General features: G+C 45.4%; 5 protein-coding genes and 1 pseudogene across 14 annotated transcripts in view; 2 read left to right on the forward strand and 4 right to left on the reverse strand.

The window, feature by feature from the left end:
- Positions 1-6669: 6669 nt before the first annotated feature.
- LOC116884387 lies at positions 6670-8131 on the reverse strand. Its single transcript, XM_032885499.1, has 2 exons — positions 8084-8131; positions 6670-7548 (listed from the first exon to the last, which is right to left on the reverse strand). Exons 1-2 carry the CDS (start codon positions 8129-8131, stop codon positions 6670-6672), a joined length of 927 nt encoding a protein of 308 aa, XP_032741390.1.
- A 5268-nt stretch (positions 8132-13399) lies between these two features.
- Positions 13400-78817, reverse strand: Cfap53 (cilia and flagella associated protein 53). The gene is made up of 8 exons (XM_032885413.1): positions 78427-78817; positions 68966-69195; positions 68211-68384; positions 64345-64648; positions 63634-63852; positions 62441-62657; positions 31958-32060; positions 13400-13806 (listed from the first exon to the last, which is right to left on the reverse strand). Exons 1-8 carry the CDS (start codon positions 78577-78579, stop codon positions 13578-13580), a joined length of 1629 nt encoding a protein of 542 aa, XP_032741304.1. The 5' UTR covers positions 78580-78817; the 3' UTR covers positions 13400-13577.
- Positions 24328-25554, forward strand: LOC116884886 (60S ribosomal protein L37a-like). The gene is made up of 2 exons (XM_032886123.1): positions 24328-24333; positions 25294-25554. Exons 1-2 carry the CDS (start codon positions 24328-24330, stop codon positions 25552-25554), a joined length of 267 nt encoding a protein of 88 aa, XP_032742014.1.
- A 129-nt stretch (positions 78818-78946) lies between the features above and the next one.
- Positions 78947-93428, reverse strand: Mbd1 (methyl-CpG binding domain protein 1). 10 transcript variants are annotated; one of them, XR_004385864.1, is made up of 17 exons: positions 93180-93427; positions 91982-92106; positions 88319-88433; positions 88003-88229; positions 87842-87924; positions 87619-87659; positions 87139-87285; positions 86916-87044; positions 86434-86544; positions 86284-86352; positions 85617-85784; positions 84986-85285; positions 84762-84899; positions 84302-84430; positions 84153-84214; positions 81098-82921; positions 78947-79753 (listed from the first exon to the last, which is right to left on the reverse strand). XR_004385864.1 is itself a non-coding variant. In XM_032885410.1 (17 exons), exons 2-17 carry the CDS (start codon positions 92089-92091, stop codon positions 82882-82884), a joined length of 1944 nt encoding a protein of 647 aa, XP_032741301.1. In that variant the 5' UTR covers positions 92092-92106; positions 93180-93428; the 3' UTR covers positions 78947-82881. The 10 variants fall into 10 exon arrangements, 9 of the variants coding, with proteins under 9 accessions (XP_032741301.1, XP_032741302.1, XP_032741297.1 ...); XM_032885410.1 differs by adding an exon at positions 86655-86729 and having other exon boundaries at positions 78947-82921; positions 93180-93428; XM_032885411.1 differs by having other exon boundaries at positions 78947-82921; positions 85617-85781.
- Positions 93429-105815: 12387 nt separating this feature from the next.
- On the forward strand, positions 105816-106236 carry LOC116884388 (annotated as a pseudogene).
- Positions 106237-128187: 21951 nt separating this feature from the next.
- Positions 128188-142581, reverse strand: part of Cxxc1 (CXXC finger protein 1) — a 17504-nt gene continuing 3110 nt past the window's right edge. The window contains exons 6-16 of the mRNA XM_032885809.1: positions 131400-131576; positions 131015-131041; positions 130693-130938; positions 130420-130539; positions 130099-130283; positions 129630-129837; positions 129444-129554; positions 129274-129323; positions 129045-129141; positions 128693-128845; positions 128188-128615 (exon numbers count right to left, since the gene is read on the reverse strand). Coding sequence (XP_032741700.1) covers positions 128469-128615; positions 128693-128845; positions 129045-129141; positions 129274-129323; positions 129444-129554; positions 129630-129837; positions 130099-130283; positions 130420-130539; positions 130693-130938; positions 131015-131041; positions 131400-131576 — 1521 coding nt within the window. The 3' untranslated portion in view covers positions 128188-128468. The remainder of the gene's footprint in view (positions 128616-128692; positions 128846-129044; positions 129142-129273; positions 129324-129443; positions 129555-129629; positions 129838-130098; positions 130284-130419; positions 130540-130692; positions 130939-131014; positions 131042-131399; positions 131577-142581) is intronic.

Consider the following 142581-nt stretch of genomic DNA (forward strand, 5'->3'; position numbering starts at 1 on the left):
CTTATCTCCTAGAGCCATAAAACAATCCTATAACTTGGGGTGCATTCCCCTTTGACATCCCCCCATCCCCTGGGGCTCACAGCCTCTCCCTTTAAATACTCTTTCTCCCAGCCTCTGGGGTCAAACTCCACTGCCTCTTCGTGGGATATGAGTGTCGACCCCAGTGCACTGGTTCCTATCAATAAACCTCATGTGATTACAGCAAGGATGGTCTTGTGTGAGTTCTTGGGGGGGGGGTCGCGTCATCCCGAGACTTGAGTGAGGGTCTCCCCGCTCGGGGGATCTTTCAGTATAAAACTGTACTTGTAAGACTCTCAGAGAGAATCTTCCCTCAGGAGGGAGATCCTCAAGCCCAATGACCAGTCCGAGTCCACAGGCTGCAATCTGCAAGAGGATTTTTATTGATCAGGAAGCACAGGTATCTGTGGGCATCCCAGTCAATTCGGAAGACCGGCGCGCCTAGCAGAACCAGGGACGGGTTTTTATAGGGTATTGGGGAGCAGAAGCAGGCTTACAGAAGCAGATGCATGGTTACAGGGATGTGATTGGTGGGGTAAATGAGGCATACGTGTATGTTACCTATTTTGGCTATAATCATAACAGTGAGTTAGCAAAAAGTACATGGTGGTCAGGGCTTCCGGGGGGTCAGGGACTTTTTCTTTTTCCTGCCAGGTGGCCCATGGAGCAATGCCCATAATTTAGTCTGGTTTCTGCATTTTGTTTTCTTTTCTGGGTTATTTTGTCTAAATGTTCGGTCAGCTTGTCCCACAAGTCTTGGGACACATTTGAACTTCTTGAACTTTCCCACAAGACTTATTTTCGTTCTAAGCCTGTGTATTTAAAACTTATTTTTCATTTTTATGTTTGAGGGCCTGGGGCTTGTACAATTCCCTTTCTGGGAGGGGGTCTTTCATTCCCCCACTTTCTTTTTTTTGTCCTTGAGTGGAATCTTTCACTCATTTATTTCTCTACTTGGTTAAAGTACCTCAGTCAGTTGTTGTTCTACTAGTTGATACTGCTGTCTTAGCACGAAAGTTTGAGTGACTGAAAGCCTATCTTTTATGAATTGTACTAATCTATTTAGGATGCAGGGTCCAAATAGGAGAATCAGGAGAAGGATTATTAAGGGTCCCATCAAAGTTGATAACAGAGTAGCAAACCATGGGGATCGATTAAACCACCCTTCAAACAATCCCTGTTGGGACTCAAACAGCTTTTGTCTATGGGCCAAGCGCTCACGGAGTTTGGCCATGTTGTCTTTTACTATTCCAGTATGGTCTGCATAAAAGCAACATTCTTCTTTTAGAGCAGCGCATAGCCCCCCCTCTCGGAGAAACATCATATCAAGCCCCCTTCTGTTTTGGAGGACCACCTCTGATAGAGATGTCAAAGACTTTTCTAAAGCACTTATAGATGCTTCGATTGCTTTCAAATCTGCATTCATAGCTGCTTGTAATTGACAGAAGTGGCCTGTTTCTATGAGGGCGGTAGTTCCTGTCCCTATACCTGCAGCTACTCCTCCAAAAGTAATTCCCCCTATTAACAAAGCTAGAGTCACAGTGAGGGGCTCTCTCTTGATCCGTGGTTGTCCCTCAAAATAGGAATACACATACTCAGGCTCATGATAGATTACTTTGGGCCAAATCTCTGTCAATACACAGTAATCAGATGTTTGGTTTAAGATAATGGCCGAAATGCACGAGGTTAGACCAGTATTGCAGGCCCAATAAGTGCCTGGTGGGGCAGCTAAATAATATTTTCCAGTGGGAGCTTTTCTTGTGACATTGCAGAGTGCCTGATGAGTGGGTGGCACAGTTCCTATACAGAGCCCCTGTCCTGTGACCTCGGGAAGTGTCAATCTATGGTTAAGACTAGCAGAACAGCTCTCCGGGGCTGTAGTCTGGTTGGTATAATTTCCTAAAACCTCTACTCCTTCATAATAAGGCGGGCTGGAGACTAGACATAGCCAGCATTCTTGAGTTCTAAATGGGTCTGAATAATTGAGAGTTAGATATGCACCCTTCACTAGATTGAGTAGCCGATCTCCTATGCCTGGTGTGTGAGTGGTCGGAGCGGCGGAATCCCTACTTGTGAAGGAATGGGTCACTAGAGAGGTTTGAGTGAATCTAGGCAAATGGGCTGGAGCAGGGAACAAGGGGGGTCTTTGATCCTTTAGGACTAGGTTAGGTCCTACTGCCCGGGCAACCCGCTCTCGAACCAATTGGAGAGAAAACAACAGGCCCGGATGGGTCTGCCCAGGGGTATTGAGGTGGAGACCCCACCGTACCCCAGATTTCCAATCATGTTTCTTTCCTGCCTCAGTAAACCTCATTTGGATGTTAGATTCCCCAGCTGAGCCAGTTAAAGTCATGAGATCTCCCCCCTTGGCTTTCCAGGGCCCATTAGTATGAGTCTCGCATCCCCATTTAGCACAGTAAAAGGTTTCTGGCCCCCCACATTGGGTGGTTCTCTTTCCTCCCGGACAGACATACCAGCCAGAATGGGGAGATTTCTCGGTACGCCCCCATGAATCTTTAGCCAGCTGACATAAATCAAAGGTTAGAGTAGGCCACCAGGTGCCTGGGGAGTGAGCACCGTTGGCTAACACCTGTGTCCACCCTGTCTCCAAGTTGCCTATAACCCAGGAGAGGTTGACAACTTGGTGAGGGCTTGGTTGTCCACCAACCCCCTCCTCCCAGCACATACTCAGAGTGATTAGTGTCAGGAGTGTAAGCATGTGAATCGCAGCTTTAGGGGGTTCTGGGTGCGTTGGGCCCTCCATGTCTGCGGTGTGGTGGCTTCCTCCGGTTGGGCTGCCTTGACGTGGGAAGAGTGGATCCACGCAGCGATTCCGTCCACCTTCAGGGCGGTTGGTGTCGTCAGGAGGACAGTGTAGGGTCCTTTCCACCGGGGCTCAAGATTCTTAGTCTGGTGTCTGCGTACCCATACGAGGTCCCCCACCTGGAACGGGTGTGGCACAGTCGGCTGGTCTAGCCTGTCCCGGTAGGCAGCAGCCAGGGGTCTCCAGATGTCTCTCTGCACAAGTTGCAAAGCTTGTAGATGGGTTTCTAGGGAAGGGCTATTAGCAAAATTAGCAATATTGGAATTAAAGAAATCAATAAATGGGGGTGGTGCCCCATATACTATCTCAAAGGGAGTCAACCCATGAGGGCCCGGCGTGTTCCGGGCCCTGTAAAGAACCAAGGGGAGGAGGTAAACCCAATCCTTTGAGCCAGTTGCAAGCGTAAGTTTGGATAAAGCCTCCTTAATTGTTCTATTCATACGCTCTACCTGTCCTGAGCTCTGGGGTCTGTATGCACAATGTAGTTTCCAATCAATCCCCAGTAATTTGGCCACCAACTGACTTACCCGGGAAACAAAAGCGGGCCCGTTGTCCGACCCCAGCACTTGAGGCATACCATACCTGGGAAAATTTCTTCAAGGAGTTTCTTGGTGACTATCTTTGCAGTCTCATGTTTGGTGGGAAAGGCCTCGACCCATCCTGAAAATGTATCCACAAACACCAGCAGATACCTGTATCCGTACATACCTGGTCTGATTTCAGTAAAATCAATCTCCCAGTGGATGCCAGGACGATGTCCCCTGGGATGAGTCCCGATACCATTTTTCACTTTTCCTGGGTTAACTTGGGCACAAGCTTTACAGTTTTCAGTCACTTCTCGTAGGGCCTGACCCTGTCCCAGAAGGTGGAGACCTATTTCTTCTCGTTCCAGGAGAGTTCTCATCTTTTTGATTCCCAGGTGGGTTAACTTATGTAAGTGAGATATTAATTCAAAAATCATTTTTGCAGGCATGACAATCTTTTCATTATAGACCCATCGTTTCAGTTGAGGAGAGTATACGGCCCCCATTTTCTTTAGGAGGTCTATGTCCTCTAAATCATACGGCCATGGGGAGACTTGCTCATGGTTATCTGCGCTGACCAAAGTCAGGATCTGTCCTTTCTCTGCGGCCTTTCAAGCCGAGATATCTGCCAACCGGTTTCCCCGAGCTTCTGGGCTCTGTCCCTTCTGGTGTCCTGGACAATGTATGATACTCAGTCCTTTTGGTAGAAATAGTGCCCTTAAGAGAGCTAAGATCTCAGCCTTATTTTTGATTTCTTTTCCTTCTGATGTAAGTAATCCCCGTCTTCGATAGATTTCACCATGAATGTGTGCAGTAGCAAATGCATAACGGCTGTCAGTATATACATTTAGTCTCTTACCTTCTGCCATCTTGAGAGCCTGTGTCAGGGCGATGAGCTCGGCTCGTTGAGCGGAGGTGCCTGCAGGTAAGGCACTCGCCCAGATTACCTCATCTTCGGTGGTGATTGTAGCTCCGGCCCTCCGCTCCCCGTCTGCCACATAACTGCAGCCATATGTATACCAAGTGTGGTCAGCATTCGGGAGAGGCTGATCCATTAGGTCTGGTCTGGTTCCATGTGTTTCTGCTAAAATCTGGAGGCAGTCATGTGGTTCGGCTTCTTCTGGTAAGGGGAGTAGGGTGGCCGGATTCAGAGCCACCACCGGGCCAAACTGGACCTTCTCCGTGTTTAGCAACAAGGCTTGGTAATGAGTCATTCGAGAATTAGAGAGCCAGCGGTCAGGAGGTTGTTTTATCAGGGCCTCTACCGCATGAGGCGCCAAGATAGTCAGAGGCTGTCCTAGGGTCAGCTTATTAGCATCCCTAGTCAGGAGAGCAATTGCTGCTACCATTCTCAGGCAAGGTGGCCATCCTGAGGCAACGGGGTCTAACTTCTTTGATAAATAGGCCACTGGTCGTTTCCAGGGCCCCAGTTTTTGTGTAAGAACCCCCTTTGCGTAACCTTGCTTTTCATCTACAAATAGCTCAAAGGGCTTGGTAACATCTGGGAGGCCAAGGGCAGGGGAGGACAACAAGGCACGCTTGATGTTGTCAAAGGCCTCTTGTTGTTGCGATCCCCACTGAAAAAGCATCCCTTGTTTAGTGAGTGGGTATAGGGGAGCAGCCATTTTGGCGTAACCCGGGATCCAGAGGCGACAAAATCCTGCCGTGCCTAAAAACTCTCTCAACTGACGGGGGCTCTTTGGAACCGGAATGCCAGCCACAGTCTGTTTTCGAGCTGAGGTCAACCACCTTTGCCCATCTTTCAGCTGATACCCCAAATAAGTGACTTGAGTTTGACATATTTGGGCCTTTTTCGCCGAGGCCCGATAGCCCAGGCGCCCCAGAGTCTGTAGGAGGGATTCTGTCCCCAAACGGCAGGCCCTTTCAGTGGCACCTGCCGAAAGCAGGTCATCAACGTATTGCAGGAGTATGAGAGAGGGGTACTGGACTCTAAAATCAGCCAAATCCCGATGTAAAGCTTCATCAAACAGAGTGGGACTATTCTTAAATCCCTGTGGCAATCTAGTCCAGGTTAATTGACCCGAAAGTCCCAAGTCCGGATCTTTCCATTCAAAGGCGAATAAAGGTTGACTTTCCGGGCTGAGCCGGAGACAGAAGAAAGCATCTTTCAGGTCCAAAACCATGTACCAAGTATGTGTGGGGGGCAGAGTACTGAGTAAGTTGTAAGGGTTTGGGACAGTCGGATGGATGTCTTCTACCCTTTTATTGACCTCTCTTAAATCTTGTACTGGCCTGTAATCTCCAGTTCCTGGCTTTTTAACAGGTAGCAGGGGCGTATTCCATGGCGACCGGCAAGGGACTAGAATGCCCTGGTCCAGAAGCCTCCTGATATGTGGTCTTATGCCCTGGTAGGCTTCCTATGACATGGGGATACTGCTTTATAGAAACTGGAACTGCAGTGGCCTTTAGTTGAATAATTAGAGGGGGCTGCTGAAGCGCTAGTCCCATTCCACCAGTCTCTGCCCAGGCTAGTGGGAACTTCGTGACCCAAGAGTCTATTTCTGTAGTTTGTGGTTTGTCGTGCCCCGGTTCATATGTCTATATTCGTCCTCTAAAAGAGTCTATTTCTGTAGTTTGTGGTTTGTCGTGCCCCTGTTCATATAGTCTATATTCGTCCTCTAATTGAAGGGTCAGAATTTGGAGAGGGGTCCCATGAGGGCCAGTTATCCGGGCCCCTCCTTCTTCAAAATGAATCTGTGCTTTTAGTTTGGTAAGCAAGTCACGGCCCAGCAGAGGGTATGGACAATCCGGAACATGTAGGAAAGAATGAGTCACCTTACCAGTAGCCAACTGAACCTGGCAATCTGTAGTCCATCGGTATGTCTTGCCACCAGTAGCTCCTTGCACCCAGGCCATCCAGTCACTGAGCTGTCCATGAGCCCGGTGAGGACTGAATGTTGAGCTCCAGTGTCTACCAGAAAGGTAATGGGCTGCCCCCAACTTCAAGAGTTATCCTGGGCTCGGGGGGGGGGGGGCTCCTGGCCCTGACCTCCCTAGTCTTCATCTAGGGTCAAAAGGGAGGTCTCTAACTTCTTCCGGGGTTCACGGGAGTTCTTAGGGTTCTTAGGGCAATCCCTGGCCCAATGTCCTTTTTCCTTGCAGTAGGCGCACTGATCCTTGTCCAGCTTCAGCCCCTTTCGAATTCCCTTCCTGTCTCCCTTCCTTCCCTGACTCTGAACTACGGCGGCCAAAATCCGATTCAGCTCCTTGCTCCTCTTCCTCTCCCTCTCATCTTTCTCCCTACGTACTCTTTCCTCCTTCTCTTCCTGTGTCTCTCTCTTATTAAAAATCCTTTTTAAGCAAGTCCTGCAGCGTGTAACCCTGTAGGTTCTCCAATCTCTGTAACTTAGCCCTAATATCTGGCGCAGCCTGCCAGATGAAGGACATAGAGACACTCGTCATCTGCCCTGGGTCATCTGGATCATAGGGTGTATACATGCGATAGGCCTCTTTTAGTCTTTCTAAAAAAGCTGAGGGGGTCTCATCGGCCCCCTCTAATACCTGATTCACCTGAGCCAAATTGGTAGGGCGCCGGGCAGCCCCTCGGAGACCCGCTAAGAGCAACTGGCGGTAAAGGCGTAGGTGTCCCCTACCGTCAACCGTATTGAAGTCCCAGTTCGGCCTTGTAAGTGGGAACGCATCATCAATTGCATCAGGCAGCTGAGTAGGACGCCCATCATCCCCCAGGACGTGCTTCCTGGCTTCCAGAAACACCCTTTGTTTTTCTTCCGAAGTCAAGAGAGCCTGTAAGAGCTGCTGACAATCATCCCAAGTGGGCTGAAGTGTGAGTAAAACAGATTCTATTAGTTCAGTAAAGGCCACTGCGTCCTTGGAAAAAGGGGGGTTGTGCTGCTTCCAGTTATAGATGTCGGCCGCGGAGAAGGGCCAATACTGGGTCTGCCCTCCCACTCCCTGTCTAAGGGGAAAGGCCTGAGAGGTTGAATCCGGTGCTGCTTCCCACTTATGGCGCAGTCTCCCTGCTATTGGGGAAAATGCTGCCTCAGCCTCTGGGGGGGCAGGCGGTCTTGCTGCTGCCTCCTGAGCCAAACTTGTAGAAACAGGATATGGAGGAGGTTCCTCAGATAGGAGATCTATAAGGGGAGAGTTAGAATCTTCCGGAAGCACCAGCTTGGGTTTGGATGTAGTTTTGGGAGATTCCTTCTTGGTAAGGACAGGATAGAGAGAGGAAGGGGTTGAAAGAGGAACAAGTGGGGTCTTTCATATTAACGAATTGTTCGGGGTCTCCTCTCCTTGAGAAGTAGGCAGACTCCAGCTTGCTGGAATAATAATAATCCTCTTGCTATTGCATCGATCTCAGGTCTCACGTCTCATTTTTGAGATTGTCCTGGTAATTTCAGGTCAACTGTTACTCTGACACCTGGCCTGAGGCAAGGACAATGAGTCAGCAGCAATTTCCAGACATCCTCAGTAACAGTCTCCAGACCTCCCAAGGAAGTTTCCAGCCCCTACCCCGGTATTGGAATGTCTGTAGAGATGGATCCAACAGATTAACATAGAGTTCACCTACCCGGGAATTCCCTAATGGGCTTTAAATCAGGCCTGCAAGCTCACTTGGTTGTCTATCTTGGTAATGGGAGACCCCAGCATGCAGGACTTCTGCAGAATAAAACACCCTTTATGTTTAGATACTATTTGAGTCTGAGGTATCATTCTTTGGTGAACCATGGACTCTTACATTCCCTTTGTACATTGCTTGAATAGCTTCCTGCGAATTTTGCCCCATTGTATGATAGCTGTCTACAATCCTTACCCGTTCACTTCCACCTGAAAACAGTATGTAAGATGCTGTGTTGCTTAACAAACTTGTGTAATCCATCAGCTCATGCAGACTTCTTGATCCCAACTTCCAGTCTTCTTTTTTTCAGCCTTCCTAGTCTCCAACCTCTGACAGCTTACTGTTTCCCGATCCCTTTTCCTGTGGGTTTTAAGGGTCAAAAGAAGTAGATACAGTGGGCGAGTCAGAAAAACTGGGTACGCCACCAACTGAATCAGTGGTTTTGAAAGGTAGAAGTTTTAAGGTTGCCTCCCTCCCCTAGACAAAGGTTCAGAGTAGAAGAAAAAAACGGTTAGGCCCTGGGATTGTATGTTCCAGGAAGCTTCTCCTAGGACCGTAGAATGGGTAATTACATCGGCTGGTTCGACAACTCCTGGAACTAGCGGACCATAAAGTTAGATTAAAATCTTAGAGAACAATCTTGAGAAGCATGAAGCTTCTCACAGGAACTAGCGGACCATGAAGTTAAACAATCTTGAGAAACAGGAAGCTCCTCCTTGTGATTTTTCACTGGTATTCTCGACATTTTCCAATGACGCCCTCCCTACCCCCTTGGGTTGTGGTTTCTTCCTTTAAATTCCCCTTCTCTTAGCTACTGGTCGTTGAACTCCACTGCCCCTGCGTGGGATACGAATCTCAACCCCAGTGCACTGGTTCCTATGGATAAACCTCATGTGATTATAGCAAGGACTGTCTTGTGTGAATTCTTGGGGGGGTCGCGTCATCCCAAGACTTGAGTGAGGGTCTCCCCACACCGGGGGTCTTTCGGTTTAACCTGTTGATCTGTTGTGCTGGAAAAAAGGAGACTAAGAACACAGAAAAAGTATTTAGGTGAATCTAGGCAGATCTTTGTCAAGCCTAGTCTACAAAGCTAGTTCCAGACACCCAGAGAGAGAGAGAGAGAAAAAAAAAACCTGCCTCAAAACAAAAAACAAAGTATCAGACAAAAATTGTTACAAACCCCTTTTATTTTTTTACTTTGGTTTTATTTTGAGACAAGGTCTCATTATGTAGCCCTGGCTGGCCCTAAACTCTCAATGTAGACCAGGCTGTCCTAGAACTCACAGAAATCTACTTTCTTTTTCCTTCTGAGTGCTGGGATTGCTCATGAAGCATACCGAAAGGGTTTTTCTGGCTGAAGGGCATCTTGGAGGTTGGGAGGCAAGGAATAGCACGAAGTCATAACATGCAACAAATCTCACCTCACGCAAAAGATTTTTTGGGAGAAAAACAGAATGGTATCTGCCTCTGACTGGAGACAGCAGAGAGCTAGGTGAAGGGGAAGCCTTTTTATAGGGTTTTTTAGAGCATGTACAGAGAGCTAGTGGAAAAGTACAGAAAAGCCTGAGTATTGCTGGCCACGAACTATCTTTGGTCATGAATCCTGAGTCATAGGGGTGGCGATTTCCAAGTCTAGAAGATCAAAGTCAGGCCAGGAGCAGGGTATTCTTGGCCTTTTTGCCTACATACACCCTGCCTGCTTTACTTATTACTAGTGTATGTGGAATTGAAATAAACCAACAAAGAACGGTGCAGACAACCATATCGATTAAGCCAATTGAAAGCATGTGAGTCCTTCATTAGCTGGTGACGATGCCTCCATGTCTCTTGGTGCCAAAACTCAGGGGTTCAACCTACAAGGCAAAAATTACAAAGGTCATATGGTAAGGCCCAGACCCCCTTGATCAGTGGTATTTATTTTGAGACACCCCCGAGTGAGACACCAAGACTCAGACTGATGCAAAATTTTCCATCACGACAAGATCCACCCTCAAGTAGTCCTTCAAGGTGAGTGACTAGAAGGAGATCCCAAATGACTATAACAAGCAGTTTTTATACTTTTTAGGGGTATAGGTTACATCAGCTGGGTTACAGTTTAAACTTATTGGCTAAGCATATTGATCTTTAAATCTATTGGCTAGCAAGCATGTGTAGATTATGACATGCATTGGAACTCTACCTGGGACCAGAGGGTCAGGCAACTATCAGTCAGTACATTCTGTGTTTTTTTTTTTTAAAGAATGTTCTTGCTCCTCTGGAGAACTGTGGGTGGAGAACGGAACTTGGCCTAGCCTTGACCAGAGGCAGGTGGGTGTAAGGCTGGCGAAAACCTCTAGGGTCCTTCAATACCTCACAGCAAAGTTAGATGAGAGTCAGAATAGCCTTGAAATGTTTGTTTCTGGAAGAACAAAGTAATTGTTTCAGAGATAACGTGACAGTTACCTTTGACTTATACATTTTCCAGTTATCTTCATTTATGTTAAGTTTGTGGAAACATTGATTATTCTGATTAGCACATCTGGACCATGGTCAAGGTCAGGAAAACCTCAAGTGTGTTGCAGCACATGTGACTGTTTGGGGAGAGGGTTGATTCTAGAGCACGGAGGCGTCAATGTAAACAAATGGACTCAGGAAATGATGGCATTCCTCAGTCACACCAGCCAGTGCTGGAGTGTATTTGGATACATGAAGGCTTTTAAGTATCTGTAACCTCCTTCCATCTTGAACTACAGGGGTCAAACAGGTCAGCAGGCTTTCAAAACCATCTTTCTTGATCCTTTAAATCTTTTTTCCAAATAAGCATTCTAACAAATGATAATCATTATAGGCAAATGTAGAACCATAGTGGCTGACAGCTATAAGTCATTACTCCTCATTTGATGTTATAAGCCCAACTCCTGGCCCTCAGGATCCTACAGCCACTGAGTATATAGATGAAGTGTCTTCCAACACCCCCGCCCTGGCCAATTGTACACAACCACAAGAACCTTTTCCCAGAGACCCTGGCCACCTTCCTATCTAATAAACAAGCCAGTTCTCCATAGCTGCTCCTGGGTGTTTATTTTTTGTTTACTGCCCATGAACTCATTGCCAACTGAGATCCTACTGTGCACCCTGCCTGTACCTGGCTTCCACAGACAGAAATACAGTTGTCATATTCTGAGAGAGAGGGATCGAGGGAAAGTTGAACCCCTGATGGAGAGTGGAATCTTTTTATAGTGAAGATAGATTACTTTAACTTTTTATTTTGAGACTATGTAACCCTGGCTAGCCAGGAACTCCCCATATAGGGTAGGCTAGACTTGTGTCCAAGGCCATTTGGAGTTGTTTGAATAGAAAATAGGTGTGAAGCTCCCTACTTTGTTATGCAGTAAATTTTATAACCCCATTTGCCCTTCCTCAGACTGGGAAATGAGGTGAGGGGCCGGAAGTCATCAAAGAGTTGGCTTTATTTTATCATGAGCCACTGGGTCAGGCTCCAAAAAGTTAGGAGTGTGATTGTTTAAAAGATTGGGGGGCAGAGTTGGAGAGATGGCTCAGTGGTTAAGAGCATTGACTGTTCTTCGAGAGGTCCTGAGTTCAAATCCCAGCAACCACCTTCTGTAATGAGATCTGATGCTCTTGTCTGCTGTGTATGAAGATAACTACAGTGTACTTATATATAATAAGCCAAAAAAAAAAAAAATTGGGGGAATTTGCTCTTATTTTTAGGACATTTGCTTTGAGACTTCATCTCTCTAAATTATGTGTTTAATATTTGTATCCACTATTGGGAGGTGGTACAACCACGGAAGGGAACATCTTGTCAGAGGAAGTGACTCATGGTGTTGGGGCAGCATTCCTTTAAAGTGCATGCCTTGTTCCTGGTCCCTTCCTATTACTTGTTTTCTGTTCCATTCACATAACTGTCTTGTCATAGACACAGGGACAGTGCTGGAGACAGTACAACAGAGACCTTAAAGAATCAAGTTGTGATCTAGCCTGGTGGCCAGGCCTTTAATTTTGTCTACTCTGGAGGCTGAGGTAAGATCACATGTTCATGGTCAGCCTGGATAACTAAGACCACAGCTCAATATTTATATTTATTTATTTATTTATTTATTTATTTATTTATTCATTCATTCATTTATTTATTTCTATATTTATGTATTTATTTATAAGAGGACTGGGGACCTGGCCAAGTGGCAGAGCCTTTGCCCAGCATTTTCAAGGTCTTTAGGGGTCAAACAACAAGAAATTAAATTTTCCAAGGAAATTTCATCTGTGGGTAAGAGAATCCTGAAGCAAACTGCCAGAGAAGGGCAGAAAAGGATTCTGATAACTTATTTCAAAGCTAAGGCTACATACCTGTCTTTTTTGCTTTGTCTTGTCAATCTACTGTAATAATGACATAGGAGAATGAAAGATCTCAGGTGTGGGTTCAAGAAGGACACTGAGATGGACTGTTCACCATAAGATTATTAGAAAAATTATTAATGCTATGGACAAATAGACAACAGCATGGCAGGGGCTCTAAAGAGAGGACTTAGGCATACATGGTAGATTTCTGATATGCGAGTGGTGTTAGCCTGAACTTATAGCTAGGCTCTCACAGTCTCAGGTAGGAAGACAGGGAAGAAGTGCGGAACAGAACTGTGCTCCACTCCCACCCAACGTTTCCTTTACTGTAAATACACTTTCCAAGATAAGAAATTTGGGCACCTGGTAGTCTGTTAGCTGAAGAGTCACAGACTCCTTCAGAGCTACTACCAGGGCTCTGGCTGGAATAGAAATCTGGTCTGGATTGTAGCCTTTCATTCCTAAAGATAGAAACTGACAAAAACAAAACAGAAACAACAGCAGCAGCAACAGCAGCAGCAGCAGCAGCAGCAGCAGCAACAGCAGCAGCATCCAATTCTGGTCTGTCCTGGTTGGCCTCGTTACCTAGAAACAGCTTAGAGAAGAAACCTCTACCCAGGGATTGCCTAGATCAGATTGATCTGTGGCCATGTCTGTGGGGGATTGTCTGGATAACAAGTTGATGCAGGAGTGCCCACCGTGGGCAGCACTTTCCTAGGCTGTATGAGAAGCTAAGGCTAATCATAAGCTTGTGATTGAGCAAGAAAGTGCTCCAGCAAAGTGTTCCTCGAAGGTTTCTTCTTCAAGTTCCTGCTTGTCTTGAGCCTGATTTCCCACAGTGATGGATGTGGTTTGAAAATGTAAGAAAAACACATTCTTCCCCTGGTTACGTTTAGTCAGTGGTTTATCACAGCAGGGGAACCAGAACATGGCCCAAATTATAGACAACCCCCTTTTTCTTTACTAATTCCTGTCTCCAGGGTTTTGGTAAAGCACCAGACAAGTTTCGCAGCCTGTAAAACCACACAAACTGCGCAGCAACCCCTCTGTTACCAGAAGCTAAAATAAATCTTTATTCTTTTTAAGCTGACAATGTTGGGTAGTTTGCTATAGCAATATAGAGTTAACTAGTATCCAAAGAACAAATTTATCTGAAGAAAGAAAATTATGTCTAATAAAGTATACAACCTCAGAGAATACGAGTTTATCCATTAGTTAAAAGGTGTAGTTAAAAATAGTGAAAGACCCAGAAAAACACGCACTGATCTGTATAAAACTATAGAGGAGACTTGTCACAGTAAGCCCTGCGCATGGGATGAACATTCTGGGACAGAACTTGATGCTCAGCGAGGATCTTCTGTATTTTGTCCACGTAGACTTGGTTTGCGGCCAGCCCTGCTTCAAATTCTTGGCGTTCCTCTTCCTTTTCTGCTTCTCGGGCCTGCTGCTGGTAGGCAATTTGCATCCGAAGTTGATTCCTATACTCCTCAGCCAAAGCGCAGCGCCTAATGTTTCAAAGATAACAAAGTATAACATTAAAGGTTAACATTTGGTTTTATTTATACCATTAGCATTAAGTGTACTGTGTCTACTTAGCGTTTCCATTAATATGGGCATGTAACTATCGCTTTGAGACCGAGAACTGGGATTGTTAGGGCCTGTGACAGTTCTGTCTTTTAATATTTTAAGGAACTTCGGTGCTGGAGAGGTGGCTCAGAGGTCAAGAGCACTGACTGCTCTTTCGGAGTCTCCAAGTTCAGTCCCCAGCACCCAAGTTATAGGTTACAGCCATCTGTAGCTCCAGTTCCAAGGGTTCCAATAGCCTCTTCTGGCTTGAGGTCACCAGGTGCATGTGTGGTACTGGCAAAAAAAAAAAAAAAATATGCATATAGAATAAAGATAAATACTTTTTATAATAAATAAAAAAGGCAACTCCAGTTAGTTGTTCCATACTGGTACTGATGGAATGACTATGGCACTATCTTAAACCAAAACCCTGATCTGAAGAGCATGCACAGACAACTCTTTAAGACACTCTTAATGGTCTCATTCACAGCTCTGTAGCAGAACGCCTGCTGTGCTCTCCCCTTGTTCTCTGACCCCCATCTCTAATGGATCAAGTAGACTTTCTCCTCCAGTCTCCCTTCCTCCCATTCATCCCATAATCCCAGCCCCACCCACAAGCAGCCACTCCCTAGGAACATGCTGTCAGACCAGCCAGGGAAGCAGGTAGGCTAACCGCAGACTTCTACATCCCCCTCCGCTCCTTCAAATCCAAGCCCCTGGTCTCATCACCAGCTATGTCGCAGAACACCTGCTGCAACCCTACTCCTCAGCCCCCATCTCCATTGGCCCACACAGATCTCAAATTATAATCTTCCCAAACCCAGATGCATAAACACACAAGAGCCAAGAAAATATGTCCCCGCCAGAACTCAAGAGCTACTACAGTCGGCCTGGAGAAATGCAGCATGGCTGCAAACCCAAGACAAGGGCCTTAACATCACCCTTTTGAATAAGATAGAGCTCCTTAAAGAAGAAATGAATAAATCCTTTCAAGAAATCCAGGAAAACACAGACAAACAACAAAAGAAAACAAACAAACCAGGTCAAGACCTCAAAGTGGAAGTAGTATTAATAAAGAAATCCAAACTGAAGGAAGTCTGGAAATGAAAACCATAGGAACTTGAATGGGATGAGGAGGCAAGCCTCATTAAAAGAATATGTGGAAGAACAAAAACCCTCAGGTATTGAAGACATGATAGGGGACATGGATACTTCAGTCAAAGAAATATTATATCTATAAAACTCTCTCCTGGCACAAAACACCCAGGAAATCTGGGACCAAATGTAAGAATAATAGAAATAGAGAAAGGAGGAGAAACTCAGGTCAAAGGCATAAAAAATATTTTCAACAAAATCATAGAAGAATTTTCCTAATCTAAAGAAAGAGCTGCCTATCAAGGTAAAAGAAGCATACAGGGGGTTGGGGATTTAGCTCAGTGGTAGAGCGCTTGCCTAGCAAGCGCAAGGCCCTGGGTTTGGTCCCCAGCTCCAGGGGGGGAAAAAAGAGAAGCATACAGAACACCAACTAGGCTGGACCAGAAAAGAAATTCTTGTGGTGCATAATAAACAAAACTGTAAATACACAGAATATAGAAAGAACATTAAAAGCTGCAACAGAAAAAGACCTAAAAGCAGACCTATTAGAAAAATCCCTGACTTATGAACAGAGTCTCTAGAAACAAGAAGGACCTGGAAAAATTTCCTACAGACTCTAGGAAACCACAGATGACAGTCCAGGTTATTATACCCCAAAAATCAATCATAATAGATGGGGCAAAAAACATTCCATGACAAAATAAAATCTAAGCAATATATGCTTTCAAATCCAGCACTACAGAAGGCATTAAAAGGAAAATTCCAACCTAAGAGGTTTACCATACCCAAGAAAACACAGATAGTAAATAATCCCAGACCAGCAAATCAAAACAGTGGAAACATACATACACGACAACAACAACAACAACAACAACAAAATAATGGGAACCAACAAACACTGTTAGTTGATCACTATCAATACCTGTGGTCATGATTCCTCAATAAAAAGACACAGACTAACAGAATAGATGTGAAAACAGGTTCCATTCTACTTCTGTATGCAAGAAACACACTTTAACATCGAAGATATTACTTTAGGGTAAAAAGATAGAAAAAGATATCCAAAGCAAATGGACCTAAGAAACAAGTTGGTGTAACCACTTTAATATCTAACAAAATACTCATTAAATTAAAACTAATCATAAGAGAAAGAGAAGGACAATATGTACTCCCAAAGGAAAATTCCACCAAGAGGACATTGCAATTCTTAATGTATATGTACCAAACACAAGGCCACCAAAGTTCATTAACAACAAAACAAAACAAAACAAAAAAACAAAAAAACCCACTACCTATAGCTTGAATCACATATTGACCCTCACCCATTGATAGAGACTTTCATACCCCACTCTTGACAATATATAGGCTACCCAGACAAAAATGAGGCAGAAATGCTGGAGCTAACTGACATTATAAACCAAATGTACCTAAAAGATATTTACAGAACATTTCTCCCAATCACAAAGAAACATACATTCTTCTCAGCTCTTCATGGCACTTTTCCCAAAACTGGCCACATATTCAGTCACAAAGCAAGTCTTGAAAACAAAAACAAAAATCAAACCATTGAAGTAATGCCCTGCATCCTTGTCTGACCATCATGGATTAAAAAGACATGAACAACAGAAATACCCACTTACAAACTCATGGAAACTGAACAGGTCTCTACTGACTGATAAACACTTTCAGCAAAATATCTTGATACACAATTAACTCACAAAATTAAGTTCCTTTCCTATATACGAATGGCAAATTGAGAAAGAAATCAGGGAAATATCACCTTTTATAATAGCCTTAAAAATATAAACTATCTTGTGGTAACACTAAACAAGCAAAAGATTTGTATGATCAAACTTTAAGACTTTAAAGAAAGAAGTTGAAGATATCACAGAAGATGAAAAAATGCTTATGGATCTGTAGGTTTGGTATAGTAAAAATGATCATGCTATCAAAATCCATCTATAGATTCAATGCAATTCCCATCAAAATTCTACCGCAACCCTTCATAGACCTTAAAAGGACAATTTCCCCTTCATCTGGAAGACAAAGCAAAACTGTATAATAAAAAAGCTCCTGGAGGTATACTATCCGTAGTCTCAAATTGTACCACAGAGCTATAGTACTAACACAAAAACAAATATGGTATTTGCATAGATTAATGGAAATGCCTACACAACCTATGAACACTTGATTTTTTTAATTAAACAAACCAGAAATACACATTGGAATGACGGCCAGTGTAAGTGTGTTGGAGGCCAGCTGTGGTTTCCCATCCTCTGGAACAGGCGAGGTCTGCAGGATCCTAGTCCTGCCATAAGTGAGTATGGATGGAGGGCTGGGTTGGCAAAGGCCTTCCACGAGGATTTTAGTGTTATAGCTCTTTTAGACAATATCCAATGAAACAGCTCTCTTAGATAATTTTCAATGAAACAGCGTGTGTGCATATACTTCATTCACGGAGAACAAGGCTATATATGAACCTTGGAGAGTAGGAGCGGTTCTTCTTAGGGTGAAGTTTCATTGGTTGGAGTTTACAGTTCTGTGGATGCCTCATTCATATGGAGAGGCATTCTAGGAATCCCAGGCACCTGCTGGGCAGATTCTTATGTGAAAAGAGGAAGTTGAACTTGTAGGTTTGCCACAGAGTATGTGATATTCCTCAGGTAGAAGATTTGGGGTTGGGCTCCCCAGATCAGGCAGAAAAAAGGAAGCCCTACTAAGAAAAGGGAGTCCCCCATTTCGTGTTGGGCTCAGAGCAGCTATCTGGGCATGGTAAGCTACAACCTTAGGAGTGAGGTAAAACAGGCCAGCATCTTCAACAAATGGTACTGGTCAAACTGGGTGTCTGTATGTAGAATCCAAATAGATCCATACTTACAACTCTGCATAAAACTCAACTCTAAATGGATCAAAGACCTCAATGTAGGGAGTGGTTCTGAGGCTAAAGTCTGATCCAATTGATCCGAGGACAGAGTTCACCATGTGTTGGAGAGATGAGAACCTGACAACCATGTGAGATCTCAAAATGGAGCGGCCACACAGGCTGCTTCTACAGGTAGGTGGTCAGAGGGGTTTAGCGACTGAGGTTTAGGGCAGGTGGAGAAATTGGCAAGGGCAAGCTTTTCTAGGCTGAAGACAGTAGTACCCAGCAATTGTGCCAGAAGGCAAATTGAAATTGAAAAACTGTGTGTGTGTGTGTGTGTGTGTGTGTGTGTGTGTGTGTGTCTTTTATCCGAGGACTTAAGGGAAGCTGGGAGGGGGCTGGTAGCTCAGTCACTTCCCAGAGCAAAGGCAAGCAGGTAGAGCATAAAACTACACACAACACCTCAACATAAAACCAGACACACTGAACCAGATATAAGAGAACATGAAGATTAGCTTTCAACTCATCGGCACAGGAAAAGACTTTCTGAACAGAACACTGTTAGCGCAAGCACCAAGATCAACAATTAATAAATAGTGCCAAGTTCTGCATGGCTGTGGAGGGGATGGTGTGACACAGTTCCCACCCCTGGAGTACAGACAGCAGGGTGTGGGCCTCCGAGAGTGTTCAGGGTTGCTGGGCATAAGGCTTGTTTGTATAATGATGTATATAATTTCATGTTCTTCCTTTAGGAAGGCCCTCCCTGTTAAGGTTAATGATAATTAGAAATAGCATGAGACTGGGAGGGGAAAATGAGTTCCTCAGGAAAATGGTAAATTCTTTGATCTTCATAACAGTTCTTAAGGCTGTGGGAAAGAACTCTGAAAATATGAGTACAAGAGTATATAATTTCTCAACTATGTAAAATATAAAAATGCAATATAAATTGTATGAGGGACTTCATTGACTTAAAAGCACAGAGACATCTATACTAATGAGCCAGATTGTCAGAAAGATATTAAGGAAGGAGATGAAGAGATTTGGGGAGTAGTGGTTGTAGGGCAAGGTCCCACCTAGCAAAATTTATTGTTTATACTTACATAAGCATGCTGATTTCTGAGTTCAAGATCAGCCTGGGACAGAGCAAGTTCAGGCTCAGGCATGGTAAGAGTGATCTCAGAGCCGGACCCCATCCAGCTAGCTTATTGTCTGTGCTTACAAAGGCAGGCAGATCTCATTTTCTATGTTTTTGGTTTTTGGTGTTTTTTTTGGGGGGGGGGGCTGGAGGTTTTGTTTGTTTGTTTTTTTAAATGTACTTGCTGTCTTTTCAGGGAATAAGGACACACAATGTTGATTCATGGGATAATCAAAAAGGAACCTGGGGTAATGACTGAATTAGTATGCAAATAAAAGATTAGCTTTTGGTGTACAAGAGCTGACCTATCCAGATGCCTGTTGGGTGAGCCATCTGGAACAGAAGATATAGCTGTCCACTTGTACCCATAATTGATTTTTAGTTGTTCTTTTCACTGATACAAAACACCCCTTCCTCAGGAAAATATTAACCAAAACTGTTGGGGCAGCATTTCATGACAGGGACTGCCTGCAGCAGGCTGGAATAGAAACATCCCAAAAGGCTGCAGCAGCTCCTTATTTAAAAAAAAAAAAAAAAAAAAAAAAAAGGATGGTGTCTGGGACCCTGAGAAGCAGGAGACATATCCCTTCCAGGGGACCTGTCATCAGAAATAAGGGACTTTCTGCAGTAGGCTGGAATGGAGACATTTCATTAGCCCTCAGCAGCTCTTTGTAAAAAAAAAAAAAGGTTGTTCCCATTTCTCCTAATCTTACCCCTGGACAATGGTACATAAGACTTCATTTTGGCTTTGGTGTGCATAATTATTCTATTATATCTGACTTTCCTACTCTTCTTCTGCTCTGGTAAATTCTGTGAAACTAGATGTTCCTTGATGTAATGATTCTTAGACAATTAAAATTGAGGCATAGGGGTACAGCACAGCACAGTCCTAATGGCCCAGGGGCATGCTTGCCTTCTCATCTTGGAAACAATGTAATAACTGCACAATAGCAGTTCCAGATTAATGTTTGGCTTGCAAAGTAAGTTTGAAGAAATGATGTTTATAAATATTAGAAAATGAAACAGAGCCATTCACTGCTACAGTCATATAGGGTTCATTACCAGAAAGTGAAGGAATTTTCTAGAATTACGAAAAAGCATTTGTACAAGAGATACAATCATGGAATAAGGGAACACAAATATGGAAATACTTTAATTAGGAAAGGGAAAAAATGGAAGTTATGAAATGAGTTTTGCACAACATTTGAGAGTAGTTCCTGGTTTCCCTTTTATATGTATGGAAAAGAAAGTATAGAACACATAAAATTATATACTAGCAAAACTAAGTCAAAACACTGGGACCCCAAGGAGAGTCATGTATGCAATGTGCAGAAGTGGAAAGCTAGCAGAACTACTGAGTTAAGGGTTAACTTGATTCTTTCTGGCCACTGCCATGGCCTTGCCCATGTCATTTATCATTAGAGCTTCACAGGAAAATGCATGTAGCTGACCTTGGGGCTCTGAGCTCTGAAGTATAATAAGTCAAAAATTAAAGTTTAAATAATGATAAGTTTGCAATTATTATTATTTTGGCCACAGGCCTGGGAATAGGGGAAGCTTGAAACTTTGAGGAACAATTGCAATTCTTAATTATGGGATGTGGTTATTCTTTTGAATTTAATTTGGCACTGGTTACACAATGTCTTCTTTTTTTTTTTTTTACCTGCTTTTGGGTAACAATAAAAAGACTGGAGCAAGTTAAAGGAGAGGGGGTGTGTGTGTGAGGAGAGTGTGTGGGGGTGTGTGCATGTGTGGAAAAAGAACACAGAGTGAGTGTGTTGCGTGTGAGAGAGGAAGTGAACGAGAGAGCACAACCTCCATCGAGGAGGAGCGAAACTGTGTGCAGCTTCAAGCCGAGAGAGAGAGAGAGAGAGAGAGAGAGAGAGAGAGAGAGAGAGAGAGAGAGAGAGAGACTTTAAGCCTTAAAAAATTACCTGTCAGCTTGTACCAAATAGCCATCTGTGTTCACATATTATGCACCTTCCAGCAATCCCTGCTTCCAGTTGAGAACCCAGATCCTGTGTCGAGGCTGGACCCTGACACAAAACTACTTTGTGATTCCATATTCTACCCATCAGAATGGCTAGGATCAATAAAACAAGTGACATCTCATCCTGCTAAGGATGTGGAGTAAGGGGCACACCTTGCCCATCGCTGTTGGAACTGTAAACTTTTACAGTCACTTCTGGAAATCAGTGTGGCATTTCCCCAGGAAACTGGGAATCCATCTACCTCAGGATCCAGCTATACCACTCTTGGGCATAGATCCAAGCAAGATACAATCCATAGGACCACGGAGGTTAGATATAGAGGAAGGGACTCTCTCATCCCTTTCTTGATTGGCACCTCCGCAGTGGTCCCATTTAACCCTCTCATCCCTTTCATTGGACCTCCACAGTGGTTCTGACTCAAAACTGTTCCTTCTTCCTAGTGGCCCTAACTATCACCTCCTTGCTTATCCCAGAAACTCTAAAACTTACTTCTCCTCAAGCTCTCCCGGTAGCTCATGCCAACGGTTACACAACACACCCATCACACCCACCCTACCCTTTGTGTCTGTCTTCAGACTACTCTTCATATCTCCAGTCCCTGCATCAGCCCCGCTCTTGCCTTCTCTATCTCTGTATCCTTGCCCCTCACCTAAACGGGGATACATTACTGCCAACGAACACCTCTCCCACAGCTCTCCTTCACGCCTATTCCCAAGTTGGACTACTCTTTCCTAGTATTCTACTACTTTACTAGTCGTCCCTGTCCCAGAGGCTTTATAGGTGCTTCATTGATGGCAGCGCTTAAAAAAAAAAAAAAAAAAAAAAAAAATGACTGCCTCGTTGTCATCCAGGAACAGCCCAGTCACTCCCTACTCGCCCTCAGGTCTTGGAGGCTAGCTCCCTCCTTCCCAAGCCCACCTTTCGTCAGGCAAAACTCACTGCTCTCCTTACGGCACTGATCCTAGCCACCAACGCACATTCTTAGTCCATGTACTAGCGCTGTGCAGAGACGCTATGACCACAGCCAGCTCTTAGAAAGGCAAGAATTTCATTGCGGCTTGCTTACAGCTTCAGAGGCTTGGTGTATTTTACTCAGGGCGTGGAGCACGGATGCACACAGGCAGACAGGCAACTGAGAGCTCTATATCTGGATCCAATGGCAGCACAAAGGCACTGCGCAATCCACTGGGCCTGCGCTTAGGCTACTGAAACTACAAAGCCCACCCCCGTGACACGCCTCCTCCAACAAGGCCACACCCACACCAACCAGGCCATACCCCCTAATCTAGCTCAAGTAGCGCCGCTCCCTAATTGACCAAGCATTCAAATATCTGGGACTACAGAGGCCTTTCTACTCAAACCACCATAACAAATATCAGTATCAGGCTTGGGGGGTATGCCTACTGACCCATTTATTTTGGGTACCTTTTATTTCCTTTTATTGAGACAGTTTGTTGTGTATCCTACGCTGATCTTGAACGCACTATGTAGCCAAGGATACATTGGACTCCTAATCTTTGTTTACATCTCCCCAGTGCCGGGATTGAGGGTCTGCACTAGCACTACTAGCTTGCACAAGTACAGTTTTTAAATACGAGCTGTAGAATAATGAGAATTCCTTGCCTTGGCCTCCACTAGGAAAACAGGGTTACAGCATTCTAAAGCCCTTGAGGGAATAAGAATGTCTTCTTTCACTCACTAAATCAAGACTGTTTATGCGAAAGAGGTTGGTCCCTAGGTAATTCCAAGACAGTTCTCTGGCAGCCCACTATGTAGCTAAGGATGGTCCTGAACTCCTAATCCCTTTGCCTCTATCACCTGAGTGCTGGGATTATGGGTGTATGCTACCCTATCTGGTTTAGATGGTTCCGTTTCGTTTCGTTTTGTTTTTCTTAATCTTGAATTTAGGGTTAGGGGAATGGCTCAGTGGGCACAGTAGCATGCATCTTTAATCCCAGCATTCCTGTGGTAAAATCCCTTTTCTTGTTTCCTTAGTTACCAGACAACCAGAAGACCAGAGGATTTAGAGTTTGACCATGACGGAATGCCTTGTTTAAAAAAAAAAAAAACCAGGAAAAACCAGATTCCTATGAGATCACAGCTGCCCTTGGCTGAGACATCCTGTTTCCCAAAATAGTCTGACTTGCTTGAACAAACAGTTCCAGGGAGAAGAGATCCTTGTAACCTCCCAAGGTACTTCCGAGTCCTTACCCCGAAGCGAATCACAGCAGCTGCCTCTGTGAACCCAGGCCCCTCCCACCTCTCCTGGGCAGACCCTCCACTCCCGTAGGAGAGAAGCTGTCCCTTGAGGACGCGTATGCTAATAAACCCAGTCTTTTGTCGAGTCAGACTCTGGTCTCTTTCCTGCTTTTGTCTCTTTGCTCTGCAGTCTGAAATCTAACAGCTGAGGACTATCCTCCTGGCCGACGCTCTGGGGGCAGCGGATGAGAAATATGTCTCCTGGCGGAAGACATGCGACGCGTCAGGAGGACTTTCCGGAGAGACTTTGCCGCTTTACTAATTTTTTCTTACACCCTCCTCCGTTCCTTTCCTTTCACCTCACACTCGATAGGAGAGAGAAAAAGGATGTGAGGCAAGTGAGTTGTGTGCGACCAAGGGTGCAAGCCTGGTAAGGTCAAGACCTGCCCGAATCGCCAAAGACTTTCATCTTGAGACTGGCTAGAGTAAGGATCGCTCCCTCCCAGTTCTGGACCTGTGCGCCACTGTGAACTTGGCCGTGCAAACCCTACTTTCACCACCGTTGAGGTAGTCACTTAGCCTGGGGACAAAAATGACAGGTTTAACTTCCTCTCTCCCTATAAGGAAGTGCCCAGCAAGCCCCTGGAATTCCTCTTCATGCAAATGAAACATTCCTAGCATCTTGGTAGGAACCAAAAATGTACCTACACTCACCATGAAAACTCTCCACCCCACTTCCCAAGGTTTATATAGCGTGTATTACCCTGAATAGAGGAGAGCAGTTCCACAGAACACCTTCCTGGAGAAGGCCACTTCTCCCCAGCACTCAAGCCTAGAGTTCCCAATGATCAGGCTTCTTCCTTTCATCCTGGCCCAGGGTGCGATGGTGCTGGACTACTCCAAAGGCGGAAACAAATTGGATGGCAGCTGGACCCGGTGCAGATTCAACAGAACCTCCAGTTTGAGCAGGGAAGGGTGAATTCTCCAGGCATCAGCCCAAAGAGCCTAGGCCTCTACACACTCTGAGGGCCGGCCATCTAACTTTTCCTACATCATTTTCAGGATAATAAAGGCTATCGCGTGGATTCAGATGTTGACAGGATAACCGGCACCTAGCCAGAGCACTCTCTGGTATTGGCAGAAGATCTCGAAACCTCTGTCTGGAACCCACCGGACCATGGAGGTGAGGAGGGTGTTGGAGGGGTTGGGGGGTGGCTAAAATCTATCATTTTTTTTCTCCTTGAAACAAAAATTAAGAACCAGTTACACAGTGATCAATAAGTGCCGCTTAGGGTAGTTTCTGGAATTCTTAAAACCTGGGGACAGGATGACATTTTCTGCTCTCTGCAGAATTCCCTGATCGCCATTAAGGCCAGGCGGCAGAAAAGTTCCCATCAGACCAGGCATTTTCTTTTCTTTTCTATCATGGGAAACAACTCTTTTTTTTTTTTTTAATCCTTAGATTAGGGAAATAAGTGCTCTTTTAAAATCTCATGAACTAAGACTCACTAAAATACAAGCCTCCTTGTTTTTGGAAGAGGTCCTTCAGATAATACTGTGTATAGTCCTGACTCGACTGACCCCTGTTGCTTCTCTCACATGACAGCTGAAAGGAAAACCTCCCTCCCCTGATTTTCTGCCTATATTTTATGCAGCAATGCATGGGACCACTTGGAACAAGGCCCACCGTGAACGCTCCATTCCCCCAGTCAGGCAAGCCCGAGAATCAGTGCCTTAAAGTCTGCTCTATTCCATATCTCCCAGCCCTTAAATTGGAAATCAAAACCATATATACCTACTCCTACCCCCTTTCTACCCCTTGGAGGGACTGCTACACAAGCCCTCAGCCTCAGCCACCCTTCCTCCCCTCTGCCAACCAAGCCTAGAGCCCACAGGACACCATTACGAAGGCAGGCAGGCAGGCAAGTCACCCTTGAGACTCTTCCTACTACACCTCCCTCCCCCAAAGCAGAGAGAGCACTCCCTGCTTCTTCTTCCTCAAACCTACAAAGCTACTCCACACACACACAGAGAGAGGAGAGAGAGAGAGGAGAGAGAGAGAGAGAGAGAGAGAGAGACAGAGAGAGAGAGAGAGAGAGAGAGAGAGAGAGAGAGAGAGAGAGAAAAAACTTTAAGCACCAAGAAGGTCATGATCGTCGGGAAATATGGGACCCACTATGGTGCCTCCCTCTGGAAAATGGTGAAGAAAATTGTAATCAGCCATCCCATCAAGTACACTTGCTCCTTCTATAGCAAGACCAAGATGAAGAGACGAGCTGTTGGCACCTGGCACTGTGGTTCCTGCATGAAAACAGTGGCTGGCAGGGCCTGGATCTACAACACCACTACTGCAGTCACAGTGAAGTTTGCCGTCAGAAGACGGAAAGGACTGAAAGACCAGTAGAAGCCCTACCATCTGAGACTCGCCTGGCCTCCAATGAACGGGTTAATTTACAGGAAAAACAAACAAACAAACAAACTTAAAACGGGCAACCCTCAGCCCCGACAGTAAGAGGGAAAATAGCTTCCATTGAGGACTTACGGCTATCCAGCATCTCAGAGGGCCGATACCCAAAAATAACCACAAAATAGATAACAGGCAGTTTAAATGCCTTATTGATACTTGGGAATACAAGACAGTTTTGAGACAAGAGATCCCTCAGGATTGGTAGCTAGTCCCTGGACCTCAACTTCTAGGCATAGGAGGCTGCTCTCAAGCAGTCATCACCAAACACGTCTACAGATGGGAAAACCCTGATGGAGTTTCCGGTCTGATACGCCCTCTAACAGTTGATATAGCCACCAGTCTTCTAGGGAGAGATATTTTAGAAGCCCTAGAAGTGGTGACTGGCACGGAATCAGAAAGGAATTGCATCAGGATCGACGATTGTGCCTTTAATGAAAATGATACCCTAAAAAGCCTTACCCTCCATGTCACCACCAATTCTAAGGGCAACTATTAATTTTAATACTCCCAAATGAAGTCATCTGGGTTGAATGGTAACCTCTCTCAAGGGAGAAACTTGAAGCCCTCATACAAGCAGTAAAAGAGCAGCTTTTACTACAACAACACATCCGCCCCTCCTGCAGTCTATAGAACACCCCTGTGTTTGTCATAACAAAAGCCTCAGGGATATGGAGACTGTTACAAGACTTAAGGGCTTCTCCCTGAAGGTTCTGGGGTTCTCCCCGAAGGAGGCTGCCCCTTGTCCCAGCATCCCTGCCAATGTCCTTCTATTGGTACTAGATATCAAAGACTGCTTTTCTTCCTGTCCCTCTCCACCCTTGAGACTATGAACACCTTGTGTTTTCAATAACCCCTATTAATAACTCTGGGATGGCTTCAAGATATGAATGAACAGTTCTTTCTCAGGGGATGGCCAACAGCCCCACTCTCTGACAGGAGGCCGTGGTCACTGCATCAAAACCTTATTTAAACAAAGTACTCAATATTGACCATTACATGGGTGACATCCTGGTGTGGGGATATTCTTCCACTTATCCTCCCTTCCTTCCCTGTCCTCCCGGGGATTTAAAATAGCCCCTCGTAAGATACCTTAGATACAGCTTATTCTGATCATCACATTCTTAGGAATAGAAATCTCCCTGACCTCAACATGCCCTCTTAGCCCCGCTCCTTCTTCCCCAAGAACATAATTCTCTCCTCTCTTCCCTCCCAAGCCTTTTGGGTAACCTTAACTGGCTTTGCCCTGGTTCCTCCTTCCCACAAGCATTCTCTAGCCCCTCTTTGACCTCTTAAAAGGAAATAAAAGCCCCTCCCCGCCACAAACACTTTTTCCTGAGGCAAACCAAACTCCCAATGTGGCCCTAAATGACATAGTGCTTGCTAGATAAAACCCAACAAAGCCTGTACAGCTTCTTATCTTTCACTCCTCCCCTACACTTGTAGGAGACCAATTGGCCCCTGAGGAAGGCTCCACACATCTGTGGGTGGTACACCCAGAAGTTATGATTAAAAGTGGCAGAGATAGAGCCCTAGAAACCTCAGGGAAAGAACCTGATATTCTTGTCACCCCCTTTTTCCTCTCTCTGTAAGGAGCCGTATTGGATTTGGGCCTGGCCGCTTTGTGACTATATAGCTCAAAGTGGCTACATGACTCTGGGCTGTATGGCCACAGTTACTCAGCCCTAAGATGACTGCCATAAAGTCTTGAGATTGTTGGACAAAAGCCTCTCCCATGAATTTACGGCACAGGAAGATAGCAATCACGGAATGCTTCAGCCCGAGCAAATACCAGATGTCTCCTGAGCAAACACCCGGTGTCTCCACCGCATGACCTCTTCACCTCCTGCTATCAGAGTACCCTCATCCCTCCTTCCTTTGTGTTTCACAAAGGTCACTCCCCTACCTGAAACCTTAAAAGCTGTAACGCTCACCCCAATAAACGAGACCTTGACAACAGAACCTTGCTTGGTCTCCTTCCTTTCTCCCCCCCTTGACCCTCAGGTAGAGCCTCTTCGGGACCCTGAATAACTGGACCTGCTGGACGGGTCATCTCTCTGATATTCAATGGCTACCCCTGCTTTGGTATTAGCTTAAGAGAATCCTCGAGACAAACTGATAACCACTACCCTAGCCCCCCCAAAAAAATAGGGCTTCTGTTTTCCCTCTGTTGTGGCTGCCCTCCCCCAGTTCTTTACAAAGAAGCTCATCCCTGGGGTCCCCTGATAGTTACTAATAGAGAAAAGAGGGGAGCCACAGAAATACTATGTCTACTACTCCCCTGAGGATGAGCCCTGTTATCTGATTCAAAGAATTGCCCCATCACTCCCCCAGTATAAGGAACTATATATACTATCTATTTAGCCCTAAAAGGGATCAATAAGCCCTTTCATCTTTTTTCAGACAGTGTATATAATATATGCTGTAATTTGCTCTCCCGGTTATTAAGGTCCTTTGTTAAGTTAGAGCCAATCCACTCTCCCCTCTACTCACACAGATCTTCACCCTCTAACTGAGGAGAGCCAGCCCCCTCTCCATCCTGCACGTTGGGTCTCACAGCCCCTTGCTGGGTCTGATATATGAGAGGAATCCCTCACGGATGGAACCACCTCTACAGGAACGTTCATAGCCTCCATCCAGCAAGCAGGTCAATTCCACTCACACACAGATATAAAGGGGCTTCCCGCCCACTTCCTCCGCATCCCCCTTGCTCAGCTTCAGAAGATATAAAAACGTGCTCCTTTTGCACATCCCTCATTACTGCCCCAGCTTTACAAACCATGGGCACCGACCCCCGAGGTCTCAAACCCGATGCCCTCTGGAAAACTGATGTCACTTACGTGCCCTAATTTAGCCACCAGACATATATCTGTTACTCACGGTTTCTATGGGCTACAGGGCACGGGAGAGAAAACTCAGAAAGGTTAATTCACCACAACGCTCTCCACCTTTGCCTCCAAGGGCATTCCCAACAGATAAAAACCGACCATGGTCCTGCCTTTACCAGTCTGTATTATCTATGAGTAATGTCATGATTTAAATGAACTGTTGGACAGTCCAGTCATTAGTGGCAGTTAAAATAGCTACCAACTTTTACAAGAAAGAGTTGTTTAGATATCCCTCTGTGGGAGATTCTGTCTTCCAAGACCAGGCCGGAACCCTACCTCCCTTCTGAAATGCCTTTCAGCCTTGAGAGCCATTGATCCTCTAACCAGAAGTGGAGCATCTTTCTCCATCACTGTGAATCTGCACAAATTCTATACATGCCAGCGTGACCCATGGAATGCGGCAAAGGTGGTCCTCTGCTGACCCTATCCTTAGCCTAGGCCTGGCAGCTTCTCTTAGACTACTTGCTATGAGACTATTCTCCCTCAGAACAAGTTACCTGACCCCACATCTCAAGCCAGAGAGATGCTTCAGCTGTTAACACAGGTGAGATCCCCCACCACAGTGAGACACACTGCCAGTGATATAAGTGGGTGTTTTTCAGTGTTTACCCAGCCAAGCCTCCAGTTGAATTCAGCCTCATTCATATCTGACTTCAAGCACATGTGCTAGCTTAAGCAAGGACCACTGAGGGGAGCCTTGCCAACTTGCAGAATAAGAGGAAGTAAGCTGTTTTAAACCATGAATTTCGAATGTTTCCAGGTAGCAATAGGGATCTATGGTGCTTCCAGTTGACAGTTGTCGGATGCTCCGGGCTCCCTCAGTGTTTGCCCCCTGCTGAGCCTTGCTGACTAATGTGGAAACTTTTTTTTTTTTTTTTTTTTTTTTTTTTTTTTTTTTAAGAGTATTTCTTATGTACATTTGAACATCTCCCCCCTTCCTTATGGGTGTTCCCTCCCCACCCTCCCCCCATTGCCGCCTTTGCTGTTTGGCCAATGGGCATCATTTGCTGTTTGGCCAATGGGCAGTAACACCGTTGAGTCAGTTCTGTTTTTATCCTGAGAACGTAAGCTTGTTTTTCCACTGTGCTTCCGAGGTTTTTTTCCACCAAGGGCTAAGACTGTATATATTGTGTGAACCTCAGTAAAGCTTTGGCATTTTCATAGCACAAATGACCCGAGTCTGTGTCTTTGGTTAAATCCTCCAGGTCTACGCCCGGTTCTTGGCTCTGTGGCAGCGCAGGAGACAGTCTTTTCTCACATCCCAGTTGAGTGTATATTGGGTGGGAAGAGGTAGTTCTTACAAAGACCCTTTCAAATCTCCAGCAGTGAGCTTTTCAAAGCCGGGGAGGAGGGGCTCTCAAGAGGCTCAGCAGTTAAAGGAGCTTGCCGCCTAACCTGATGATTTGAGCTTGTCCCCTAGGAGCCATATGGTAGAGGGTGAAAACTGACTCCTACAGTTTCTCCTCTGATTTCCTATGTGTGCCATGACAAACTCACACACATATACATACATGAGTTGTGTGTGTATCTCTCCCTCTCTCCCTCCCTCTCTCTCTCCCTCTCTCTCTCTCTCTCCCTCTCTCTCTCTCTCTCTCTCTCTCTCTCTGTGTGTGTGTGTGTGTGTGTGTGTGTGTGTGTGTGTGTGTGTGTGTGTTTTTTCTGCTTTTTCACCTGAGCCTGACTGGGTAATCCTAAGGAAACTCGTAGATCCCAGAGAAGGTAGTCACGGGAGGACAGTGGTGTTTCCAAAAGCAATAAAACACGTTAGCGTTTTAGTCTTGAGGACAGGCAGAGTCCTGTGCGTGTAAGCCATCCCTGCTAATCTAGATATCTGGCTGGCTACTCAGACGAATGCTGGGTGTCTCTGACCTACACCAGGTGCCTTCCTCAATTACTCTCCATCTCCCCATGTTATGTATTGAGGCAGGATCACTTGTTAAACTCAGGACTCACCAATCTCACAAGTGTAGCTAATTAGCCGGCCCCAGAGATCATCTATCTTTTGGGTCTGTGCTGTCAGCTTTTATGTGGGTCCTTGTGGTTTGGTCCAGGCCTCAGGCTTCTACAGAAAGCACCTTATCATCCACTGAGCCACCCACCCCACACCCCAGCCCGGTAGTAGACACTTTTAAATAGAACCTTCTTGGAAGCCCTGTGATCACTGGACCCTGGCGGCAATATTGGATTTCGGTCCCTCCCTCTTCCCATCTCCTGCATTCCAGCCATGAGGCGATTAGCTGTGTACATACCTCACTGACATTCTGAAGCTGTGAGGGGAAAGAACCTCTTTAAAAAGAAAGAAAGGGCTTCACGATAGAGGATAGAACTGTGAAGACGGGATAAGGTCAGTCGTCTGCAAACCCTGCCATAACTTCCAAAATGGAAGAAAATCAGCATCTCTCTGTGTGTAGGAAGCATGGAGGTCCTTGTGCTCAGAGATAAGTACTAGAAGAACCAGGAATGCTAAATACACAGGGTTGGCTCTTCAAAGGGAGAGATGTATGACTTCTTTTCTGCCCAGAAAAGGGGGAGCAGACATGGTTAATAGCCTTCGTGCTATCTGTGTGGCTGAGACTTCTGGATCCTCCTCCAGACGCGTATTATGAGCTTGGTCTTTTTCCCAGTCAATCTATAGAACCCATGTCTATGGATTATGTCACATATGCTTTACGAAGAGTTTTGATGTAGCCGTGTCTTATGCTTTGTTGTGTACGTGGAATAGAGTTAACTCTCACCGGGAAATTTTTCACCAAATTGTGCTGTGCTTGAGTGTGTACCTAAAACAATCAGAGTCTCAAAGTGTGATCCTGCCTTCTTACCTCCCCTGGATCATTACCCTGCAAGCCATTGGCGAGCGCAGACCCCCCCCTGCCCCTGAATCCTTGTAAGTTCTTTACTTCAAGTATTTGTTTAGAAATAATAAATGTTACTTATTTTTTTCTTAACATTTTTTGTTAAGTCTTTCTTTTTTTAAAGAACTATTTATTTCTTTAATGTATATGAATACACTGCAGCGGTCTTCAGACACACCAGAAGAGGGCACCAGATCCCATTACAGATGGTTGCGAGCCACCATGTGGTTGCTGGGATTTGAACTCAGCACCTCTGGAAGAGCAGTCAGAGCTCTTAATGGCTGAGCCATCTCTCCAGCCCCTACTTAACTTTTTTTTTTTTTTAATTCTTGCAAATTTTATGTTGTTATTTAAGATGTTCATCTGGCTTAAAAACCGATGTGTATGTTCAGACCCACCATGATAGTGAGATTTAATTTTACCAATACAGTTTGTGCCTATTTCTGTGTGAAATCTTATGATTGGCTCTGAAGCTCTAGAAGGACCAGTGTGGCACTGATACAAAATAGCATCGGTAATGTGTGGATTAAGGGTGCGTCGCCCTCTATGCTACTGACACGTTCTTCTCCATAACAAAGGATGACAGAGAGAACACCCTCGTACCTGGCAAAGTCCTTCATGTCTTCCTCGTGAAGTACCTTCAGGCTTTCGTTTATGCGCTGTTCATGCAGAGCAAGTTCTTCTTGTTCTCTGAGTTTCCGCTGCACTGAGAAAAGCGAGAAACGTTACTTGACAGATGAGTTTTCTCCTTCCTAACAAGACTTGCTGCTGACCGCTTTCTTTAGAATTGCTGGGGGGAGGATCTTGGATCAAGAATGGAGAAGAAGTAGGACCAGTGAGATGGCTTAGGGGAGAGAGGCTGCTAGTTCGATCCCTGGGGTGGAAACATGGCGGAAGAACAAAACCGACTCCAGCAAGTTGTCCTCTGACCTCCACGTGTGCCATGGTGTGTGTGTGTGCTTGCATGACCCCCATCGCCAACCCCCAACATGCATATACTCCCAGACAAAGAAATAAATTAATATAATGAAATTTTTTTTAATGAAGAAGAAAGAAATACAAACCAGGCATGAAGCTGTTAGAAGAGTATTTGAGCCTAGGGAACTGGGGCAAGCCTAAGTAACATAGTAAAATCCCATCTCAAAAATAAATAAATAAATAAATAAATAAATAAATAAATAGGAGATGTACTTCTCTCCAGGAAAAAAAGCTCCTTATACACTGTGATCCACACAGGTCCATTTTCATTCCCATTATTTTCTGAAAAGCTATGAGTGGCCTTTTCATACCGGATTGAAATGTATCTTAGCTACACCTGCTCGTCAGGGACCAGGGATGCTCCCTTCATCCCCAATGCCTATGGTCCCTCCCTGCCCTTGGAACCCTGCTGTGACCTACTAGCCACAAGGAGTCCAGCATGAGGAGGACTTGAAAAAAACAGCCCCTCTTCCCCATCCACTCCTCCCCTCCACTCTCCTCCCAAGGTTTGGTAAACTTTGACACTATTAGTGATACTCTGTTATGCTTACAGACAGGAGCCCAGTATGGCTGTCCTCTGAGAGGCTCTACCCAGCCGCTGACTCAGACAGATGCAGAGACCCACAGCCAAACACTGGGTGGAGCTTGGGCCCTCTTGTCAGAGAGCTGGGAGAAGGATTGAGAGATCTGAAACGGATAGGAACTCCACAGGAAGACCAACCAAGTCAACTAACCTGGATCCTTGGGGGCTCTCAGCAACTGAACCACCAACCAAAGAGCATGCACGGCTGGACTTAGACCCCACACACATGTGTAGCAGATGTGCAGCTAGGTCTTCATGTGGGTCCCAAACAAGTGGAGTGGGGGTTATCCCTAAAACTATTCCCTGTCTGTACAATCTGTTGCCCTTACTCAGCTGTCTTGTCTGGCCTCACTGGGAGAAGGTTCTAGCCTAGCAGAGATTTGATGTGGCAGGATTAGGGGAAACCTGGGGATGGGGATGGGGGTTCTACTCTCAGAGGAGAAGGGGAGAGGGGATGAGAGAAGGGACTGTGGAAGGGAGGAAGGGAGGAAGGGAGGAGGTAACCAAGAGGGGAAGAGCGATCAGGGTGCAAAGTAAAAAAATATATAGCGAAAGTCACAACCAACAAGCTGACTCCAGATACCTAGGACTTGTTGGGACAATATACTTAATACAAAAAATAAAAAATAAAAAATATAACACACCCCACCCACGTACCAGTAATGGTTCCAAAGGTGAACTAATTAGATGAGATAGGAAACACCAGATTAAAAAGAACAATTATAAACAAATTCAAAGAGCACCACTCATTTAAAGAGGACACAAAACCCTAGGTGACCTGAGAGGACAGAAATGAACTGATTGAAATCTGAGAAAATGAAAACAACTGATAGACATAAGGAATCCAACTCAGGGCATGAAGATAGAATTCATCAAAGGGAGACATTCTGAGGAAAACTCCAAGGGGAATGAAACTGGCAATGAAAAATTCAGTTCCCAAGAAGCTCTGTGGCAAGCCTTCCGGGAGAAGAAGCACACCATTGAGTATCGGAGACAAAGTGGAAGAACAGGATCACACACTCAGAAAAAATGAACTGAACACACAGGACCTCAGACACCACGAAGAGATCAAACCTATGACCTGTGCGCCCAGAATAAGGAGAATAGTAGGTCAATGGCACAGAAATAATTTTCAATAAAATTATGAAAGAAAAAGTTCCAACCTGAGATGCCCTTACAGGTGCTAGAGGTCAACAGAATACCAAATAGATGGGACCAGAAAAGGAACTCCCCGTTACATATTAGAGCAAAATGATTAAAAGCTCAGAATCAGAAAGGGTATTGAAAACTTCGAGGGAGAAATGCCAAGCCATGTATAATGACAGCCCATTAGAATAACAGCTAATCACGTTACAAAAACTTTTAAAATGACATGAATGTGTGTGTGTGTGTGTGTGTGTGTGTGTGTGTGTATGTGTTAACACAACCTGTAGGTCTCTGTTCTATCCTTCTACTATTTGGGTTCTGAGGATCAAACACTGAGAACCCCGACTTAGAGCTTCCCACCCGGCCTTAGGGAAGGTCCCTGAGTCTCCCCATCCCTGCCCAGCCAATTAATGTAAAGGTCACCAGGACCACCAATCACTATGTGCTGAGTTGCTGTTGCTATAATCTGGCCTCAAAAATTGTATAGAAAGCTTATGAAAGAGAGAGAAGGAGTCAGCTCTCCTCTGGGTGCAGGATGGCCTCTGAGCACTGGAACAATAAACCTCTTGCTTTTGTAATGAACTTGGGTCTCCCAGTAGCTAAGGCTCGATTTGAGTCTTACAACACAGGTCATCAGACTTGGAAGCAAGCCTCTTCAGCCCATAAGCCATTTTAATTGCTCTCAATAGACACATTTAAAGTTAGGAAAGCTTGGAAAGAGATGCTCAAAGATCTGTAAAACCCAATGGCTAGCCCAGATTATTATACCCAGCAACACTATCTGTTAGGAGCAAAGGGGAAGGAAAACCTTTCCACAATAAAAACAAACTAGAGAGATTTGTGACCCTTAAGCCAGCTACACAGATGATACTTGAAGGAATATTTTAGACCAAAAAGAAGGACTGACACATAGAAGAGGCCACAGGGAAAAATAAAGTCAGAGCAGTCAGTCGAAACATATATTAAAAAAAAATCACAAAAACCATAATATTGACAGCGATTTAAAACACACCTTTCAGTATTAACTGAGGGTTTAACTCCCCAATAAAAAGGCACAGACTAACAAACTGGATTGGTAAATATGATACAGGGGTCGGACATGTGACTTGGCAGTTAAGAGCATTTGCGACTTTTCTGGAGGACCAGTGTTAGGCGCCCAGCACCTGTTTAGGCAGCTCATAACACCTATAACTCCAGCTCCAGGGGGGGACTCAATGCCTCTAAGGGTACCCATGCTCACACCATAAAGCCCATGAGACCCTGAGTGAGACAATGAGACTCAGATCAATGCAAAAGCAAGAGGTTTATTTTTCCGGTGCGTCAGAATGGATCTTCAGCAGTCGCTAAATGAGAGACCGGTGGTGACCCAGATTCTGACTTACAAGCACCTTTTATACATTTTTTAGAGGGCAGATTACAGTAACAGCAACTAGACACTTGGTAACAGGGTAGTTAAGCTGACCTTTTGGCTGTTTGGCTGGGCTGATATCGGATCATCCTGGGAGAGTACCTCCATTCCCCAGAGGGCCCAGTACATTTTGTGGTTTTTCTGAGAAATGTTTTGTCAGAATTGTCCCGGGGCCAGGGACATGAAACTAGTCCCTTGGGACCTCAAGTCCTTTACTGGAGTCATCAGCTGCTGAATCTTACCAACACGCACATGTCCACATCCAAACACACAAGCCTACACACGATTTTTAAACAGTTTTTTTTTTAATTAAAAAAATAAAGTTCAAAGGATCTGCCTTTTTGTTGCCTCTAAGAAACAAGCCTTATCATTAAGGATAAATACTACCTTAGAATTTACAGATAAAGCATAGATAATGATATTCCAAGAGGGGTTGGGATTTAGCTCAGTGGTAGAGCGCTTGCCTAGGGAAGCGCAAGGCCCTGGGTTAGGTCCCCAAACTCCAAAAAAAAAAACCAAAAAAAAAAAAAAAAAAAAGATATTCCAAGCAAATGGGACTGAGGAAAAAAATGGGCATATCTATGCTAATACCTGACAACTTAGACTTCAAACCAAAACTTCTCAGAAGAGATAAAGAGGACCTCTTCATACCCACTAAGGTAACCATCCTCCAAGAGGATATCACAATATTAAACAAACATATCCATGCCAAGCACAGGTACCGCCAAGTGCATAAAACAAACTCTACAAGATATAAAGTCACAGACTGAATCCAACAGCATAGTCCTGCGTGGTTTCCATGCCCCGTATTCGCTGGTAAGGTCATTCCGCACAGGAATAGGTATATGACCTCATAAATCAATAGACCTAATAGATATATACAGAATATTACACCGAGACATCAAAAAATGCACATTTGTCTCAGCCACATAGAATGCTCTCCAAGTGGGCGACAGTTTAGGACATGAAACAAGCCATAGCAAACACAGGGAGTTGGAATGATAGTCTGTACTTTGTCTGACTGTCATGGAATCAAGTGAGATATCAGTAGTAGTAAGGGCATCACAAACCACGCACACACATGGATATTCGATGACATTTTAGTGAACAATGATTGGATCACCGAAGACACCAAGAAGGAGATTTAAAGCATTCTAGAAATGAGAGAAAACAAAACCACAACGTTCTAAAGTCCACGGGACGCAATGAAGACACCTCTAAGAGGGAAAGAATCATGTAGTCTACAAAAATAGGTTATGTTGACTTCTCTGTGTATATCCCTTTATTTCTTTCTCTTATCTTACTGCCCTAGCTAAAACTTCACTCCAAACCTCCCTTAGAACTGATAAACACCTATATAGCAGATGGCAGAATACAAAATGAATATGCAGAAATTAGTAGTCATCCAATAGAACAATGGCCAATATGCTGAGAAGGAAACCAATGAGATCATTCCATCCAATACACCCACCCAAAAATAAAAGACCCAAGAGTAAACCTAACAAAGAAAATTAAAGACCCTGACAATGGAAAATTTAAGACTCTGAAAGAAATTAAGGAAGTCACTAGAAGACATAAAAAGCTCCCATGTTCATGGATCAGAGGAAACAATATGGTAAAAATGTTGGTCCTATACAATACTAACAGGTTGAAATTATAGATCCAGAGCAATTGGATCAAGATACCAAAGAGATTCTTCAGAGATATAGGAAAAATACAATCTTAAAATGTCTATGGAAACTCAAATAACTCGGGATAGCCAAAGCTTCCCAGAGCAAAAGGAACACTGTGGGAGACACCCCCATACCTGATTTCAAGCTGTACTGCAGATGGCTCTGCAATAATACTGACACAAAAATAGAGACATAGATCAGTGGGATTGGCAGCCCAGATACAAGGCCATGCAACTGCAGCTACCTGGCTGCTGACAAACAAGTAGAAAGGATACACCAGAGAAGAAACAACATTTTCAATAAATGGTGTGAGACAAGCTAGGCAAAGAAAAATAAAATAAAACAAAACTATATCCTTACATTTTACCCTGCACAAAATTCAACTCCAAATGGGTCGAAGACCTCAACATAAGGCTTGGTGCTTTAAAACAGCCAAAAGAATGATAAATAGGGGGCATGCTCTCACATATAGGTATGGGTGAAGGCTTTCTGAACAGGACCCTGCTAGTGTACGAAATAACACTGACAAATAACTTCATATATAATGCCAAATGATGACTGACAACTTCAAACAATGCACAGTGGCGGAATGTAAAATTAACACGCAAAAGCAACCTTCCTCTGTACCGGTGGCAGATATACTGAGACCGATGGCACATGTGGATATCTTGTGAAACTTCAAAGCTCCTGTATAGCAATCACCAACTACCAGGCGCTTCTTGGCTTCTGTAGTTCTGCTTCTGGCCAACTGTTCTTGTTAAGTGGAAGTATGTCAACCATGAGACTTGCTTCCCTAGCGTGACTGCAGTCATTTTGTTTCGTACCTGCCAGCCATTTCATATTGTTGCGGAAATACTGTCACAGGAAATTCTTTCTGCAGAGCCAAGTTGACCACATATTCTGTTATGTCCTGAGCTTTGTTATTCTTGGAAATATCATAACCACAGGCTCCATTTAGGGTCAGTCAGAGTAAAGGTCAGTTAGAACCGTTTTGTCTCAGAGCCAGCCATCTCTCCAGACTTCCTGTACCTGTGCATGAGCTGACTCTGGGTTTTGCCTTTATAAGCTGGCCCTGGGAAACATTTGATGCTGCAGTCTTAGCTCCCGAGTCTAGGCTGCACCCCTGATCAATCAGTCTTGGGGTGCGTGCTCAAGAACCTTTCTTATTTAACTGAGACCAGAGTCTGCGTGGGTAGCGTGGTGATTCCTGGACCCCTACACAGGATATGTTTTTTATGTGTGTGTTTAAAGGCTCACCCTGTGAAAGGTTCGGGGCTACACTGGGATCCTGAACACTAGTGTAGTCGCCGACTTTCTATTGGTTTAAACGCCACAACATTTCTGGAGGTCCCACCAAGATCCCAGAGACAAGACTTTGAGACACTGGGGAAGGGCATGTCTCAGGATCCCTGAGGGCGGGAAAAGTGTGATAGTCAAGGGGACTCCTAGGGCTCACAACCTTAGTTGCTCCAAGTCCCCGGGACTCTCTTTGATCAACCCCTGCCTAATGTTTTGGAAGAGTTTGACACCTCCACCCCACAAAGAAACAGAGTAGAAAGTCACCTGCTCCATCTCCCCTGGACATACAAACTAAAAGTGCCTCAAGCCTGTAAGACCTACCTGTCCCCAAAACAGAGGACTCCCTGGAATGCTGGGGGTGTTGCTCATTTAAGTTAATAAACCACATGCTCTCACGTCTGTAAACAAGCTTGGTTGCCCCAACTGCATGGGTTATGTCTAATGACGTGCAGCCAGGAAATATGTCAGGATCCATTCCTGCCTCCGACTGGACAAGGGCCGGAAGTGCTTAACCTATGGAGTTCGCCTTCATAAACCTCTGATGAACAGAATGTGGTGCCTGCCATTCTTTGAGAGCCCTGATTAAGGAACTGGCCAGTGTCCATCATCCTGGCTAGTATTTGATAAGGCTTGCTTCAAATATGGCTCAAAAATTGTGGCAGCGGTCTTCTTCTCCCCTGGTGGGATTTTAACAGTAAGTCTGGTTACGGTACCTTTGTTTGGATACAGGGGACGTCAGACACAAGTCTTGATCCAGTGTCTAGAATCGGTGTGGCACATCACCAGATTCTCCTGTTTTAAATGTGTGGTGGTCACCCCTGGTTGTTCTCCCTTTCCTCTCCTCTCCCCTTCCCTCCCCTCCCCCCCCTCTGTGTGTGAGTACATGTGTGTGTGCACACGTGTTTCTGTGTGTTCCTGTCACTTCTGTCTTGTAGGACCCTCCTGGGCTCCCTCAATGTTTGCCCCCTGCTGGAAACTTTTATTTTTAAGAAAAGACCATCTTGGCCTTTGTGGTTTTGGTCAATGGGCAATGGCACCAGTGAGTCAGTTCCTGTTTTGACTTTCCATCTTGGCCTCACGACTAGCCTAGTTCTGCTTAGTAATTTTCCACCCCATGGGTGGACTTGGTGCATATATTGTGTGAACCTCAGTAAAGCCATGGCATTCTCTCTTGATGAATGACCAAGTCTGTGTGTAGTAACCAGTGCCTTACTGTTGTGGTTTGCCCTGGAGTTATCTGTATTTTGATGCTAATTCCACTGCCCCAAGGACAGCTGCCTAGTGGAGGACTCAGAACTCAGGTGACTTCACCAGAACCACCTCTCCATTGAATTTGTAAAGTACTGGTGAGGGGCAGGTACAGGATAGAAGGAGGCCTGTCATTGGAGGAGAAGGAAGGATGGGCGGGAGAAAGTTTGAAGGAAGAGGGAGGAGACGAGGGGAGAGGGAAGAGACAGGAGGGAGAGAGCAGAGAAGCCCGTCCGGGACAAGATGGCAGGTGATGTTAGATTCTGTTCTGTGTGTTTACAGGTTGTTATCAATGTTCCTAAGGGATGGATGGTACTGGGCATTGTATGGTTAAGTGGGCAATTATATCTTACCAATTGGGTCAAAGATTATTGTGTTGTGTGTTCTTTTATGTGAGGGTTTGAGTGTAGGAAAGTGCGCGGCTGGGATGTGTTTCCGCCAAGATATCTAGCAGATATCTGGGCACCGCGGTGCAGACCTAGCGAGGTAAAAAGACAACAATACTTTTTTAAAAATATATTTTTACAACAACAGCTTTCTCTGGTGTGAGACACTCCCGCCCTAGCTTAATTCCCTTCCTGGCTTATGACCTGTGCCCTCTCCTTGGCTTTGCCAGGTTGCCCATAAATAACCAAAAAATAAGTAACAAAAACAACAACCACAACAAATACAAAAGACAAAGACATGAACAATATATTCCACCTGTCCCACCCCCCTACCCCCCCCCCCCGTGCTCGGTGCTCGGTGTTTAATAGTTTACTTCCCACTTGGGGAAGGTGGGCAGAGCAACTGGGTTTTCTCACCCAGGGCCCCTTGCTGTCTTAGGAGGATGCACACAGGAAGGGGAAATAGTTTCTAAGGTGTTTATCCCTGTGCCCCACCTCCAGCTCTAAGCAGCCCTAAGGAAGGGGATAAAAGGAAATTCACTCCTTTCTCTTTCATGACTTATGCCTTTCCAGTCACTGATCCATATAATTGGAAAACTCAAAACCGACCTTTCTCTCTGAAAAAAGTAGACAAACTGTCTCAGGGCCAGGTGGGGTGAAAGAATAAAAAAAATGCAGCCAAGAGGTCAGAAGTTTAGAAATGCTAAAATGCTATCTCACCCCTAAGGAGCCCTAAATACCTCAAATTTCAGACCCTGTTCTCTGCCTGTAAGTAGGTAAAAGGTCACATTTCTTGAGCCTGCTTTCCCAGGAACTAGATAAAAGAGCATAAGCTAAGCCCTTAAGTACATGATCCCGACCTAGTAAAGATAACAGGAAGCTTCTCCCAGGAACTAGCTGACCATAAAGTTAGATTACAATCTTACAAGCAATCTTGAGAGACAGAAAGCTTCTCCTTGTGATTTTTCACTGGTATTCTCAACATTTTTCCAATGACGCCATCCCTACCCCCTTGGGTTGTGGCTTTTTCCTTTAAATACCCCTTCTCCTGGCTACTCGAGGTCAAACTCCTCTACCCCTATGTGGATACAAGTCTCCCCCAGTGCACTGGTTCCTATCAATAAACCTCGTGTTATTACAGCAAGGACAGTCTCACGTGAGTTCTTGGGGGAATCCGTCGCCATCCCGAGACTTGAGGAGGGTCTCTCACCCGGGTCTTTCAGGGGACTGCTGTTACAGTGCAGTCAGGCTAAAACGGAATTTCCCTTCTGTCGAACACTGACTGATAGGTGATTTCTCCGCTGCTAAAATCACTCAGCAAAGCTCCAGTTACTGACAGGTGCTGGGGCCCAGCCTCACACACCGCGTCAACTGAGCCTACACACTCCTACCCCAGGAGGGTGCCACAACCTGGACAGCAGTGAGACAGCCAGCTCTTCTGGGACTTGGTTGACATTCTTACACTCCAAAATTGAGCCCCAGTGTCAGCAGGAAGTAACCATGGATGTTTATGGCATCCTTATTCACTTAAAATCTACAAAGGGCTGGGATGTTTGGTTCTTGGACCTGGGACAATGGACTGAGGGGCAGATTTTACATAGCAAAAAGGGAGACCTGGCCTTCAGGTTCTCCCAGCATTTCTCAAGTTCTTACTTGACATACCCTGCCCCCAACCCTGAATTCTCCAGCCTTCCCCCAGAGGCTCCTCCCCATATAATCCAGGTATTTTGCATTTTGATCTCTCTCTCCCTCTGTCCCTCTGTCCCTCTCCCCTCTCCCTCTCTGAGTGCAAGTCCCTTTCTTTCTTTCTCACCCCTTTTTTCTCTCTGTGTATGCCCCCTTCTCTCTTCCTCTCTCCCTACCCTACCCCCATTTTCCTTATGGTGGCTTCACGGGCCTTGGGGGCCAGTGAAGTCGCCCACTTGAGTGCAGCTTCCCAATAAACCTGCCTTTGATATAATCTAATCTGGCTTGAATTGGCTCATTTCACCAATGGTAGAGAAATAACCTATCACTGGCCAAGAAGACTTTAGACAAATTTTGCTAGGTCCTTTTTAGAAAGATTGAAGACAGCCGCTGCAAGACTTCCTTTGTCACCTAGTTGGCCCCTGATATTAGCAAAAAGTTATAAAAGTTTAAAAAAAAAGATAAAGCTATAAATAGGTCCCGGTTGTTGGAGGTAGCTCAAATGGTGTTCACAGACGAGAACTGATGGAGGCAAGCACTGTTGAATGAAATAAAATCTACGTTCGCCTTCTCTGATAGTGAGACACAGTTGGACTGTCTCTCAGATTAACAACAAATATTCCTGGGAGTATGGGCAGAAACCAATCCCCAGTACTCACCCAGCACCAAGTTCCTCTAAACGTTCCTAACTCATTCAATTACCCACATCCAGTTCAAACAATACCCAATGGCCATGGAAACAAAAGGAGAGTTACCGTCCATACTGTATGGCTTCAACAGACAGGCAGCCCGGTGCTCTGACAGGCACCATGGAATTTACCTAGCCTGCCTGTAAAGAGACCTGGAACCTCTGACTCTCAAGAGTCTGATTCTTCCAGACAGGCAGGCGCACACGGTCTTGGACCTGAAAGATGCGTTTGAGTCAAGATGTCTTAGCTTTTAAATGGACAGACTCAGAGGGAGTTATAGTGGGCAACCTACCTAGACCAGACTTCCCCAAAGATCTGGAATTTTTCTGCTCAATGAGACAATAAATGCAGACCTCCTGCCCTTCCATCAGAGTTTTCCCAGGAAAATAAATTATAAAACCGCCATTGAGGGGCTGTTATACAAGTCAAAGTAGGGCTACAGACTGTGGACAAAGAAAGCCCTACTCTGTGTATCAGAGGCTACCTATCTGGGCAACCAGCTAAAGGGAGACAGAGGAGCCCGTGTGCCTGTGCAAGAGTGTGGTTGCTGCCATTCTTTGGAGGACAACTCCAAAGAGACGAGTTTGAAAGTTGAAAGCGTGGCTAGGTATCCCTGCCTCCAGATTCTAGAGTTTGCAGAAATAGCAAGGCCTCTATACACCAGCACAAAGAGGGGCACTGAGTTCCAAATCTGGAGTGAGTAAACAAAAGACATTCGAGGCTTTAAAAACAGGTCTATGTTGCCAGATATTTGAACACACTGTGAAACACCCCCACCCCCACCCCACCGCCACCAAACTGTGCTGTTTACTGGAAAAGAAAAAAAAAAACTGTTCCTATATGTGGTGTGGCTCAGCCCTAGCACATACTTTTAATCCAAGGGCTTTCTGTTTATTATAAACAGGATTAAATAAAGTCAACCATAAGTCAAGAGGCAGAGCAAGGAACCAGTTGACAGAGACTGAACATAGAAAGCCATAGAGAGTAAGAGGAAGTGGGGTGATGGACAGAGAGATGCACAGGAAGCAGAAGGGGGGACATTGAGTTTGAAACAGCGCAGAAAAGGAGACTTCCTTTTGGAACATGGGCTGAAGAGGAGGGTCAGCTAGGTGCTTTCTCTGCCTTTTTGGGCAGGTGGGCTTTCACCCCAACATCTAGCTCCTGAGTCTTTATTGGCAAAATTGAATGATTGGGATTTTGTTAAAACAACAGCTCTGACTTCAGTTCCAGCCCTAGCGCATCCAGATGTCTCAAAACCTTGTCATCTGTCCACGAAACAAAAGACATTACAAAAGAGATTTCAACCCAAACTTTGGGGCCGTGGAAACTCCTTTTGACATACCTGTCAGAACGACTGGACCCTATCCAATAGCCACAGGATGACCTACTTGTCTATCCAAGCTACCACTGGTCTGAAAAAAGTAGTTAATTCTGGTCAGGGTCTCATAGCACCTCACACCTCCTCTAAGGAACACCGGAATACTAGCTAATGCCTACCTTCCCCAGTGCTGGGCCCTACTCCTAGACTGCCCTTAAATTCACACTGAGAAACCTACTGCCTTCAATCCTGCTAACCTCTCACCACATGAAAACCTGCAACTGCTCATCATCATGACCGTCAAGAGATGAAAGGTGAAACGAGGTATGTGGGAGCTGCGTAGTTATCTTCACTAAAATGATTTGGATCCAAGGCAGGTACTATAAAAGGAACTTTTATTCATGTGAAATAATTGCTATCTCCAAGGCCTACTGCCTCCTCCTGATAACCTAGGCCTAATCTTGGAAGCTTCTAGCCTCCGTACAATCTTATCTAGGCCTAGAGTGTTTTCAGCCTCTGAGACTTACTGGTGAACAAGCTCACCATTTCTAGCTCCTTCTGAACTCTGCTTGGCTGGTCAGCTCAGCTCTTCTGGCTCAAATTTCCTCTCCATAGTGATTGATTCAAACTGGGTTCTCTCTTGGCTTCTGACTGAATTGCTCTGCTTGGCCTCATACTAACTTTGGCAACCTGTTCTAATCTGGTTCTTTCTCCTTCTCTGGCTCTCTCCATCTTTACTTGTGTCTAGCTTGTTCTCTCTCCAACCAGTCTCTGTAAAACTTTCCCAGTAAAATTGCTTCCTGCTCCCCTCTCGCTGGACTGCTCACTCTTCAGTAGCTTCCCTCTCCTCTTTCTTTTTGTGAGAGTTGGGCATCCAGAGTGATGAAAGGCGTGTGCTAAGCGCTGAGCCACCCCACAACTAGAAAGAGGTTCTTTTAGTAAACAACACAATCTCAGGGTTCATGGTGTGATCAAATATCCTGCAATAAGGTACCTCAGCCCGCAGAACAGAAGTAATAAATCTGGTCAGGCTCTTAGATGAAGAAAAGAAAGGTCCAACACCATATTTATGGACCATCAATATACTGAAGAGTTAAATTTCAAAGAGTCAGTCACAAACAAAGTTCGGACGTGCCTGAGGGAATTTGAGATAGGGCTCACGGGCTGGAACCGCCCCCTCCCCTTCCTCCACTCCCTGAGGATGAGTCTAGATAGCACGTACTCTTTGCTGATGTAATCCCGCGCCAAAAGTAACTGTGAGTCCTTTGAATTAGCCAATCCTGTGTAACCGCGCGAAATCCCCTGGCTTTCCCTATATAAACCCCTGCCTGAAGAGGCTCGTGGTCGGCCCTCTATCTCCTGCGTGAGATGCGTGGCGTGTCGGCCCGAGACCTCGTTAATAAAGCTGCCTCTTGTTATTACATCATGAACGGCTTCTCGAGCTTCCTGGGGCATGCCGCCATCCCGAGACTGGAGCGAGAGTCCCAATTTGGGGTTCTTTCATTTGTTCATTCAATACCTTTACCACTGTGGATGTCCATGGTATGATCAATAACGAAGGAGGGCTTCTCACCACTGGGAGAAAGGACATTAGATCTTGGCCCTCTCAGAACCTATTTGGCAGACCCTAAAAACTGCTATCCTCTACTGCTCCACTCCAAGGATATCAAAAAGAAGACTCCCCTGAGGCAAGTGATAGCCAGGTTGCTTACCTAGCTACTTGATAAATGGCCCTGAGACTCAATGGAGCCTATTGTTATTCTGAGGATATACCCTGACTGGATGTTCCTTGAGACTCCACGGTATAACCAAGAAGAAATAGAAGATGCAAAAAGAACAGATAGTCAGCTCAAGCCTACAGGTTGGTGGAAGACACCAGAGGGAAAGATGAGTTTCCAAGAAACAACTGGCAGGACTCAGGTAGCTAACTTTCATGAAGCTATTCATCTGGGGTTCACAAAATTTTCTGAGTTGCTCAAATCATGATATGTATACTTAGACTGGACAGCCTAGTGTAAGATATTTCAGTAGATGCATCTGTAAATGCACAGGCAAATTCAAAACAGAAATCTTTTAACCAGGAAGGAATCAAAATGACCAAAGACCAACAGCCCAGTGAACCAGGGAAGCTGACATCACAGAGATCTGGCCTGGCATGGGAGGACAGTTTTTATGGATACGTTTTCTGAATGGGTAGCAAATAGTAGCTTAAAAACTCCTCCAAAAACCAGTCCCCTGATTTGGCCTTCCCCTAGCGATGGGGCCTGACAGTGGCCCAGCTTTCATAGCTAAAACCTCTCAGTTAACAGTAAAATCTTTAAGGATAGATAGGACACTTCATTGTGAATATAGAACTCATTGTTCCGGGCAGGTAAAAAGAATACACAGGACATTAAAAGAAACGTTAACAGAACTCCCATTAGAGTCCAGTAAAGAAAGGATGGATAGATAGGTCTCCTTTTGCTTTGCTTTGGGCCCATTCAACCCCAATTAATTAGGGATTTACTCCCTATGAGAATTTGTTTAAATGACCTCCCCCCGCTGCTTTCCAGGTTCAGAGACCAGCAGTTAGCAGACCCCTCTAACCATTCCTTTCTCAAGTTACTACAGGACCTCCAGTCTTCCATAAAGTCTACTCATCAGACTATCTGAGAAACCGAACCAACCTCCAATGTCCCACCACCATGTTCTCTTGGCAGCTTCTCTCCTGTCTCCTCCAGTGTCCAGTCTCCTAATCTTCCCTCAAACTTTTCTCCCGCCCATCCTTCCTTCTCGTTCAATGACAGGCCTCATTCTATCTTGTCCCTGCCTACACCCTCTTGATGACATCATTCCACAGAATAGTTTGGGCACAACAAAGAGGGGAACTGGAGGCATGACAGTATTCAAAATAACCTGATGTGAATAGCCTGTCTGCATTACCACCTGAGGCTACGGTGATGCCCTAGTCCATGCAGCTGCCGAGGGCCAAGGCAGCTTGAGAGATGGGCAGTGCTGGTGAAAGATCCCCGCTTGACATCAATACAGCCATTTCTTTTTTTTTTTTTTTTTTTTTTTTTTTTTCTTTTTTTCGAGCTGGGGATCAACCCAGGGCCTTGCGCTTCCTAGGCAAGCGCCTAACCACTGAGCTAAATCCCCAACAATCAACAAGCAGCCATTTCTTAAGAGTAAAAATTTTCTAGGTCAGCCTCTGCTTAGCTAGTCATTAGACAATAGACCAAGAAGCACAGAAAGCACATTCCCATTTGCTCTCCAGGAAGTTATGGCCTTGTCCTGGGAACTCAGACTCCCAGAGGGAAAACATCTGCCAAGTTAGATATCCTTAGTCTGGGACAAGAAAACATTTGTCAAGTCAGACGTCCTTGGTACTGAAATGGCTACGCCGATAGGGTTGCGACCTTGTCCCAGGAACTTCAGGATGAGAAACATCTGCCTAGTCAGATATCCGTGGCACTAAAATAGCTGAGCTAATGAAACTGTGTGGCCTTGAAATGACTATATAAACGATAAATTTCTACTGTCCGAGGCTCCTCACATCCCTCCTGCGTGAGGACTGTGTGGAGCCCCAGTGCACTGGTATCCCGAGTAAACCTCTTGTTTTTACATCAAGACTGAGTCCCGTGTGTTCGTGGGGTGGTGGGTATCCTCAAGATTGGAGCGAGAGTCTCCTCTGTCTGAGGGTCTTTCACTGGAGACTTAGCCCTGATAACAAGGACAGAGGAGAGCTGCCAGGCTGAACAACTCAGCCCCAGATCCAGGGCATTGAGCTGGCCCACCCTGTAGCACATGAAAGGGCCAGTCCTACAGAACCAAAGCTGCGAGATCGCCATGACACAGGGAAACAACAGGATACCCAAAAGGGGTCCCAGTGAGGATCCAGTACTGATGGAGCAGAAGCCAGTGGCATAATCTAACCAATGACTCCTTACAATGAATATTTGCAAGTAAAGCTATTGAGGCAAAAGAGTGTGACACTCTGCAGTTTCTACAGCAATAGTTGTCTTTGTTTTATATATTTTTTTGTTTTCTTTGACGGCATTGCAAGGGCAGATATGGAGGGATGGGGGATACGTGGTGTTGGGGTACATGTTGTAAAATTCACAATCGATAAAAAGCTAAAAATTAATTAATTAATTAATTAATTAATTAATTAATTCTGGAGAGAACTTGGGAATCAACTTGACACCTACCAAGGCCCTGATCAACTCTTCCCTCTAAAGTTCTTCATACACACACACACACACACACACACACACACACACACACACACACAGACACAGGACAGGAGTTCTCCGACACCCTTGTCCAGGAACCTGGGGGATCCCCATCCCTAGTTTCTGCTCTTGACGAGGTTCACCACCTTGTTCATTGTTCCCATCTAGAAATCAGTCAGGATTTCTGGCTATGCTTAGACCCCAGCCCCTGTAGCACACAGAGGTAGGAACTCACCAGACCATCACTCCATTGCCTGGAAAACTCACTCTGATTATGGGCAGCACAAATTAATGTTAGAGAGTTTACAAAAGGTTGAAACTTGTCTAATATCCAAACTCTTTAATCTAGGCACTTCCCCCTTCTTCTGATGCCTACTATTCTGCCTTACATCTTAATTCATCTGGGCAAGGGCTGTATTACTGAGCCTGGGAGACTACTTGGTGGGTTATACTAATGGTTTGAATAAATATGCCTCTACTAGTATTTTCCAAACTAAGAAATCCCTTTAATGTATATGGTACACATTCTGGTTCAGGTACACCTATATAATAGGGAAGAAGAAAAAGTACATTTTAATATGGACCCTGAACTACAGATAGATAGATAGATAGATAGATAGATAGATAGATAGATAGAAAGATAGATAGATAGATAGACATACAGATGATAGATAAATACAGACAGACAGACAGACAGACAGACAGACAGATACACAGTTAGATAGGGTTATTCATGTGCTCATCCCATTCCTGATCCTCTTATGGTCTGCTCCTTTTAACATAACCGGATCCATTTTTATATTCAGTCTCCATTTTCTTCATAAGGTGAAATTGAGTTCAGGTTCTCAGAATTCACTTCCCAGAAGTAATTACCCATGGCCGACACTGAAGAATTCCCCTAAAGTTCTTAATGGTGCGGTTGTATTACTCGTGCTCTGTTATCTCAATGCTCTGAAACTCACCCGTTCACCGTTTGCCCACCATCCCTCTTACCCCATTCGCTTTGGACAAATCGGCTTACAGGTTAGTTGATGAAAGGAAAATTATACAGATTTAAGGTTTAAAAATATAAAATTAAAAGAGTAAGTTTCAAAATTCACAGACTCAGGGCTAAGCACTGTAAAAAACAAGCCCAGGCAAGTCCAGGCAGGACGGGGCCCGCCCTGCCGCCAGGACTAGCAGGCCATAAAGATAAAGAAAAGGAATGCAGGAACCAGCCCAGGCTATCAGGACTGACTCATAAACCATCTGACAGGAGGGCGTCTCCCCCAGCTTACTCAGAGTTATACTTTAACCAGATGTCCTCCAGACCCTGATAAGCCCCTGACTTCTAGCACGTACTCTTCTACTGTGTTCTCACTGCTATGTTTGAATAAGCCAATTGTGTGTAACCGTGCCAAAACCCCCTAGCTTTCCCTATATAAACTCCTGACTTTTGAGTTTTGGGGTCGACTCCTCTGTCTCCTGCGTGAGACACGTGTTGGACCGGAGCTCCGTTATTATTAAACTGCCTCTTGCTTTTACATCAAGACCGGTCTCTCGTGTTTCCTGGGGCGCGCCATCCTGAGACTTGAGCTAAGTTCTTTCAATAACACTTTGTCTAGTTAACCAAAAGGCAATACTGCCTCCACCCTGGCCTTCTGAACTTCCAAACTTGGTTTTTCCTATACCAAGCCTGCCCTAAGAGCAGACTGGTACTATAATTAGGCTCCCGAGTTCCTGTCTGTGATCCTGATCCATCAGTGTGTTCAATAAATGATTCTTGCTTAACTAAAGTCAGAGTTCATATGGTTTGTGTGGTGATTCCTGAACCTCCACAAACCAAGCAGAGATAGCTGGCTTGACAGCCACAGCACATAAACCTTTATAATGGGAGATAAACAGTTTAAGAAACTAAGTAGACAGGTCAAACAGGACCTAGAGGTATTAAACGTGTCTATTTATAAATTAAAACATCTTAGATTCCCTCACAGAATCGGTCCTTGAAAATTGGAGAGGTTTAGACTTACTGATCAAGACATAAGGAGACTATGTATTGCTTTGGGAAAAATCCATTGTTTCTATGCCAATTGATCAGGAGCAACTAGAAAACGTCTTGCCATTGTTGGAGAAAAACTCATAAAGAAAGAGAGACAAAGACATCTGTTGTGGGATATTTGATCACACTGGGAACCCTGAGATTGTGTTATTTACTGGAATAAAAACCTTTTTTCTAGCTGTGTGTCTCAGTTTTATCACACACCTGCAATCTCTCTGCCTGGAATAAAGACTTACCCTTAACTACTCACCTTAAAAACAAACAACAAAGCTAATGTTAGTTTGTAGAAGGCAGCACCCATGTTTGAACGTGATGTCTAATTGAGGGGCAGACAAAGTGAAAAGGCAGAGAAAGATTTGACAGAATAGGATATGCCTAACTCTCACAAGAAGATAGAAAGGAAAGGGAAGCAACTTAAGAGAGCAGAGCAGGGGAGAAAAAAAGGAGACCGTTTTACCAGGACAGTTGTACAGAGACAGGTTAAATTGAGAACAAGCTAGACACGGGTGAAGACAGAACAAGGGAGTGAATGAGAAGGAAACAGTGTTGGTATTTTGTCTAAGCTCCACCCCCACAGCTCCGACCCACAGTTGCCTAGCAACATCCAGCAGTGCCTGACTATGTAAAGGACTGCTTGCCTGCTTCTCCTTCTTCTCTGTTCTTGCTCCCTTCTCCGTGGAGAGGTTTAATGAGAGAAGAAGAGTAAAGGAGAGGGAAGAAGGCCAGCCATGGGCACGTGGTGGGAAGGGGGAAGGGGGCAAGAACAGAGAAGAACAAAGAGCAAGAGGGAGAGGAGGCGGCAAGCAGCCACTGATATGGCGTCAGGCACAGCTGGCTGTTGCTAGGCAATTGTGGGGCGGAGCATACCTGGCTATTCCCAGTAGCTGTGGGGGTGGAGCTTAGACAGAATACCAACAAACAGAACAGAACATACCACTAAAGTTAGTATGAGGCCAAGCGGAGCAATTCAGGAGACGCCTAGAGAAGCTAGATTGAAACAGTCAGCTTGGAGAGGAGTTTGAGTCAGAACAGCTGAGTTGATTAGCCAGCAAGAGGTCAGAAAGAACAAGAAAGGGTGAGCTTTTTCAATAGTAAGTCTCAGAGGCTGAAAACATTTTAGGCCTAAATAAGATTGCTTCCAGGACTAGGCCTAGGTTAACAGAAGGAGGCCATGAGCCTCTGAGACAACACTTTCTACCGGAGAATAAAAGATACTTTTCCAGACAAGAATCAGGCAATTGGTCCCCTTAACGAATTACTCTGCTATCGGCACTGGCTGGTCCTTTAATTCTCATTCTGATTTGATTAATGGCGGACCCCTTTATCTTAAACTATATAGCCAATTATGTATTGATTCAGTAAAATTAATGGTCCTTAGGGCCAAATACACCTCTTTGGAGCAGGATGGGTCCACAATTTGACTCATTCACTAAGGCAATGGGGAATGTAACAGGTCCCCACACCGTACCATGCCCCCAGACATTAGCACAACTGATTCCATGATGGAAGTACCATTCAGGTCATAAAACTCGGTGCATAGACAGCACCTCCAGTCAAAATGAAAACAAAGACCTAATGGCTCAAAGTCCATAGTTTTGGAAAAGTCTCTAAATGAATTAACCTCACATTTTGGCTTCTGTGGCTCTGCTTCTGGCTTAACTGTTCTTGTTAATCAAAGTAGAACTGAAAGACCCCCTCCCAGAAAGGGAATTGTACAAGCCCCAGGCCCTCAAACATAGAAATGAAAAATAAGTTTTAAATACACAGGCTTAGAACTAAAATAAGCCTTGTGGGAAAGTTCAAGAAGTTCAAATGTGTCCCAAGCTTTGTGGGACAAGCTGACCCAACATTTAGACAAAATAGCCCAGAAAAGAAAACAAAATGCAGAAACCAGACTAAATTATGGGCATTGCTCCATGGGCCACCTGGCAGGAAAAAGAAAAAGTCCCTGACCCCCTGGAAGCCCTGACCACCATGTACTTTTTGCTAACTCACTGTTATGATTATAGCCAAAATAGGTAACATACATGTATGCCTTATTTACTCCACCAATCACATCCCTGTAACCATGCATCTGCTTCTGTAAGCCTGCTTCTGCTCCCCAATACCCTATAAAAACCAGTCCCTGGTTCTGCTAGGCGCACCGGTCTTCCGAATTGACTGGGACGCCCACAGATACCTGTGCTTCCTGATCAATAAAAATCCTCTTGCAGATTGCAGCCTGTGGACTCAGACTGGTCATTGGGCTTGAGGATCTCCCTCCTGAGGGAAGATTCTCTCTGAGAGTCTTACAGAACAAACCAGGATATTGTTTTTGTCTCTAAAAGCTCACCCTGAGAAAAGAACTGTGGCCACACTGGGATCCCAAACGCCAGTGTAGTCGCCAGCTGGCTAATGAAGACATTCTATTGGCTTAAACCCATGTCTGAGCAGTCTCCTCTGGTGTACACCCCACAACACTATACATCTGGCGGAAGCTTAGTAACTGAAGCACACAGAGAGCACGATACAGAAATAGCATGATTAAAAAGATGAACTGTGGGCTGGAGAGGTGGCTCAGTGGTTAAGAGCACTGGCTGCTCTTCCAGAGGTCCTGAGTTCAAATCCCAGCAACCACATGGTGGCTCACAACCATCTGTAATGAGTTCTGAGGCCATCTTCTGGTGTACTTATACAGACAATTACAGTGTACTTATAGATAATAAATAAATAAATCTTAAAAGGAAAAGAGAAGCTGTGGAACTAAGAATTCTCAGAAGAAAAATATACAGATTATTAGGAAATGCTTGGAAAATGTTCAACACCGTTAGCCATTAGGCAATTCAGCTTGAAATTACCTTGAGAATTCCATCTCACCGTAGTTTGAATAGCCCTGATTAAGGATACAAACAATAGCAAATGATGGCAGGGAGGTTGCTGGTAGAAGTGTGAACTACTGTAGCGAGAGGTAGAGACCGTATGACTTTTCCATATTAAAACTGGACACAAGAATCTGCAGAGGTATTTGCACACCCATGTTCGCTGTAGTTCAATTCATACTGGCTTAGGAACTGGAATCAGCCTTAACGGACAAATAGATGATGCAAATTTGACACATATACTCGGTGGAATATTATTCAGTGATAAGGAAACATGAAATTTACAGGTAAATGGATGGAACTGAAAAAATCAGGCCAAGTGAGATGTCTCAGTTGGGGTTTGTATCCCTGCACAAAACATCATGACCAAGAAGCAAGTTGGGGAGGAAAGGGTTTATTCAGCTTATACTTCCACATGTCTGTTCATCACCAAAGGAAGTCAGGATGGGAACTTACACGTGATAAGAACTTGGAGGCAAGAGCTGGAGGAGAGGCCATGGAGCATGCTGCTTACTGGCTTGCTTACCCTGGTTTGTTCAGCTTTCTCTCTTGTAGAACACAGGACCCAGGGATGGCGCCTCCTACAATGGGCTGGGTCCTCCCCCTTGATCACTAATTGAGAAAATGCTTTACAGCTGGGTCTCATGGAGGCATTTCCTCAAGGGAGGCTCCTTTCTCTGATAACTTCAGCTGTGTCAAGTTGACACACAAATCCCTTGTCAACTTGACATACAACCATATCACTATTAAGCCACAACAATACCTTTCTTATTTATCCCCAAGATCTAAATAACTTTAAAAGTCCCACAGTCTTTATAAACTCTTATGTATTAAAATTTCAATACCATTAAAATATCCAATCTCTTGAAATTCGAAGTCTTTTTACAGTTCAAAATCTCTTAACTGTGGGCTCTGCTAAAATACTTTCTTCCTTCAAGAGGGAAAAATATCAGGGCACAATCACAATCAAAATCGAAATCACACCCTAACCGTCCAGTGTCTGGGATCCACTCACGATCTTCTGGGCTCCTCCAAGGGCTTGGGTCACTTCTCCAGCTCTGCCCTTAGTAGCGCACACCTTGTCTTCTAGGCTCCAGCTGCCTGTTCTCCACTGCTGCTGTTGTTCATCTCATGGCACTGACATCTCCAAAACACTGTCTTCTGCTGCAACTGGACTGCACTTTCACAAATATCCTCTCACAGGCTCTTTTCATGGTGCTAAGTCTCAACTTCTCTGCAGGACCCCTTCAGTCCTGGGCCTTCAACTGACACTGAGGCTGCACCTTCACCAATGGCCTCTCCTAGTCTCTCACAGTGCCCAGCCTCAGCTGCTACCCCTTCATGTTTCAAAACCAGTACCACCTGGGTGACTCACATTACCAAGTCTGGCTGCCCACATGAGATACAACCGTAGCTGTCTCTGGAATACGGCTTCTCTGTGCTCTCAGGAAATATTTCCTAGAAGATTTCACCTTAGTGATGCTGGTCTCATCTTAATCACTGCTAATTGCTTAGCTTCAGCTCACCAGCATCAATAGTCCCAGCAGTGCAAAGGTTTCACTTTAGCAGTTCTGGCATCTTGTTAATCACAGCAGCCCCAGCTAACCAAAACCACAGAATCTTCACAATCAAAATAACAAAGGCCATGATAAGAGTCTTTAATGGCCTCAATATTATCTCCCAAGCTCCTACAAAACATCCCATAGAACTCTTTACATCCCAATGGCTCTTCTAGCTCAAAGTTCCAAAGTCCTTCCGCAGTCCTCCCCAAAACATGGTCAGGCTGTCACAGGAATACCCCACTCCCAGTACCAATTTGCATCTTATAGGATTCTTCAAGGGCATATCTTCTAGGCCTTCCCATTGTGGAGGATTAGGTTTTATACAACATATCCACTCTAGCATTGCAATTTCCCTGAGCCTTAAAATTCCTTCATCAACACTAAGCCAAGGGATATCAGGCATCTCCAACTCCTTTTCAGTAGGTCATCTTTTGATAAACGATTCAGCCAACCATTCAAACAAACTTCTCACACCTTTTTGAACTGTGCGAGCTTCCATATTAAACTAGAATCTCCACTCAGAGGGCCCATGCCAATAAACTCAATCTGATCTAGTTTTAAGTTCTTTCCACCATTATCCCATACCCTTAAAATCATATTCCCCAGACTTCTGCTTGAATTCATTAGCAAACTCATTAAGCTCCTTAGTAATGTAGCACATTTCCTCATGGACTACACTTCCTACCTCCCCTCTAGGGCCCTGCTTTGCCTTGAGTCTGGTTATAGGTCTAGAAGAAACTATTGTTGGACCTTGAGGAACATCAGTATTGTCTTGCCCAGCATTTTCTTCAGAGAAAGTCACTGGTGGTTTATCAGACTCTGAGAGATTAATTTCCTCACATGAGTCATTATTTTAAGGGGTGGGGCTGAAGGTAATACTTCCTCAGGTGAGGTAAGCCCTTGAGAATCTGAAGATTCAAAGTTCTCAGCTTCAACAAGATCTTCCCATACAAGTGAGATAACCCAGGCAAGTGAGATAACCTAGATCCAGAAAGATAAATATTGCACACTCCCTCTTATGTGGATCTTGGCTTCGAATCTTTCAATCTGTATATACAGCCTGAAGTAACTTTAGAAGATAGGCAACTAGTAAGGAACTTTTGGTCAAAGGTGGAAGACACTAAGAAAAGTGGGACAATAGGACACAGATTTTAGGAAGGAGGAAAGAATAATGGGGGGGAGGCTCTATTGAAATTGGGGGATGGGGAAACAAGACAAAGAAAAGAGTGGTTAGGAGAAATAACTAGCCCCAGGGAGATACTGAAAGATTCCCCGGAGAGAGACCCTTACTCAAGTCTTGGGAAATCTCGGACCCCAGACACAGAGAGACCATTTTGGATGTAATAAGCAAAGGCGAGGTTTATTACGGAGACCTATTATGGAGATCTCCGGGCCGACACGTATCCCACGCAGGAGATAGAGGTGTGGACCCCAACTCTTAGAAGCAAGGGGTTTTTATAGGGTGAGGAACAGGGGGATGGGGAGAGTTGGCACGGCTATAAGTGATTGGCTCATTCAAACATAGCAGGGAGATTACAACACAGCAGAAGAATACGTACTAGAAGTCAGGGGCTTATCAGGGTCTGGAGGACATCTGTGACTCTGAGTAAGCTGGGGAAGATGTCCTCCTGCCAGATGGTTTATGAATCAGTCCTGATAGCCTGGGCTGGTTCCTGCATTCCTTTTCTTTATCTTTATGGTCTGTTAGTCCTGGCGGCAGGGCGGGCCCCGTCCTGCCTGGACTTGCCTGGGCTTGTTTTTCACAGTGTTTAGCCCTGAGTCTGTGAATTTTGAAACTTAAACCTTAAATCTATATAATTTTCCTTTCAATACATAATGAAACAATCATCTGGAAACCTACTATAGGGACATTGCTTTTGTTTGTTTGAGATTGGGTCCACTGTGTAGCTCTGACTAGCCAGGAGCTTGCCTTGTACACCTGACAAGTCTCGAATTTAAAGGTCTGCCAGTCTCTGTCTTCTGAGTACTGGAATTAAAGGCCTGTACTAGCAATCCTGGCAGAAACCTGTTATTTTGTTATGTATCAGTTGAATTGGGGGAGGGGAGGACTGAAATTGAGGTTGAGATTAAATGGAGTTAGTTTTCTACTACAGAGGAGTTCATGCAAACACAAGCCATATATTGTCAAACAAAAGATCCCATGGGTAGTTATGGAATAACTCCTTTTGAAGTGTTGGTCAGGAGGCTTTTCAAAGACACCCTCCCAACAAGATGGGTTCATGTAACTGTTCTTAAAACCAGTTGCTAGATACGGCAAATACTTTGGTTACAAGACAGGGAAAAACAATCTGGTACCAACCTAGAAACTTCTTCCCTGATAGTTAGCTTTCATAGTACCAGAAGGTGCCATGTAGGCTGCAGGGGAAGAAATGTCATCAAAAGTCTTATTCGGATTCTTAGTCCGTGAGCTAACATAGCAATAGCCAGATAAGGCATGTCCATTGGTGCAACAGTGGTAGAAACATTATGAGATAAACCAACTGCTTTCTGATTGGATTTAAAGCCTGCTCCAGAGGGAGCCTGGGACTGCAAATCCGATCAAGAACCCATGGTCAGGGAGCTCATAGGTACTGGGGAAATTTTCATTTGCTAAATTTACATAGTATGGAACTGCCTTATAAACACTTCTCTCTACAGTCATAGATTAGACCAGCTTCCAGTCCCCATCAGAGAAGCTTCTCTTTGCAGTAGATGATTAATAGAGACTTGCCATTTGTTAAAGATCAGTGAACAAATGTCTGTGGTGTGCTCAGCTGCAAATAGGATAACTATCTCACTCCCTCTCTCAAGACAGGAAAGATCATGAAGGGGCAGGGAAAGGGGTAAGATTGTAAGAGCTAGAGGTCAGGGAGGACTTCTGCAAAGGTAGGACCATTGGATGAATTAATAGTAGTTGTGGTTGCTGACAGAAGACCTGCACAAGATCAAGTCAGTTGATAGTCCAGCATGGAGAGGAGGGGAGTCATTTGAAGTCACTCCTGGATGAAAAGCTATTGGTAGATATTGGTGGCTTCTGGGAAAGGAAGAGTCAGTTTTCTCCAGGGCTATGACCCTAGGTAGACTATTTCCCAATGATGGATTTATATACACAGTCTTTTTTTTTTTTGGGCCTTTTTTTTTTTTTTTTTTAAAGAATGTGAAGTTGAGAAGAGGATATTGAGGGGGATCCTGGAAGAATTAGAGGATAGACATTGGATGGCTATGACCAAAATACATTGTATATGAAAGTCTCAAAGAAGATTTTTTTGAAAGATTTATTTATTATGTGTAAGTACCCTGTAGCTGTCTTCAGACACACCAGAAGAGGGCATCAGATCTCATTACAGATGGTTGTGAGCCACCATGTGGTTGCTGGGATTTGAACTCAGGACCTCTGGAAGAGCAGTCAGTGCTCTTAACCATTGAGCCATCTCTCCAGCCCTAAAAGAAGTTTCTTAAAAAGCATATCTCAAATGAATCAGGCAAGGCTATACTTGAATTTAATCTCAGCATGCAAGAGAGAGAGAGGCAGGAGATTCAAAATGTGAAGTTAGCCTGGACTACATAGCAAGACTGGTATCAAACAAAACATAACAAAACAAAACAAAACAAAGACTAGTAATCTAGCTCAGGGTTAGAGCCTGGCTTTGTTCGTTTTAAATTCTTGTGATAAGATACAATAAGGTCAACTAACAGGGACCCTGGTATGGGGAACTGGCATTTGGTCAGTGTAGGGAGCCATATTGGATTTGGGCCTGGCCGCTTTGTGACTATGGCTCAAAGTGGCTGCGTGACTCTTGGCTGCATGGCCACAGAGGTTCAACCTTGAAATGACTGCCATAAAGTCTTGAGATTGTTGGACAAAAGCCTCTCCCCTGAATTTACGGCACAGAAAGATAGCATTCACAGGGTGTTTCAGCCTGAGCAAGCACCAGACTCCAGTGTCTCCATCACATGACCTCTTCACCTTCTGCTCTCGCTGCTGGAATGCCCTCCTCCCTTCATCCTTTGTGTTTCACAAAGGACACTCCCCCTACCTGAAAGCCTTAAAACCTGTAACGCTCGCCCCATTAAATGAGACCTTGACAACAGAACTTTTGCTTGGTCTCCTTCTTCTCTTCACCCCCACTGATACACAGGTAGAAGGCCTCTTCGGGACCCTGAATAACTGGGTCCCTGCTGGCGGGGGTAGGTCAGATGAGGGAATGCTCTTAGGACAAGCTTGAAAATTAAGGAGGAGCTCATTTCTGTGTAGTGGGTGTCAATTATGGGACAGCAGAATCGAGAGACAGGCAGTTAGTTATATGTTCAGATTTTGAAGGAGGTTTGGAGGAACCATGGAAATAAAAATGTTGGGGTTCCATCGGTTCTTAGACTATGTTCAGGAGACATGCCCTTGGCTTCCAGAAAGAACACACAATTTGCCATCTTGAAACAAATAGGAGGAAGGGGAAGAGGTAGACACAGAGCGGAAGGACCCCAGAGCATTTCCATTTGCACTTTTGGTTTCTGGAATCTTATATGGGATTCTATAGATCACCAGCCGTTCCCTCACAAAATGGCAGGCTCTGTCATATAGGATCCCAGACAGTGTCTGGCCACATGGGCTTTGCCCCTCTGGTTCCCCAGAGACAGTCTTAGATGTTACAGGGCAGACCACGACTGCAGCTCCAACAGAGCCCTGGACCCTGGGGAAACAGAGAGGCAAATTCAATTCACGTGCTATGCTGGCCCTGACCCATCTAACGCCTTGGTCTCTGATGCTGAGGACATGACCATGGACGCAGTCGCCCAACCCATGGCAAAATTGCACCTTGGGTCTAGGCTGCCAAATTCGTGAGGAAATAAACTCACTCCTTTAGTGCAAAACCTCATGTGGGAAGAGAGATTTGGGTGAAGACATGAATGGTTTTAAATACTTTCCTATGTTTGAATGACCTGATCCACAGAATCCAGCCTTTAAAGATCAAATAAGCTTTTCCAGCCAATGGTACCATATAATTTGGAGTATCCTCAGGCAAAAGGCCTGCCTCCTTCTGATTGGGCACCCATGGGAAAATCTGGCCTCAACCCAGGGCATTCATTACCTGTTATTCTAAAACAGGTTGATAGAATTAGGCCAGAGTCAGGTGCTGCTATAACCACAGATATGCTCCACAGTATGGAACCTTAACAAGGGGCTGGCGGCCAACCATACTACCGTTTTCGGGCTGACTAAGAAATTAATGTTGCTGCCGTAAGGGCACTGAGAGAATTGTCGTCCAGAGGGGAAAAACACCTGGTCACTCACTGAGATTTGTCAAGGCCAGCGGAACTGTACCCAGACTTTGTGACCTGGCTCCTACAAACAGCCCTGTGTGAAGTGTGCTGCAGTGGACAGGAAGACCTTACTGGCTTTCCAGTTTTTCCAGTCTTTGAGCAGAATGACTGGGATAACCAGGCCTGGGGGCCAAGGTGTTTTGTTTTTCTTCTCAGTCAACTTCCAGAGGCTTTGTATGCAGGACCTAGAAGTCAGGCCACAGCGGTGCCATTTAAGAGAGAAGAAGCGGATTGTCCTGAGTTGAGTGTGAATTGTCAGCATAAGCATGGCCAAGTCATAGATCCCAGTGCCTCAGTGCCTCAGTGCCTCGGACTTGGACTCAGGGGAACCGCCAGGCCCAAGTGATGTTGAGAAATGTTTGACCTCTAGCTAAAACCGGGGTGTGCATAAATTATCAACTGCACCCTAGAATGCTTCCCTCCAGAGTCCCTCTACTCGGCTTAGCTAACACAACTAATTAACGTGCTGAGGTTGTTTGCAGGATGCTATTAATGCATCTCCATGAGAGTGCAGGACTCGGTGTACGTGTCTATCACTTCCTCCTCCCCCATTGCCTCAGTGACGATTAGTCCCTAAACTGTACAGGTCATAGCAAGAAACAAAGGCTTTAGTGTTTTCTTACTAACACTCCTCAGTATGTATCTGATTTTGAATGGTGTTGTGTTAGAAGGTTTGATTATTGGTTAATGTATTGTTGTTGTTGATGTTTGAATTGCTGACTTGAGTTTCATTTAAAAAGATCAGTAAATAGATTTTTCACTTGTGATTAGGGCACAATTTCCAACACCTTCTGAAATGGTCTTCCACATAATTCTGCCTTTTTGAACTAACTGTGTATCTACGTGAAGTGGTGTTCGCACATAATCTCGATGGTTATGAAATAATCAACTCTGAAAACACTGAAAGTTCTATCAGTCCTTCATTATCAAATATTCACCCAAGATTTCATTCTTCATGTAAAATAACCAGATTTACTTTGATATGTTACCAGTTCATGTTGGATCTGTGTACCTATTTTATATAATCATGTATGTGGGGTCATTTAACAATTTCCTAAGAGAAAGGAAATTGTCATGAGTGGAAAACTTTAAGAAGCTACAGTCTTGGGGCTGGAGCGATGGCTCAGTGGTTAAGAGCACTGACTGTTCTTCCAGAGGTCCTGAGTTCAATTCCCAGTAACCACATGGTGACTCACAATCATCTGTAATGGGATCTGATGCCCTCTTCTGGTGTGTCTGAAGACAGCTACAGTGTACTCACATATTAAAAAATGTTTTAATATGATGGTCTTTTCTTGAGACCCTTTGAACATCTAACTGAAAGGCTTTGCATTCAGAGAACAAGAGAGGCGCTAAGGTGGATTATCCTTTTGGGTAAGAGTTTTTTTTAGATGAAATATTAATTTTCATAAGGACAGGAAGAGAACAGCATGGCAGGAACTCTGAGGGAAAGCTCAGAGCCATGGAGAGGTCCCCTATGGGCTTCAGTAATCCACAGTGTACTCGTTGAGTCAGACTCTCTCTGATTCCCAGGTGATGGGGGAGGAGAGGAAGTCTTAACCTTTTGAGGAAGGAATATATTGAGGATATGGCATGAGTAAAGAGGAGAGACCCTCTAGTTTATGAGTGTCTGTCATACAGTTTGGAGTGTGTCAATCTAGGGTCAGTACACAGAAGCAGCTAGAGGGAGGAGGAAGACACTACAGATAGGCATGGTCTGAGCAGTGTCTGGTCTGGGCTCTAACAGAGAGACAGTATAATAAAATCCACCACTTCATAGTATGGGGCAGCCTGGTCCAGCAAGATCCATGAGATGGAGGAGGGGGTAACTCAGTTCACCTGTACTTGCAGAAGTCTTAAACTAAAGCTCAGCTTCATAAGAATAACTGGACCTTCTTTATGAAATTCCTGGGAACTGATACAGTCTGAGTGCAGATAGAAAAGTGGGGAAGACCTCCTCACAGTCTGAAAATGGTCTCTGAATGGAGACTCTTCTGGTCCCTCAGTCATTTGAAAGGTCAAAAAGTCATAGTGAGAACCTTGTAGGGAGGAGACACTTTGAATGGGGAAACACAAAGAGCCTCTAGGGAATGAGACATTTGAGTGACTGCAATAGATACCTAGGATCGCTCAAGGTTCAGCATATCACAGGCTGTTAAAAAAGGACCTCGGCAAAGTTACCGAATGCCTTCAAAAAGAAAAGAATGAGAGATGAGAAGGAGGAGAGAGAGGTTCAGATCTCTGTACCCCACCATTTTGTATCTTTTATAATTATCAAGGTAAATGGTGCTCAAAGCACACACTGCTCTTAGACCTTGAGAATACCTCCCCCAGAACTGTGCAGTGTCCGCTAGGATATGATGCTTCTCACTCATTTATGTCCTGTGTTCTAATTAGATAAGACTTGCAAAAGCAGGAGTCTCGGTATGTCAACACTTCATGGAATTTCACAGATACACTCTTAAATAGTTTGGTTGTTAAAGGAAGAGCACGGGGGGTGGGGGGGTGAGGGGAGACAGGAGGACCGTGGCAAGGAGGGGGTAAATGAAAGCACAGAATAATAATATAGATTATTAAAATGTCCCAGTGAAACCCGCCATTTCGAACAGAATGCCAACGGAACACTTGGGTTTTAAGAAGTAAAAACAGAAGGGTAAGAAAGAGAGAATCTGGTTCCTTACATTTTTCTTGAACTTGGAGTTTTCTTGTGCACATGACTTCACTCAGGAGTTGCCTCCTTGCCTCCTTTTCGAGTGCCAGCTCCTGATCCTTCTCAGCCTGCTTCTTTGCCTTTATGTCCTCTAGCAGTCTGTCCAGTTCTTGTTCCTGGGCTCTTTCTTCCTTTCGTCGCTGCATTAGATAGTCATTGTAGATCTTCTGTTCTCTTCCCATGTCTTCCTACAGAGCATAGAATTTAAGTCATGTTATCAGAACACATCAGGGAGTAAGAACAAGTATATATATATATATATATATATATATATATATATATATATATATATATATTTTTTTTTTTTTTTTGCCATGGTGTATGTGTGTGTATCAGAGGAAAACTTTCAAGAATAGGCTCTTTCTCCTTGGGGATAGAACTCAAATCAACAGACTTGATGGTGGTCTCTATCTGCTGACCCCATGGTGGTCTCTATCTTGTCAACCCCATGGCCAGCCTTAAAAGCGATCGTCCTAAGAGGTACAATCCTAATCTGGTGGTGCTATTTACTGATATACTACTGTGTCTCCGATTTATTTCAAAGGACTCAGAGTGGTTGTCGGTATAGACAAAAAAAAAAGAATGGACTTTAGTTGAAGGTTACAAAAGCTTGTTAAGGACATAGGGCTTAACTGCTGAGCCATCTCTCCAGCCCCTCAAAGAGTTTCTTAAAGCAGATGTTAGCACGCTCTCAATGGGAAAACTACTACCCTGCAATCTGAGCATCAACGAGACATTTCACCTAAGAGACTCTACAGAGGACAAAAAGAACATGGAGAACATCGTTCTGCATCACTAACTGCAAATTAAAATGATATGAGATATTAGTCAACATGCGCCATAATAAAGCTAAGGAGAACGTGGAGAAAGTAGAGAGCTCATGAATTGTCAGAGGGGCTAAAGCTATCTTTTAACATCTTCCTCCCTCCTCCCTCCCTCCTCCTCCCTCCCTCCCTTCCTCCCCCTCCTTCCCTCATTCCCTCCCTCCTTCCCTCCCTCCCTCATTCCCTCCCTCTCTCTCTTCCTCTGGCCTCTTCCTTCCTATTATTAGAGACTGAGCTCGGAGCCTTGCACAATAAAACACACTGAAAGTAAAAGCCCACAATAAGACAAACAACAGACAGTCCCGCCTGCATTTAGTAAGCGCTAAATAAGCCGTCTTACTCTCTTCTGCTTCTTCTTATCTGCCTCATCTTGTAAGTCTTGAAGAGCCCTTCCCACGAGCCTCATGTTCAAGTCCAGGTCTTCTCTGTACTCCTGCTGCATAGACTCCATCTTCTCCTGCACAGCCTTTTTCAAGCTGTTCCTCGTTTCCTGTCTTGTCTTCTGTTTCTGGAGCTTCTCTTGTTCATCCTCTCGTTTAACCTGTGCTTTGTACTGCTCCTAAGAGGAGTAATGAAGACGAAGCAGCATGGTTAAGCAACTCCAGTAAGACCACGCTTTTTGCAGGAAGGGATGAGCCTAAGAGATTTCTTGGAAATACACACACGCACACAACTCCATTCAGAGGGGCTACAGAGGGGCTTGCTTTTTAATGCAGCTGAGTCAGCAATAAGGCTTCGTAGAAATTGCTGTACGTGTGGTTGTAAAGTGAGGATTGAGTAGGTGTGTAGTCCAAAAACGACCCCTCAGAAACGTGTAAAAGGAAACGATCTTTGATCTTTGATCCCAGTGACGAATGTTAATTCGTCGCCATGCTGAACGAGCTTGCCCTTCTATGCACTTCTGTGTATCTATTACCAAGCAGAGGTGAGACTTCAAACGTGAAAATGAGCTTAATAGACCAGCCCCACACTCCAAGCAAACTCTTTTAACAAGCGGGAAAACTACTGCACCCGTGAACCCGGTCACTACAGGGCGTTTGAAAGGGCTCACCAGGGCGCGGGCCTCCTCCTCCTTCATCCTTCGCGCAGCCTCCCTTTGCGCGTGGATGCTGGTAACCTGAGCATCCAGCCCCAGGCGTGTATTTTGCACCAGTTCTCTCTGTCTCTTCTCATCTTGGGCTTCTCGCCTTTCCTTCGCTAATCTGTCTTCCTCCCAAAGCTTGGCGAACAACTGCTCTTCCACCAGCTTTTGCCTCTTCAGCTCCTTGTTGAATTCTACCTGCACGTTCCGTTCCTCAATCACCTTTTTCTCGTGGATGCTAACCAGTTGAGTACGGAGCTCCTCACAGCGTTCCCTGAAAGGGAAATTTTAAAAGAGCAAACCCCGGCATTTTGGGAGGATCTGCTGTATGTAGGCACGTGTCTTCGCAGGACCAAAATAACCCGATGTGGGCCACCCAGCAAAAAAAAAAAAAAAAGTGAGTAAACAGCAGGGAGGGAGGCAGGTCGACCGGGACGTCACGAGATGCAAGCAGTGCCCTCAGGCAAAACAAGCTTTGAATCCTTATGACTTTGGATCAAAAATTTAACTTAGCTAGCTAGGTGTGGTGGTGCATACCTTTAGTTCCAGCACTGGGCCGGCAGAGGCAGGCAGAGTACTTTGAGTTTGAGGCCAGCCTAGTCTAAATAGTGAATTCTGGGACAGCCAGAACTACATCATGAGAGCCTGTCTCAAAAGGAAAATAAAATAAACAAACAAAACAGAACGAACTTGCCCCGGCCAGCTGCCTCATCTTTAAAACACCTAACCAGAAATCTGTTCCCTCTGGGTTCCTAGGTCTAAATGCACTCTTACCAGCGGTGCCCCAACCTGTGCTAGTGCTCATGGCAGTGGAGTCCAGCCCCGAGCCTCTCTAGGCAGGAGCTTATATAGGGAAAGCCAGGGGTTTCGCGCGGATACACATAATTGGCTAATACAAAGGGTGCACAGTTACTTTTGGCGCGGAATTTCATTAACAAAGCATTCGCGCAATCTAGCATCTCAGCAATATGGGCAAGGTGGCTTATCTCGCTCAGCAGAGGGATGACTCATATTAGGGAGTGAAGGAAGGGAAAGGAAGGGAAGGGGGTAGCTCCAGATGGCCGGTGTCCTTGGGGCCCTATCTCAAATTCTTTCAGGCATGGCCAGACTTTGTTCATGACTAACTTTTAGAAATTTTAACCCTTCAGCAGCACCTTTCTTTCCTACTTAGCCTCTGCTAGGAGAGATCAGGGCAGTGTGTATTGTTAGTGGGAACCCTACAGACCCGTTTTCAGTGGTAGACATATTTCATGGTTCTCTGACCACATCTCATACCTGCTAGCCTTTGAATTTCTGACCTCCTTGAGTTGTAAATGTCATGAAGACAAACTCTTGTATTCCCTTTCTGTTCTGCCATTTAAGTGAGAACTTTCATGGCCATATGTTCCTAAATGCAGCTCAAGAAGGCATACCCTTTGTCCACTCCGACTCGGTGACGTGGGAACCTAATTCATCTCTCTTGAGTCAAGGGAACTACTATTCTATCAGAGAGTTTGACATAAATCTCAACATTTGTTGAAGCCAGGAATGGTGGCAGTCCCAGTACTTTGGAGGCTAAAATAAGAATGTCTTTAATTCAGGGCCAGCCTAGGCTATGTACGCCGTGAGTTTCAAGCTAGCCTAGATTACAATGTTAGACCTTATCTCAAAAGTGATCCATTTGGGCTGGAGAGATGGCTCATCAGTTAAAAGCTGCTCTCACAGAGAACCCTAGTTTGACTCTTAACACCCACATAGCAGCTCACAGATGTCTGTGACTCCAGTTCCAAGGCCTTCCTGGGCACCAGGCACACATGTAGTGCCCTTATATCCATATGGGCAAAAATGCTCAAAAATATAGAAATATAAAATTATAAATGAACAAATGTATTTATTAAATGAATTTTAAAAAGACAATGACTATGTTTTAAACACTTCCAGGAAAAACTGAACTTTTCTTTTCTTTCTTTTTCTTTTTTTCGGAGCTGGGGACCGAACCCAGGGCCTTGCGCTTGCTAGGCAAGTGCTCTACCACTGAGCTAAATTCCCAACCCCTATACTGAACTTTTCAAATCCTTTCTGAGGATTAAAATCTTAAAATTAAGAGACATATGAAACTGATATTCATATCAAGTAACAATCACTATATCGAAGGAGTTGAATACAAAAAGAAAGCAAAATGAAGAAACCAACCTGAGACTATAATAACAATTTTAAAGTTTGTTTTTATTGTTTTCTTTAAATCTCTCTCTCTCTCTCTGTGTGTGTGTGTGTGTGTGTGTGTGTGTGTGTGTGTGTGTGTGTTTCTGACTACGTGTGGGTATGTGCACATGAGCGCAGGTACCAGTGGAATCTAGAAGATCCTCTGGAACTGGTCTTATAGATGGCTGTATTGGGAGCTGCTGGATCTGTGTGCTGCAAACATAACTTGAGGCTTCTGTTAAGAGCAGTATACAGCTTTTAACCCTGTGACATCAACTCCTAATGTCCATCTCCGTAAGAGTCCAAGGATCTGAGATGATGGGTCTTTGTAGTTTGTGTCAGGAAGTGGATCAGAAAGATCCTGGAACCAGCAATAACCAGACAATAATAAACAGGGACCTACCACATACTTGGCAGATGGGGACATGGAGGCAACAGGGGGACAGACCAATTTTACTAAACACTTCCTGGGACAGGGTTTCGAAGAACTTGTCTCCAACAGCAATGCCACAGTTGATAAGTAATATCTTATTCGGCACTCGGCACTTCCATGCTTGGGAGGCAAGCACGCGGTGGGACAGCAGGATTTTAAGACAAACGGAGCCCTTGTATTTTAAGAGACTTAAGATATGATCATGTTGGGAGCTATACCCTTAAAACCCTCCATTATTGATGTTACTATTATAGTTAGAGTTAAGTAAGATAAAATGGAGAAATGCTAAAATGAGAATATGATGACTGGGTTCATTAAGAGGTCAGGACGATGAAAAATCCCCAGCCAGCTGCAGAATGCTAATACAAATCTGACGTCAGGTTGCCTAATGATATGACAATCTTGTGACCTTTCTGAGAAACCAACATCCTGTTGACGTCAGCTGATTTCCTGACCACAAAAGCACTGTGTCCTTGGCTTGTGTAGATGTTTTCTGCTTCCCCCTTCCTCTGTTATCCCTGCTATGGTATAAATTCAGCCTTTGGAAAAAAAATAAAATTTGTCGCCTTCATCAGACTCCTGTCTTGGTGTCCTTCTTCAAGTCTCTTGTCCTCCATTCTCTCCTAGGTGGTCTCCAACCTCTGCTGACTGCCCTGAAGGTTGGGGCATGATCACAAGATTTAACGCACGGTTCCTGAGAACACCTTTGAAGGATATAATTTACTGTAAGTTCGCATTCCTATGTCATTTTTAATATGCCAGTTGGAATGCAGTGGTCACTCTTGAAGAGGACAGATCCCACAGCCCGAAGAGACCAAGCTGTGCTCCCCACAGCTGCCTCCTGTGCACAGAGAATTCAAAAGCCATCTGTGTGCCTGACAGCCCTTAATTTATCCCGGCTCTTCTGTGCCCTTTGTTGAACTAAATCACTGATGAAAAGCGTCCACCAGCCTCCCAAAAGTTAGGGAAGTCTCATGTTTCCTATGTTCATGAGGTTGCACCGGGGACTTCCTCTGAAGAGTTTGCTCTGTGCTCAACTCCCACCTGTCCCAGGCGCTCCAAGGTCATGGGGCTCTCTCCCTTTAGTTCCTATCCCCCTCCTCTCTCTCTCCTCTCCTCCTCCCTTCCTCTCACCCCTGCCCTTTAAGGCCCTATTTGTACTAATATTCTACAGAACAAGCCCAGGTTCACCTACTGCTTATATACTCTTCCAAATGATTACCTGAACTGCTGGTCTAACATTTCAGCTACAAAATCCTGCCTCTCTTTTTCCTTCTTCTCTCTTAATAACTTGATTCTCTCTCTCATTTTCTCTTTTTTCTCTTCAATGGTTTCTCCTTTCGATTGCATTTCAGAAAAATACTCATTTTCTTCTGATGCCAAAAGTTCACGTAGCCTGAAACAAACGAACAAATGAAAAAAACCAATTAAGTAATTATTAATTAATCAAAATTATCATTCCAACTGAATTTTGTTCTATTGAATTTCTGAGTTAGTGTCTAATCATGTTTTAAGAAATGAAAGGCCACTATGAGACTGAGGAAACAAGTCACTAAAAGGGTCCCTTGCAGACACTGATTTCATCCCCCAGAACCCGCTCTGAAAGAATAGAAAAATAGTCTGGTAGCCTAGGTTTGATCCTGGGAACCACATAGTAGAAGGGGAGAAGCAACTCCCAAAAGTTGTCCTCTGACCTCCACACACACAATGATCCTCCCTCCCTCCACTAAATAGTGTTTTAAAATAATCACTGTGGTTCTCCATAAAATAAAAATATGAAAAACTGAGACATGACCTTTATTTGACTTGGCCTTTTTATACATGATATTAACCACTGTGGTTTTGTGAGTTCAGAACATAGCAAAACATGAGAGAACTCGTCTAACACAGGAAAAGCCCTGAGGCTGATGCCCGGTAGTCAAGGGGAATACAAAGTTAGTGCTTCAACTCCTGGGCTACCAGGTTTGTGAGCCTTACTTATTTCGTCTCTCTTCGGTATTGATGATAAAACCTTGCATGGCATCCTTGACTCTTGCTTTCACGAGAGTGTCAAAGGATTTGCGGTTACTGTGCTGAATCCAGTCACGGTTCAGGCGGTCCTGCTCATTTGATTTGATGGAAGCCAAAGTAGTGTGATACTTGTGGTAGCTGCGCTGGATTCTTTTCAGATGTTGCTCAGCCCTCTGAGCTTTGGGATGCTTGGCTCTCTGAAAATAAAGAACAGTCATCATTTACAATATGTAAAAAGTAAGAGCTTGACCATCTACAGAAAAAATTATATGTGCGTGTATACATATATATGCATATATATAGATACACACACACACACACACACACACACACACACACACACACACACACACACGTGTATGCACACACATATCCACTCTGCAGTTACAGCCAAAACCAACTTAAGTATATGAGGACTAACTTGTTCGAGTCTCTGACTTTGATATTCATCAAATCAGACTCAAGTACAGAAAGTGTTTGGGTTTTTTGATGGGATTAACCTAACATTAACAAGAGATAGTTAGTAAAAATGTATTTAGTATACATAATCTACCAAACATAAGAGATACTATAGATCATCTATTTTTTTTTAAAAAAAAAAAGTCCTTTGACTAAAAGTAGATAAAATTATTAAAGCTAAAATTTGAACACCTTTTTGCATCCCTTCTGCATATTTCTACCAGGTCAATATATCACTGAAACCTCATCAGAAGCTTCTATTTGCAGTGAATGGAGATTAACATTGATACCCACAACAAATGGCCAGAGCTGTTGTGCCTACAGCCTGTATCTGGGCAGAAGTGTAGAGGGCAGGGTTTCAGTTCCTGTACTTGGAGTCTGTTTTAGTTAGGGTTTTACTGCTGTGAACAGACACCATGACCAAGGCAAGTCTTATAAAGGACAACATTTAATTGGGGCTGGCTTACAGGTTCAGAGGTTCAGTCCATTATCATCAAGGCAGGAGCATGGCAGCGTCCAGGCAGGCATGGTGCAGGAGGAGCTGAGAGTTCTACATCTTCATCTGAAGGCTGCACGTGGAAGACTGACTTCCAGACAGCTAGGGTGAAGGTCTTATAGCCCACACCCACAATGACACACCTACTCCAACAAGGCACATCTGTTTTAACCAGGCCTCCAAAGAGTGCTACTCCCTGGGCCAAACATATACAATCCTTCACAAAGTCTGAGGCATAGACCATGAGGGGAGAAGAAGGAAGAGGAAAACAAAAGACGAAGACACCACCAGATAGGTGGACTGTGAGGACATGGCCAGTTGGAGTAGAAGTGGCCCGGGTTGAACATGGCAAGTTATATCTCAGGAAGAATAAGAGACTACAGAATGCTCTGCCCAAAAGGAAGGCCAAACATTTTGTTAAAGTGGACACTGGATGTCAGACCTTCCTGGGCTACCTCAGTATTTGCCCTTCTGCTGAGCCTTGTTGATGCATGTGGAAGCTTTTGTTCTTAAGAAAAGAACATCCTGGCCTTGCTGTTTGGCCGATGGGTGATGGGTGGTAACAATGTTGGGTCAGTTCTTGTTTTCAGTTCCTGTTTTCCTCCCGAGTATGTAAACTTGTTTTTCCACCGTGCTTCCTGGGTTTTTCCACCCGGTGGACTTGGGTTATATATACTATGAACCTCAATAAAGCTTTGGCATTCTTGTGGCACGAATGATCCGAGTTTGTCTTCTGTTAAATCCCCCAGGCCTATGCCCGGTTCTCGGTGCCATGGCAGCGCGGGCGCCATCAACGGGTAAGAGGCTAAGGCAGACTCATGAAGGGATGTTTCATTGAAGTAGACATTGGGGAGAGGATGTTTTGCCTAAGCGAACACGTGAAAGGACATGTGATAAAAGTTTCTTTGCTAAAGTCATACATGTATTAGTCTGCCTTACATTGTAGTTGAGCTGTATTTATCAGGACTCTGTAGAGAGAAATAAATACACACAAAAATCTTCTAGTGGAGTACTGCAGTTTGTTGCCGCTTCCAAGGACTCAGGCTGATTGGATGCACGTGCTGAGGCAAGACCAGTGCTGAGGTAAGACTCATGCTGAGGCAAGGCATATGGAGGACACGTGATGTTTAGAGGGTATAACTAGGACTTAACAGAGTGATGGAGTGATGGAGACAGAGCTTGGCTTGCTGTTACAGCTAGCTGTACAACGCTTGTGGGTCTTGCAACTTCACTGATCTTTACTTCCCTGAGAGCAGCACAACTGAGAAGTTCTCCTGGTGTTTCTGCTGATCCCTCCTGCTGACCTCATCCAAGGCTGAAGCCTGGCTGTCTCTGCTAGGTCGTGTCACTGTTGCTGCTAACTCAGCTCTACCGAACTATACTGTTGGTGTATTGGTGAGGTGTTTGCAAGTGAATTGAGCTGCCGCTGCCTGCTAATCTGTGAACTGAACTGCTGATTTTCAGACAAAACAGACGGGAGCTGCTTCAAAGAACCTTTCTAAACAGGTCCACTTCCCCTATATCCTTTCTTTTCCACAACCTCTGGTGGGTGGTGGGCTAAAAGGAAGGTTAAAGCATTTCAGAACCATCATTAAAAATAAGGTTTGAAAAAAATTAAAGTTACACTCACCCTTTCTTGTTCTTTCTGAACTCTGGCTGGCTGGTTCAACTTAGCTGTTCGGGCTCAAACTGCTCTTCAGACTGACTGATTCAATCTGACTTCTCTCCCAACCTCTGACTGAATTGCTCTGCTCAGCCCCATACTAAATTTGGCCATCTGTGCTAATCTTTTGGCCCTCATTCTCTGGTTCATTCTGTCTTTACCTGTGTCTAGCTTGTTCTCTCCCTGCGACCTGTATCTATAACTGTCTCAGTGAAACTGCCTCCCTTTATCTGCACTGCTCTCTCTTACCTAGCTTTCCTTTCCTCTCTCTTCATATGAGAGCTGGACACATCCTATTCTGTCAGATCTTTCTCTGATTCACCACTTTGTCTTCTACTTCATTAGAAGTCACTTTCAAACATGAGTGCTTTTTTTAAAAAAATTTTTTTTTTTACAAACTAACTTTACCTTTGTTGTTTAAAACTGAGCCAAACCACAGCTAGAAACAATTTTTTTCCTGGTAAATAACACATATGGGGAGCCAACTTGCCTGAGACCCCAACATTGAGCTAGTTAGGACAGACAAAGAACATATCAAAGTTCATCTAAAGGAGAAGCTCAGTGGGAAAAAAAAACCCAGTGTTCTAGCTAAGCTTACAGAAGTGCTGATACAAATCTGGTGGCCATCGTTGCTTAGTAACAGGCTTGCCAAATGGAGGCTCCTGACCTTTGCAAAGAGCTAGCTTCTACAGACCTAGGGCTCGTGACCTTTGCTGGGAGTCCGCTTCCTACAAGACCTAGGCCAACATCCTGCAGGTGTGAGCCAACTTCCTTATAGGATAGTACATCAATGTCTCCCAGCCTCCTGAAGATTTCCTCCTCCATCAGCCTTGCTATAGTATATAACCAGAGCTTGCAAAAATAAAATTGTCGCCTTGATCAGACTCTTGTCTTGGCGTCCTTCTTCGCACCTCTTGTCCCCCATTCTCTTTCAGGTATCCTCTGGACCCTCGTTAGCTGTCCTGCAGGACAGGACAAACACCAAGTGGTGTGATCAAACATCCAATAACAGTGAATACAAGCAAAACAGGAAAGAAACTGGAAACACTCAAAGAACTAATATAAATAAACAAATAAACTTGAAAGGCAGGGTTCTAGAAATGATTTAATTAGAGATGTGAGTGCTATGATCAAAATGTTTCAAAAGGACAGATTGTTATGCCCAGATCTCAAGGTCCCCACAGACCACCAGAGACCACTGGGAGTTCAACTTGTATGCAAAAGCAAAGAGTCTTTATTCAAGCTCGAACTTGGACCTTCCAACCTCTCTAGAACAGTGGAAGGTGTGGAAGGTGCTGAGCTGGTACAAGCGTTGCCCGTTTATGATGGTTGCTGCAGCAGGGTGAGGGACTTTCCAACTTGGCAGTCACATGATTGGCTGACATTTGCTTGGCACACTTCTATTGGCTAGTAATGATTTCAGCTTGGTATGAACAATGGTTACTAGATTAATCAATCTACTTTAAGACATTAGGTACTTTCCCCTTAAGAACTGATTGGTTGTTGCTAGAAGTGGAGTGGCCATTTGCCCAGGAGAATTATGATTGTTGCCAGGGTGACATGGTTCTTAGAACAAGTTGGGGTTTTTCCAGTAGCTGAGTAGACTGTAATGTTAAGCTGGGACCTTCACAGACCTGGTGAAGCCTGCTCCCCAAGTATAGCTATAGCCATTCTGTTCCATGTTTGCGAGTCATTTTGTACTGCCAGGGAAATGTTAGTGATCCCCCCAAAACACAGACAGGGTCCAATCTGATGTAACACATAGCAGGGTCTTTATTCTATTTGAGCTAGCTTGGCATCCCCCAATACACACCTGTCACACAGGATGGTTTGGTAGTGGAGCCCCAAATGTCTATGGGGCAAGACTTTCTAGTAAGCGGCAAGCAGGGAGTCCATGTGCAAGCATCTAATTGGAAAGCTACTGTGGCCTTTAACATAATTGGCTGCTGCTGGGAGTCAATCATAAACTTAATTTCTGCTCCCCTCTGCATTGGTGGTCGTTAAGCAAAGGGTGGCTTGTAACCTGGGGGTGCAGGCTTGTTGGGGGAATAACCTGGAGATGCTGGTCTTGTTGAGGGTGTAACCTGGAAACGCTGGTCTTGTTGGGGATTAGCCTAGAGACCGGAACTAGGCTCAGGGTTTGTTGGGGGGGTAACTTGAAAACTAATGCTAGGCACCAGTCTGTTAATTTACCTGAATTCAAACTTAGGTCAGGTTCTCTACAATGAAGTCTGAATTTGAAAGATTTAGCACCTTAGTTTTATATTGTTATTGATTCAGAGCAGGGTCATGCTGACCACATACTCCATTATGTTCTGTATGTTCTGAGGTTTACTAATCTTAAATTCCACAACCGTAAGCTCCACTTAGGACAATCAGAATAGAGGTCAGTTAGAACTATTCCGTCTAGCTAGCCAACACAGCTTGAGTCAGAGTTGACTTCTGGGCAGTGTGCTTCCTGTACCTACCCATGAGCTCACTGTGGGTTTTGCCTTTATAAAGTGGCCCTGAGAAACATTCGGGAATGAGGTCTAGTTCCTGCGTCTATGCTGTCTCCCGGACTGACCAGTCTTGGCATGTGCATTCGATAAACCAGCACCGTTTGAACTGAGATTGGTATCCCAGTGGTTCGTGCAGTGATACCAAGACCTCAACAGTCTCGGTTTCTTTAAATGTATTGTTTGCACAATGGTCACTCAAAAAATAAAAGTTTCGAGGAGCCCAGCCTAACATGCAAACCCCATTTTACATTCAGACTCCATCTATGTTAAGCTAGTCCTTTGTGTGGACTCAGTTATAAGAAAAAAAAAACACAGCTTGTTCCAGGAAACAAGACACCCCTAGCGACCACCGCAACTCTTTTAGCAAACAGCCCCTCCACTACTAGAAACAGCCAATCAGCTCTTTGGAGGAAAGTACCTAATATTCCAGGTGTCTCAATATAGATTGCTTAAGCAAGCCACTATTGTTCATGCCAAGCTGAAATCATTACTAGCCAATAGAAGTGCACCACACTGTAACTTTCAAATGTCAACCGATCATGTAACTGCCAAGCTGGGAAGCCCCTCGCCCTGCTGAAACTGTGATAAATAGGCAAGGCTTTACTAGCTCTGGGATTTCCATAGCCATCCACCGCATTGGGGAGGTTAAGGGAGGTTTGAGCTCCAGTTTGAATAAAGACTTGTTGCTTTTTTTTTTTTTTAAAGATTTTTATTTATTATATATATGAGTACACTGTAGCTGTCTTCAGACACACCAGAAGAAGGCATCAGATCCCATTACAGATGGTTGTGAGCCACCATGTGGTTGCTGGGATTTGAACTCAGGACCTCTGGAAGAGCAGTCGGTGCTCTTAACCACTGAGCCATCTCTCCAGCCCGACTTGTTGCTTTTGTATACGAGTTGAACTCCTGGTGGTCTCTGGTGATCTGAGGGGCCTGGGCATAACAGTTGGGACAGTATGCATGGAGATTTTGAAAAATATATCAGCACACTAAATGAAGGGTAATTGACTGTATCTTTACCATTTCTGTATTCCTATCATTGAGCCTCCTCCTCCCACAGTTACCCTCTCACTATGGAGTGGACAAGTATGTCTGGGTAGTCTGGACGACTTACTGTGCCTCCTGGTGCCGCCACAAAACCAGTGGTCTTGAGCTTCTGGTTTTCACCAGTGAGTTTTATCCAGTCATCCTTGGTTAAGCTGTGGCATGTTGGTGCTAATTCATAGAAACAAGTCCTTAAGGCACAAGGCCGATTCATTCTGATGGATTACGTTTGCAACATTGGTGTCAGAATTACCAGATACAGGGGTGTCTGGTAGCCATTGGCTATCTCTAGTAACCATTAAGGGGGGAAGGAGGGGGAGAGAGCATGCAAAGATAAATGGAGGGAGGGTTTCAGGGCTTGGTGTACATAAAGAGGCACCTAGCCAACAGGATGAAATGGAAGGCAGACCCAAGATGAGAGCGGGATGTGTATCATGAGACACAAATCCACATCAAAATCATTTTGAGTCTAGAGTCATTTAATTAAACTACCATCGTCTGACATTCCTGGGATTTAATGAGTGCAGATTCTGTGACAGTGAAGCAGAGTAGGGTCCCTCGGGCAGGGGACACAGCGACAACGTGGGGTTCTGGTAGACATAAGGGCTGGGAACAGGAAGTACACAGGCCAGCTAGACACAACTGTCACCAGTTGTGAGGACAGGAATCAGGATCCGAGGATACTCTGCCTAAAAAGAGGAACAAGGGCGAATGTTGGTGACAAACAGCACCAGTGGTAGCTAGACCTGGGAGCCCTATAAGGCTTACAGTACTGAGATATGATGTCATGTAGCTCAGGCTGGCTTCAAACTCTGACTGAGCATTCGCCTCTGTCTCCCTGTGAGAGGATCTATGGTCACACTGTGAACGCTGAGATTGTGTTGTCCACTGGAAAAACCTGTTTTTTTTTTTTTTTTCTTTTTCTTTTTTTCGGAGCTGGGGACCGAACCCTGGGCCTTGTGCTTGCTAGGCAAGTGCTCTACCACTGAGCTAAATCCCCAACCCCGGAAAAACCTGTTTCTAGATGTGGCGTGGCTCAGCCCTTAGCATGCACCTCCAATCCCTCCGGCTGGAATACAGACACACCCTCAGTACGACAAAGATAAAGTCTGCTTGTAGAAGGAGCATCTCAGTTTGAAAGTGACGTCTATTGGAGTGGTGGCAAAGTGACAACTCAGAGAAAGAAGAGGACAGAGACAAAATAGGATATGCCCAACTCGCCTGAGGAGAAGAAAGGGAAACCTACTTAAGAGCGAGCCGTTCAGTGAGAGAGGAGGAGGAGGAGGAGGTAGTTTTACTGGAAGAGTTTCCCAGAGACGGGTTGCAGGGAGAACACGAGCTGGACGCAGGTGAAGAAAGATTGAGGAGAAGAGAGAATGAGAAGGAACCAGAAAATTAGAACATTTTGCCAAAGTTAGTATGAAGTCAGGCAGAACAGTTCAGGAGAAGCCTAGAGAAGCCAGACTGACTCAGTCAGCTTGGAGGGGAGTTTGAGCTGGAGAGATGATCAGCCAGCAAGAGTAGAGTTAGAGCTAGAAAGGGTGAGCTTACTCAGCAGCAAATCACAGTAAAAAGAGAACCAGGCTTGTCGTTCACCAAAATTCACACTGTTCAATAGACATATAATACAAAAGAGATACATTACTAAAGTTTTTCTAGTAACTGCGTTAGTTAAGTGAAAATAAGAAATTAGTTTTGATAATACACATTTTATCCAATATATCCAGAATATTCTTTTTAATATGTGACTCCAAGCAATTTCAACACATATCCAGAGGTCAAAGGCAGGTATGGCAGGCAACTAGAAAAATGGACACAGATGCTGGGATTTGCGAAGATCAGGAAAGGACTCTGCTATTGCAACATATCAGGCTTCTATTTTAAAGAACAATGACTTCATCCAGGTCTGACTCTGGCCTATACTCCTTTATCACCGTATTGAACAAGTTACCTAATCTCCAAGTCTAGGGTTTCTCATCTGCCAAATGAGAAAAGGAAACGTGCTGGTGGCCGCTCACATCGCTGTTTGTATTGCTTTCTCCTAGGGGAGTTCTGCTCTCTGACACTTAGACACCTGAGGAGAACCACGTGTAGCTTCTTTCACCTCCTGCTTTTGCTGTGAGGTGAGCACAGTGTTCAGTAGGCCTGCTTCAGCTGTAGCATTGTGTCTTTTTTCCTGTTTGTTACTGGTTATGAACATAAATAATAAATCACCAACAAGTGGCCTGGATCCTGAGCACTGCATGAACATACATGACCCTAAAGTGTTGTTTCTGTCCCTCATGAAGCCATCCTGTGACCTCACAGCCCATAGCAGCTTCTAGACTACCTTTTTCCAGGTCCAGATTCTATAGTTCTTAGACCTAAAGAGGGAGGTCTGTAAGCAGACTGAAATGTGGCATGTGTACTACGAACTGCAATACAAGTGTGTTCTGAATGAGCCCAAATCTCTCTTCCTCCAGTTGCCAACACACTATTATCTCCCTTTAACAGTTTACTTAGGAGGAAATGAGCAGCACGCGGATGGCATTTTGAGTGAAGGGGGAAACTCCCAGGACCCTTGCATTTACTCCCGTATACTCTTTAGGGCTATACGTCCAGTAGTGTTCCTGCTGTAACTCTGATTACACATGGTAGAGTTTCTGGCGTGTAGAAACCAGGTTCTGCAGAAATAAAGGAACCCATATGCATGGAGGAGTGGTGCCTGGATTGTTGGCAAAATGCATCAAATTACTTTCTTATGGGCTACCATTATCAGGCTGTCCTAGGAGGCAACTACCTGGCTTATTTCCGGTCTGAAGGGGCACTGCTGTTCAACGCCAGTTACTCATTTAGCCAGCACAAGGAGCGTAATTATCACACACAGCATTCAAAGCCCAGCTCTGTTTCCACAGACTATTTTCCTGGGGTTACACGACCAATTCAATGTCATACTGTTGAACCATAAGCAGTACAGATACGGAAACTGCCTCCTGGCCTAGTGCCCTTCCAAAATACTTCCACACCCACAGCACGGAGTCAGATCTCATTTGAGGAATGTTGAAGAAAAAACAAAAACACCAAGGTCCCAAGTGGTGATTGTAGCTGGGGGTTGGGGGAAAGGGTTTGGATATAATGGTAGATAGGTGAGCAACAACCTTATCTTCCTCAAAACTCGCTGCATCCCAGATGTGTCCCAGGTGAAGGAACCCAGCCAGGTCCGGCTCCATCAGGAGATTGAAAAAGTCCTAAGTTTCCCTGCGCAAAGATCCCCTGTACTTACTATGATCACCGCTTTGGGAGTGGGGCCCTTAAATTCCCTTGGGACAGTGCCAAACCGCTGGCTGTACATCTTCGGGTCTCTTTGGGATGGTGGCGAGAGGAAACTAGAAAGCCCGGTGGAGTTTACTTCCCTGACGCAGAGGCCGGTTGCCATGGTGCGGCAACCCCGCCCCCGCGTGCCGCTAGAGTGAAGGTGGGCGGGCCAAGTGGAAGCAGTCTCACTGGCCCATAAGAGCAATATGCTGCCCTCAACCCACCCATCCACTGCCCAGCAGGGGAACACCTCCTTCCTCTCTTCCTCCAGGGCTCACCAGAAAGACAGATGGGATGGGGAGGGGACCTAAAAGACCTTTTAACTCTAAGGGTCAAAACATAACTCAGTGTATTTCACTAGTATTGCATGTACCAGACCTAAACACACGGGAAAAGTTAGCGGAGCTTTGAGGTTAAATTTTTACTACCTTGAAATTAATCTTGATGGCAACAATAATCACATGGCAACCTTATATTGTTTCTCTCTCTTTTTTTTTTTTTTTTTTTACAATTTGCAAAGTATTTCCAGAAACAACCTTTGAGGTTGACAAAATTCTTACAGGGTTGAAGGAACTGAGGGTATTGGCTTTAGTTTGCAGTGAAGTCAACTAAGGCTCAGGAAGCCGAAGTGCCTTGTCGAGCTACGCAACCAGTAAGATCTGTGAACAAAATCTTCCTACTGCACTGAACAGAAAATGGGGCCCACACTTTGGGCTAACACACGAAGAGGGCAGATCAGAAATACTAGCAGGGCAGTTGTCTGACTGGAGGAATGAGCTTCGGATCAGAAGTTCAGATACTCAATTCTTGAGAATCGGGATCCCAGGCAAAACTGGCAATGCAGTCCAGGAAACTAGATGGTCTTCAGCATACATGGAAACCAGAGTTGAGCTCCTAGTAACCATAAAATGGAGTTACACTGCTTAAGAGCAAATTGACTGCTACTGTGGTGCCCCTGTTAAGAGGGATGGGGGAACAAGAAGAGGAAGGGGGAGGACAGTAATAAGGCCAGTCACTGACAGATACTAAGTGCAATCCATGTGTACACATGTTTAAGGATGGTTTTCTTCAAATTAGTGTGCTTAATTATTTGTAACCCACCCACTTCAGATTTTCTACATGGTACATCTCTAGATTTAGATTCCATTTCCTGAATTCCAGGTTCAGCTTTTCAGCCACAAAAGAATGTCTTTCTTCTCTTAATAATAATTGCTTTTCTCTCCTACAATATTTCTTCTTTCAACTGCAGCTCAGTAAAATACTCATTTTCATTTACTGCTAACAGTTTATGTAGCCTGAAACAAAAAAAGAAAAAAAATTAAGAGGCTGTCTGGGTTTCCAGACCATGTCCAGAGGCAGCTCCCTCAACTGAGTGCTCAGTGGTGGCCTTCAGGTGGGTGGCCCCTCACCCCCAGCACACCCTCTACAGAGGGAACAGATCCCTTCAGCAGGGTTTGTGAACCCCAGAGACCAGGGTTTGGGTCGCCACAGAGGTCTTGTTGGTGAGTCTGGGAAGGCCCAGGGAAGCTGACCCTTAGAGGCAGCCAGTGCTTGCAGACATCACAGGACCATCTTGAGCTCACACAGAAGAGCAGTTAGCCCATGAGCCTGGCCGCACTAGCTCTCATTTAGACCGTTTCACCACTCTCTCAAGAGTAAAACCAGCTTTTCCAAACATCAAAGGGCTTTGCAGGCAGAGGCTCTGCCCCACGGCAGCTGGCACCAGCTTTAAAAGCTACCCAATGGCATTCTCAAGCAGCCTAGGCCCGGAGGAGCCTGACTGGCTGCATGGTGGGATAAGCAACAAGTGCAGTCAGGCCTCAGCCTGCAGCCACCCACGGAAGCCACCCCACGGAAGCCGGGGGAAATAACACAACTGACCATAATCCTGACACCCACTATCCCAATTTCCCACAGCAGTCAACACTGTTACCACCACCAAACATCCCCACAAAGAAACACTAACAGAAAAAACAAGTAATAGAACAGGAGAATTTGTTTTAAAATAACTTTACAATAGAACACCTTAGAAATAGAAATGATTAAGTTGTTTCCAACTACTATACTACTTCGAAAAAAAAACAACTCAAAAAAGGACTGGCTTCTCCACAGTATACTCAATTCTATATTTCAGCATCGAAGTCCATAGTAAACCGGAGATATTTTATCACTTGTAATATATATTGATGCATTTTATAAAACTGCACTTCTGAATCTCAGTATTATGTACAGTGGGCTAAGCTTTCAAGACTTGGATGAATAACACAAATACAGCTGAGATCAGCAAGACTGTTCTGGATCAGCGGGACATGATTTCTTTACTTGCTGGGACCATTACGAAATCCATGGTCTCCAGCTTTACCTTTTCAGCAATGTAGTTTTGTTACGTTATCCTCAGGTGAGTGGTGAGACCTCATGGAGCTGAGTCATGGTAAGGTGGCTTTCTAACATGTCACCTTGACTAGACTATGCTTCCTGGGATCCTTCCCCATACATTCCAGTTAAGAACATCCACAGAAAGGCTGTGGCTAGTAGAAGTGAAGCAGCAGCAGCAGGCTGTTCTTAACACTTGGAAGGTTGGTGCAGGGACAGCAAGCATGTTGCAGTTCATACAAGCTGTCATTAGTCTGCTGTCTCACCTTGGTACGGGGAAAAAGCAAGTCCTACAGCCAGGCCTTCAGCGGCTACAATTTCCCTGGGTCTTCCTTTAGCTTCTCTAGTCCTAGGCCAGATGCTCCTAAGGACACTAGCTTCTTCTGCAGGATACAAACATCATTGAAGCTGGAGGCGGTGAGACACGGCACGGGTTCCAGGCCATCTTCTTGAATTCCAACTCTTGTCCAAGGTTTCCATGTCCTTCCACCTTCCCTTCCTGACCCCCTGTCCTGAACACTTTAAGTCCTAGTATTATACACAAATGACAGCCCTAGAGGCTAAGCCATCTCCGCAAATTACATAAAACATCCTTAACATGCACACATCAGCCTTTGTTGTAGTGGTTCTGATCTTTTGATTGTCCCCTAGTCAAACACACATAGTAATCAGAATCTTCATTCACAAGTCAAATGCCAACCAAAGACAAGTTAATACACCACTGTCCGAACTACCAGGATACTAGGGACAAGTGGTGAGCTCTAGGGTTGAAGAGCAGAATGATCCAGTACACAACTAGCAAAGCAGGGCAAAGGCAGAAAACAAGGTGGCAGACCTCTGTCTTGTGGACTGGAAACAGAGTGACCCATATCTGCATTACTAAAGCAGCAGAGCTGGGACAAAGCTAACACACGGGGTGCACAGAACACACATATGACGAGGTGCCCAGTCCTCGCCCGTAAAGCTGGCTAAGTAACAAACTTCACACTTTTTGGCATTTAAGGATGGAAAATGAGGTACGGCTGAGTCGAGACTGGTCTCTGGGCAGGACTCAGTGCATAAATCCACTCAGTCTTCTAACAAACCTTTGGGCTGGGGGCAGGAAACAAGCACAGAGGTCATCAGAGAGAAGCTGTCAGGAAAAGAGGGGTCAGGCTGACAGCTTTAGTGCCATGCACTGCTCTGCCTGAAGTGAGAGTGTCTGGGCATAGCAAACTGTGGGCCAGCGGTGGGGAGCACACTCAGAACAAAGGGAACTGATGCAGCATCCAGGGCCTAACAAGAAGGTGACCCGTTCACCCACAGCCTGGGCATCTCCTAGACCACAGAGGCCAAGTGGAACGGGTATCTTACAGTGCTCAGAGTGCCCCACTGCTGTTTCAAAGTCACTGAAACTGTTATTGTAACGTACATTATTGCACAGAAGACTGCAGTTAACAATTTAGTGGCTTAAAGAACAAAGCTTTTATAGCCTAGGCATGTTTCTAGAATGTAGCAACACTAGCTGTGTAACACCGGGAAAGTTCGTCTCTTCTGAATCTATTTCCTGCCTGCAAAAGTGCATAACGTCAGTGTGTTCCTAAGGACTACTGTGAGGGCTAAGAGTTGCTTGGCTCCACAGGAGCTCAGCAAACAACAATTTCTTTCTCCCTTTATTCACATAGCATTGCAACTGCTGTTTCCCTGAGAAAATGTTCAGACACACTGCCAGGTCATCCAGAGGCCACCAACGGACGCTATGCAGGTGGCTTGTGTGAGCTGTCTGCAGTGGCTTCAGCTACCCTTCCCTACCCTACCATCCAACTTCTCACTGCATCGAGATCCACGGAGGAGCAGACGTTCCACCAGCCTTCTACTCTTTCTCTTCCTCTCCAGCTTGCTTCTCCTCTAAGCTGCTCCTTGGTTGTGCTTGTAGGTTTTCCTCCTAGAGTTGGTTCCCACACAAGCTCTGCAGCCGGGCCAGGGCCCAGCCCCTTTAGGATCAGGGTTGTTTCCACAAAGCCGGTCTGCAAATACCACCTTCAGCCTACAGTCAGCAGAGGCCTCCAGTCTACTGCATTTTAGCTCCGGGTTTTTTAAGGTCCTTGGACCTAGAGAAGAGGGAGCAGGTCTCTCTGTTGAATGAGGTTTGCTATGTACAGACCACAGATCACAAACCATTCTTTCCTCTTCTGTCTCCTCCACGTCTCCTTTTTCATCTTACAGCCACTTCTCTGTCTGTGACAGACTAGCAGTGTAAACAGTACAGCGCCTGTCCATTAAGGGGTACTAACTCCATCTTCCAGAGAATCCTAAGCTCCCTGAGGGCAGGGGTCCCATATCTTCTCCTCAGTGTAGTTACCAGTGAGAGCCCCCAACTGCTCTACACCAGGCAGGACCTTCCATCGCCAGCTGCTATTTACAAGGCACACTACCACCAAGGCTTCCAGCTGATAAACTCATGGTGGGAGCAAAGGGAGCCAGGTGCTTGGTCCAATCCCTTCTTTAACCTTGGGGGTCATGTGGATGTCCTCTTCCCACCACAATGGCAGCTGTCCTCACTTCTGTCACTAGACTTACAAGGACAGTTCTACACAATAGCTGAACTCAACAGCAGAGGTGTGAGAGGCACAGCCCCGTCTGCCCACAGGCTGCTCTGGGAAGTGGGGATCCACTTGAGATCACATAGCTAACTATAGACTCAGCTTGCACAGCCACATCAAACCCAGTCCCTAACCAACTCCACTGCTTGGCCAAGTCAGTGTCATCCAAGTGATACCCACTCTTCCCATCACCAGGGCAGAGAGAGCTCCTAATAGTGGGCTCCTAGGGACTCCGAAGGCCTTCTAGACCACAAAAAGTGACTACAGTAGGAATGTATGTCAACTCTAACCCTTCCAGGATTTTCTTAGGGAGGCTGAAACCTGCCTCACTTTATCTGTTTTCTTTCAAATCTTATCATGGAGCACCATCAATCCTGCTCCTTCCCCGAGAGCCGTGAAACCAACAGGCTGGGTCTCAGGAACAATCTTACCAGTGCTGAGTATACACACACACACACACACACACACACACACACACACACACACACACACACACACGCACACCCACACGCACGCACACTCGCACGCACACACACATGCCCACACTCTTTGTCTGTCTGTGTGTCTCTATCTCTCTGTCTCTTTCCTGTCTGTCTCTCTGCCTCTGTCTCTCTTCCTTACTGGCTGTACACCTTTCTGTCCCTCTGCACCAAATCAAATTGCTAACCCTAGATTCAAAACTCAGGGCATATCCAGGAAGCACCCACCCTATCCCTACACCTAACTGTACGGGGCACACCTTGGCAACCAGGCTTCTGCATCCCGGAGGCGGGTTCCACCCAGGCTGAAAATCTCCGTGATCTGAGGAAGAATTAACATCATAGGTCAGTATAGTGGGAGGAGATAAGGCAAGGTCAGGTAGGGTTGGCGCATCCCCCCAGCACTAACCACTGGGGTGCCAATCCCTCCTATCTCTTCTGCTGGAGCTGATTCAGAGACATCATCTTTGTTCTCTTCTCCATCCTCCTCAGGGCCAGGGGGCTCTCGTTTCACAGGTGGAGGGTCCAGGCCTGACGCCTGGAAAGAGGAGGGGCAGGAATCAGGACAGGGCTGCCTGAGGCAAGTTTCTGTAGCAGCTAGTCCACTGTGCAGACAGACCTTGCTTCTATCAGTAAGAGATGTCGCTTCCCTGCCTGTGAACCTTTCCCACTCTCAACCATCGCCAGTCGCCTATGAGCTGAGCAACATCGCTTGTCTTTGAAGAGCAAGGCTAGAGATGCTGGGTAATTCACCAGGATGCTCAGAAACCGCACACCCATCGCTCTATCGCAGCGCCACGATCACATTACTATCCTCTTGTTTACCAAACACCAGTGTGGCACCAACGGACACCCATGACAGCCCTAACCTTGCTAAGGAAGCCAGGCTGCACCGTGGAAGAAGTCAGGAAGGTTGTGACTGCTGTCCACTCCTCTGGGGCATCCGCCTTCTCTTGCTTCACCTGGGGCAAGGCCACAACCCAACCTGGGGCAGAGCCCTGGGTCTCCTGCATGAGGGAAGATGACAGCAGACTTGGTCTCAGCTCCACGGCACAGGGTAGTGGAGCTGGAAAGAGCAAGACCAGAGTCTTACCTGTGCTGGGTTTTCTGTGGAAGCTGCAGCAGGGGCAGGCACCTGCATGAGACTGCTGGTACCCTCTTGTAAATACACAAGGTCTGTGTCAGGTTGGGGCAGTACAAAGCCACTACCTGCTTGCCGCTTCCCTGAATCTTGGACAGGGCCCGGTGGGGTTGTGACCACAGCCAAAGGAGCCTTTAAGGGAGAGCTCAGTTGCAGCTGTCGAGCAGAAGCAGACCTCTTTTGGTGGGTATGATGTGGAAGCAATCTTGCTTCCTCCTCAGACCCTGGCCCAATACTGGGCAGCAGCCGCTTCTGTGAGAATAAGATTGGGTGCTGTGGTCAGCTGGTGCCATCGGACCGCCCATGCCCACCTGCCCTACTCAGTGAGCCTGCTAAGTTCCCATCAGACCAGCACAGTCTGCTGCTTCATGACTTCTCACCCGAGCCTGCCACTCGGTCTCCTGTTACCAACGGCAGTACCAGCTGGACTCATTTACCCCAGCACAATGTCTGTTCATCCTCAACTAGAGTTACTAGACCACCCACCCATCTACTAGGCCTGGCCACCACTCCCAAGTACTGGGGCATGAGGTGGGCCAGGTCCTGCCTAGTCCATGCACCTAACCCCTCCTGCCCCACCCACCATGGCAAACTGCAGGCACTGGCGCCAACGACACTTCTGGCGCTTCTGGTTGCTGCCCCCGAATTTGGGCTTGTCACAGCAGAAGTCGCAGTGGCCACAGTCCATCCGCCGTAGGCAGGCTGCACAGGCCCCACACTTGCGGTTCTGCCGCTGGTTCGTATAGGGCTGCTGGGTGGAGGGAACGATGGTGCCATCACTAAGGGCCATCCTCAACACCCTCGTGGAGGGGCTAGCTACACACCAGGCTCAGTCTAACTCTCCTCAGTCTCTGTGACTCGGGAACGGTCCACTCACTATGCCAGCATTACAGCATCTGCTATGGAGACAGCAAGTACCTCTGGACCTCACTTCCACAAGGACTCTGCTGACTTCCCATCCGTTCTCACTCCTACGCCAGCTGTATTGACTTAAGCTATATGAGTGTTTCTCTGTACCCTTGTGATGGTCACTATTCAGCCTGCTTGTGCTGCACCAGCCATCGATGCCGGCTCATTTGAGAATAAGCACTGTCACTGTGCTGCTAACTCCTAATTCCTTCCCCGATAATTGCTTATCCCACCCTGGTACTCACTATTACCCACTACTAGTTCTAGTACAGCATCTGCTTCCTTGGGGTTAAAGAAGCAGCAGGAGAGCCCAGGCTTATCCAGGGAGCGGGGCCACTCACTAGCTCGTCCTCCTCTACACAGTCATAGACGAACTCAGCAGGTGCTGTGGGCGTTTGGTCGCTGATGTGCTGCAGAGGCAAACAGGCTGGGGTCAGGCAGGTTCTGAGGAGTGCGGGATTGTGCCTTCCCCCTGCCCACCAGGGCATTACCAGTTCTGTGGGCTCTGGATGCTGTGACGCAGCGTGTGGAGGAAGTGGCGGGGCTCGAGAGTGACGTCGAGAAGCTACCCTCGGGCCTCTCTTACTATGATCATATTTACCCTAGAAGCCAAAAGATCAGTTAAGGCCTGGCGGCACGGGTAGACACTGGACCCCAGGGAGCGCAGAAAGCACGCACTGAATGGTCACGCAGTGTGCAGTAAGGCACTGACAGTGGGAGGAACCACAACGTGGGGAGGGCGCTGCTGGCATCCTTGAGGGTGGCCTCGGAAGCGATGAGCAAGGTGCTGGCAGAGAAAGGCAGGTGGGCAGAACCAAGGAGACGAACATGGGGCAGAAAAGAAAATAAGACATGAGGCAGGAAAAGCCAGACTGGCAGGAAGCAACAGCAGTGCTGGTGAAGAATTTAAAAGCAGAGTGAGCTCTGGTCTAGCCTTGGCTCCACCATCACCAGTCCCTTCAGCCTGACTCACCCAAAAACAGCGCCGTTGCAAACACCTCCACTGGCGCTTGAGACCAGGGCGGGGAAAGCGAAGGCAGATGCGGCAATGGCCACAGTCCTCTTGGGTCTGACAACCCCGACACACACCACACCCTCGGTTCTGTGGGGAGGCCGGAGGTATGATGTCTGGAGTAAGGGCTACGAAGGCCAGGGACTGAGGTGAGCCTGCACCCACTCCACGTGACTGGACTCACCTTCTCCACAATCCGCAGGCAGCGTCTCTGCTCACACTTGCAGAAGAGCCCTGAGGCCACATCGTTGGGAAGCTGTAGGCAACAGATGGAGCACGCCCCGCAGTCTTCTTTCACCAGGCAAGCTGTGCACTCCCCACAGCCGACTCGCTGCCACAGACAGATGGGTAAGCCCAGAAGCCCTGGCTCCAGGACCGCTGCTCTCCGATGCTCACACCCCCACTATGCCAGTCTCCCACTAGCCTCCTTGCCATAGCTGACCAGCTTGCCAACACCAAGGCCACTGCGATGCCTCCTCCACGTGCTCTGTTAAGTGCATCCATGTCTACTGATAGCACATTAATTCCCATTACTGGATCTATGAACAAACCAACAGCCAAATCCCCATCTAAAAAAACAAACACCAATGCATGGATCCTAAACTCTCTCTTAGCCCTACCACACACTGCTTCCCTGTAGACTACACAGACATAGTGTTCTTACCTTAAACATTCGCTGTTCTCGGTTGAAGGCAATTCTCTGTGCTGGTGGAAGAAGAAGGGAGAGAAACGGAAACCAGGCCATTAGACATGTGGCTTCAGCTACTACCTTCACCCCAACTTTTACCATTTTACCTATAGCAAGAGTGGGGCTCACAGGCTGACTCCAGATATGCTTTAAGCCTCTACCATATAGCCTCCAGCGTGGCCTGTCTAATTCCCTTTACCTCGGCAGTCTTTGCACAATGTCCTGCGTCTCTCCCTTTTGATACCATCCCATGACAGGTGGATTCCACAATTCTCACAGCACCTAAAGTGAAAGAGCAGGGATCAGCACCTCCCATCCCACCTTGGCCTTGCCCACCTGGCCACTGTAGCCAACACTCACAAAGGTGCAGGTGCAGGTGCAGGCGCAGGCGCAGGCGCAGGTGCAGACACAGGCACAGGCGCAGACGCAGTCACAGGTAATAAAGCTGTGGCAGGAGCGACCTTATTTCCTTCCCGTGGAGTCTCTTTCCTGACCTCACTTCTCTGTGGCCCAACCTGCTGTTTCTTAGCCTTGGCTGGTTTAGAAGTCTTCTTTTTCTTCTTGCTGGGGACAGCCAAGGGATGGGTCTGAAGATGAAGGCAAGAAGCATGCAGATTAATGCCAGGGTGTCATGTGACACAACTGCCCTGGTATGGGCACCAACCTTGTCAAGTACCTTGGGAACTGGGTGGCATAAGATGCCTTGTCTGAAGTCAAACAGGGTAAGATCGCATGCAGGGCCCAGGTATCGAGTCAGCTCAATTTTGCTTCGGATCTTTTCTCCTGTGGGGCTGAGAATGAACCAGAATGACTTGGCACCAAGATGGGGCCAATGACAATGACAAGCCACTCACACATCCTCACCCATCCGGTGAGGTGCAGGAAGCAGCCTGCAGTCTGACTGTGTGCCCCACCCAAGGCCTACCCCACTGTAAGTAACAGGAACTCAAAATGTGAATGTAAATACCAGCATGCATAAAAATGTTAATAAATAATATAACTGTGAACCCCCTTTTGATCTATAACATCACATATTCACGGTAATTCCATAAAATCATAATACAGTGGAAAGTTCTATTATCTGGCAATACTTTAAGCATTTTCATGTCATAACAACAAGCATTATTTAGGCATCTGCAATGGTGTTGCTGTAAACAAGTCTAATTAATGCAGTGCCTACAGCAAAATGACATACAGGACGTCAGGTAGGAGTCAACACAGGAACAGTACACCACAGCCTACACATACAGCTATATGGTTCTCAATGTTGCTTCCATCACTAACTACATATGGTCTTGCAAGATTATGTTGTCTGATACTACCATGTCCTAGTTTTCTTCACATGACAGCCCATTAAATAACATGTTTCTCAGAATGTATCAGTAGTAGTAAGCAATGTACAACTACATGAATATAGCTTAGATGTATAGTATAGCAGTGTATGGTATCACCTGGGTTTGTGTAACTGCAGTCACTGTATACTTCTCAGATTGTACTACTACTGCTAACTGTATATAGACACAATACATAGGCTAGACACAGTGTTGCATGCCTTTAATTCCAGCACTTGGGAGGCAGAGGCAGGGGGATGGATTTCTCTGAGTTCAAGACCAGCCTGGTCTACCTAGTGAACTCCAGGGCTCTGTAGCGATCCTGTCTCAGAAATAAATACTAAAAACAAAGAAACATAAATATACTTACAACATGTAACACTAGTGTTAAAAAATTATACAAGTAAAAATCAATACAAGATACAGAAATATTAAGTAACATGTAGAGGTTGGAGAGATGGCTCAGAGGTTAAGAGCACTGACTGTTTTCCCAGAGGTCCTGAGTTTAATTCCCAGCAACCACATGGTGGCTCACAACCATCTGTAATGAGATCCTATGCCCTCTTCTGACCTGCAGGCATACATGTAAGTAATAAATAAATCTTTTTAAAAAAAAAAGTAACACGTAAATATGTATTGTTTTGCTTTAAGGTGGAGGTCTCATAAAGAAACATGACCCAGAACTTCTAATCCTCCTGTCTCTACCCACCCCTACCCCCTAGTGCTAGGATTTCATTAGTATACCAACTGCCATGCTTAGTTTATGGAGTGGTGACAAACTCGAGGCTCTATGAACATTACTAACACTCTCAGGACTTAAATATGTTGTAATGCATGCAAAAATGAGTAATCAAAAAAGTTTGTAACAGAAATATCTTTAAAACACGAAAATGAAACTATATGCAAAACACGGTGTAAGCATCATTAATGCTGAAGGACGGTGCTCCGGGTCTTTTCACCTCTGAGCTGTGAGAGGCAGTCACTGTCTCTCGAAACAAACTATCTACTCCTTGTTTGTAAAAACAAGTCACTTTAGAAAGAGTCCTCTCTCCCAGGAGAAAAGGGCACTTACTGAACTGATACTTGGTTATACAAGTTCAAACAGACAGGGGGCCTTTCCTAGGCATAGTACAGCACAGAGACTACTGAGCCCTCTTCATATCATCCAATGGGAATTGGGATTCAGAGAAATGTCAAAAGCATGGTATTATGGATTCTGATCCTACTGTGAGAAACTTTGTTATTGCTGGCCCAGAAGTAACACATTTCCTACCTGCATCCACAAAAGTAACAAACTCATTTACTAACCTGATGCATGTACATATGTACATGCACAATTACTTAGAAGGTTTTTAATTTTTATACAAGCTCATGTGAAAAAAAAATAAGAAATTTTATTACATTCTTCTAGGGAAATGGCAACTTAAATATACAGGAAGAGTGTAAAACTTTTAATAGTTGCATCAGTAATACCATGCTTATAAACTATAATGTTGACATGTTTAGAGTCAATTCTCATCATATATGATAATTATATATTATTTAGTTGCTACAAATCCTGAATTCTTACAACAAGGAACACTCTGCCTACGGGAGACACGGGGGGTTGGTTCCAGCAAGCCTGACACATTTTCAAGCAACTGACCAATAGTCCTGTTTTATGTGTCTTTGCTTAAAAACACTGTAACATTTGTTTCTTACGAATGACTCCAGGACTGTTAAAGAGTAAGAACCACTGGCTTTAGAGGATGTTTTATCTAGGTTTGCCTGCTGATATTTTGTTTTTCTAAAGATACCTGCCGTACAGAACCTGTACTATAAGTACCATGTTTTTACATCATATCACCTTCTGAAACATGCAAGCCAGCCAGCATCCGCTGAGACGTTTATGTTTCTCTAGTGCCCACTGACAAGTCTTTGGCTTTCCTTAGAACAATGCAGGTCACCGGGCTTTACTGCCTATTGGTTCACCGTTTCACAAATTTTGCTGTTTACCGACTTTTTTGAAGCTTCAGTAAGTTGTTCCTAATTTTGTGGTGTTTAAACAAAATCTCAGGCATTCGATTTTACCAAGGAAGACTTGGGAGCCAGAGGCTGGGGTGAGAGCATGACAGCTCGGAGAGGCAGAGAAAGCACCCAGCAGACCTTCCTCCTCAGCTGACAGCCCAAGTAGTCCCTACTCATGCAAAATCCCTTCTTCAAACTGAATGTCCTCCCTTCTACTCCCTGTGGATCCCTCTGTCCACCCTTCTGACTACCTCTTACTCTCCATAATTCTTTAATAATCTTATGCTCACTTCCTGTCAACTGGCTGCTTGTTCTGCCTCTTGACCTAAGGTTCAGCCACACCACAGCTAACCCCAGGTTTTCCCCCAGTAAATACAATTAATCCCAGGGTTCACAGTGTGATTAAATACCCTACAACAGTATCTGCTCTTTCCAGAGCAGCCTCACACACATCTCAACATGCTTCCTCTTCTCTTTCCGGATGGACCATTTCTGATTTTGAACTCTGTAACTCAACCGCATAGCATTGCAATTCATGCGTGTAAGAAGCTTATCTGGCAAGGAGAAAAGGCAGTATCCTTGCTCTCGGAGCACTAGAAAATACTTCAGCAATTGATTTGGGAATCATTTTAAACAACAAATTTGCCAACAACAAAAATATGGCTCTAAATAGACGGTGGACCAGTTTATAGAACCAGAAAGAATGAGAGAGAGAGAGAATATATGAGAGTTCTTATTCAACTTTGATTCCAAATATATGCACTAGGCAATTCAAATTCTTTAGCTATCCCATGTGTGTCTGTGAATAATCACAAATGTACTGTGAGTATCGACTTTGATCAAATAAACTTTATTAAGAATGGGTGATTAAGAAAACACAAAACTTTTAACAAGGACTATGTGCACAACTTTAACCACATCCATAGATTTAAACACACCACCCCCTTTAATTACTAACGATGTCCAACTCCACTGAACGCTGTCCACAGCCCACCCGTTACCTCCGATAATAGATGTCTGAGCGTCCACACGAGGCCCCTGACTTTCGAAAGGCCTCTCGGCGTTTCCAGCCAGGGCCCAGGGCTGGGCAGTCCTGCCAGGCCTCAGCCATAGATGCTTCAGAAGCCTGCAAGATTGGAAGAAGGTAAAGTATGGGGAAAAGTGGCCAATTATTTCCAGGCCACAAAAGCCATACGTTTCCTTTAATACTTAACCCCAGATTAGCACAAGTATGTCCTTGGTGCAGGAAATACTCCCAGTCTTTGACTTAACAGTCCCATCCCTCCTTTTTGTTCTCCTCCAAACATGTATATTACCCCTCCTCAGTCTGAGAAGACTTGTTCCTCCTACTCTGGGTAAGAGGTCCCCAATTCTTTCCTTCTCAGGATACTACATCAGTGTTCTAACCACACATTTAAACTTTCCTTCACCTTAATTTCCAATGTCTTGCAGTGTTCTAGCTGCATCTCTGTGTCTGAGTCCTGGATTCCTCCATACACTGGATCAAACATTCTTGCCATTTCTCAGGCTGGAAGCCTCTCATGTGTTCTGTTCCCCTTACGTTCAAGAGCTCTCCCCAAAGTTTATTTTTCCCTCACTTATTCCGATCCATAACTCCTCTCCAGTCTCAGTCTCAAATGTCTCTATTGCTCACCCCTATGGCCAGTGTTAGCTACTCTTTCTCTTAACTGTACGTATCATTCTCCATTTCTCTTATCATCTTGTGAAACTTCCTTGTTCCTCCACAGTGACCTGCCTCTCTATTTCTTAGCCTGTGTTCCAGGACAACGCCATAGCCTCCCAACCATCAGACATTCTACTTCCTTTTTGTCCGCCACGAGTCTCCAGTCCCTCATTATTCTAACCCTACTATTTCTACTGTCTCGAGGCCCTATCCTTGCATTATCAGCTTTGGGACCCCATTTCTATCCTGTTAACACGAAGGCCCAATGACTCTCTGAACGTTCTCTCTCTTCTTCTCCTGGCCATCCTGGTCCTATAATCTCAACATCACCGTCAATGTCCTGAGCCACATCTTTTCCTTTTCTGTCTTCTTATCCAGTCCCCCCAGTCCTCTCTTTCAATATCCGGAAGTAGCCATTCCTTCCCCTGACGTGAGGGCCCTTCGCGTCTCCCCGCTATCGTTCGGCGCCTCCACAGACTCCTCCTGAGCTCTCGCCACTCCCACCGCTATCTCACCAGCTTGACACCAGGCTCGCAGCTTCCTCGGCTCTAGGCCGGTGGACCCATGGGAAGGATCCCGCTTGCGCGACCGGCCGGTTCTACTCTTCTTCTTCCTCCTCTTCCACCGCAGCCTCTTCCAAAACAGTAGTTGTCGCCTCTGCGGCGGTTGGTTAGTCCCGGAACCGGAAACCCAATGCTTGCCTTTGGGGCTCCGACTAGGACCAGCACCTGTGTGTGCAGCCTTGTCACGCGTGCCCTCAATGGGGAGGCTCCGCGCCTGCGTATTGCGGCTTCAGGGGCGCGCGGTTTGTCGGGAACCTGCAGCGCCTGCGCACTGACAACACCCGCAGCCCGCCGGGTCTCTCTTGACTGTGCGCCTGCGCACCGAGGATGGTGCCCAGTCAATGCGATCTTCCCTGCTGCTGGTCTCCAAAGTGGCTCCAGACACAAGGGGGCGTGAATTGCCTCGCTGGCTCGGCCCATTCTTAATTTCTGTCTCCACAAAAACCACCAGCGACGAAGTTAAGCCTGTCCACTTCCTTTTCCCGGAGACACAGCTCCTTTGTTCCTGTGATTACCTTCTTCAGGACTGGTACCCACTTCGTGGAATAGGATCACAGCACCCTGGCCAGGGTCCCTTCTTGGGAACCAAGGAGGAGGCGTGGTGTGCAAGCAAATATAATGAGGGCGCCAAGGGAGAGATTGCCATTCCTCAGAGGCCCAATAGGAGAGAATGGTGAACTGACCAAGGTAATTTATTTTGCTTTAAGACGACTCCGTTTTGTGTGCTTCACACACCTGCTCCTCGGCACTGCTGTGTTATGGTGTTACAGAGTTGGAGAGTTCCAGACGACTGGGAAAGATCACTCGATGAAATCCAATTAGCTGAATTTTATTAAGCTGGCCAGCTAACTGCACCCACCAGATCTAGATAAGAGACTGAAACCCAGGCTAAAAGGGAAGGGGGAGTTTTAAAGGCAAAACCACAATTGGTTCATTTATGAAGAATTTGTAGCCATGTGAGGAAATGCCTTTCTTCCACCTTGCATACAACCATAAGCATGTTTAAAGAAGTCAGAGCTAGCAGTTAATCACTGCACAGTAATTACACATTTTGGGGACATGGGTAAAGAGACTTTGAGGATTCCCTGGAGTTGTTTCCAGGTTCTGCTGATAGACTGAAGCCCTGAGGTAAAGTAAAGCACACCTGAGGAAAGTGTCTTGATTTGGGCCACACTACATTCTCCACTGGTTCTGAATCATGTGGATCAAATCACTGATTCATATTCATGTTGGGCTAAATGGTACTATTTTGCCCGTAGGAACGCAGAAGTCACAAGTTTTGGTTCCTTAGGGCTAACATGAAGCTCCTAAGTCTGTTGATCCAGCCATTCCTGTCCTTGTAAGGAGAAGAATGAGAATAGCAGAGCCCACCCTCTTGTTCCTACTGACAACTCTGGCAGTCAAAAGGTGTTTTCTACCTTCAGCCCCATTGTGTGTATCACACACACACACACACACACACACACACACACACACATACACACACACAACTTTTGTTTACTATTGATAAACAATCAGGGGCCCAGAAAGCGCAATGTTATCATTTGACTACCTGCTGAATGGGGGCATCAAAATCCTTAGGGAGAAGAACTTAACCTTCACCATCAGGGTATATAATTGAGAGTCTCCTGGCCCCGTAGGTAAGGTAAATCCTGTAATAGACACTGTTTACAGGGTCTGGTTAGAAATCTTTTGGATTTATTGTTGAAGAAATCTAGACAAGTTTATAAAAGAAGGTGCAACTAGAAGGCCTTAGGAGGAGGAGGGTTAAGAAGGGTAGTATGCAGTTCCATATTAGACAGTTGATGATCCACTGGCCAGAGACACTGAGTCATTTCTTACTTTTTTTTTTTTTTTTTTTGGAGATCTTTCTGGAGTTGTCAGATCTTGTCTTTTTACCGTAACCAACTGGTTGACATAGAAGCATCATTCTTCTCTGAAAAGACCCAAAGACACCTTTCTCTGCTGGTAGTAAATCCTATCCTCACTGATTTTGTAGCAATATGGTGGCCAGTGAGTCTCTTTGGCCCTGGAGGGTAAGGGTGGTCTGAGTTACCTGTTAAGAATTCTGGATACACTTAGATGAAAACTGGTGATAAATATCTAGGAAAGTAGTCCCTCCACTCCAGTGGAAATGCCAGTGATTATACCTAGGACTTCGAGAAAGGGTAGGACCTGACCTCTCATTTGTCGTACCATGTTGCTATAAACCCTCTGATTGGGATCGTCAAGGGTTCTCTACTAGGTACCATTCCTAAGTTCGGGGGAAAACCACCAAGGCACAAGTCCCAGACCACAGGGTAGGCAGTGGTAAACACCAAGCGAGGTGTTGGGAATGTTCGGACATAAGGGAGGGGTGATAGTGCACAGAGTCAAAGTATTAATGTGGTCTGAGGGAATCCACTGTGCCCTGAGGAGTTAAAAAACAATCTTCAATACCTTAAAGATATGAGAGAGATAGGGGTGGTGGCGGTATTTGGCTCAGAGCAATTACTGAGAAGTGAGGTGAGAGAGTGTAGTAGTCCAATGGTGGTTGTGAGTTTGATCTGTAAGGGAGAGACAGGACCAGCACTCTCCAGAGTGCCCAGGCAGAGTATGATTCCTTAGCAGATATACAATTAGGATGGCCCAGATTTATCCCGTGGTATTTGCAGGATCAATATGGGTAACCATTTTAAGTTTCTGACCACTTTTTGCAGTCATCTTCTTTTGGGTCATAGAGAAAACAGGCATAAGCAGTGAAGCCCTGAGGAGGAAGAAATAGAGAAGGGAGTTATGGGGGACTGATCTGGCCTTTGAATTTCCAAACCCTATTAGGATGGGCTGTTGGTTAGAGGTAGAGGTCATTTGATGTTCAAGTAAGTAAGAGCTACACCAGGCAGGTGGGTCTCCCAAAGGTCATCAGGACTGAAAACATGGCCCCACTGTCCAGAAGAAAAGAGATGGATTGCCCTGATACTAAGATAACTACCCAAGCCTACCTGTTGGAGACAGCAGTGGTTGGACCAATAGAGCATAGGCCCCATCAGTTGCCCATGACCAGACCTAGTAGGCTGGAGGGTGATCTTGGCTTGATGCCTTCATGCCTTGAAGGACATCAGAACAGTCCCTCTTGCTGGCACCATGGGCACGATAGGAATGGTTTGTGAGGGTTTGGACAGACCCAAACCCGATTACCCTTCCTGACCATCCTGGAAGTTCTTGGGCTCTGCCAGCTTAGGCAGCTGCTATGGCCACCTGAAAGGCTTCAGGCATTTTTGTTGGAGGCTTTTTCATCTCTCCTATGATACATGTTGAAGGCCACAGCTCAGACTACTTCCTGTGAAGTCAGAAGTTCTTTCTCTAGAGATTTAAGTTTGGCTCTAAGATCAGGGAAACTCTGGGAGAAGTGGGTCACAAGGAGTTGTTTTCTTTCTGAGACTAGAGATGCGGGAAGGTATAGTTTAAGAGGGCGTTGGCCCTGGGATTCAGATGTCCCTCTCACCACCCCTGTGTTTTTCTTTGAGGTATTATAATGCTAAATTCTGTACCTAAAGGTCTAGGCCTATGAGTGAATTCTTGACATTCACAACCCTTTGTTGTGCAGACTATTGGTTAAATAAAAATGGCTACAGCTAACTAATGGAAGGATTAGAGGGAAGCAGGTTTTTGAGTTGCGTGGTTGTGATGGTTTGAATATGGTTGGCCCAGAAAATGGCACTATTTGGAGATGTGGCCTTGTTGGAGTAGGTGTAGCCTTGTTGGAGTAAGCGTGGCCTTATTGGAGGAGTGTGTCATTTTGGACGTAGGCTTTAAGACCCTCATCCTTGTTGCCTGGAAGTGAGTCTCCTCAAATGGTAAATAATTGAACTGATAAGCAATCCCAAAGGAAGTAGCTTATGCAAGATAAAAGACTGACTGAACTTTGGTCTTCAAGAACAAACTATAGGCATAATTTTTTTCACAACATGCTTTAATAAGTGTTCAACCCTTCCTCTACTTTACTACCCACTAGAAATAGTGGAAAAGAAAGGTTATTAGGAGATGGGGAAGTGGACCTGTTTAGAAATAGTTCTTTGGGAGGCAATTCCAATCTTTTTTGTTCTCAGTCCAGTCCAATAGGAAACACTGAAATGGTGTTCAAAAACTCATCCCTGTCGCCCACCCACTCAAGGCCTGAACCTGGCTTTCAGCCTGTACAAATTAAGTCTGACATGACTCATGTACCGGGAAGTTTGTGTTCCAGGAACTCGGAGGCGTCATGAGATTAGATAGCCGTACTCCAAGGGTGTAAACGACCTCCTCCACCCTGTACCCAGAGTCCCGAGAAAAGCCACAAAGAACATATGTGGGACCCCAGATATCCCTTTTGCCCGCTTAAAACTTGCTTAAGTTTGAATAAGCTCGAGGACCAATCATGTATCGCCCCACCATCCTCCCCCCACCCCCAGCTCCTTCTCCAAAACCCTATATATACTCTGTGCTTTTGTGGTTCGGGGCCAATCCCTCTGCCTCCTGCGGGAGGTACGTATTGGTCCAGAGCTCTGCCCGAATATAGCTTGTTGCTTTTGCATCGAACTCGGTCTCTTGTCATTCTTGGGCGCCACTCCTTCCCAAATCAAGCAAGTCTGAGGAAGTCGGACTTAACAACAGCAAACACAAATCACCAGCTGCAGTCCAGTCCACAGCAGGTAAGACACATGAACTAGCAGTTTCAGTCCAGTCCACTCGGCAGACACCACACACAAATCAGCAAGGGCAGCTTAATCCAGAAGAAACAGCAAGGCTCGCCAACCCACTCAAGTTGAAGGAAGCAGCAAGAAGCTGCAGGAATCTAACAAAAAGTTCTTCCATGAGTTTCTCTCTATGAAGTCATCACAAGCAAAGCTCAGCAACACAATGTAAGGCGAACCAATACATACATACATGTCATCAGCGAAGAATAGCAAGGTAAGCAAAGTGAGCCAGTGCTCTAGCTCCTACTGCCTGTGGGGTCATATTTACATTCTTTCTAAACATCACAAATCCTTTCTTGTGTCTACTATAGTAAATTGTCCTTCACTCACATCTGCTTCAGCAAAACATTCTTTCACTTGTGTGCCCCAGGAAAACATCATTTGACATAACTTACTTTCCAAATGTCTTAGTTAGGGTTTTACTGCTGTGAATAGACACCATGACCAAGTCAACTCTTATAAGGACAACATTTCATTGGGGCTGGCTTACAGGTTCAGAGGTTCGGTCCATTATCATCAAGGCGGGAACATGGCAGCATCCAGGCAGGCATGGTGCGGGCAGAGCTGAGAGTTCCACTTCTTCGTCTGAAGGCTGCTAGCAGAATACTTGCTCCCAGGCAGCTAGGGTAAGGGTATTAAAGCTCACACCAACAAGGCCACACCTACTCCAACAAGACCACATCCTCTAGTTGTGCCACTCCCTGGACTGAGCATACACAAACCATCTCACCAAAGAAACCAGAAGTTTCCACTTCAAATCCCCCTGTTTAAGAATTGTCCTTTTTGAAGGGGTTGGGGATTTAGCTCAGTGGTAGGCGCTTGCCTAGCAAGCACAAGGCCCTAGGTTCGGTCCCCAGCTCCGAAAAAAAAAAAAAAAAAAAAAAATTGTCCTTTTCTCTAACATAAATGACCTACATACACACCATTTATAATTATACACATACACATTATTTATAATTATAAATAATAAGAACCATCACGTTTTAAATAAATAGCTTATGTACAATATAGTCATACAATATTTTAACAAAACCTTGAATTTTCATCAATATACAATAAACAAAAAACCTTAAATTTCTATTAATATACAATAATTCAACAGAAACCTTACATTTCTGTTAATATACAATAATTCAAACCATACAACTTTAAAGTTTTATTAATTCCTGATCATAACCAGTAACAGCCTTTCACCCTAGATGATAATAACCTTAACCCATCAAATGACCAAAACCATCCACCCTAACTTAAGGCACAGGTATAGGCATAAATTTTTTGCAACCTACTCTATTAAATTTAACCTCTCTTCTTACCGATTAGGGCTAGCCCTTTTGAAGTTGATTTTTGTGCATATTTTGGAGAAATCAGTGAGACAATCACGGAATCACCTGGGCTCTTTGCTTTGTGAAGACATTCAAGTCTCAGCTGATAAGAGGTTTCCCCTGGTCAGATCTAATCTTTATAATTCTTTTTAGTAACCATCTTAAAACTAGTGCTAGTTTCCATTCTAATGTCAACACATCCTTATAGTGAAGTGACCAAAAATATCAGGATAAGCTCCATTTTGCCTTTCAAATTCCACTTTTGAGTTACTTGTCCTCAGAGTGACACAGCACCCAGCCATGGGCTCTGAGAAAGAGACCACAAAATGTTCGTAGCAGTTGAAAATAGACATAACAGCTGTGGCCAGCTCTCAATAACAGGATAAATTGGTCACAACAACAGGATGGCCTAAGAAAATATGAGTTGTTCCCAAGTCAAGATGCCCCTTTTAGATGTGTGATCTCTCCGTGTGGTTTGAACACACATGCACCAATCAGTTTAAAGGCCAACATTCCTTTACCCACATAACAATCGTGTAACACCAAGGCTTGGAAGCCTCTGCTTGTAATTTTTCCCTATATAAACCCTAAGCCCCTAGACCCAGGGGTCACTTTCCTAACCTGTTAGATCAGGAAGTCTTGTGACCTGAGTTCAAAGTTGAATAAAGACTCTCATGTGCTTACATCAGAGTTACGGGTTTTGGTGGCACTTAGGGTCTTGCAATCTGGGTATAACATTGTAGAGGCTTATCCCGGATCTCCCAGATCGCCAGGACCCCGACCCAGAGGGTCTGGTGCTGGCCGGTTAGTGTTTAGTGTTTCTGTGTATTGTTTGTTTCTGTTCGTACTTTCATTGTTTGAGAACGGGCTTGCAGTATTGGCATAAATGGTGAGGAGTGACTGAGAGCAGACATGTTGGAGAGTCACAGCACCCCGACTCAAAACCCACCCAATATTGATTATGGACTTATCCTCAGGAGACCTGATTGGGACTACAACACAACTGAAGGTAAGGAGCAAGGTGAGGAGCGCCTCTGGGTCTACTGCCAGGCTGTAATGGCTGGTGTCAAGGCAGCCAATAGGCAGCCCACCAATTTGGCCAAGATTCATGATGTTGGGCAGAAAATTGATGAGATCCCAGCAGCATTTCTTGAACAGGTCATGGAGGCTTTTCACCAATATACACACATAGAGCCTGAATAAGCAGATAACTCTGGTACAGTAGACCTGACTTTCATCAATTAGTCAGTGCAGGACATTAGGCAGGAAAGTTTAGGAGAAAAGTCATTGAGGATTTAGTGGAAGTTGCAGAGAAGGTATACAGTAGCAGAGAAAGTGTAGATGAAAAGCAGATTAAGATAGGTATTGAATAGAGATTTGGCCAAGTTCCTTCTAGCTAACAGACTCATGATAAAGGAAACACCAGCTCCGATGGATTGTTAAAGAAAAAGAGTCAAAGGAAGCCAGCGTCCAGCACTAGGTAAGAACCAACGCACCTACTATAAGGAGGAAGGACAGTAGGCTAGAGAATGCCCAAAGAAGAAGCCACAGGCTAAGGCCATGATCACGGAAGAAGATCAAGAGAGTTAGGGTTCGGACCCCTCCATGAACCGAGGGTAACCCTTAGAGTAGAAGGGAAGCCTCTAAACTTCCTGGTAGATACTGGAGCTCAACATTCAGAGCTCTTAAAGGCCAAAGGGCCAATGTCTTCCAAAAGGTCCTGGATCCAAGGGGCTACAGGTACTAAACAATATTCATGGACCACCCAAAGATCAGTAGACTTGGGAATGGGACGGGTAACCCATTCGTTTATGGTCATTCCTGAGTGCCCCAGCTCCTTGCTGGGGAGAGATCTCTTAGTAAAGATGAGTGATCTTTATTTTAAACCTGGAGTGATCCAATTATTGGATCAGAAAGGCAATCTGATCCAGGTGTTGACTCTTAACCTGGCCCCTGAGACTAAGTACAGACTATACAAGTCACCAACTACCCCCAAACAAGACTCGGATATTTGGTTGAGAAAGTTTCCCCAAGCATGGGCCTCCTGTCTTTGTTGAGCTTAAACCAAGGGCTTACCCAGCTCAAGTCTGCCAGTATCCCATGTCCTAGGAAGCATGAAAGGGGATCACCCCACATATCCATAAATTGTTGGCCATGGGAGTCCTCAGGCCATGACAGTCAGCCTGGAATACCCCACTGCTACCCATGAAGAAGCCAAATTCTAACCACTACTGTCCTGTCCGAAACCTACCGGAAGTTAACTGCAGAGTGATGGATATACACCCTACAGTGCTAACCCCTAAACCTTGTTGAACTCATTGCCACAAGACTGAAATGGTATTCTGTTCTTGATGAAAAGGATGCCTTTTGTAGCCTACTCCTAGTCCCCAAGAGTCAGGAATGCTTTGCCTTTTAATGATATGATCCCAAAAGAGACATCGACAAACAATGCACCTGGACCTGCCCACCCCAAGGCTATAAGAATTCACCCCCCATCTTTGATGAAGCTATGCATGAGGACTTGGGTGACTACCAGGCTAAGAACCAGGACACAACCCTTCTGCAGTATGTAAGAGATCTCCTGACTGTGGCAGAGTCTAAAGAGAGTTGCCAAGAAGGCAGTCAGAAACTCCTACAGGCTCTAGGAGACATGGAGCATCCACTAAAAAGGCACAGCTTTGCAAGACCGAGGTCACCTATCTTGGTTATATTCTGAAGAAGGCTACTGATGGTTTTCAGCAGCAAGTAAAGACTGTCATCAATATCCCTGCCCCCTGGAGTCCATGGGGACACCACCTGGAGCAGTGGTGACTACAGTTCTTGGGGTCCTCAGGCTTCCTTAGGCTACTGATTCCAGGCTTTGCCGAAATGGCTAAGTCTCCATATGAAGCTACCAAGGAAACTAGGGACTCTTATCTGGCCCAAAAACAACAGAGGGCCTTTGACAAAGTAAAGCAGGCCCTGTTGTCAGCCCCTGCCCTAGGGCTACCAGACATCACTAAGTCATTTCATCTGTATGTTAATGAGCATAAAGGGGTCTTGACCCAAAATCTAGGTCCACAGAAACGACCAGGGGCTTGTTTGTCAAAGAAATTGGACCCAGTGGTGGCAGGATGTCCACCTTACCCGCATATTATTGTAGCCATTGCATGGTTAGAGGGTGTGGCTCATTGGAGTAGGTGTGTCACTGTGGGTGGGCTATAAGAACCTCACCCTAGCTGCCTGGAAGCCAGTATTCTGCTAGCAGCCTTCAGATGAAGATGTAGAACTCTCAGCTCCTCTTGCACTGTATCAGCCTGGACACTGCCATGCTCCTGCCTTGATGATACTGGGCTGAACCTCTGAACCTGTAAGCCAGTCCCAATTAAATGTCTTTATAAGAATTGCCTTGGTCATGGTGTCTGTTCACAGCAGTAAAACCCTAAGATAGCTGGTACGCATTTGCAACTGCTCATGTACATGGAGCCGTTCATCAGAAAAGAGGGTTCTTTTTTTTTTTTTTTTTTTTTTTTCGGAGCTGGGGACCCGAACCCAGGGCCTGGAGCAAGCGCTCTACCACTGAGCAAATCCCCAACCCCTAGAAAAGAGGGTTCTTAACAGCAAAAGGAAAAACTATCAAGAACAAAGATGAGTTTTTACAGCTACTTAAACCCCTCCAGCTACCTAGGAAGCTGGCAATCATACATTGTTTGGTACACCAAAAAAGAAGAACACCAGTGGCTAGGGGTAACAACCTGGCTGACAAGGCTGCTAAAGAGGTAGCCTTAGAAGAAACAGCCACATCTGTCTGTGTTGGCCACTGTCCTACCTGAACCACCCAACCCCAACCTGCTAGAACAACCACAGTCCAGACAGAAGATATCAAATGGGCTAAAATCCAACCCAGGAGTCAATGTTTGGAAGGCTGGTGGCAGTCAGCTGAAGGTAAGCTAATATTACCCACCTCCTTAGTGAGGACCATTCTCAGGAAAATCCAGAGTCATCCACATGAAGTGAGACAAACAGTAGATGTGGTGAGACAATCTAAGGTGACACTCAAGGATGTGTAAGACACTCTTGAGGATAGAGTGACAACTGTAAAGTTTGCCAGCTAACCGATACTCAGAGCAATCCCAAACATCCAGGTTCCCAGCTGCAAGTTAAGAGACGAGAGGCTGTTGGGAAGTGCATTTTACAGAAATCAAGCCAGGGAGGTAGGGCTACCAATATTTGCTGGTATTTGTGGACACTTTCTCCAGATGGATGGAGGCATTCCCGAGTAAGGCTGAGACTGCAAATGTAGTGACCAAGAAGTTGCTGGACAAGAAGCCATTGGTTCTACCAAGGCACTATGCCCAGTGAAGGGGAATGTAAGGGGGGGGAGGTGGGAAGGGGTGGGTAGGAGAGCACCCTCATAAAAGCAGGGAGAGGGGGGATGGGATAGGAGGTTTATGGACAGGAAACCGGGAAAGGGGATAACATTTGAAATGTAAATTTAAAAATATCCAATAAAAATATTAAAATACAATATTAAAAACCTGGAGGAAATGGCTTTCTGGCCTTTGCTTCATAGGCCTCTCTTGTGTTTCCATTTACTCTTTTACTGAGACTCATTGTCTTAATCAGGGTTTCTATTCCCGCACAAACATCAGGACCAAGAAGCAAGTTGGGGAGGAAAGGGTTTATTCAGCTTACACTTCCATGTTGCTGTTCATCACCAAAGGAAGTCAGGATTGGAACTCAAGCAGGTCAGGAAGCAGGAGCTGATGCAGAGGCCATGGGGGGATGTTACTTACTGGCTTGCTTCCCCTGGCTTGCCCAGCTTGTTCTCTTATAGAATCCAGGACCACCAGCCCAGGGATGGCTCCACCCACAATGGGCTGGGTCCCCCTTGATCACTAGTTGAGAAAATGCCTTACAGCTGGGTCTCATGGAAGCATTTCCTCAACTGAGGTTCCTTTCTCTGTGATAACTCCAGTTTGTGTCAAGTTGACACACAAAACCAGCCAGTACAATTGACCCCTTGTCAACTTGATACACAAACACATCACTATTAAGCCCCAACCCTTACTGTCTTATTCATCACCAAGATCTGAATAACTTTAAGAGTCCCACAGTCTTTATGTATTAAAAGTTCAATCCCTTGAAAATATCCAATATATTTTGAAATTCAAAGTATTTTTAAAATTCAAAGTCTCTTAAATGTGGACTCCACTAAAATACTTTCTTCCTTCAACAGGGAAAAATATCAGGACACAGTCATAAACAAAAGCAAAAATCAAACTTTAACTGTCCAATATCTGGGATCCACTCACGACCATCTGGGCTTCTCCAAGGGCTTGGGTCCCTTCTTCAGCTCTGCCCTTCGTAGCGCACACCTTGTCTTCTAGGCTCCAGCTGCCTGTACTCCACTGCTGCTGCTGTTCTTAGTGGTCATCTCATGGTACTGACGTCTTCAAAACACTGACTTCCACTGCAACTAGGCTTCACCAATAGCCTCTCATAGGCTCTCTTCATGGTGCCAAGCCTCAAATCCTTTGCCTGACCCCTTCAGTCCTGGGCCATCAATTGCAACTAAGGGTGCAGTTTCATCATGTGCCTTCCATGTCCTCTCACAGTGCCCAGACTCAGCTGCTCTTCATGACTCCTTCATGCCTTCAAACCAGTACCACCTGGGTGACTCTTACCCACTAGCCACAGCATGAGGTACAACATTGGCTTTCTCTGGAACACAGCTTCTTTGTGCTCTTAGAAAACACTTCCCAGAAGATTTCACTTCAGTGCCAGTCTCTTCTTAATTACCACTAATTTCTTAGTTCCAGCTGACCAGCATCAATAGTACCAATAATGCAAAGGTTTGCTTTAGTAGTTCTAGTATCTTGTTAATCAGAGCTGATTCTTCAGCCCCAGCTAATCAAAATTACCAAATCATCACAATCAAAATAGCAATAGTCCTGACAATAGTCTTTAATCTTCCCTCTGAAATTTCACAAGCCAAACCTCCATCTTCTGCACTGTTCTCAACATCATCTTACAAGCTCCTACAGAGCATCCCGCAGAGCTCTTAACATCCCAATGGCTCTTCTAGCTCAATATTCCAAAGTCCTTCCACAGTCTTCCCCAAAATTTGGTCAGGTTGTCAAAGGAATACCCCACTCCTGGTACCAAGTTATATTAGTCAGAGTTTCTATCATCAGGACCAAGAAGCAAGTTGGGGAGGAAAGGGTTTATTTAGCTTACATCTTCATGTTGCTGTTCATCACCATTGGAAGTCAGTATTGGAACTCAAGAAAGTCAGGAAGCAGGAGCTGATGCAGAGGCCATGGAAGGATGTTATTTACTGGCTTGCTTCTCCTGGTTTGCTCAACTTGCTCTACTATAGAACCCAAGACCACCAGCTCAGGAACAGCCCCTCCCACAATGGACTGGGTCCTCCCCACTTGGTCACTAATTGAGAAAATGCCTTACAGCTGGGTCTCATGAAGGCATTTCCTAAACTGAGGCTCCTTTCTCTGTGATAACTCCAGCTTGTGTCAAGTTGACACACAAAGTCAGCCAATACACCCATCAACATGGGTCACATCATTCGCACCTACACTGTGAAGAAGGCAGCCTGGGTCATCATGTAGAAGTACTCCATGCGCCTGAGTAATGACTTCCACACCAATAAGCACCTGTGGGAGAAGATCACCCTCATTCCCAGCAAAAATCTTCGAAACAAGATAGCCAGCTATTTCACACATCTGATAAAGCAGATTCAGAGAGCTCCTGTGAGAGGTATCTCTATCAAGTTGCAGGAAGAAGAGAGAAAGAGAAAAGATAGTTATGTTCTCAGCTCTAGATCAGATCATTGAGGTAGATCCTGACACCAAGGAAATGCCGAAATTTCTGGACTTTGGCAGTCTCTTTAACCTCCAGGTCACTCAGCCTATGGTTGGGATGAATTCCAAAACACCACATGGAGCTGATTTATCTGTTATACCATATTTTTAATAAACCTGAATACAAACAAACAAACAAACAACAACAACAACAACAAAAAGTAAAGGTGACACCATCCTAGACTCCATAATAGTGGCCCTAAAGAAATCATCTGAAGTCTAGTCTAAATGTAGGTTGCATAGTGCCATTTTTGAAACATGTTCAATACATTTTGTTCAAGACAGTGCCCAGTCCCAGGTTTCAAAGTTCGTGCTCTCAATGGACCGTGCATAGGAATTACCTATCACAAGTCCCAATGACAATATCATTGTGATAGGTAATTCCTATGTCAAGCTGATGTTGGGGTAAAGGGTACTTTAAGGGCCTTCTGATTACCACTCTTGTCTTGGCCACTGGAGTTGCTTTTAAGTGAGAATGATGAATCTATGCAGCAGCCACTGCCACCTTAATGCCAGTAGGCATGGGCAGGGTAATAGGCTCTGACCCTTTCTCAGAAGGTTCTGTGTTCTACTGGGCAAACAGTGGATCCACACCAAGTCTCGGGGTTGGAACCTGTGTGCTGTCTTGGTGAGGACTGGCAGAGGTGGTGGCAGTAAAAGACAGATGTCTCTGGGCACCCACTGTAGGGCCTGCAGTGATGTAAGGAAGGAATAATTAGACATTTCAAAGCTCATGGGCTTCCCTTTGCATGAGTTAGTGGAGGCAAACAGCTGCATACTATCTCAAATGGGGTTTGTTTGTCTCTACCAGGGGTGCATCTGATTATGAAAAGGACAGTAGGAATCAACCCAGTCTACCCCTCAAGTTTCTGTGCAAAGTTTAGTCAATGTTTGTAGATTGATGTCATTATGCAGGTGAAGGCAGGTACAGGCTAGAACAAAGTCTGCGATTGGACAAGAAGGAAGGATGGGCAGGAGAAAAGTTTTAGGGAGGCTGGATCGAAGAGGAGAGAGCTGAGAGAACATGGCAGGGGATGTTAAGATTCCTCTCTGCACATATTACAGGTTGTTATGACTATTCTTAATGAATGGATGTGTACAGGATTTTGTGTTGTCTAGATGGGCAAATCATATCTTATCAATTGGATTGGGGGATACTGTGTGATGTGTCCTTTCATGTGTTGACTTAATTGAGTTCAAGAGAGTGTATGGTGGCAGGCTGTACCAGGCCTGCCATGGAATTGGGATGTGTATGTCTAACGTGGTGGAATCCAGCCAAGAGAGCTGTGAGTGAGAGCGGGTGGCCTGACAGGGTGCAGGGTTGGAATGGCTCATGGACATCAGTTTAGAAAGTAGATGAGGGCAGCACAGAGCCACTGAGATAAATTAGCATTATTTCCAATGGCCCACTGGAGACAGAACTAGCGAAAGGGTATGCATGGGAACCAATTCCTCCTGCTTTTTCATTTCTACTGAGAGAAATGTTTCCTTTATAGTTGTGTTAGCTCTTTCATTTGTTCTAAAATTTGGGGTCTATAGGCACAATGGAGTTTCCAATGTGTTCTTAGAGTTTTAGCCACCTGTTGTGACACCTTGACCATGAAATCCAGGCCGTTGTCAGACCCCAAGGAGGAAGGGACATGCATGAGTCATGAGGTAATCTCCATGAAAAATTTCTTAGTGACACATTAGCTATTTCTGACTAGTAGGAAAAGCCTTTACCCTTCCTGAACAAATTCCATCTACAAATTCCAGTAAATACCAGTAGCCAAACCTTGCTGGATTAGCCTTAACAAAGTCTATGTCCCAGGGCTCCTGAGGGCCAAGTCCTCTTTCTTGGATGCCCATGAGTGTCAATCTTACTGCCTTTTGGGTTTACCTGAATGCAGATGACACATTAGTGATTAATCTATCCCATCATCTCATCTTAATGAAGCAGAAAAACCCTCTCCCTAATTATTTCTTTTAGTTTAGTTGATTCCAGATGGGTACTTTGTTGGATTTGGGAGAGAAGAGATGACTTTAGGGCTTTGGTAGGATGGGGTACCCTTTGGGCAAACTCCATCAATCTTCTACCCTGGTGGTTTCCTGCTGGCGGGTCCATTTCTCCTCTTTGCTAGTGTTTTCAGGATGTTCTGATTGGTCTGGCTTGGGCAGGAGGGCAAGGGTCTTGGGAGGCTCTAGCACCTGGCATGGCCCCACTTCTTTGGCAGCTCTTTTGACCATGGCATCTCTAAGCCTATTGCCTCAAGCTTCAGCTGAGTTCCTTTTCTGATGTCCAGGACAATGGATAAAAGCAAGCTTTTCAGAAAGCCAAATGACTGCCAGGAGGGCAGACATTTCTTCTTTGTTCTTAATCTCTTTTCCAGCTGAGGTAACTGGCCAAGCTAGCTCAGTCAGTCAACAGGGTCTTGAGGGAGAGAGTGAGGATTAAAGAAAAAAAATAATATAATTAGACAATACCGTAGTGTGACTTCAGAAAGTGCTGAAGCGAGTTAAATTTTTTTTCCAGTCTGTTTTTATATCATTCTAGATACATGCAAAGAATATGGCCAGTTCTAAAGCATAAATAAAGTAGTCAAGGAACGAACAAGGCATAAACAAAGTCCCCTGGTCACTGTTTCTAGGGACCAATCGAGATGGTCAAGATACAAGGAATACATTCCTTGGTTGTAGTTTTCTTGAGCTTACTTTCTTGTCCTAGCCCAATGTCGAATAGTCTTGCCAGTTTCCTAGAAGTGGCACCAAAAGCTCTCCACAAGTAAGTAGGTCACTCCTGATACAAGGCACCATGGAAGTGTGCAATGGTGAGGGCAATGCCAGCTATCCGTATGAACATTGATTGCACAACCCTCTCCTGTAGACAGACTCTCTCATGAGCAACACCTGTCAATAAAAATGTCTATGACCAATGAGCTGAGGCAGGAAAGAGGAGGTGGAACACTGGCAGGAAGAGATAGGATTCTGGGAAAAAGGAAGAGGTACAAAGATTTGCCCCAGAACATAGAGGAGGTCAAAAGCATAGAAACTAAGCAGAGGTCATCAGCCACATATAGGAACTCAGAATAGAATGAAGAGGAGATTCACGTAGGAATTTTGATGTAAGTCAGCAGGTAGTTGAACTTAGGATAGAATTAGGAGGAGATTCGCCCCAGACTTGGATGCATGAAGCTGAGGATGCATAAAGCTGCGGTTACTAACCATATGAAAGACATAGAATATTTCAAATGAGTCAAATAAGTTGTGAGATAGTTGAGGAATGAGCCAAAGCTTGTAGCCTAAGCATTTATGAATAGTTATTATTAATTAAATTATCAGTTATTGATTTATTAACAATTTAGTAATTTATTAAAATCATTAAATACTATATTTATTATTACTTACTAATTATAAATAGTCTTGGATTCATCATTCTGGAAGCAGGGGCTGGGCCCCAATTACCTCACTATCAACATAGCCACTCCACACTCCCTGAACCTATCTTGTATGTAGCTGCTCCTATCTGTGTACGAGATTGCATCTGCCTTGCTGGGGGGCTGGCTTTGAAGGCCAGACTATCCTTATTGCAGGTGGCCAATGACCTGTGTGTAGCGATGAGTTGGCTGCTCTTAGGTTCAGGAAGGAAGAATGCTGAGTTCAACATGGCAGAGGGTAAGAACTTTATTCTGGGTGCATGTAGAAGGAGAGCCTGATAGTGATGTTAGTATTTGACAGCCAATGATTGGGGGCTTCTTGTCTGGAGGAGGACCTCTACCTCATGTGGAGCAGTCAGGCTAAGGTCCTGATCCATTGTCATTGTGTCAGCCTCCTTGACAAAGAACATGATGGTCACTACTGTTGAGTTCAGTCTCTCAGAAAAGTAGATGTAGGTTGATGTCAAGGTGATACATGATTGGACAATAGAGATTGGGGTGTGGACAAAGTTTTTTTCTTTTTTTCTTTTTTTTTTTTTTTTTTTTTTTTTTTTTTTTTGGAGCTGGGGACTGAACCCAGGGCCTTGCCTTCTAGGCAAGCGCTCTACCACTGAGCTAAATCCCCAACCCCGGACAAAGTTTTTGTAAGGCAGGAGGGAGGAGGAAGGTGGGAGATCAAAATGGGGTCTATGGAGGATGATGGTTCAGATTTAGGTGAACTACATCGATTTTATCTTATCTAGGTGGGCTGTTTATATCTTTATCAATTGGCAGTTAATTTATTGTATGGATGAATTGTGGATTGAGAATTTAACATGTAAATCTAATTGCTAAATTACAAGTTTCTGGAACTTTAATTTACCAGGCTAAAGAGGACAATGTGTGAAAGAAATGGCTGAGAGGCACTTGGAATGTATGGATATGGTTCTGCTGTCCACAGAGTGAGAGCACACAAGGACCCACAGAACGAGGGCTGTGTGTGTGTGTGTGTGTGTGTGTGTGTGTGTGTGTGTGTGTGTGTGCCAGGTGTGGTAATTACCTCCCAGGGGACCACACAGAGAGGGCGGCTAAAAGGGAGACATCTGGGAGAGGGTGGCTTGTGGACTGGGAGTCAGAGTAGCAGCTAGAGTGAGCAGATCTGCTGGAACTGATAGCAAATGATCCTTTTTTAAGTTTTACCACAACAAGTAGACAACAAATTCTCTCTAAGGTTCTAAAATGTGGTTAGAACTGCCTTTGTTATTCTTGGTTGTAAACAGATGAAATGGCTTAGGAACATAGGAGAGGGCCAGGGCAGAGACCAGGCCATGCTTTAAGATTTCAAACATCTTTTTTTCCTTTTCACCCAATGAAACTATTTCAGCAAAACTTGGTATCCATAGTCAACAGTATCTCACCATCCCCAGGAGTTCTCAGATTTTCCTCTTGGCCTTTGGCTGATAGATGTAGGCACAATGTTATTCGCCCTGTATAAAGATTTCTGTGCCCCAGTATCTGGTTGCAACCCTGTTCTGAGAATCTCCTGTCTCAATGTTGTGTAAACATTACTCCCCAATTATTCCTTGATTGATTATAAAGAAGCTGATTAACCAGTAACTGAGCCGGGGAGAGAATATTGTTGGATTTCTTCTCATCTAGGAGATGGGGGAGAGTGAGAGAGAGCAAGGATGTGGTAATTCGCATCACAAGAAAACAGCTGGATCATAGAAAGCCATAAAATGCAAATATCTCTGGGATTTTGGCTGTGAGGTAGCAAAATTAGAGGATTAAAATAAATTAATACTGCTCAGTTGTTGTGCTTTAAAGCTATTTTTAAAAAAGAAATTAGTCTTGCCTCAATTATTTAGGACATACCTGGGTTAAGAGAAAACTGTAATATTTATAGAATCACCACTAAAAGATGGATCTGTAGAATTTTCTCAATGCTCATCCCGAACAGGGTGCATTTTCCTCTTTCTAAACTATAACTGAGGTAGGTGGCTCTTGTACAACATAATTGGGTCTTCTTAGCAGAGACATGATAACTGCAATCTTGAAACTCCATCAACAGTCCTTTTATGGCATGTCTACAGTTGGTCTCAGTGTTAGTAGCCAATAGTAGATCATCTGTATATTGTAAGTATATAACCATTGGATGATTCTGCCTAAAGGCAAGAAGGTCTGCACTGAGAACCTCTTTAAATACGGTGGGTTTCCTTTTAAATCCTTATGGCAATCTAATCCAAGCAAGTTGTCTATTTGTGGTGGTTTGAATATGCTTGGCCCTATAGTACTACCTGAGGACCCAGCTATACCACTCCTGGGCATATACTCAAAAGATGCTCAACATATAACAAGGACACATGCTCCACTATGTTCATAGCAGCCTTATTTATTATAGCCAGAATCTGAAAAGAACCCAGATATCCTTCAACAGAGGAATGGATACAGAAAATGTGATACATTTATACAATGGTGTACTGCTCAGCTATTAAAAAAATGACTATGAAATTCATAGGCAAATAGATGGAACCAGAAAATACCTGAGTGAGGTAACCCAATCACAAAAGTACATACATGATATGTACTCAGTGATAAGTGGATATTAGCTCAAAAGTTCAGACTACCCAATAAACAATTTATAGACCACAGGAAGCTCAAGAAGAAGAAAGACAAAAGTATGGATGCTACCTTCTTAGAAGGGGGAACAAAATATTCACAGGAGGAAATATGGAGATGAAGTTTGGAGCAGAGACTGAAGGAAAGGCCATCCAGAGACTGCCACACATGGAGATCCATCCCACATGCAATCACCAAACCCAATCACAATTGGGGATGCCAAGAGGTACATGCTGACAGGAGCCTGATATAGCTGTCTCCTGAGAGGCTCTGCCAGAGCCTGACAAATACAGAGGCGGATGCTTGTAGCCAACCATTGGACTGAGAACAGAGGCCCCACTGGAAGAGTTAGAGAAAGAACTGAGGTAACTGAGGGGGTTTGCAACCCCATAGGAAGAACAACAATATTAACCAAGCAGAAACCCCAGAGCTCCCAGGGACTGTACCACCAATCAAAGAGTATACATGGAGTGACTCATGGCTCCAGCCACATATGTAGCAGAGGATGTACCTTGTTGGGGATTAATGGGAGGTGAGGCCCTTGGTCCTGTGAAAGCTTGATGGCTCAGTGTAGGAGAATGCCATGGCAGGGAGTAGGTAGGTGAAGGAATACCTTCATAGAAGGAGGGAGAGGAGGATGGGGGTGGCTCCAGAACAGAAACAAGGAAAGGGGATAACATTTGAAATGTAAATAAAGAAAATATCCAAAAAAGAAAAGAAAAAGGAAAAGGAAAAGAATATGCTTAGCTCATGGGAAGTGGCACTATAAGGAGGTGTGGCCTTGATAAAGGAAGTTTGTCACTGTGTAGGTGGGTGCTGAGGCCTCCTAGTACTTCAAGCTTTGCCCAGGATTGGAAGAGAGATCAATATGTAGAACTCTCAACTTCTCCAGCACTATGTTTGCCTTCCATGTTCCTGCTGCGATGATAATGGACTGAACCTCTGCAGCCGTAAGCCAGCACCAATTAAATATTTGCCTTTGTAAGAGTTGCCTTGGTCATGGTGTCTCTTCACTGCAATAAAACCCTAACCAGACACCATTAAATCTCTTTTCTGGATCTGTCCATTGGAAAGAAAAAATAGGTTCCTTACCTTTGCCAGCAACAGTCTGAAGAAAGCACCTTTTAGGTCCAGAGCAGCATAAACTTATTTTCCAAGGGGCACAAAACTGAAACAGATAAATGGATTTGGAACTGTGGGATGAATAATTTCTACCCAGGAATTTACTTCCATTAAGTCTTGGACAGGCCTATAATCATTAGGGCTGGGTTATTAGTTGAGAGAGGAGGTGTTCCAAGGTGACTGACAGGGACTAAAATGTTAGCCTCCCTGAGTCTCTGGATGTGAATTGCAATTCCTTTTTGCTTCCATTCTCTTGGGATATTGTTTCACTCCTATTGAGGTCACAGTAGCAGTCACCTGAACTACTGTTGGGGCTCAATGTCTTGCTCGTCCCAATGGATTTGTTTCTGCCCACACCCCTGGGATCTTTGCTTTTAATTCAGCCAAAGATGGGGTAGATCCCAGCTGGACCAGGGATGGATCAGACAGTATCTGGTGTTCTTCCACAACTGGACAGTAACTAGGATTGTAATTGGGAGTTTGTAGATGAATTCTGTCTTGTCTTCCTTAAAGGTGATAGTGGCCTATAGTTTCTAGAATAGGTCTTGGCCTAGTAGGGGATAGGTATAGTCTGGCATAACCAGGAATATATGTACCCCTTCCAATGCAACCTGATCAGCTGTCCAGGAGTAAGCACCAGACCTCACTGTACCTTAAACTCTTTTATCTTTTTATTTTGGCCAGGGGTTTGTCTTGTTTCTGTAGGACTAAAGTGTCATCCTACTGTCTACCAGGGAACTGGCAGGCTTGCCCCTAAATTACAAGTAACCCTGGGCTCACTGGGGGCTTAATGGAATGGAGCCCAGCCCCTATCAGATAGTTTCAGTTTATAATTGGTTCCACTATATAATTGCTTTGGGTGTTTCAGCCCAACAGTTCAGGTGCTAACTTTTCCAGTATCCTTTTATTACAATATGTACATTGATTTGGGGCTAAAGGAGGTCTAGGTAGTCTTGACACTTCTCCTGGTCCCTTCTGGAAGCTTCCTTCATTACCTTCTGCCAGACCATCAATCCTTGTTTCTCTCACCACTAGCACAATTGCCTTTCCTAGCCATTTTGACAGTCTCTTCTATCAAGTCTCTATTATTAGAGATTCAATGAAATACTTTTGACAACTCTGACATCTTTCCTTCAAATCCTTCTAGCCTCTGGAGAGTCTTTCTAATATCTGGAGCTGACTGGGTAGTGCTATATTTATCACTCTTGTATTCTCTGGTTTTTGGGGATCAATGGGTGTGACTGGGTGACAAAGGCTATGTTAATTACCTGTCTGTTCTCTGGGGCTTCCAGATCAAGGGATGTATAAGTTGGGTAGGCTTCTAAAAAGCCTCTCCGGAAACATGACAGGAATTTCAACAGATCCTTGCCAAAAGCTCACTAATTTTAGATAAATCTGTGGCTTTCCATTCAGCATTAAAAAGACCATTCATTAGAATTGAGCAATAGGTATTGCTAGCCCCCCATCTTGTTCATTGTTGGGGTCCCATTAAAGCCTAGTAGAAGGAAAAATTGCGGTCTTCCTTGATTTCCTCCAGATCATCTCTTCTGACGTGAAGAAGGTTTGGAAGAGTTGTTCGCACTCATCTCATGTAGGCTGGTGAGTGTAAAACTCAAGAGTAATTAAACCTTGAGGTTTGTCAAAGAAGGAGGGATTCTGATTTTTCCAGTTATGAAATCACTGGTGAAAATGGGAATGAACATAGGGCTATAGGATAGGAGAGATATTATTCCTTACAGCTACAACCTTCTGGATCCTACATTCATGGCAGTCTGGTAGCCATGAAGATTGTGTTTCCAGGATACCCAATCATGCATACATATAGGGAAACTGATCCAGGAATCTGAGTCTTCCAAGAATGATAGAATGAACCCTGGCAGCAACTTTGATGTTGAGTAACCTGGTATCGGGACAACCCACACCAAGATCTGGCCAAGCCAGTTTTCAAAGCAAGCAGAGTTCCTTTGAAGAAGGGGACTCCAACTCTGAATCCTGTGCTTTGAAACCTAATTTAAAGTTTTGTAGCATACATTCTATTCTAAGGGAGAGGTTGAGACCATTGATTTCTGCTCACACCAATAGCCACCAAGACAGACCAGATCCTGAGGGTGTGTGGCAAGGTCCTACCCATGACCTGGACTCAGGAATTTTTGTATATGCTGTGTCCAGCTTTTCCCACAACTCCCACAATTGGTGCCTCAGACTGAACAAAACCCAAAACCCTAGGTTTATCTTACCTATGGAGGTCCCAAATACAGGTACACAAGTAGACTCCTTCAGAAAGTTTTAGAGGCAAGTTGGTGAGGGGTAGTTAATTCTTGGGGACAAGGAATACCCTTTAAGAAGCCTCCCCTACCCTTTAAGAAGCCTCCCATAGGACTTGGGAGTCCTCTCCTCAGGGATCATTTTGAGACCTCCAAAATATAGGTGAAGAAGCACACACACACACACACACACACACACCACCAAGAGAAATAAATAGGTTCAATTGTATGGAGCCTTTATTTTCTGCCAGTGGGGAGCATCCACAATGTCCAATTTGGTTGAGCTTTTGAAGGCGAAAACCATAACAGTGTGACATATACAGAAGGTTAGCTGTGAGCATCTGAAGGAAGCAAGCAGGTGTTGTTCACAGAAGCCAAAAGATAGCAGTTATGAGTGAAACTTTTTTCGTAACCTTGAGGCCGTTCAGAGGAATTACTGAGAGTTTAGGTAAGGGACACACTTTATAGAAATTCATAGCTGGTCTATGTGATCAGTGAGCAGTTTACCCAAGATAAATTTTAACACTTAAGTTTTTTTGTAAGTAGTGGGCGGTGGTGATAAATGCCTTTAATCCTATACTAGGGAGACAGAGGTAAGTGGGTATCTGAGTTCAAGACCAGCCTGGTCTTCAGAGTGAGTTCTAGCCAGAACGACACAGAGAAATCCTGTCTTGAAAAAACCAAAACAATAAAGCAAAAACAAACAAAAAGAATACTTTTACAAGATGGCATCACTATGGTTCAGTAGCCCACGACAACTGTTTGATTGTGTGCCCAGCAAATGGCAGTGCTGCTGACAGTGTCCTAAGATAAAGGCCCTGGTCCAACCCGGGCTGGATTCTTACAGCCTAGAAGGAGCTCCTATTCTGGTAAGTAGACACCTAACTCATCGTTCCTCAGAAATCTCTTCAGGTGGGTTTCTGTTTATCAAGAAAGCCACCACTCTACCTACAACAGTCAACTATGGACTAATTGGACAAATGGCACCTAGTTCCTAACAGCTACCTCAGTTAAAAGTGCCTATGGTTAACCCCTAGGCTGTTCTGACCTGCACACTCCCAATGCTACCTGGCTCCATAACACTAACAAGGCTTCCCCTTCCGGATGTAGTCCTCTGAGCTCTGAAGCAGGCAAGCCATTTGTCTTAAATGTCTTTTCTACCCACTGAGTGGTCTAGTTCAGTGGCTTCACTGTGCCTTGCTTACACTAATTACACCCTGCTGAATATAACGTTCTTGTCCAGCCATCCTGCTGCACCTGCAGTTTCAATAGATCCATTGTTGTGAAAAACTAGAGCTTTTGAAACCTTTGTTATGAAATACCCAATTCTAGCAATTTACCGACCACCACGAGGACAAGGCCAAATAGTTCTGAGACTGACAGCAGGAGTCTGTCACAAAGAACTTCAGGCCAAGAAATGATGCAAGGCAGAGTCTATAAAGGCAAAGCCAGTAGTTAATTCATATCAGGTGTAGGTCAGGGGAATTATACAAGCATGATCTCCATGTAAGGAAAGGAGGAACCCTATGTTTTGTTCTCAAAACAGATAGGGGAAGCATTTTTTCTATAAGGCAGGATGTGATTCTGAAGGAGAGGATATATGGAGTCAGGGCAACTTGACTTTTCTAGCCCATTACATTTAACAGAAACTTGAGACTTTGGCCACCTGCCCTGCCCCTGGTGCGATGTACTTGTGGTTTAGGCTTTTACAAACTCTACCAGGCAGGCCTCTCTCTCCAGAGTCAAGAGTCTCGTGGCCGTAAGCTTGCTCTCAGCTGCCCGCAAATATGGTTATGAGGGGAGTAGGTAGTGCCAAAGGCCTTTCTGGGTCCTGTGGATGGAACCAGGAGCGCTGAGCTTTTATTTCCTGCCGGGGTCATGTTGGCAAGACCTGTGATGGACTGGGACCTGAAGTGGAAACTTAAGGGTTCTTTGGAGAGTCACTTGTGTTCGATGGTGTTTTTGCTGGGGCAAACAAGTGAAGGAGTGTTTTCCTGAAGTAGACACAGGTGAAAGACTAAAGCAGACTCAAGAAGGAATGTTTCACTGAGGCAAAGGAGAGAGGCTGTTCTGCTAAAGTAAACAAATGAAAGGATGAAGGATTCTTTGCTAACAGCATGCATGTATTGGTCCGCCTTACATTGCGTCAATGAGCTCTACTTGTCTGGACTCTGCAGACTGGAGCTGATTGGATGCACATGCTGAGGCAAGACCAGTGCTGAGGCAAGGCACGTGGAGGACACGTGATGTTTAGAGGGTATAAATAGGACTTCAGAGAGTGATGGAGAGACGGAGAAAGAGCTGAATTTGCTGGTTCATCTAGCAGTGCAACACTTATGGATTGCACAACCTCACTGATTTTCACTTCCCTGAGAGAGGCATAGCCATGACATTCCTCCGGATCCCTCCTGCTGACTCGTGCCAAGGCTGAGGCCTGGCTGTCTCTGCTAAGTCATGTCACCACTGTTGCTAACCTGCTAATCTGTGAACTGAACTGCCGATTCCTGGATAATACAGACAGGAGTTGAGCCAAAGAACCTTTCCTAACGGGTCCACTCCCTCCCCCACCCCCCTGGATCCTTTCTTTTAGACTACCTCTGGAGGGTGGTGGGCAACAAGGGAGGTTAACGTGTCTAAAAACCATCATTAAAAATAGGATTTGAAAAAATTAAAGTTACAGGTACCAGGGTTCCAGGGTTCTGGGGCCTGACATTTTCCTGTAAAGCTGTGGTCAAATGTACCAGGTACATCAATTAACAATTAAGGAAATGCCTGATAACCTCAGTTTGATTCCTGAGATCCACGTGTTAGAAAGAGAACTGACCCCCCATAATTTTCTGGTCCACGTATATGCAGTGCGGCACATGTGACAAGACACATATATCTTAGTTAGGGTTACTATCACTGGGACAAAACACCATGACAAAAAAACAAATTGGGGAGGAAAGGGTTAATTATGCTTACATGTCCACATCAATGCTCTGTTTCAGGTTATTTGATCATACTGTGAACCCTGAGGGTGTGTTATTTACTGAAAAAACTTGTTTTTACTTGTGATGTGGCTCAACTTTAGCACATACCTTTGCGCCAAGAGCTTTCTACTTGAATATTGTAAGCAGGATTAGATAAAGTCAACCAAAGGTCAAGAGGCAGAGCAAGCAACCAGTTGACAGGAAGCGAACATAGGAAAGAAACCATCAAGAGGAAGAGGGCATCAAGAGGATAGAGAGACACCCAGGAAGTACAAGGGAGGGACATTCAGTTTGAGGGATTTTTTTGAGACAGCATAGAGGAGAGCATCCTTTTGGGATGTGGGTTGAGGAAGAACGTCAACTGGGTGTTTTCTGTGCCTCTCTGAGCTAGAAGGCTTTGACCCTAGCATTTGGGTCCTGAGTCTTTATTGGTGAAATCAAATGTTTGAGTTTTGTTAAGAACAACATTTGGGGGTTGGGGATTTAGCTCAGTGGTAGAGCGCTTGCCTAGGAAGCGCAAGGCCCTGTTGGTCCCCAGCTCGGAAAAAAAACCAAAAAAAAAAAAAAAAAAAAAAAAAAAAAAAGAACAACATTTGGCACCTACACATGGCATGACCACACGGACAGAGAAATCACACCAGTTGCAGACAAACTGAGAAGCCATCCCATTTGTTAAGTCACCTGGCAAATCCTCAAGGAGAGAATTTAGGATGAGAAATACCATAATATAAGGTAGGACCCTGTATAGTGCTACTTTAAATGGCTTGAAAATAGAAGCAGAAAATGAAAATATAAACAACTTCACTGAGATTGACACATTACCAGTTATAATTACTATCATTTGATAATTCATATTTTATCCTTAATAGCCATAGTAGTTTTTGTTGGAAATATAAAAAGTGGATTGATAAGATACAAACCTTAGAAAGACTTATAAATGAAAATAAGAAAAATAGAGACAAAAATATTTAGATAGGAATCTACCTTGATGAAACTGAAGAGGAGCAGCCAAGGTTGTTAGAAAACTAACCTTAGTTTAGCCAGTTATTATACAAGACCTACCAGCAGATGATGGACACCCCCAGGGTTATGAAGCATTTGAATGGAATCCTATAGATATATTAGATTTGAAAGGGTTTATGGCAGTAATCATTTCCTATACATTCAACCTATGTGAAACAAATGCAAAATTCATGGGCAACTCAGAACAGAATTATCCCCCAAGACTGGAAAGATTTGGCAATAGTAATATTGGAAGCTGGTCCTCAGTTACAATGGTGAAAATGGTGGAAAGAGGAAGCTAGGGCCATAGAACAATGAAATGGCACTAAAGGTATTACTATTTCCCAAGATCATTTGCTAGGTGAAGGCCAATATGCTTAGGTACAAAGGCAGTTGGAATTGATGATCACATCTTGGTGCTATGCCATTTCAATGCTTGGGACAAGGTTGAAGAATCAGGAAAGAGGTCTGAGCCATTTAACTACAATTACAAGGCTCAAAAGAAGCCCTCACTGATTTTTTTTTTTTGAAGATGTTATTTCATCTGTAAACAGAAGAGTATCAGATTCCCAAGTCAGATAAGTATAAATTGAAACTTTGAGTTTTGAAATACTAATTCAGGATGCAAAAGGATGAATAGACCTTTAAAGGCAAGAGCACCACCAACAGATAAATAGACTAGAAATACAGCTGGTAATGAATCTCACATTTATGATGCCACTGTAATAGGAGAAGTAATTTCTAAAAGTTTAAAGAAAATTCAAATGCCAGATATTTTAATTGTGGTGAGAACGGTCTTTCAAAGAGGGACTGTAGGCAAGGTGTTTCTAGAAACTATGTTTTGTCTAGAAACAATCCACAAAGAAGGCCCCAAACTTCTGGAGTATTCAGAAGGTATGGCAAAGGCTGGCATTGAATTAATGAATGCAGAGCAACAAGCAAGGGGAAAAGTAATCCTTTGCCATTAAGAGATGTCCTAAGGGGGCCCCTTGTAGGCTCTAATATCAAATCTTATTCAATCAATCCCTGTCAAAGTCTGAGAAACTCAGCCACAGAGCAATTAAAAAAATTAACGCCTGTTGTGGAAAACAACACAACTCTGGATATAATCAAGGATGGAACAGTTTCAGTAGATAAATGATCCAGGAGAGACCAAAAAACAAGTATTTTGGCAAACTGCTATAAATGATCAGAGACCATAGCTAAAAAATACAAATAAGTGACATTAAAATGGAAGGTTTAGTAGACATAGGAGCAGGTATAGCAAGAATTTCACCAAAATCTTGACATTCAGATTGGCTGCTTCAGGAGGTAAATATTCAGGTTCTAGGGATTGGAATTTTATCTCAGGTAAAACAAAGTACAAAATGGGTAGAGTGTATAGGGCCAGAAGGACAAATAGGAAAATTAAAGCTATATGTGGGGAGGACATGATTTGTTACAGCAATGGAAAACAGATTAACCTTCCTCCAATCACAGAAACAAACCATAAAATAAAGAATTCTTCTGAGAAAAGTATTAAAAGAAAAGATACTATCAAGAAGCAGGACAGGACAGGTGTTGGTCTTTCAAAGGTACTGTCTAAGTTAGGGTTTTACTGCTGTGAACAGACACCATGACCAAGGCAAGTCTTATAAAGGACAACATTTAATTGGGGCTGGCTCAGTCCTGTATTATCAAGATGGGAACATGGCAGCATCCATGCAGGGAGGAGCTGAGAGTTAGTTCTACAACTTCATTTGAAGACTGCTAGAAGAATACTGACTTCCATGCAACTAGTGTAAGGGTCTTAAGCCCACACCCACAATGACATGCCCACTCTAACAAGACCACACCTCCTAATAGTGTGAGCCAAACATATACTAAGGTAGCAACAGCCCTACCTTGAAAATGGTAACTGACAAGACTGTATGGGTGGATCAGTGGTCTATGACAAAAACATTACAGGTACTAGAACAGCTGGTACAGGAGTAGCTGAATGCTCAACACATTAGAGAATCTACCAGCTCATGGAATTACCTGTATTATGAAAATAAATCAAGAAAATGGAGAGTGTTAACAGATTTAAGACCCATAAATAGGATGATTCAGCCAATGAGCTCCTTACAGCCTAGAATCCCATTGCCTTCTTTGTTATCTAAATCATAGCCTATAATAGTAATTAATTTTAAAGATTACTTTTTCACAATCCCTTTGCATGGGCATGATAGGGAAAGGTTTGCTTTCTTGGTATCTACTTATATTAACAATTGTTCAATAAAGATATCATTGGAAAGTCTTACTACAAGGAATGTTAAACAGTCCTCCCTTGTGCCAATGTGTTGTACGACAGCTGTTAGAAATAATTTATAGGGCTGGAGAGATGGCTCAGCGGTTAAGAGCACTGACTGCTCTTCCAGAGGTCAGGAGTTCAATTCCCAGCAACCACATGGTGGCTCACAACCATCTGTAATCCGATCCGATGCCCTCTTCTGGTGTCTGAAGACAGTGACAGTGTACCCACATACATGAAAAAAAAAAAAAAGAAAGAAATAATTTATAAACAGTTTCTTCAACCTGAAATTTACCATTATAAGGATGATATCTTACTGGCTGGTTCAGATGCAGATACATTTGGGGAAAAGTTTGATGAAGTAAAGAGTAGTTTTCTTTGATGGGGACCACAGGTTGTACACAAAACACACACACACACACACACACACACACACACACACACACACATATATATATATATATATATATATATATATATATATATATATAGAGAGAGAGAGAGAGAGAGAGAGAGAGAGAGAAAAGAGAGATTAATTATCTAGGATATAAGATAGGTCTACAGAAATTTCAAAGTACAAATCAGGAGAGATCAATTATAAACTCTTAATGATTTTCAAAAATCGCTGGAAGATATTGACTGGCTATGTCCCACAATTAGATTAACTACTCAAGAGTTAAGTAACTTATTTCAAACAATACAAGGTAATAAGGACTTAAATAGTCCAAAGAAATTATCAGCTGATATGCCCTTCCCTTCTTCCTTGGGGCTGTTAGCCATTAGCCTGCAAGGACATAAGGTTTGGATGGCTATCAATACCTACAGATTAGCTTCTGGGATCAGCTTCAGTGACACAGCTCAACTTTATTCAGGGTGAACACGGGTTATACAGACCTTGGGGAATGAGTAGGGATTTCCAGGGTAGACATGCATTATTGGCTAGGGTTGGAATGCTTCATTTACATGAAGAGGAATTCCAAGAGCCTGTTGGAGAGGTTCTTATTGGGAGAAATGAAGTCAAACCTGTAATCTGGCCATAGGTTACATGACTTCCCAGGTTCCTCTGGGTTACAGGCAAGAAGAACTGATTAGTCATAACATATTACCTAATTCTCATATGAGCTGGACTTACGTGCCGAGTCATGCAGCACTTGAAGGAAGGTTTGTGCATGGTCATTCTCTAAATACGGTCAGTCATATGTGCTCAGTGACACTCTCCAGATAAGATCAGACAGAGAAGAGGAAGCCCCACTGAGAAAGGGAGTCCTCCATTTTGCACCAAGCTTGGAGAGCTTATCTGAACAGAGTGAACTGCAATCTTAATAACAGGTCTTCCGACAAGCTGAAGCTGAAAGAGAAGTGGCTCTGGTAAATAAGAAATCACAGGATGCACATGTGAGTCTCTTGGACCCAAAGCTGGATTGTACTTTAGCTATTTTGCCCTCTCCTCATGCTCCCACAGGAATTCTTATACAGAGAGAAGATAATATCTTAGAACATACTGTTTTTAGCACACGAACAGAAAAAAAAAAATGAAAGACCTATGAAGAAAAGGACTTGATTCTGAAAGGAAAATTGAGACTGTCAGTTAGGTGGCACCTGCCTTTAATCTCACCACCCAGGGACAAAACTCAGATACAACTCCCAGTTGGTTATGTTTGCACACTAGAGAAATCACATGCCATATTTACAGATAATTATAAAACCCTCTACAGGGTTACTAGAAAGGCAGCTAACTTCCAGTGAGGACAGGAGCAAAGAGCAGCTTTTGTGACTGCCAGTAAGCTCATCTCTGTTGTGCAGCCCTAATACTGAGGCAGTTAATACCCTAATTATGGATATTATATTTAGTAGTGAATGACAACTGGGGACTCTTCATAAAGCTTAAAAAAAAAAAAAACCAAAAAGTCCACCACATTTTCCTGTTGGCTTCAATTGCAAACATTTTCCATATATGGAGAAGAAACTCTCTTTGAAAAACAAATCTGGACATTTTCTGAGGCCTGGGGATCCTTATACTCAGCCATTACCAACCACCCTGTGTTCATAAGGGCGCCTCTTATAATGATAATTGGATCCATTCTAAGGCAGAGTCCTTGTCTTTGGAGCAAATCAATGCTCTCGGCCACAGAAGGAAAAGTAGTGTAGTGTGAGGTGGAAACTTACGGTTTTGGAAAGTCAATTATGTCAAAGAACATTTTGCTGAAGCAGACACAGGTGGAAGGATGTTTTGATACAGCAAGCATGTGAAAGGACATGTGATGAAGTCTTCTTCGATAATGAAACACGTGTATGGGTTCATCTTACATTGTATTGCTGAGCTCTACTTGTCATAGCTTCATAGAAAGAAACACACCAAAAACAGACAGACAGACAGACCTTCGGATTCAGGTCGATTGGCAGAGTGTTGTCAACTGACACAGACTCACATGCTGAGGCAAGACCCGTGGAAGGACCCGTTATGATTAGAGGGAATGTAGAGAGGACCCAAGGCTGTGAGAGAGGCTTGCTTTGCTAGCTGTGCGATGCTCCTTGGTCTTGTGTCTTTGGCTTCACTGATCTTCACTTCGTTGAGAGAGGCAGAGCAGAGAGCTTCTCCTGGCTTCCCTTCTGATCCTGTTCAGTCCTGCTGGCTCACGCCAATTCAGTAGAGGCCTGGCTTTTTCTGCTGAGTTGTGCGACTACTGCTGATTTCTGTTTGCTATCTTGACACTACTGAACTAGACAGCTTGTATATCTGTGACCTGTTTGGGAGTGGATCGAGCTGCCGCTGCTGACTCCTGTGGACTGAACTGCGATTTCCTGACAATACAGATGGGATTTGCTCCAAAGAACAATTTCTAAACATGTCCACTTCCCCCATATTCTAATAACCTTTCTTGTCCACTATCTCTGGTGGGCGGTAGGCTAAAAGAGCAGTTAAAGCATTTTGAACACATTTTAAAAGTAGGCTTTAAAAATCTACAATAGTGAAACTGTTACCTATCTGAACTCCTTCATGATCAAGATGTGGCAGCAAAGAGTTCTGTGCCTTCTTGCACTGAAATAGCTCAGTTGTCTATAATCTTCATCCCTAAACTGATCACCACCCCCCAATAGGCACCTATTGAACTGTGGGGACCAATAGAATGATCACAGCATTTCGTGAACACAGGGCTTACTGATGGTTCATCAACCACTGATGGAACCAAAACTAATGGAAAGTGGCAACTACAGACCACGGGATGGAATGGCCAATACTGAGGAAGGAACCACGAAGTCAGTGCAGCACTGTTAGCTGTAAGAAAATCAGCTAGGAACGCAAGAGGAAAAGCTCTATCTTTTCCAGTTCATGGTTCATGTGCAATGGTCTAGCTATAGGGTCATCTAAATGGAATACCGCTGACTGGCAGATAAATTGCAAAGATATCTGGTCATGGGAGGCATGAATGGAAATGGCAAAACTGAAGACCACTGGACAAGTGAAACACCTGAAGAAACAGGGCAGATCATCAAGAGAATATGTACCAAGAAAGAGTAATTGGCCAGATAGTATCGCCTACCTACAGCTCATCTCTGCTGCCCTCTACAGGCATAAGAGGTAGTGGTTTATGTGGTCCTGATTCAGTTAAATTTAAAGCTGATTTTGGGGACAAAGCATGACTCTCCTAAATACACACATGCTTGTTAAAGGAAACTCTAAAATCACTGTCTTATATTGGAATTGCAATCTTATATAAGACAGAGAAAAGCCCAAAAAAACAAGACACTATTTTATTACCACTAATCTTATAATGTTTTGGTTTTTATTTGACTCTTTAAAACTTCCCTTAAGGGGTTGGGGATTTAGCTCAGTGGTAGAGCGCTTGCCTAGCAAGCGCAAGGCCCTGGGTTCAGTCCCCAGCTCCGAAAAAAAGAAAAAAGAAAAAAAAATTCCCTTAAGATATAAATATCATCTCAAAATGTCTAAGATTATTATGTGTACATAAACTTTGTCATGGTGCTGGGATTCATACAGAATACTAATTCTAGAAATAAGCCTCATCTAGCTTCCTCTGCATGTTTGCGGAATTGAGTCTGAAGCAGGTAACTAGGAACAAACTTTGTGCGCCTCAGACGTACTTAATAGATTATAGGGCTTCAGAGATGGCTCAGTGGTGAAGAGCACTGACTGCTCTTCCAGAGGTCCTGAGTTCAAATCCCAGCAACCACATGGTGGCTCCACAACCATCTAATGGGATCTCATGCCCTCTTCTAGTAGTGTCTGAACCATCTGTAATTATATATAAGGGATCTGTCATCTTAGACACCCCCAGAAGAGGGCACGGATCCCTTCTGGGTGTTTGAACTCTGAGGACAGCTAACCGCTGGAGCCATCTCTCCAGCCCTACAGTGTACTTATAATAAATAAATAAATAGTCTTTAAAAGAGAGGTTGTAGTCCTCAAACCTTTCAGAACACTGCTGAATATGGCATTTAGAATGCTTAGGTTTTCTGCCATTCCTAACAGTAACCTCTGAGGTCTCCAAGAAGATTGAGCCCTGCAAAGATGAATCCACCTGGATTGTGGGAACACTAACCACTGGGGAAAACTTCCTCATGCCTCGCCTGTTGCCAGGTTCTGTGCAAACACTGGACGCCTATATTACCTAACACCTAACACCTAACGCCTGTGTTAGCCAGGATTGCCACTAAGCTTATTCTAGCATGGTTGTCCCCTGAGAAGCTCCATCCAGCAGCTGACTCAGACAGACAATGTGGACACTCAGCCAAATAGTGGACAGAGCCTGGAGGCTCTTCTGGAAGATTAGGAGGAAGGATTGCAGACCCCGAAGGAGATAGGAACTCCACAGGAAGACCAAGAGTCAACTAACCTGGACCACTGGGGCTCTCAGGAATGAACCACCAACCAAAGAGCATACAAAGGCTGGACCTAGGCCTCCCTGCACGTATGAAGTAGATATGAAGCCTGACCTTCATATGGGTCCCAAACAACTGGAGTGGGCACTAGCCCAAAAGCTGTTGCCTGTACGTGGGGTATGTTCTTCTAGCGGGGCTGCCTTGTCTGGCCGCAGTGGGGGAGGATGCACCTAACCTCTCAGAAACTTGATGTTCCAGGGCGGGAGAATATCCAGGGGGCCCCCACCCAGCCAGAGGGATGGGGATGGGGATGGGGGGATTGTGGGAGAGGGTGACTGGGAAGGGGCAGCGAGCAGAATGTAAAGTAAAAAAGTAAATAAATAAATACTAATTGTTACAAACGACCTGTCATATCTCTACACTACAGTTAACCTTAGATTCCATAGGCAATGCTTCATGCTTGACAGTGTCTAACTATAATTTCCAAAAATTCCCTTCTCAGAATCCTACAGTATCACCCTCAGCCTATCCTATCCAAAAGCCTACTTGGCACTGCAGGGAACCTGGTTAACCTGTACTTCTGTACTCAGGAAAATGCATGGCCTCAGACTACGGAGGTCCTGCCTTTCGTTACAGTTCACATTTTCTCAAGGTGTGCACTTACAAAGGCCCCAGAGTGCTCCACCAGGCTCCTTTCTGGCTTCCGGCCACCATGCTACAGACTCTTACAGACCTCTACCCTAGTAAGACAGCCAGGCTGGAAGAGCAGCCCTAATGACTATTTTCTTGGTGAGAGATGAACTTTCAGTGCCACAGGCAGGCGGCTCAGAAGCATCTCTGGTGATATAGGACGCCCACAGCCTTCCACTGGAACGCGTCGCACTCAGGATGAAATCTCTGGGACAGTTCTACACAACTGGTGGGGTGGATTCGCTGTTTGTGTTTGGGGAGATCTAGGTGTGTCCTTGGGGAAAGCTGTTTCTATGCAGGCTATCAGTCCTCACTTAAAACACCTTTGAAAAGGTCAAACACAGTCTAAATAAACATCAGAAGGAGAGATGACAGTTCCTGGTTCCATGCTGGTTTGATTGTAGTCCTTACAAATGGGTCTCAAATTTCCCTCGCTCTCCTCCTAGGACTTCTGCTCCTTGAGCTTCGTTTAACCGACTATGTTAACCTCCTTAAACAACTAATAGGCTCACTCACAAGGGCCTAGGACACTCTGAGCCACCCAAGATAATGAGTCAACGCTTTGACTCGTGGAAGAGCAGTGGAGAATAAACCAAGCTAACCCCGTGTTGCTTTAGCTGACTCCATTTTGTGTGCTTCCTACACCCACCCTCACAGGCCTCACTAATCACAGCCTGCTTAGCAGGACTTTCACAGTGCTGACAGGATACCATTATACCAACACAGGGGCCTGATGATTGGACTTCCCTCAAACAGGTCATACTCTCATAGCCAAAGGGAGGACAGGATGGGTCAGCTCAGTACTCCCAGCCTGCACATTTCCCACAGCCTAAGTACAGCTACCTTGTCCTGGGTTTGGGACCACAACTGAAAGTGGAGACTATCGAAAGATATTCTTGTTCAAAATTTTATTAACAAAACCTGTTTATTTTGGGGGAGGGTATAGGCAAGGCTGAGTAAACTTGACTTTCACCCAGCACTGACTATGGAGAGGAGACAGACAAAGGGAAAGCAGAGACCCTACTGATAAGGGCAAACAGAAGCCAAAACGTGGATGGTAAGAAGAAAACTAAGGGTGGTAGAATAAACAGATGAACGGAGGAAGAGCGAGCTGAAATGCAGAGCCCCTCCCTGACTGAATGCAGGGCTGAGAGGCTCTGGGCTGGTGACTTTCAGCGGTCAGCACTAGAGCGAAGGTCGGTAGTAAGTGGATCGTGTTGGATGGTTTGGTGCAGCATCAGGGCAAGCAATCCTGCTCTGTTGGTCATGGCTGTGCGAACATTACGTTCCTGCTCAAACAGCTCGTCCAGCTTGTACCACTGCCGAGGAAGTGGAGGGAAGCATGAGAAGCAGCTCCCAGAGCCCGGGACTCTGGTTACCCCAGTGTTAAACCTACCACCCGCACGCGCTCCAAGTCCACTTCTGCACGCCGAAGCTTCTCCCAGCAGTAATGGCGATTACACTGGCGCTTGGGCAGGCGGCAGAAGTCACCTGTAAGCTCAAAGACATCGCGTACAAGTGGACACCCACAGACCTCATCAGCTGGCACCTGCAGAGACAGCAAGGCAGGTGTGAGCAGGTGAGGGGAGTCAGGGGACAAAAGGGTAGGCGTGGGGGATGGTTAAACAGAAAGGGCGGGAACGGAAGCTGACAGGAAAAGAGAAGGAAGAAGGGAGGAAAAGAACGAATGGGTGTGAGACGTGAAGCAGGGTAGGACAGGACGCAGGGGGTTTGAGGAAAAACCTTACTTTGGGGTCCCGTGAGTGCTCAGGACATAGCACCTGGAGCCTCTTACAGTATGTTTTGCTCTGAGGATTGTAGACATCACAGAAGAGTCGGGTAGCCCTGTGGGATTAACACAGGAGGTGGCCTTGAGTAGCTCCAAGAACACGTCAAAGGCCCCAGTTCCACACATAATCCTATTTCCCACCCCACCCTCACCACCCTGCTCCTACTCCACACGGCATCCTTACTCACCCCTCAATGCGTGTGGGGTACATGGACCCAAAGGATGTCTGGCTCTCATACTGGAAGGATGAACACAGATAAAAGGAAGTTGGGTGCCCTCTCATGACACCACCCAAGCAACCGATCGGTCCCTGTGGGCCCATAGATAACCCCGGCCATCCACTCCCTTAGCCTCTGACCTTAGCATAGCAGCGCTCCATGTGACGCAAGGCAACTCGGGGGTTGATGGGATGCCCACAGGAGACACAGAAGATCTGCAGATCGGTGTCATCGCTGTCATTCTCATTGTTCTGCATAGGTCGAAAGGAACGATGAGGCCAGGCAGGACGCCATACCGGGTCCTGCCCACTCTACCGCGTCTTTACCTCCTCGTCCTCTCGCACAGCTTGCTGCTTAGCACGAAGGATGATGGCCTCAAGCTCGTGGAATCTGCGCTCCATTTCCTGGAGGCGGGTGCGGGCGCTCTGCTGCTCACGGCGGATCCGTTCAAGGAGCTTCTTGCCGTGCTCTTCGGCGATGCAGGGGCTTTGCTGCCATTGCTGGATTCGCTGGGGGAGGATCTCATAGATTCGGCTGCAGGGAGACAGTGAGGTGCAGGCAGAGAGGCACCAGAAGCAGGGAGTGAGCTGACCAAGGGACAGTGAATGATGGGCCACCCAAACAGGTTCAAGGCTGAGTGACTGGAGGGTAGGAAGTGGGGAGGGGACTGCATAGTGTGCCCATGGGGTTTTGATTGAACAGTACCTAGACAACTAACTGTAGGTATACGGAGGGAAGTCTGGCCGTCCCCTACTCTGTACTTCCTGACCCCTCAGTGCCCCAGGGAAGACTCACTTGGCTGCCAGCTTCATGCCACAGTCATCTGAACAATACTTGGACCCAGGCTGGGCGGCGCGCACACAGCCAGGTCCCAGGCACTGCGGTAGAGACGCAGGGTCCTTGGCATCGGCCCTCTCTGGGTGTTTCCACTTGTCTTTATGTTTCTGCTTCTGTCGGTGCCGTTTGTATCTCTCCTCCTTCTAAAGGGCAAGCCACGTCATGTCAGGCTTCCACAGAGGTCAGCCTCAGACCTTGTCTGCCTCTCCAAGGCCCCAGATGTCTGGCTGTCTCCACCTCCCTCCCCGCGCCATCCTCTTCCTTTAACGCCCATTTTACCCTCTCCATCACCTTCTTCTCAGACTTCTTCTCTCGACGTTTCACATGCTTCACTTTTACTGCCCGCTTCCTCAGTGCAGGATCCAGGAACGGGGACTCTTCTGCGTCACTCATCCATGGCTGCAAGCAGGGCATGCGCTGACCCACCTGATGACTCGTGACCACACCTGCTGCTCATTTCCCAAGCAGCCTGTTCGCCCTCTGGCCCCCTCCCCATTCTACGACTTCGCCCTCTCCCCTTCCTCCCCACCACAGGATGACCCTGTTACTCACTAGGCCGTGATCATCAAAGGCCCCAGCACAGAAATCCTGGTACAGATCAGGGTCCAGTGCTAGGTCCTCATCTGAGAGTGGCTCAGGTGTTGCTGTAGCCTCTGGTGGCTCCTTAACCACTGATGACAACACTGTCCCCTCATCTTCACGGATACGCCCCAGCTTCTGGGATTGCTGTGGCTGCTGTTGAGTGGGTGGTGGCCGGCGGGGCCTTGGCAGGGCCTCTGAGGGTGTCACCGGCGAGAGCTGCGGGGCAGAATCTCAGGACTGGCCCTGACCGCCCTGCCCGCAGCCCTGCCCCGCCCTGGGGGGCTGGACTCACCGAGGAAGGGAAGTACTTGTACGATTCCTGTGCGCAGGAGGAAGGCCTAGGTCAGCCCCAGGAAAATAAAGGGCTTCCCTGTCCTAACCCCATTTACTTACCCTGGCCTTGCCTGGTCTAACAAATGCAGTTTTCCCCTCCCCTCACCACAGATATGCTCCATCCTACCCCGATGTGTCCTGGCATGCTTGACAACCTAAAGCTATCATTCCTTCCCCTCCCCCCCCCCAGCTTTCCCCTGAACTCGCTAGGCCCCTCCCACATGTCTGAACATAACCAAGCTCCGCCCCCACCTGTACTTTCTTATTTGTAGCTCAAGCAGCCCTACTTGAGCCTCCCTGCCATGCTCTCCTATCTGATCTTGCCCAGCTCTGCCCATGCTCACCCGTGCCCGCAGCTGACACTGGCGAAGCCGGCACTTCTGCCGGATCTTGTTGGGGCCCCCAAACTTCTTCATGTCACGGCAGAAGTCACAGTGGCCACAGTCCTCAGTGCGTCGGCATGCCTCACACTCACCACACATCCGAGCTGACCGTTTGATTTGCTGCTGCTGCTGCTGCTGTTGCTGGTGATGCTAGGAGACAGTATCCAGGGTAGAGATGAGGATACAGATGAGGCCCAAAGCAGAACTTTCACCCACCTGAGCACTGTGGCTACTCACCCACTAGGTGTGGCCACCAAGGGCTGTGGGAGAAGATTTGTGGGGCGCAGAGCCCCGAGCAAGCATGGCCCCAACCCCGTCCCTGACCCTGCCCAAGCGCTGCAGTTCTGATCTGAAGCAGGCCTCTTGCGCCCTCCTCCCTCATCCCGGGGCTCACTGCTGTCCCGCTCACTGCCATCCCTCTCCCGGCACTTTTTGTGGCGGTAACGAATCTCCAGCTTCGGGTCCTTCTCTGTGAGGCAAAGAGTGGAGCCAAGGTGGGTTTGGAGGAGAGGTTTGAATGGTCCCAGAACCTCTTTCTCTTTTCCTGCCCCACCTACTTGACCAGCTCATGCTATGGGAGAGCTGCCCCTTCCTTTGGGATCTTCCACAATTGTTCACATTGAGCTGGCCTTTTCCAATTCACCACAGACCAACGATCACCTGGCCACACAGGACACCATTATCACCCAGATCCTCCCATTACAGCCGCCTTTCATCTCTTGGAGCCCACCTCCTTCACTGCCCATGCACAAGCCTCCTCACCGGCACTCCTCATGATAGTACTATTCCTTGATGGCCTTGGGTTATCTTCTCGGTGATGCGGATGCAGTCCCCATGAAACCAGCCTGTTGCAGTTGTCAGCATCCACTGCATAGAATAGGAGCAAGTGGTGGAGATGAGGTGGGTCTGTTTCACTGGGTTCCCGCCCCTGCCAGGCATCAGCCCACCTGCTTCTCCTCAACTCACATCATGAAGCAATTGATGTCCGGTTTGAACAGATGGTAGATGGGGCTGCTTCTCCCATTCTCAGACTTGCTGTCCTCCCCAGCATCTGGAGGTTAAATTGAGCCATCCCTTCCTGTGAGACCCACCCCATGATGGCTTTTTAATTCCCCCCACAGCTCCACCGTGGTTAGCCACAAATTCAACTGTGTCTTCGGACTTCCTGTTAGCCTTCCGTTATAGTTCACCCAGACCCTCCTCACCCAGCCTGGGCCTCCATTACTTTGCGTTCTACTTCCCCATCACTCAGACCTCCCATCACACTGTCACATCCTGTCATCTGACTGCTCAGCGCATACACTCAACCAAACTGTCCCATTCAAGAGTTCTACACGGAGAGCACTTAAATTTATTCTGCTGTCGTCCCATCCCGACTTCCCACAAGTGTCTATAACTTAGCTCGTGGACCCCACCCCCAATGACGGTTCTCCAGAGCCTGTGCAAATACATTTATGGCCAAGTCCTTATCTCTCTGACGAAGGTACTTCGCGTGAAGGTTTCCCACAAAACTGCCATCTGGAGTCCCCACTGAACTTCCACTACGGACCCCCTACAACGGTTCATCAAAGAACTCACAGATGGTTCACCTCAAACCTCATCACACCCCTTCACTCACCGGCCCAGAGACTGGGCACACAGCTCGCCAGGAACCCCGTGCGCCTGCCAATAGGCAGCGGTTGCCAACCCCTCCGACCTCTGCCTCTGAACCCCGATCCGACCAGGTACTCACCATATCTCCGCTCACAGAGCACCCTCTCTGGACCCCGCGCAGCAACCCGCGAAGCTGAACAAGCCCCTCGACCGCGGTAGCAAAGGCACCCGCAACTACTTCCGCCACTGGTCCCGCCTCCGCGGTCCCGCACTCTCACTCCCCACGCCTGGCGCGACCGCTTAGCAGCAAACAAATAGGTCGCCCATCTAGAGCCTCGAATGTCTCCCTGTCGCCGCCATCTTGACCATCGAGTCCGTAAGACAGCGGAGACCATACGTTCCGGGAAGTATGGCTGCGCCTGTTCGGGTCGTCCGAGCGCGCCCGCCACCTTGTCAGTCAAGTCCGTACGGTGGCCGCCAGAGGGGCAATATGGCCGCATTTGTTTCGACGTTGGGACGCAGATGTCGTCAGCTGATTAGCGTCATCAGGCGGGCTCCGTGCGTTCCTTAGGCAACAAACAGTAGCTTCGGATCACGGCTTCCCGAAGGGCGTGGCCAACTTGATATTTGACCCGTACAGTGTCTGCTGCTGCCACAGACTGGTTAATCCTGTTACTGCTTACATGTGTCTCATTCATTCCTGCATCCAATCATTTACCCTTCGATGCTTATCACCGGGGATGCCAGGCCTCCGGAGAGGGAAATGTCGTGCCAGTGCAGGCCCAGTTCTTTACGCCACTTTTATCTGCCTCCCAAATCATGTTTTTTTAGCTAGGCCTAGATTTTGTTTTGCTTTGTTTTTTGTTTTGTTTTGTTTTGTTTTGTTTGTTTTTGGGGACAGAGTCTCTCTAGTCCTAGCTGTTTCAACTCACTGTGTACATCAGGCCATCCTCAAACTCACAGAAATCCGCCTGCCTCCCTCTCAGGTAGTGGGATTAAAGTCATGAGTGATCACTAGACTGGGAAAAAAAAGTCTTAACTTTTGAGCATGAGGGCACATGCTGGTAATAACCAGCACTGATGGGTCTGGGGTTAAAGGATGCAAATTAACAAGGCTTGCCTAGAGTTGAAGTCCAGCTTGGTACATTTTGGAAACCCCATTAGAGTTTAGGGGCATAGAGAAGGAGACCAAAAATAAATAAATGAATAAATAAATAAATAAAAGAAATGAGTGTTAGAGGGGTTGATTTAGCTCAGTGGTAGAGCGCTTGCCTAGAAGCGCGAGGCCTGAAGGTCTGGTCCCAGCTCCGGAAAAAAAAAAAAAAAAAAATGAGTGTTAGGAAAGACATTCAGAGCCAGTATTATCACGATATTAATTATATAGCCCTGAAGTGAAAACAGTGCCAAGTACAGTAATTCCCAAGTAAAAGTACACAGGGCCTTAGCTCGACTCTTAGTATTACAAAAACAAATAATGAAAAGAGTTCTTAGGGCCAGTGAAACAGCTGTGGGGAAAGACCCTTGTAGCCCAGCCTGGCAACCTGAGTTCTATTCCCAGAACTTAGACAGGAGGACGGAGGTGAGGGACTGACAACCACAAGTGGTTTTTGACTTCACACTTGTGCAACTGACATCGGGAAATAAAAAACATCATTCAGGCCTCGGAACCAACAGGAACAAAGACCTAGTTCTCGTGGACATAACGGAATCAAAGACTAAGTCACTGGTCCAGGATGAGTCTGGGAAAGTCCCTAAACATACCTAACCTTGCTTTTGGCCTCTGTCCTTTCCTTCTTGCTAACTAGTCTTGTTAACTAACGTGTCAACCTGGAATGCAGTTTTGTGCTTAAAAAGACCAACAGTGGTAAGGCCTGGGGTTACATGATTTGGGAAACCTCTTAGGTCACCACAGTAAACAAAGACCTTCTAGTCAACGTTAAGGTCTATGTATGCTCTCCTGTGAACTTACCATGACAGAGGTGGAGGCTTAAATCATCCTGGGCTAAAGACTCTATCTCAAAAAAGCCTAAATAAAAACAGACAAAGAAATGGGATGAAGTGTGTGTGCTGGCATTATTCTGCAGCTTATATAGAAGTAAAGGGAAGTTAGTAAGAATTATTACGTTTTTGCCCAGTGGTGGTAGCACATGCCTAATCCCAGAACTCAGGGAGGCAGAGGCAGGCAGCAGACAGATTACTGTATGTTGAAGGCCAGCCTGATGTAGAATGAATTCCAGCATAGCTAAGGCTGTACCAAAACCCTGTCTTGAAAGAGAAAACTGTCTCAAAAGAGAAACCCTGACTTAAAAAGAGTGACTCTGTCCTGGGGAGAAAAAAGAATTATTAGTTTGTAATTTTTTAAAGTCTATGTGTCTAGTCATTCTTGTCATATGCACGAGTGCCCTTTGGAGGCCAGAAGAAGGAGTAGAGTTCCTGAGCTGGATTTACAGTGTTGTGAGATTGCCTGATGTGGGTTCTGGGAACTGAACTTAATCCTTCACGGCATGGCCACATCTCAGAACCTAATCTGGACAACTAAAATTGGTATCTCCTGGCAGCTCTTCTCAGCCCTTCTTACTATGGGCTTGGATGAGCGCTTTTCTGCCTACCATTGTGTGAGACACTGACTTTTACGCTGACAGAACATTTTCAAATGACATTCTAAATAAAACTGCAGCAAATGTTAACATAGCTTCGTACTTATCCCTGACTTGACAATCCCCTTAAAGGTTGTGAAGTTAAAAGGAAAAAATGATAAAAAGGAAAACTCGGAGAAACTTTGTAGACGAACTCGCTTTCAGTTGTTTGCTTTTGAAAGGGTCCAGGATTCACTGAAGAGTAGTGATACCCTACACTCAATTAGGATGCAAAAGCAAAGAGAACTTATTCTGCAGAAATCCAGCCTGCAGGGGTCCACCAACCATCAGAATTGAAGACCAGGGTGAGCTTTCACAGGCATAATTTAAAGACATTGAGGGAACTCAGGGTGGGGGAAGATGACCTTAACTTGATTGTTGGGTCATCTCTAGGTCGTCTCTGGATTGGCTAGGGCTTGGACACTTTGCAGAATCTTTACTTTGGGGCCTGGGGAGACTGTTGCTGACTGACTGTTCTTGGGTTTTGGCCAGGGTGGCAGGGCAGCTTCTGATTGGCTGCCTTCAGGGTGTGGGTTTTTCCAGCAATTTGTTTTGCTTCCTAGATTCCTATTTACAAGTTTACCTGTGAGGATGGAGAAGTGGCTGGGCAGCTGGATGCTTCTTATTTTTACAGGACTCCAGTTGGGTTCCCTGCACCAGCTACGCCATGTCGGGTTCTAAGATGGCTTACCCTTGAATGGCTATCAGACCTAGGGCTGATGGCCATGAAAGTTAACACACAGCCTTCTCAGAAACCCTGTGTCTTGGGGATTTCTATCGTTGCAATGAAACACCATGACCAAAAAAGTTGGTGAAGAAAAAGTCTATTCAACTTTACACGCTAGTAGTGCACTGTAATTTTAATTGTTTAAAACCTATTTTAATGATAGTTCTTAGATGCTTTAACCTCCTTGTAGCCAACCACACCACCGGGTAGTGAAAAAGAAAGGATGGCGGTGGGGGAACGGAGGGTTGGGCCCTGTTTAGAAAAGGTTCTTTAGAGCAACCTCCTGTCTGTGTTGTTTGGAAATTAGCAGTTCAGTTCACAGGTTAGCAGATAGCATGCTCGATCCACTACAAACACCTCACCAATACACCAACAGTGCAGTTCAGAGGGATTGGGCTAGCAAATAGCTGTGACATGACTGTGATATTTGTATACTCTGCCCAGGGGAGGGTATTAGGAGGTGTGGCCTTGTTGGAGTAGGTGTGTCACCGTGGGTTTGGGGGCTAAAAGACCCTCATCCTAGCTGCCTGGAAGTCGGTCTTCCATCAGCAGCCTTCAGATGAAGATGTAGAACTCTCTCAGTTCTGCCTCCACCATGCCTGCCTGGATGCTGCCCACATTCCTGCCTTTGATAATAACGGACTGAATCTCTGAACCTGGGCAAGCCCCACCAAATGTTGTCCTTATCAGAGTGCCTTGGTCATGGTGTCTGTGCACAGCAGTAAACCTAGCTAAGACACACAACCTAGCAGAGATAGCGAGGCATTAGCTTAGACTTGAGTCAGCAGAAGGGACCAGCAAGAACACCAGAAGTTCTTGGCTGTGCCTCTCAGGAAGCAAAAGATCAGCTTAATGTTGGGCCCTGCAAGTGTTTCCTCCCCCCGATGAGCCTTTTTTAGCCTGTTATAGCAAGAAATTGTTTACACCTCGGAAGCTGCTAGCCCCTGATTTGGGGCTGATTTTTCCATGACAATTCCCTTCTTCCCCACTGAGCCTTCCTGCTTGTTGTTGTTAAAGAAGTTGTTTATGCCCCTGATTGGGGAACTTTCACCACACAGACTTTTCCTGTTTTTTTGTTGGGGATTTTTCACCTGCCTTGTTGTTTTCCCTGGCTTTTGCCTGGGGTATATAAGGAGATCTCAGTAAAAGCCTTGGTGGCACTCGCTGAAAACTGGTGATCTGTGTACTTGATTTATTTCAATCCCACAGACCCACGCCTGATATTCACACACTGTTGGGCAGGCTGACAAGTGAAGATGTGAGACTTTATAAGTGTGCACACCTAGCTGTACTAGCAAGCCAAGCTCTCTCTCCATCATTCTGTGGAGTCCTATTTATACCTCCAAACATCCACGGTCCTCCACGTTACCTTGCCTCAGCAGCTGGTCTTGCCTCAGCACGCATCCAATCAGCCTGAGTTCTTTGAAGCTGCAGCAAACTGCACATACCTCCAGAAGTTTTTTGGTGCATTTCTCTCTGTGAGTCCCCAAATAAATGAAACTCAACTATGCAATGAAAAGGCGGACCAATACACGTGTGTTGTTAATAAAGAATCCTTCATCATGTCCTTTCATGTGCTGCTTACTCTCCTGTGTCTGCTTCAGGGAAACGCTCCTTCTATGCATTTGCCTGAGCCTTTCACACCTGTGTCACTTCTCACACCTGTGTCCACTTTCACACACTTGCCCCCAGCAAAAACACCATCAAATCGACTTTCCCACAGAATCTGGCTACGTTTCCGCTTCCAGTCCACCGCTGAAGGAAGACAGGGCACCTGGAGGCAGGAGTTGATGCAGAAGCCATAAAGGAATGCTGCTTTGCTAGTTTGTTCCTCATGTTTGCTCACCCTGTTCGGCTATAGAATCAGGTTCATCGCCCACCACAGCCCTGGGCCCTTCTTCATCAGTCACTATGAAAAATGCCTTTACAGCTGGATTAAAATTTTTTTATTGATTCTTCATGAATTTCATCATCCTGCACCCATCCCACCTATCTTCCCTCCTCTATCTGCAAACTCCCACCCAAAAAGAAAAACAAATAAAATTTAGAAGATTAAAAATAAAATGAAAATAAGAAATAACATCTAGCTGTTGAAGCTGTGTTCTCACTGTGGAATCTGTGGTGTGTATGTCACACGGTACAGCCTTTTACTTGTTTCAGCTTTACTCTGCAAAATGTTCACTGCAGTGGTGGTCGTCTGGTTCAAAGCCTCCCCACCTTCTGCTCGCTTATCAGCACTGAATCCTCACTGGGACTTCTCTGGGCATCCTGTAGTTCCTGTCATGAAGATCCTGCAGCTTTGGTCTGTGGGACTGGCCCCCTTCATGCAACCCAGCAGTTCATGGCTCGGTAGATGTTGGCCTTGAACCAGCTCAAGTCCTGGATCTGGGCCTGGGTGCTTCAAGTGGAGTCTTTCTGCTCACACCTGCATCTGTGCCACTGGAGACCATCTCTTCTACTTTTGCCCCAGGGAGGCAGGCCCAGCTCCTGCCTGCAGCAGCCACTCTCCTGCACCCACACCACCAGAGCCAGCTCTCCTGTTACACCACCAGGACCAGTTCTACCACACTGCCAAGGTAAAAAGGTGTTTGGCTGTTCTTCTGAATGCTACAACCAGCCAGGAGTGAGGCCAGTTCTCCTGTGCCCATACCACCAGAGCCAGCTGTCCCGTGTTGCCCAGGCAGGGGTGGGGATAGGGATAGGGATAGGGGCAGAGGCCATGTCTCTAGCACCAGCTCTGTGAGGGGTAGGGCAAGCCCTCCAGAGCTCACCCTCTGGGGCCTGCTCCCTTAACTCTTAAAGACAGATCTTATGGAGGCATTTTGTCAAATGAAGTTCCCTCCTTTCAGGAACTTGACTCTAGCTTGTGTCAAGCTGGCACAAAACTATCCAGCATAGCCCCTGTGTCTCGGGGACCTTGTTTATCAGAAAACTAAAAGTTTTCATTTTTTCCTCCTAAGGGGTCATCTGCACAGGTAAATCAAAGATATCTACTTCCTATAACCTGGCCAGACTGGGTCAAAGTTCCTCAGCGCAGGCCCTGCTCAGGGACCCTGGCCTACCTAAGAAAGGAAGATTTTCTGGGAGGAGGGTATCTACATTAAGCATTTTAGAAACCTATAAAACCTACTTTGATACAGATAACTTGGGTCCATTTTGGATAGCTATTCTGGTTGTCCCCGTTGGGCTGCAATTCTCACCCTCTTGAGAGGTCCCAGGTTCATTCCCAATAAACTTTTTTCCTACCCACAGAGTAGTCTTTTATTTTGAATTGAATTCCTCAAGACTCCCTTACAGCACTTCGTTAGGGGCAACCCCTACGGGATCTGGTAGTTTGAATGTAATGGCTAAAAGGGCTCCTGTTTGAATGTTTGCTCACCAAGAAGTGCCCCTATTAGGAAGGATTAGTGATGTGGCCTTATTGGAGGAAGTGTGTCACTGGGGCTTTGGAGGGTTTTCAAACAGCGGCCATTCTAAAGCCCAGTCTGTCTCTTCCTGCCGCCTAAAGATCCAGATGTAAACTCTGTTCCTGTGTGTCTAACTGTGTGTATAGTGGGGATAATGGGCCTAAACCTCTCCAAGCAGTAAGCAACCCCCATTGTTGTCTTTAATAGGTAGCACAGTCATGGTGTCTTTGACAATGAACACAGCTAAGACCAGTGCAGCACTCTCTCTGGACTTTTTGGTGTTTCCTGGAGTCTGCACCACATACCCTACACAGATACTAGCGCATACCCAGAAACATATTTTTACACATAATAAACAGTAAGAAAGAGTTAAACTGGGGTTTCGTGTATGGGTCTCTTTGGCCAGGATAACCTTAGCCCGATCGGTTTCCTGCATGGCTATTTCTTGGTTTGCATCAGCAGTGTAGTTTACTTCTGGGCTTTTTCCATCTAGGCTGCTTTGTTCCCTGAGGCCATGACCCTTTAACTGCTTGATATTTAACTACTAAAGTGGCAAGTCACGGGCTAGCTTGTTCTCGGATGAGACTTGTAACTATGGTATCCCTTTTGTTCTAAGCTGGGGTTCAGCCATGTGTCTGGTTTCCTCTCCTCGTCATGTGTCCACTCTCCTCAGTGTTCCCAAGGTGGCTACAAAACCGCACCTCTGACTGTTTCCCAAAATTCTCTCCATCCACCCAGATGTCCGCTGTTTCCTGCTGGTTTACTGTCCCAGCTGGTTCTAGAGTACTGCTTTGAAGCCTAAGTGTTTCTTCCACTATGCTTTCATTTAGAATGGTAACATGTATTTTGCCATTATGGAACAGTTTGTATGAAGAGAAATGCACACCAACTAGGATTCTGAAACAGAATACCCAATCAGAACGAAAAGCAATAACACCAAATCTAAATAATTTAAAATATGTTTCTGGGCTGGGTGCAGGTTATGAAAACAAGTCAAGTTCGAAAGAGGAACTGGGATTGAGAACGAACCCCGGAAGGGCTGACGCCATCCTGGCTGGTTATGCGTTCGAAACGTGAGCTGCTGGCGGTCGTGGTAGAACTGGTCACGGGAGATCGGCTGCTGAACGGCACGAATACGGTGAACAAGCTGCTGACCGGACAGGCTGGATACGTGAGCGAATCTACAGGGCAATGCAGGATGCTTGGAAAATACGATGATTCAGTGTGATAATGAAACTGGATGAACAACGACGTGGTGCAGGTCAAGAACGAAACTGTGAACGTAACTGACACCTGCAGATCACGGTTTCAGCTTCAACAGCGGATCTTATTTTCATTGTTACAATCTTCTAAATTCGTACATTTTCTTTGGAGGAAGATAAAGTGCAGGTGGTGTGCGTGGAATGATGGAGAAGGTGTGAGTGGGCTGCAGCAGGCTGGAGGCAGGAGTTCAGGCACAGTGCCAGGATGTGGACTGATTCTGTCAAAGAGGCAGTGTCTCACAATGAAGCCCATAATGAAAGGGCTGAGAGAAAAGAGCACCAGAAGCCACCAATTCTTGGTGGGATTCTGAGATGGCCATGCAGTTCCAGTTCCCAGAACCCCAAAAAGTGTGTGGGATTGAGCATGCCTGCTGGTGGCGTGACAGTCTTGCTTGCCAGGAGGCCTTGCAAGAAGGAGAAAGGACAGAGGCAAAGCTGAGTTGTGTTTGACCTGGATGGGGTTGCCAGGCTGGGCAGGCTGGCCTGTGCTGGGGCTCCTTTTCAGGCTGAGACCGAACAGGCCTGGTGGTGGTGTGGTAACGGTCTGTCGGCAACCGAACATACGATCGATATCGGTGAGCCATCAAACTACAGGCCCATACCAAAGGCGACCTATTTGTTGCTGTGCGAAGTTACGGAGAGCGGGACTCAATGGCGGAAGCCTTCGCGATCCTTGTTCAACTTCGCGGAATTTATGGCGTCGAGCTGGAATATAGTCGGGCCTCAGAGCGAGGTGGCTGCCTGGCAGGCACAGGTTCCTGGCGTGAAAGTGTTTGAGTGAACTGTGAGGATTCTGATGGCCGTGTGAGAATCCGTAGTGAACCAGGTGAGATGGCACGCCAGTACTGCTCGTCCAGAAAGACAGAACAGTGCAGTTTGAGGAAGGTGCAGCTGAGCCATCGTAGAGTGGATGCTGGGAGGACATGTGCAGTGGAGATGGCCAAGGCCATCCCACAAAGTGCGGGATGACGTGTGGGACGTGAGCAGTGAGGCGCCAAGCAGGACAGGAGTTGAGGCCATGCAGACTGCGTGAAGACTGGGGCGTGAGGTGAGACGTGGCAGTTCAGGGAGGAGATGGCTGATCAGGCGTGGGACACATCGAGGTGGGATGGGCATCTGTGGTGGGGAGGGGGAAGCTGCGTTTGAACCAGGCAGGAGCCAGGAGTGAGCAGGTGGGGGTTGGAACAGGAGGCCCTTTGTTCCTGGGCTGACAGGCACCGGTGAGTCCAGCCCCAGAGCAGGGCAGGCAGGAGGTCAGAGGCCTGCTGAGCAGCAATCCCAGAGCTGGGACAGTGGAAGCCAGCGCTGGACCTGATGCCGAGACTGCTGGGCCTTGACTAGTGGCTCAGCTGGGGCATCCTGGTGAAAGAAGCAATGAAAGAGAGAACCAAGCAATGCTGGGAAATGGCTGGCAGAAACGTGTCAAGTCATCAGAATGGTCAGCTTGTCTCTGCTAACCATGGATGGTGGCATAGAAAGAATCCCAGTTCTAGATCCCTACACTAATGAGCAATAAGA

This window comes from Rattus rattus, chromosome 15 (assembly GCF_011064425.1).
Source record: "Rattus rattus isolate New Zealand chromosome 15, Rrattus_CSIRO_v1, whole genome shotgun sequence".
Lineage (NCBI taxonomy): Eukaryota > Metazoa > Chordata > Mammalia > Rodentia > Muridae > Rattus > Rattus rattus.

Bases quoted from the DNA above. Each gene is read 5' to 3' on its own strand.
- LOC116884387 (XM_032885499.1), bottom strand. From the start codon at position 8,131: ATGGGGCAAAATTCGCAGGAAGCTATTCAAGCAATGTACAAAGGGAAT. The intron at 7,549-8,083 runs GTAAGAGTCCAT...GTCCTTACCAAG, and splicing joins AAGCAATGTACAAAGGGAAT to AAGGAATCTCCCAAAACTAC.
- Cfap53 (XM_032885413.1), bottom strand. From the start codon at position 78,579: ATGGCAACCGGCCTCTGCGTCAGGGAAGTAAACTCCACCGGGCTTTCT. The intron at 63,853-64,344 runs GTGAGCCCTTTC...TACTCCTCTTAG, and splicing joins AGGAGGAGGCCCGCGCCCTG to GAGCAGTACAAAGCACAGGT. The intron at 32,061-62,440 runs GTAAGGAACCAG...CGCTTTTCTCAG, and splicing joins ACTCCAAGTTCAAGAAAAAT to TGCAGCGGAAACTCAGAGAA.
- Mbd1 (XM_032885410.1), bottom strand. From the start codon at position 92,091: ATGGCTGAGGCCTGGCAGGACTGCCCAGCCCTGGGCCCTGGCTGGAAA. The intron at 88,434-91,981 runs GTAACGGGTGGG...GTTCATTCTCAG, and splicing joins TCAGACATCTATTATCGGAG to CCCCACAGGAGAAAAGATCC. The intron at 88,230-88,318 runs GTACTTGACAAG...CTTCATCTTCAG, and splicing joins TATGCCACCCAGTTCCCAAG to ACCCATCCCTTGGCTGTCCC.